The following is a 139,745-nucleotide window of genomic DNA, read 5'->3' on the forward strand; positions in this document are numbered from 1 at the left end:
GGACGATTTGAACCCAACCCAGACCTTTGGGCCAAGTGCTGCAAAATCCAAGGTAAAAGTCTTTGAGGCAGGCAAGCACACTGCTGAGATGGAGAGGGGAAAACGAGGCGACTGGTGGGAGCAGTGGTGTTCGCGGAGCATCCCGCACTGCCGCAGGGCAGCCTGCGCCACAGCCAGCCTTGCCTCCAGCAGGCAAAGGAGCAGCTCTATCTCAGGAAAGAGGACACAGCAGGCAGGAGGAGGAAGAGGTGAAGCAGCAAACACATGTCTTTGGAAGCAGGGCTCCAGGAGCAGGTCTAGCAGTTCATCTTGCCTACGCTTGACCCAGTTGCATCAGGGAGTCAGACTGTCCTGAGGGACATCTGTCATGGCATCTGGAGGGTCTTGCCATTATTTAGTTATTTAGCATTGCCCCTCCCAACCCAGGTTCCAAGTATAAGATATCTGGGAAAACCATTCACTTCTGTGAGCCTGATATGATAGCTTGATTTTCTATGGTTGAAGGTCAAAGAACGGCTCCAGCTTCCAGGAGGTTGGAGAAATCATGATAAAGTAGCCAGAGGTAAGCAGGAATAGTCAGGAGAATATGTGAAGGAAGTAGTGGAGAACTGGGTATTAAACATCTTGAAGTGAACCCTTGTTTCTGGTCCACAAAAGGCAGGCCCAGCAGAGCTCTACATGGAGCTCAGCACCATTGATCTGGACCCATCATGCAAAACAGAGGTTATAAGGAGAGAGTGGTCTCAGACAAGCTAAGTGGGACTTTGAAAGGAATCATCAACTCTGGGAAAACTTGTGGACAGACCTCCAGCTGATCAAACCCACAGCCTTGGTTGGGTGTTGGATCTGAGGTGGCTGCAGAGGCTTTTCCCGTTTGTTTGATCCATCCATGCCATGCTAAGGTGGTCCAGCGAGCATCGCCACCCAGGAGGCTGACAATACAGCAGTGGCTGGGTCAGGATTAGGATTCCTGCAATCGGTGGTGGCACAACAGCAGCAGAGCTGTTCATGGCACAAATAGTGCTGAGCTGATGGTATGGTGAGCAGCTGATGGTCCCAGTGTGAGGGGCCGGGCTGAGCACTGCTCCAAGGGAGAGCAGGAGTCTGTAACTGCACAGGATCAGCACAATGCCCCAGCAATACTACGAGCACAGGGGATAGCATCCCCTGCACTGTCTTGATGGCAGGTCCTGCTATGCCCAGAGGATGGACTGGTAGTGCCAGACAAGGGTCCCCGCCATTGCAGGGTGGAGGGAGGGGAAGGACTGGGGCTCACAGCTGCAGGGCTGGGACACAGCAGGTGCCAGTGATCTGCACGAACTCTGTCATCACATCTGTGGGTTCCTGAATGATTGCTGAGAGGGACGGGATGAACCCTACATGGTCCATGGGGCTCTGCCCCTTTTCCCTCCTTTGCCAGGCAGGCAGAAGATGCACTGTGCCACACACATCACAAGCCTGTGAGCCACGAAATCCCTCTTCCCCTGCACAACCCGCCCAAATGTGTCAGAGGGAAGAAATACCACTTCATTCAGGCAATGCATCTCAGACAGAGGTCTGTCATCTAGGGCCTGACTTGCAAACTGGCCACTCCGGTCTGGAGAGCTGCTGGGAGCTTTTCCCCATCTGCATTAGCGCAACCTGAGCACCAGACTCCTGTCTGTGTTGCTCCTTTACAGCGGCCAGGCACTTTAACAGGGATCCAGTGACATTTCCTGCCAGAAAAGTATTTCTACAGGAAGAATTTTTTCAGCAAATTGAGAGTGAGGGGTTATTTAGCACTGGCAATGCCACAAACTTGCTCTGTGCATTTCTGTACTAAAATTGCACAGACAACAGCAGGAGGCTGCATGATGGTCGGTCTCTATGCCTTTCTGTCTTCCCCAGCCTTGCCATGCCAGCTGGCCTGTTCCCATCCCGTTCCCATCCCGCTCCTCCTCCCAGTTCCCCAGCAGACCGAGGGATCCCATGTTGTAAAGGTAGAAGCAGACTCTGCTGCCAGCCTCTCATGCTGCCTGTAGTCTTTGGGATAGTGATCTCTCGTTTCTCAAATGAGGCCAAGGGATCACCTGCAGCTCACCTACCAGCTGGCCAGGAAGGTTGTGCTGTGGGCAGGCTGGAGCCTGCCCCATGCCACGACAGGAATGGGACCCCAGGAGAAGAACAAGCCCTAGCCTTTCTCCACATGGCCTGTGCCAGCTGCTCTGTTCAGAGTAGGCTCACTCAGTCCACAGCGGGTGGGCAGGAACACCCTGAACTGGGCCCTTGTGGGAAGGAGGGGATGGGTAGGTGGTGTGAGGCTGGCTGGGCACTGGGAAGATGTCCATCACTGGTGCTGGGGGGGCATCGTGGCCCCCGCACAGGCTCCCTGGCTCACCCAAGACACTATCATAGAATCACAGAATCACAGAATGTCAGGGATTGGAAGGGACCTCGAAAGCTCATCCAGTCCAATCCCCCTGCCAGGGCAGGAACACCCAGGTGAGGTTACACAGAAGGTGTCCAGGTGGGTTTTGAATGTCTCCAGAGAAGGAGAATCCACAACCTCCCTGGGCAGCCTGTTCCAGTGTTCTGTCACCCTCACTGAGAAGAAGTTTCTTCTCAAATTTAAGTGGAACCTCTTGTGTTCCAGCTTGAACCCATTACCCCTTGTCTTACAGTTGGTCGTCACCGAGAAGAGCCTGGCTCCATCCTCGTGACACCCACCCTTTATATATTTATAAGCATTGATGAGGTCACCCCTCAGTCTCCTCTTCTCCAGCTCCAGAGCCCCAGCTCCTCAGCCTTTCCTCACACGGGAGATGCTCCACTCCCTGCAGCATCTTCGTGGCTGCGCTGGACTCTCTCCAGCAGTTCCCTGTCCTTCTGGAACTGAGGGGCCCAGAACTGGACACAATATTCCAGACGAGGTCTCACCAGGGCAGAATAGAGGGGAAGGAGAACCGATCTGACCTACTGACCACCCCCCTTCTAATCCCCCCCAGGTCCCATTGGCCTTCCTGGCCACAAGGGCCCAGTGCTGGCTCATGGTCACCCTGCTGTCCCCAGGACCCCCAGGTCCCTTTCCCCTACACTGCTCTCCAACAGGTCATTCCCCAACCTGTACTGGAACCTGGGGTTGTTCCTGCCCAGATGCAAAACTCTACACTTGCCCTTGTTATATTTCATTAAATTTTTCCCCACCCAACTCTCCAGCCTGTCCAGATCTCGCTGGATGGCAGCACAGCCCTGTGGCGTGTCAGCCACTCCTCCCAGCTTGGTGTCATCAAGCCTGGAGGTGCCAGACTTTGTCTGCAGGGAAGCGAAATGCCCCCTCTGGTCCGTGCCACCCGTGCTGGAGTGGCTGGCGGCAGAGCTGGGGGCTGACAGAAGGACTGAGGCTGGTGGCAGGGACAGAAATTACGGCAGGGACAGGGGTAACGGCAGTGCTGGGGATGATGGCAGAGCTAGACCAGCGACAGGGACAAGGCTGATGGCAGTGACCACAGAGAACCTCTTTCCTGGGTTCAGGGGGAATAAGGGACCCTACCAGTGGCAGTGAGTGTGGCTTCACGAAGGGGCACCGTGCCAGCGCTGCGCCAGGTCACAGCGGAGATGGCAGGGAGTGTGTGTGCCGCTTTGATGGAGACAAATGAGCACATTTATGACAGCTCCATAAAAGTAACATCTGCTTGGGGCCTTAATGAAAAGCCAGGTACCTGGTAATATAATTACCATCTGGACTGTGAACAGCAAATTAAACCCTGTTTAGGCTGGGTGCTACCTTTCGTCTGGGATTATCAGCAGAGCTCTTGGGGCTCAGGGCTTTGTTGTTGTTTGGGCATTGTTTACTCTCATGGACCCGAATATTTGCTCTCCGTGGAGCATTCGGCCCCTTGCCTCTTCTGATGTGGCACAAGCACCAGAGGCAGCCTCACCCTCGGGGCCCTGTCCTGCAGAGAGATGCTGCTGCAGGGGCAGACATGCCTCTATGTTTGAGGGGCCAGATTTGCAGATTCAAACCCTGCTCCCGGTCTGGGCAATTGATTGACTGCAGGAAAGGCCTCGAGGCATGTCCCGAGGGATGCTGAGCACCTTCAGTGGCTTGGTAGGCAGCAGGGCTCAGAGTCTGGGTGCTCACACTGCGAGTGACTGGTCTGCTGCCTCGCTGCTGCGCCCTACAGAGAGAGCTCAAAGCAAAGGGAGGGCTGGGGTTCCAGTGGCTCCTGGGTCATGGTGACATCAAGCCTAGAGCGAGCTAAGTTCACCTAGATCCCAGCTTGCTAATTTAAAGCTGACACCAGTGTTTGTCGAGCAGAGAGGAGCCTGAGCAGGGGCCGTACAGCCAGCTCTGTGCCCTACGGCCTTGCGGAGCTGGGCTCACAGAGGGACACAGCGCTCCCTGCCCAGGAAAGATGCTCATAGGCTTCCCCTGCGCTCAGCCTCCCTGTCTCTGTCACTTCACCGTCTCCACTTCCAACATCAGCACCCTCAAAAAACACTTCAGCTGATGAGGGATCTCAGTACCCTCCCGTGCAGGCCCTCAAAGCTGGGAGGGACTTGCAGCAGCTGCGCTGCCACTGCCCGAGGAGGCAGGAGGAGGCGAGTGGACAGTGAGTGACAGCGCGTCTGTGCCCCTTGCACTCTTCCACACTCCTCCTTGTGCTTCCGACTCCCTTTTTTGGCCATGTATGACATAACAGCTCTTCTTAGATAATCACAGATGGACGGGAAGCTGAGGCAGCTGACAGCACGAACATCCCATCTCTGCCCAGCACTTTTGCTTCCCGTGCCTGTTTCTGCTCTCCATCCCTCTCTGAGGTGGAGGAGACCAGGGAGCTCCGATGAGCATGTGGCCTCCCTGCCAAAACACTACGTTGTCCTCTTGGTGGCAAAAAAGTGCTTCTAAACATGCCTTCCAATGGATCAAGCAACATTTTGAGAGTGGAATTCAGTCATGGGGTGAATGAGTGGGGCACAGCACGGCCTGTCCCACATCGTGGATATAGAGTGTGCACATCCCCCAGAGGTGTGAGTGGGGCGGCCCTGTTGCTTGTTCATCATGCAGAGTGTGTTCTGTGTGTTTTGACTGATCAGTCTCTGCTGACCACCATTCCCCAAGGAGCTGCATTAATAAGTGCCACAGATAAAAAAAGCGCCTTTGCCTAAGTCTTCCACCAGCCCTAGTCCCCAAGTGCAGTGTGAGAGTTTTCAGCAGGAGCCCAGGCTACAGCAGGTCTGGAAAGAGCAAATCATCATGTCCTGGTGTCTCCCCTGAAGGGCTCGGAAGTACTTTGAGATCTGTAGATCAAAAGAGCTTGTGGGGAAAGGCCGGTCAGGACTGATGCTGCAGAGTGGGCGAGGCATTGTGATGTGCAATGTCCTTTCACCTTCGCTCTGTCACTTCATGCTCAGGCAAAAGCCCCTCTCCTGACCGTGAGCGCCGGTCGGCTGTGCCTGCTCCGCAGGGAGCTCCGTTGGGCGCTGTGTGTCTGTGAGGGCCATGTGCCGGGGCACGGCACCGGCAGCGTGAGCTCCTTGTCTCTTTATAGCCTGTGCAGCAGAAGCACTCTGGCTTCTTGCCGTATATACAAACAGCTGTTCGGAGGTCAGCTGTAAATCGTGCTTTCTGAGCAGTTGGCAGATGCAAGCTGGCAGGCACGGATGCCCAGGACCCTACCGAGTGGCTGGACCGTACGAATCAGTGCAGAGCAGTGCTGCCAGCTTCCACTCTCCCAGCCCCTCCAGCCACCAGCAGGACGCTGACCCTGGGACAGAGCAGCACCACAGGCTGGGTGAGAGGCTGGACTTGGGTATGGAGGCATGAATTTGCCCTCTGAAGTCCATCGCATGCTTCTCACAGAATCTTGAATAAGCTGTTTACTGCTAAACCTGTATAAAGCAAGGATGGAGCATCCCTGCCTCATGGAAATGCTGAGAAAGAAAAATCCTCAATACTTGAATGCAGTGGGATGGCCATGTCGGCTCCTACAGGGACAGCACTGTGTGCAGAGATGCAGGTGGGAGATGGTCAGAAGCTATTTTAGGCTGGTGCTCCATGGCATCCTGATGTTGTCGTGTCTCTGGTGGTGTTCCTGCTGATAAATCAGCTCAACCTGCCTGGCAGTATGTTACACTCACCAGCCTGCAGCATGAGATGCCCTGATGATAAATAGTTTCAAAGACAGGACTAGGTAGGGCTCAATATATTATCATCTTACTATCATAGCTTCAAGTGTCAAAAAGCAGCTTTCCTGGCATGCTTTCAAGGCTGTTGTGCCAGACCTGCATCCCAGCTGCAACTTTGACAATGACGCTCTTGAGCTGTACTTATTCAGGTGCAGCATGCAAACAAACCACAGAGCAGACAAGCGATTAATAGGATTCTCAGCCTGTCCTGTCCCAGATGTTATTTCTAAGCACGTCCTTGGCCAGGACTGTTGAGGGTAGTTCAATCCCATGGACTGAATGTCCCAGGGATCTGGTTGAGATAAGGAACCGCTTCCTAGCACTGTTGCCAGGTCCCGCCAGCAGCAAGGCTGAGCCAGCCCCGCTGGGCACACAGCCTGCAGGCACAGCGAGCGCGGGCAGGAGGGCAGTGCCTGTGCGGGGATGTAGGTAGCACAAACAGCCCCATCCTGCTCCTGAGGCTCACAGCCGAGGGAAACATCCCTTCATGGGTCTCCTCAGTATCCACCTCCCAGACCCTCAGCCTGCCCGGGATCTGACGCCAGCACTGCCTGTCGCGCTCACTGGTGGAGCTGGATCACATGCACACGCAAGGATGCACCATGCAGGAAAATAAGAAGGCAGGACAGACTGTATGCTTGTTCCTCCTTGTTCTACCAGGATCCCTCCCTTTACCCACCTTTGACCTTTCTCTGAACCATCCTATAAAAAGTATTGTGCAATCCCCAAATTCCCTGGTTCAATCCCCAAACTTCCACCAGGAGCCCCCCAGGAAGCCCTGAGCACCTTGTGTGGCAGCCCCATTAGAATGCACACCTTTCCAGAGAGCTCCTGCTGCTGGATCCCCATGCGGGGGTTGCCACAGCAGCAAAAGTGTGAATGTTCAGCCATGATGGTTTGGAGGTATCTGAGGGTTAGCTGAGATGGGCACTGCCTCATTTCCTCTGGTCACTCTCTGTTTATTCGCATTGTCCTTACACAGCCATCCCTGAAGGACAGGCACAGGGACACAGCAAGGAAAGTGCGAAAGAAGGATGTTCATCACAGCCTTAGGTGAGCATAATTCTCATTTGAGGTGTTGCGCTTCTGTACAGCATAAATATGTGTGAACACACAAGCATCATAGCAACCTTGTCTTTAAATGGTATTTGTGACCTGTCCTGACCCTTTAGCAAAGAGTCTGCTGTCAAATAACAGCACAAGATAAATTGGTGTCTGTGAATGCCTGAGCTGAGACCACCATGCTCATTACATGGGAGTGCAATTTGGAATGACACGGCAGCCTTGGAAGCATGTGTTGTGTTGTGTCGTGTCTGCTAAACTCCCATCTCTGAGCACGGGAACAAGCACCCACAGCATTCTGCTTCTCCTCGCTAGACACAGCACAAGCGATCATGTTAGTCCCTAACGAGCCCAGAGATCCTCTATGTGAGCCAGACACAAATTCATATTTAGAGACTTTTCCAGTCCCAAATGGCTTATGAGCTATCCTGGTAAGACAGCGGAAATATCATAATCTTCGCTTTACAGATGGGGCACCAAAAGGTTTAAGTGACTTAACAGGGATTCAGAGAGGAGGATCTCCAGAGCTCAAGCACAGAAACGTCCCTAGAAGAAGGCCTGACCTTTCAGCGTTCACCTCATCAAAAATACTGGGTGGCACAAAACGAGAGATGTCAGCACCTGCAGATGAGTCTTCATGCTGCTGGCCCTGCTCAGGTGTGCCCCAGCTCCCCCGCTGCAGCAGGCTGGTGGGACACAGCCAGCCCCTGGGGACAGTGCCTGGGCAGAAACCCGTGTCCCCTCCCTGGACAAGGTGCACACAGCACATGGGCGATGCTGGTGCAAGGCTGATGTCAAGGTTAGAAAAGTAGCTAACCTCCTGACATGTGTGAGGTTCACAAAGGAAGCTCCCATCACCACACACAAGCCTCTGGAGCCCATTGACACATGCAAGGAGTGCTCTGTAGAGGGAGTTAGAAGATCCCAGGGAGCTCTTCCTTCAGGGGCTCTGCAATCCTATTTGTCACCAGCTGGCCACTGTCACCTGAGCACTCCTGGGGTCTTCTCAATGGATTTGTCTCCCTCTTTTTCTCTTGGGTACTTTTGGTGGCTCTGGCTTGGGGAACGGTGTCAGCACCTGCCCCATGCGTGCACCTCCACATGTGTATGTGTGTGAGCGTCGGCACGTGTGTGTGTGCATCCACATGTATGCTTGGAAGGGGAGAGGCAATTCCATAACCTAGCATAATATTTTACCAGGACTGGTCTTGAGAGTGACTGGACTTTGGAAGAAGCCATGGCGAGCATGGGCATGAGCGTCTGCATGGGCAGGAGCATCTGGGGTGCATAGGAGGGGGTGAGCAGAAGGAAGGGAGCAAGTGCTGCCCATGCTTGCAGCTGGCTGGGGTGAAAGTCTGTGCTCCCACGCAGGAGCTGTACACCAGCAGTAGGATCCATCCCTGAGGACAATCAGGTCAGGGCCACCCACCTAGATTGCTCATAGCTCATAGCTCTCTCCATCTTCAGTAGTGACAGGGGCACCTGGAAAGAGTGTAGGAGCCCTGAGCCCCCCTGACACACCTAGGAGCCTGTGTCCCCCAAGGGATCGGTCATGAGGGCACCCTTGCTAGCCCTCGCTTACTCTACCCTCACTGATGCAGATCAGCCCACGGCCCCAGGTTTCCTGTGCTCCGTAAGACTTAGGGAGGAGATCTGCAGAGAGGTACTGAAGTGGTTTTAGAAACACCTCGTGTTTCTGTACATGGGAGACCAGGGCAATCAATGTTGGATGCTCAGATGTCACGTCTGGCTTTCTACAAAGCTGGGGATTGAAGATTTTGAAAACCCTACATGCTGAGATTTATTTGCTTCTTTCTGATTTTTCAAGCTACTTGGCATGCTATTGTACCACTGCAATCAGAAGGCTAGAGCTTTGCTACTTAAAATACAGAAAAGCAAGCTGGGTTTTCATGTAAGCCCATGGCTCCTGGAGCTGCAGCATGTGAAGCCCACACTGAATACTGTGAGCTGAGAAGTTCACACAAGTTGGCCCGGTGCTGTGTGTGTTTGTGAATGAATAAATTGGCTGCTGGAGTCCGAGCCAGGGGAAAAGCTTTGGAATTTTCTTGCTGAAGTGCAAAGTGGCACCGCAGCATGTGCAGCCTTGGCTGGCCAAGAGGCTCCTGGCCTCGGTCGGGGCCGGGGAGGCTGTGCAGCCCGAGGGGCTCCTGCAGGCTCGAGGCAAATTGCTGTGGGGCAAAATCCCCCACACCTGCTTCACACCCTCCCAGGTGGGGTGGGAGCCTGGCCAGGCTGGAGTGGCCTCAAGGCCCTACAGCTTCAGGGTCATGGGCCAGCTACCCCACCGCCCCCAGCAGCAGCAACAAGCCTGGCTTTGCAGACCAATATTTGCAAATATGGTATTTGGTGCTGGTTTTTTTGGTTTTTTGGGTTTTTTTTTTTCCTAAAGGAAAGATGTAAGGTGCTTTAGCAATAGTGGTGGAAGGAAGACTTGAGGAATCGCTTATGAGAGCAGGTGTGCAGCAGTGTAAATTCTAGCTGTGAATCCTGGTTCTGCAGGCAGTGTTGCGGGGGGGTTTTGAGACGCATCTACTGTAAATTTGGGGTAAAAAGGATTTAATGGTTTATAATCTCCTTCTCCTGCGAGGAACTTGTCTCAGGTTTGTCTCAGCAAGACCGTGTTGTCCCTGCCCTGTTTGCAGGAAGCCTGGGCCTGTTTCCAATAATCCCTTCTTGTCTTGTTCTCCGAATTTATTTGGGACCAAGCATTTGTCTCTGTGGCTCTCTGTTAATATTACATACTGTAGGGTTTTGAAGCTATTCCATGGTTTGGCTGAAGGCCTCACTTAATACCTGGCCGATCTCCTGGCTCAGAGAGATCACTGTCACGTTGCAGGCACGCAGTTCATGCTACATCATGCTCAGGAGCAGATGTCCTGCATCCAAGGAATGGGATGTCAGAAGTGCTCTGCAGTGGGGTAAAGTCTGAGCCCCCAGACACCAGGAGCAGATTTGCCTGAGTGGAAGAGATGGCTCTGCAACGAGCTCAAGGCCTCGATGCTCTAGAAGCTAGCGATGGGTGCAGGATGCTTAAAGCCAGACATGGCAAAGCCCTGGGTAGCAGCACTTTTACCCCGACCCCGAGAGAATGAACCTGAGCCACATTCACAAGAATCACTATGCTGAGACTATGCCCAAACACCCAAAGAGGGGTCATCTCATGCCCAAAGAGGGATCATTTCATTGCACTCCTGAGGCAGGTTGGGTATGGAGGGTTCTGCACATTCCTCGTGATTTACACAGTGACAGTCTCCTTGCTCTGGGCTGCAGCGGGGAGTTGTTCCCGGGGCTGCGGTCATCAGTGCTGCAGGGTTTGCAGAGGGACTGACCCGTAAGGAGCGGTGTGCGTGTGTGGGACAGCTGCAGCTCCTCCTGCACCCCACGGCCTGCTCTCTGAGCTTTGGCTCAGCCACGTCTCCTTCTCCCAATGCTGAAGGAAAGTCCTTGTGAACTGTTTTCAGGTCGCTGGGTCCCTGCCACAGCCCTGGGGTCAGCTTGGCCCTGGCTCCCGGCTGCGGCTCCCACCGACTAGTCATTCTGGCCAGGCATTAACCCCTGGGGAGCTGGTATGGGGAGACGTGATGTTCATGCAGGGAGGCAGCTGGTGGTAGCTGCACTGGCACTATTCACAGATGTCTGCAGGGCACACAAGCACCGCACAGCTGCCCGCCTGTCCTGTCCAGTTTTATGTCTCAGAAACAAGGAAATAAATGACCCAGAATGAGATTTTTTTTAGAGCTGAAGGGTGACTGTGTCAGATGTGGTCCTTTTCAAGGCATTCATGACATCTGCTGCCCAGAATGACAGCTTTCCCATGGGAGCTGCTCCAGCTGTACCTGGTGGGTGGCTGTACCCCACTTTCCAAACCAGAGCAGCACGCCAGGCTAACTGCCAGCAGGCTGGGACCACCTGGGCATCCCCCAGCTGCACAGCGTGGGGCTGCCATACCAGTGCTGGGGACCAGTGCTCATCCCAGACTGTGGTGTTCTCAAAGCATGAAGGGATCCACCGTCTGCAGAGGTCTGCTGGTATCCCCTCTCCAGGTCTCTCTCCTGGTGTAGGTAGCACTCAGACCCTTTTCTGTTGCAGAGCCTTGGGCTTTCCTCAGCCTCCCAAATTTGCTGTCATCTCTGCTCCACCATGCAGACATGCACGGCTCTCCAGGGCCTGCTGGGGAGCCAACAAGGAGGCTCATAAACCCAGTAGTGGTGGATCCCACAGCTGCGTGGTGGATCCCACAACTTCATGTTAGGATCAGCATTCTGGTAGACTTGTTTTTTTCTGTTTCTTGCCATACAACAGACAGAAGCAGAGTTTTCTGGCTTCCTGGGGCAACGGTTGAGTTACTCAACCAGACAGGGACAGTGAGAGAGCTGGAAAGCTGGACACCTAGTTGCAGCCCTGCAAAACATGCCTGGGGTATGCTGCTGGGCCTGTTTCTCCCTCTGTGAAGAGGGGATGGTTGTTCTTAGCTGTTTGCCTGAAGCATTGCTGCCAGACAGGCACCCAGAGCAGGGTGCTGAGCTAAGCGGAGTAAGTGGGTGACTTCAGGCAACCAAAGTCCTTGATGGAGAACTTTAGTCAGCCGAAGTCCTCTGAACCACAGGCCACGCTGGGAGAGGCTATCATTCTCCTGTGTCCCCTTCCAGATGGGACACAGCTGGTGGGAGAGCAGAGGGGAGCCCCAGCACTGCTCCTGCTGCAGAGACCCCATCCCGGGGCTGTGCCTTGCACCGGGGGACGCAGGGCGGTTGCAGCAGCCCTGTGGGTCTGGCTGGTGGCTGGGGACCATGGCTGCAGCACACCCTGCTCACCTGTGGACTTGTGTGTGCTTCATGTCAGGAAATGGCAAGAATGGGGTCAAGCTGCTAAAAGGTGACCCGTGAGAGAAAGACCACAGCACCCCTGAAAGGGCCTTAGGTGCCTGGAGCCTGTTTGCTTGCAGTCAGTGTTAGATGTCCTTTCTGCTTGGATTTTTCTTAGGAACAGTCAGGATTTCAGGTTTCATCACCATCTGCTTTAGTGAGGAGCTTCCTGGGCTGCCAGATGATTAGGGCACAGCGTTTACCGCCTGACATCTAGCTGCCTCTGAAAGGGCTGTCCTGCCACCCCTGCTCATGGTTTTCCTTCCCTTTCCTCTCTTAGTACCTGCTGGGGCACTCCCGTGCTGCACCAGACCAGAGGGTTAAGATTTAACCCCATGGGGAAAAGAACAGCACTTTCTGGTAATCTGGGTCCGTAACCAGCTCCCCTGGGATATCAAGCAGGATCAGGTTTTTTTCTATCTTCTTGGGCTTCTCCCATTACTTCTGTTGGGGTTTTTCCCAGGGCTGTCCAACAAGGACAAAGCAACAGGGCAACTCATCTGCAAGCGAGCAGCAGTGCAACCCAGAAGCTGCAAGGAGTGTGCTTTCCTGGAGAGGGGCTGCATGGCAGCTCTGGCATCACTGAGTTAAGACAGAGGTTTGGCAGGATGGTGGACACCTACATTTGCAAAACACAGCCTTGTAAGGCTGCTGTGAGAACCCGGTCTGGTTTTAGCAAGAAAGGTGTCATGCTGCTGGCCATAGTGTTTTTTCGACCTCCAGAGGATGATGCTACGGGGCGTGGCGAGCCCTGGGCATGGCACCTGCCCTGCAGTAGATCACTTCCATCTCCATCTCCCTCTGGGTGTTGCTGGTGTGTGTTTGCTCGCTCTGCCCAGGGCAGCACTCGCTGCCGCCGGCTCCTGCCAGACTGGCCAGTGCCGCTGCACTCGCCTGATGCCTGTGAGCCGGCTGCACCGGGGCAGCCCGGGGTGGCTGCCAACCCTGTCCCCGCTGACACCAGCTGGCGGGGCTGGCCGGGATACCCACCGCTGGGATCCAGCGGATCCAGTGCCTCATCTCCTGGCAACGGTCCTTCCGTAGCAACCGCTGAGCCGCCAAGGGGAGCAGGAGTGGGAGGGCTGCTGCTGAGGAGGAGGAAGAGCGGGAGGCCTTGGCGGATCCCCCAGGTACGTGTGGCTCGGGCTGGGTGGTGCCTGTTACCAGATGCTGGGCAGGTCCTGCTGGCACCCTCTGCCCGGCCCCAGGGTGCCGAGGCAGCCTGGGGCTAAGTGCAGCTCCCGGGCTAGGCGGCAGCTCGCCCTGTGGGCACATGGGGTGGCCGGGAGTGGCGAGAGGCACGTGCAGGGGCTGCTGGCTCCTGGCCATCACTCAGGCAGCAGCGTGCAGGTATTGGGGCCAGTGGGGGCTCGGACTGGTGTCCCCCAGGCATGCCCATGGCCTGCGAGCCTGCCCAGCAGAGCACGCACTGGGCTGGTGGAGCTTCCTCCAAGGACATCCTTCCATTGTCCTTCCCTCAGCTTTTTCAAGGCCAAATTGCCTGCGGTACGGACTGGTGGCATCAGCGCCTGGCCCCACTGGGGTCTTCTCCAGCTGCCCCTCACCAAGGAAAGCCAGCGCCCACAGACCAGCTCTCCCAGCAGCCAGTCAAGCCCAAGCCCCAGTGCATGGGAGCTCCCTGCCTGGCACGCACCAAGATGTGTCCCTTCAGGGCTGGTCCTCCTTGGCCCTTGGCCCATCTTGGTTTTTCGGTTGCATGTGAGTCACAGAGCGAACATCCCTGTGACTTGCCTCTACCCTTGTTATTCCTTTTTTTTACTGCTGGCCTATTTTAAGCGGCTCTGCTTTGCATTCCTGGTTGCCTCCTCTTTGTCTAAACAGTGCCTGCACCTGTTGAATGCAGACTGGTGCATCCCACCGCTGCAGTTTAAGCTTAGCCTTTTGCTGTTCCCCCTATCTCTCCAAAACCCTCCCCATGCAGAACCCTTCCCCGCCATGCCCATGGGTGGGTACATCTCTAGAGCAGGGGGCTGGGCACCAACGTCTGGCTAAGGTTCAGGGCTGGGTTGTAACATGGTGATGGTGGAGACATGGCCAGGTAAACCATGGGGAACTTTGTGACCCTCTGCGGAGCATAAGACTCACACATGGGATGGAGACCCTTGCTGCTGCTTGCACTGAGGCATTCACTATTGCCCTACAGCATTCCCCCAGAGATTTGCTATAGCAGGTGCCTCTTCACTGGGTCTGTGGTTCCCACCATTCCTGCCACTGCTGCTCTTCTCCATCCTTGACAGCATTGCCATGCCTGCGGGGTGCAGAATGTTCCCCACAGGGCTGCAGGCTCGAGCTACCCCATCTCACATCACAGCCGGCTGAATACGTACGGAGAGCTGGAGGGAGAGCTGCAGCTTGCACCACCACGGGCTGCCAATATGCCTCTGAGGCAGACAGCGCACAGGTCCCTGCAGTAGTCATCATGGCCAGAAATGCTGCTTTTTTTTTTCCGTAACGACAAACGGCATTCAGATGAATACTGTGTGCAAATCAGGCACTTGGAGAATGACAGCCAGGGAGTGCAGGTGCCAGAGGACACAGGCAGAAAGCATAGTTGGTGCAATCCACCCGCAGGCCTGGGGGAAGGAGTTAAGATGCAGCCAGATCCCGCAGGCACAAGGCGGCTCTGGGCAGGGATCTGGTGGGAGAGCAGGGCTGAAGCAGCTCACTCTCCTTTCTCCCACCCCTGTGCCTCTACCTGCTTACAAGAAAAATTCCATGGAGCCAAGGCGGACTGATCAAGGGATGGGGGGTGTAAGTAGGCAGTAAGCAATGTCTAGCCATGACTCAGTGCTGCTCTGGGGCTGTTGTATATCTAGCCAGCATTTCTACCAGGAGGGCCTCTGTGCTAGCTGTTGATGCTTTGTCCCATGCTCCGGAGACAACAGGACTTGCCTTTCCCTGGGCCTTGCACATGCTCATATGTGGGACATTTGTCAGACACAATAAGCCCCCAGAGACCCTACAACCTGACCCCAGGTACCCTGACCATGGCGACTTTCTCGTCAGGGGTTCTGGTGTCGTTCCCAAGTGACATGTTTGGTCTAAGTCTCCAATCTGGAGATTCCCCATCTGGAGATTTCCAACCCCAAAAGTGACTTCCAGGACCCCTCACATTTCTTGAAGCTGCCTGCGCAGCCCAGGTAATCAGACTCCTTGTGACTCACTTGAGTTCTTGAACTTTGGGTCAGATCTGCCTGGAGCAGAGAGATCAGTCAGCTCAGCTTGCAGAATGCAGTCTACCCCATGAATTCAGCAGCTTCCCTCCCTTTCTCATCCCCTGGCTCAGCAGAGGCAAAGGCAAGGTGGGACATTGAGGTCCCGTGCCCATGGATCTCCTCTCCATAGCTGAATGTTTGCACAGTCCCCTGATGCAGCAGAGATCTCCAAGCAGGGAGAGCTGGAGGCAATCAGATCTGGGGCTGTTGTAAGAAAGACAGCAGAAGAAATAGCGAGGCATCTCTGGGCTAGTGGCAGCTGACCTGAAACTTTCAATTAGTGCTTGATTGGTGCAGGGCACCTTGGAGGAAGAGGAACTAATTACACTGGAATCTGTCTCTGTATACAGAGAGACCAGAAGAAACTTGTTCTTCTACCAAGTGCATCTGTGTCTTTATGAGATGGGTCCAGATCTACCCATAAAGCACAGCCTCCCCTGTGGCAGGTTTTCTCCAGCCTTATTGAATTGAGCCTCCCAGAATGAGATACAGCCATCTCCAGAAAAACTTCTTGAAGAGACTGTAAGATCTTATGCAGATAGACTGTGTATTTCCAGACCTGTGGGCAGACAAGTGGGAAGAGCCACTGATCTCTGGGTTTGGCCTTCATATGCTGCTGTGTTTAAAAATCTAGCAGCTATAATTTCAGGCACAGCAGGCAGGTCTCTCCATGATGCAATTGGACTGGTCCAATTGAACTCAAGGCCTGAGAAAACAGCAGGACCTTGGCTTGACTTTGGAGATCCCAGATCTGGCTCCCCTGAAGCAGTTAGGTTGGAGAAGCCCAGGAGGTGAAACACAGAGAAGAGGGAGCAACACTGGCTGTCAGCAGGTGGTCCGGTCCTGCACCAGCCCCAGTGGCAAACACGGCGCAGTGCCACAGATGGATCTGCATTGCTGAGCACAGAGCTTGCGTTGCAGCCTATGTCCCTTCTAACAGCCGGCTGCAAGGAGCACTGAATGCAGGGCACACGGTACAGGACCAGGGAGTGGCATCCTGGCATGCAGGGACACAGGAGGACCCCAGGAGTACTGACTTGTCAGCCTACCCCTGTGCCTGGGAAGATCACAGAACAGATCCTCCTAGAATCTGTGCTAAGGCACATGGAGGACAGGGAGGTGATTCGAGACAGCCAGCATGGCTTCACCAAGGGCAAGTCCCGCCTGACCAACCTACTGGCCACCTATGATGGAGTAACTATCTCAGCAAGGGCTATAGATGTCACATATCTGGACTTCTGTAAAGCCTTTGACACGGTCTCCCACAACATCCTTCTCTCTAAATTGGGGAGGTGTGGATTTGATGAGTGGACTGTTCCATGGCTGAGGAACTGGCTGGATAGTCACATCCGGAGACTAGTGGTCAACGGCTCGATGTCCAGCTGGAGCTCAGTGATAAGCGGTGTCCCTCAGGGGTCCCTGTTGGGACCAGTACTGTTTAATATCTTCATCAATTACATTGACAGTGGGATCGAGTGTACCTTCAGCAAGTTTGCAGATAAAACCTGGCTGAGTGGTGCAGTTGACACGTCTGAGGGATCGGATGCCATCCAGAGAGACCTGGACAAGCTTGAGAAGGGGGCCCATGTGAACCTCATGAGGTTCAACAAGGCCAAGTGCAAGGTCCTGCACTGGGGTCGGGGCAACCCCCGGTATCGGTCCAGGCTGGGGATGAAGGACTGGAGAGCATCCCTGAGGAGAAGGACTTGGGGGCACTGGTGGACAAGGGATTGGACATGAACAGGCAATGTGCACTTGCAGCCCAGAAGGTCAATCGTATCCTGGGCAGCATCCCCAGCCCCGTGGGCAGCAGGTTTGGGGGGGATCCTGCCCCTCTGCCCCGCTCCAGTGAGACCCCCCTGCAGGGCTGGTCCAGCTCTGGGTCCTCAGCACAGGACACACATGGACCTGCTGGAGAGGGGCCAGAGGAGCCCCAGAAATGATCCGAGGCTGGAGCAGCTCTGCTGGGAGGACAGGCCGAGAGAGTTGGGGGGTTCAGCTGGAGAAGAGAAGCTCCGGGGAGACCTTAGTGCAGCCTTTCAGTGCTTAAAAGGATCCTATAGGAAAGACAGGGACAGACTTTTGAGCAGGGCCTGTTGTGGTAGGACAACGGGTAATGTCTTTAAACTGAAAGAGGAGAGATTCAGGCTAGACACAAGGAAGACATTTTTCACACCGAGGGTGATAAAATACTGGCCCAGGTTGGCCAGAGAGGTGGTGGCTGAACCATCCCTGGAGGCATCCCAGGCCAGGCTGGACGGGGCTCTGAGCAACCTGAGCTGGTGCAGATGTCCCTGCTCATGGCAGGGGTTGGACTAGATGAGCTTTGAAGGTCCCTTCAACCCAAACCATTCTGTGATTCTGTCATCTCAAAAAGGATTTAGGGATGAAGGTAGAGGAACATTAACTGCAACATTACAGTGAGGACAATCCTGAGGGAGTAGAGTCAACCTGCAAATACAGAGTATGCCAGACTTGTTTGGATTATTGAAAGAAAGAGGATGCAACAGCTACCTGTTGATGCATTACTGGGTAAACACTAGAGTAGAGAAGGACAGAGTTCAGCTAAAGAACACAAGAAATGGTGTAATGTTTGGAGATGTTCAAGCTGGAAATTCAGGCAAAAGCACAAATCAGCACTGTGGGAAGGTGCTGCAGGGAGAGCAGAGCTGTTATGCCCAGGGGCTCCTTGCATGTCTCCTGTGCAATGTGTAACAGGAATGAGAGATGGCTCGCTGCCCATAGTAGTTCTCTCATAATCACTGCTAACATAGCTGCATTTCTTTCTGGGCTCCGTGTTTCAGAGGGGACACTAAGAAATTGCAGATAAAGTTGCCATCCAGTGCAAGAATTAAGATACTTGATCTATTTATCATGTTCCAGGCAGGATGTCATGTCAGAAATTACAAGAACTAGCACACAGACAAGATATTTTGTCTCTATGGCTCAGGAGCGTTGCGGAAGACTGCCAGAGGATGGGGGTTAGGAGGTGAGGCTAAACATGGCCATAGCTAGGGGTATGATGACTTCTTCATATAACAACCTGGTGCAACCCAGGCTGTGGGCTAATTGCAGGTGCAGATGGGTGACATACTCTGGCCCAGGTCCCACAGGACCAGGTGTGGGAGCAGAAATGGTCCCTCTGCTCCCACTAGATCTGCAGACCCTGGACATGGAGGCCACATTGTGTTATTGCTTCATGAATTCCTAGTCTCTGGATGATCATGCCACAGCAATAAGGAGAGAGAATTCCAACTAGAACTACTGTACAATTAGGATGTTTGATACAAAATGGCAGAAGAGGCAATGCTGATGGCATGGGAGGGTTCACTCTTGAAGCCATCCATGACAGAAGGGACTAGACGGACCGGGAGATTCCCCTCAGCATTCATCAACTGTGGAGAGGACTTGAAGACCTGGCAGGTTCTCCAAGATGTGTGAAACACCAATCTGCCATAGATGTTGGAGAGGCCCGGCCCATGTTTCCCCGTCCTGTCACCCACTGGTGACTGTCTCCTCTCCCAAGCCTTGCTGCTGGCCTCAGGGAGCAATGCTGCATCTCTTCACCTGAGCCCAAAGACCTAACACCAGCCTGTCACCCACAAGGGTTGTGGAGCAGCAGGTGACCCGAGGTTTGCCAGCCCCGGTCCCCCCCGGACCAGCCAGCAGCGACTCCTGCTGCATTTGCTCTCCGGCTGTGCCCCCGGCGGCGTGGGCGGCAGCAGCACATGGGAAAGGGCTCCTGGCCTTGCTTGGGCACTCCTGGGTCTCCTCCAGCCCGGTCACCCGTCCCTGTCGCCTCATCAGCACCGGCAGCTGCCTCGGGCGTCCCCTGCCCTGCAGGCATCACCAGCCCCAGGGCTCTTGCCCAGGGGGTTGCCTGGGCTTAAGGCAGCCCTTGCTGTCACTGTTCAATTCAGGCAGGGACTGAAGGCTCCCCCTGTGTCGCACCAGGCAGAAGAGCTGTGACAAGTGGAATTTTTCAGCCAAAATATTTTTTTAAGTTGGAAAAACCCAGTTTTTAAAATTTTTTGAAATCTTCTGGGGAACTCACCTGTCAAACTATGCAGGTCAAAATCCTTTTTTTTTTGTTTTTTTTTAAAGTCAAAATACTTAATCTCAATATTTTCCTCCAGGATGCCTCAGCAGCAGTGTCAGTTTCTTTGCATTTTAGTCTAATTTTATGATACTTACATAATTTTGCCAAAGCTGGAACTGAAAGAACTTGCCTGGGCCCAAATAAAATAATTTTGACTTTAAATGTTGCTTTAAAAAATGTTAATTTTAGTGCTGCTTAGCTCAAAATTACTTTTTGCCGGTTTCTGACTGCGCACCTGCTCCCTTGACCTTTCCCACCGCAGGAAGATCGCGGGGGGTGCCAGTCGTCCCTGGGACGAGTGAGCTGGGTCTTCCCAGCGAACAGCCAAAGGAGCCCCTGCTCTGGCTGCTGTGCAGTGCTGTCCTGGTGTGCTCCTGCAATCACCTTGCACCTGCTTTGGTCGTGTGTTTTTGCAGCGGAGGTCACTGCAGAGGGATAACTCTGGAGGTCAGGCAGTGCAGACTGAGCAGGGAGAGCCTCTTGGCAACAAAGCATCCACCTTGGCTTCCACCTCGCTCCCGGCCAGGCTGGCTCTCAGGATGTCCCTCTTATATGCTCCTGCAGGTCCCTTTCTCGCTGGTCTCTTATTCCAGGGGAGCTGCTGAGCTCCCCATCCTCCAGCATTTGCCTTTACGACAGTCTGTCTGTCTGTCTGTGCAGACAGCAGGGCTCATCTTCCTTTCTGCTCCAGTTTCAGTCTCTCTCATGTATTTCTGCAACACTCCCTGTTCTGCCTGCGCTCCAGCTCCTCCAGTCCTGCCCACCCTCCAGCTCATGAGTGCTCTGGCCAACTGCCTGCGCCACATCACTGACTCACGCACCCTGCAGTGTTCAACAGGAAGAACAGAGTAACTGGCATGACCTGCCCGTTTTGCCTGTCTGGTATGTCCTGGCCCATCTATCCTTTGTGTTTATCAGGCATCTAAAATAAGACTCATGTTAAGATGTCTCTTCCTCCCAGGAGTGTTGGGAGGATTAATTAGTTAATGTTTGTAAAGTGCTTTGAAGATAAGTGCCAAGGGGGATGATGCTGTACAATGAGATGGAGCCAGGGCTGGGGCACGGCGGGTGGTAATTCTCTAGCCTGAAGTTTCAGTCCTGCTGCCCAACATGCTGGACTTGTCCTGCTCAGGCAGGGAAGCTCTGCCTCCGCTTCCCGTGTATTGCTCCAGGACTGGGATAGCTGCTGTGATCTTCCTTCCTTGTTTCACTTGGGCTAATGCTAACAGCCGAGATGCTCTTCCTTCGCTAGGTCCCTCGTGGGGATAGTGTTACCTCTGGTCACAAACCAGGGTGAGGAGAGAGCGTGTGAGCAGAAATCACCAATGGGGAGTAAATAAAAGAGCAGAGAGAAGGTGGCCAGCTGAAGGGTGCAGCTCTGCTGGGGTCTGGGCACGCAGCTGTGTGCCATAGCCCAGGAAGGTTGCCACCGGCTCAGTCTGGCTCAGTGGGTACAAACTGTGCCTGGGATGGCTCTGGCTTGTGTGGGAGGGGGGACTGCAGTGCTGCCCGCAGGTGTGGAGCCCGGCTCTTTGAGTGCCAGCACCCCGCTCAGGGGAGACATCCACCCTTTAGCGACAGGAGGGGCAAGCTCTCCCTGGATGACTGGCCAGAAGGGCGTTTGATACTTCTCAGGCAGGCAAGGGGTTGATGTCTTACTGTTGACAGGCTGGTGCAAGACCTTGCATGGCTCTAGTTTCCACATCCCAGTCTCCCCATTCTACTGGTCATTCTGATCTCTTGACTACTTTCCTTGGCTCTTCAGCTCCAGAGGTTTGGTTTTGCTTTAAGACTACCTTTCTCATAAAACCCATGTAGCAGAGACAAGAACAAGAAGCTGAGTGGGTAACATCACCCCACACTTTTTGACTGGCACATCTGATCCAAGGTATTTCTGCCAAGTGCGCTCATTCTCAGAAGCTAGAGGTAAAATGCCCAAAATGTAGGATAACACTGTTCTCTGGGCTGGTGCTCCTAAGAGGGTGGTTTGGGTCTGATACAGTGGCAAGGAGGGCTGGAATAAGTGGAGGACACTGCTGGGACAGACATTTCCTGGTCATGGCAGGACAGCACAATGCTCATACTCTCTTTATGGTATGACCTGCTCCAGAGACTTCATGGCAGCACTGCAGCTGAGCTCCACTGCACCTGGGTCACTGGGACACGCTCCCACCATCACCAACCTCAGCTGCACCCAGACCCTAAACCACCCTGAGGACAGGACCCATGCCAGAACAGCACTTGATCTGCACACGATGTAGATGCAGGTGCTGAGGAGAGGGAGTCTCCTGAGTCTGTGCTCAGAGTAGCCGGGCTGCCCACGCTGCTGCCCCTGTGAGCCCCGCGCTGTGCTGGGCTTTGGTGGCTGGATGTGGTGGCCATTTTCCATGACAGCTCCAGGATGCTTATTGCCATTTTTACCAAAATCTCTCTCTGAAATGGCCAACATTCTTCACCTATCAAAACCACGCTTTCCTACTGAAAACTGAGCATTGTTTTCTCATGGAAAGATGGGATTTTCTTGTGCGGGGTGATAGCGCAAGAAAGCGTTTCACCCACAGGGCCCTCTTTTCTTCTTTATTCCAAACTATGCAAAAAAGAAACAAACTCCAGCTGTTTCACCAAATTTCTTTTAGTCATTCATGCCAACTGCCCCCAAAAGCAGCCAGCTCTGAGGAAGATCACAGCAGCTATCCCAGTCCTGGAGCAATACACGGGAAGCTGAGGCAGAGCTTCCCTGCCTGAGCAGGACAAGTCCAGCACGTTGGGCAGCAGGACTGAAATTTCAGGCTAGAGAATTACCACCCGCCGTGCCCCAGCCCTGGCTCCATCTCATTGTACAGCGATAGTGGATGAGCTCCGGCTTTGTCTGGGCTGGGGAATACATGTTGTAGCTAGTTATGTTAATTAAGTGGTAACTAGACTGATGGGGATTTATTTTCAGACTGCCTGCTAGAAACTGGTTATACACATCTGGGAAATTGAAAATTGACCTCCTGCTTGTTTCCTGTCTTCTCCAAAGCAACAGTTAATTATCATGGTAGCCTGCAGAAGCTATGGGGCAGGCTCCTCCACACAGCACTCCCCTGGGGCTGCCCAGACAGGCCTAGCAGGAAGCTTCTCTTCAGCCCGGCTCTGGAGCCTGGTCCTCATCTCCCTCCCAGATCCTCATCCAGGCGATCAGCCCTGAAGCTGGCTGGGGTGGTCTGGGGTGGTGTCCCAGTGCCTCTTCCTCGCCGTCCTCCCACTCGCAGCCTGCACAGCCCCAGGGAGAGGGACGCTGCTCATGGGTCTGGAGATCTTTAAGCCTGGAAAAGGGGGAATGTGGTGAGCATGGAGGGCATAGAGCAGCTTCTGGGCTCGGCTCAGCACTTAGGGCATGTGACGCTTCATCCCTGGGAGCTCTTTCCACAGTGCGGACAACAGGAGATGGCACTTGACAGAGTTCAAAAGACTGAAGGTCTCTCCCTGTCTCCATGACTGCTCTTCCCTATCCTACGCCTCGGCTTCTCCTGAGTGACAGTGATGGTTTGAGCGACGGTGATGGCTTTTGCACTTGACAAGGTTCACCATTTTCTGCAGAAGAGGACAGCAGTGCTCACTCCAGAACCAGTGGCTCCAGTTAGTACAGGATGCTCTGTTTATCCAGACCTGTGCAACATGAACTACTCCTTCACATGTTTTCCTCCATCTGGCTTTGCACACAGTCTTACTTTCCATCAGTGCATTGCTCAGTAGGCTGAAGTGTGGAGCCACTGGACTCAGACCTGCTTGCCTGCACGGGGCTAACTGGGCTCTGCTGGGCCACCCTGGGGAACTCCTCCGTCTCCTGGGCAGGACCAGCCCTGTGCCCCACACTGCTCCCTGTTTGCAAGAAGACAGATTATGCCAAAGGGGTCCAGGCATGGGGAGAAGCAGCAGCTGCCTGGAAAAGCACCAGAGGGCTGTACAGCCTGTCTGGCTCAGTGCGGGGGCGCAGACTCCATCTGCTCCCCATCTCCACCTGCCTGGGCCAGCAGCAGAGGGGAGGCCCGGACTGGGAGTGGGGAGAACAACCAGCACTTCGCTTTTAGCTACTCTTAACCCTTGAGTTTCAGGTGACCTGCAAACAAAACCCACAGCCCCCACACAATCTCCTGGTTAGTGCCAAAAACCAGCACAGCAGTCGCCCATAATGCTTTTATAATCTGCTTTCTTTAAGATGACTGTTCCCACAAGAAAGGGAGGAGGAGGAGGCATGATTAATTTTCATTAGCCTTGTAAATAATAAGCTTGTTTCCGCTAGTCTTGCCCTGTAATTAGGGCTCTGCTTCCATGGCCGTGCAGAAGGAAGCTGAGATTTGCTGGTGACTCACGGGAAGCGGGGCCAGCCTGGACATCCCACCCTGGGCCAGGAAAAGGGAAGCGGCTGCAGCCCCCTCGGAGAGACAGAGCTTCCCCTGGCCAGGAGGGAAGGGGTTGAGGGACAGCAGTGCTCCCAGAGCAGCGGGAGAGCACACCCGAAGGAAGTGTAGGCTGGGGTTTGCACATCTTCATTATTCAAATAAAAATGAAAGCAAAACTTCAGGCTCAGGGCTGGCAGTGCATGCCCCAATAGGTGGATGTTGAATATGGATGTAGGATGATCTCAGGAGGAGTTCAGTGACATTGGGGAAGGAGCGCCTGGATATTTGCCTTGAATCTGAGGCTCAGTGACCTAGAGCCACCAGCGCCCAAGCACACAGTCCAAGGCACCATTGAAATATCTGCTTGTGGGCCATGGAGGGAACAAGCGTCTACAGCTGAGAACGCCACTGTGTCTCCATGAGAGGGACCATGCAATGGCGATGTCTGATCCTTTGGGTAGATATGGCATTGGGGTGGGCTCAAAGCCTCACATGAACAAGAGGAAAATTTTTGGAGCATCTGTTTCTATTTTGGTGCCTGCTAAGCAAAAACATCTTGGTTTTCAATCTGAAAGTGCTGATTTGGTATATTTTAAAGACAGAGCGATATTTTAAAACAAAAAGATTGAATGGTTTAAAGAACCCAAACCAAACCAAACAAGTATTTTATTATAGACCCCCCAAAATTGTCATGCTTATCCCAAAAGAATTTCTTGTTCCAATTCCTTGAGAAAACCAAACAATAATTTAATTGCAATAAAGCCTGAAAGAAGCAATTCTTTCCTAAGTTTATCCAGAAACTGAAAAAATTCTGTGTATCCAGCCCCCCAACCCTAGTCTTTGGGAGATGTAGCATCTGCAGTGTCACCTTCCCTTCTCAAAGCTCCTGTGGATGACGTGGCACTCACCAGGGAAAGGAAGAACCTGTCTCATCTGCTCCTCCAGAGAGGCTCTATGCAAGGTGGACCTTGAACCCAGCTCAGCTGTGCCCAAGCTATGAAGAAAAGGGCTGGAGCCTCATCCCAGTCCTGGCACGGGTATGTGGAGGTCATGGCACAGAGGTTTGCACGGAGAAGAGCCTGGCTGTGCAGGACCACAGCAGAGCTGTGAGGAAACAGCCTCGTCCAGAGCAACCTGCTCTTCTTCTGGCTGCTGCCCTGTCCCCAAGCTGCCTGATCCCCGTCCCTGCCCCAAGCACCTGCGGCACAGCAAAGGAGCATGGCCTGGGACACAGTGTCCTTCATCACTTTGTCCCCAACTCAACACCATCTTTTTGACAGGATGAAACTTGGCCCTACCCTACCATAAAGCCGAGAATTGTTGACACACTCACCACAAACTCTTTTGTTCTCCCCGCCGTGAAACATATTTCACTGCCACTCAAATTTTATTTTTCCATAGTTCTATCTAGGTTGCATTATACTCTCCCCTCCTGTAGGCTGGATCCTAAACCTCTGTGTGCCCCAAAGTGCCTACCTGCCAGGGCGTGTTTGGACACAGGGTTTTGGCTTCACCTGAAATGGAGGTGGCAAGTAAAGGACTCTCTCACAGTATTTGGTATGATTCATTCCCTTCACCCAATGTATTGATATTGCTTGGAACCAGACCTTGTATCTGGGCGTCATATTTCCCAGTTCCATCGCTGCCCCAGAGCGTTGCAGGATATTAGGCCAGAGCAGAGGTGACAAAACCACCTTAACAGACATGCGCAAGGAACTGTAGTTGGAGAATTTAGTGACTTCTAGGAGAGCAGCACTGATTTTATTACAAGGGGCAACCGCGTTCAGAGAGCGTGTGGGTGGCACGGGGGGTATCGGTGCTAGGGACGGGAGTGCCTTCACCCGGTCATGCCCGTGCTGTGGGATGGTGCTCAGCCCATCTCGCCCACGGCAGCTGCACAACGGCAGGAGGCTCGTGGCTGAGCAGCAGCACTACGTCCTGGCCCAAAAACTTCACATGGGAAGAAATAAAAAGGGACTCATGAGGCTGAGATCTGGGAAACAGAGCACACCCCAAAGCAAGGAACTGCTGCTTTGGTTACTCTTCTCCCTAACACAAGGACAAAGCATCACAGAAAGTGATCGAGGTGGAATCCTTTTTCCTCTGGAAAGTGCAATGTCCAGGATACCACAAGCATGGGGCATCTCCAGGAATGCCTCCATCCTGGCAGCAAGCACATAATCCTTCCTGGGGCTTATGAGGCTCTCCGTTACCTCTGCATGCTGCTCAGAGCAGTCTGAAAGTCGTGCTGTCCAGCTCAGGCAGCCTGGGAGGTGAACTGCAAAGCCAGACAGGAGCCACCAACGAGGGCACAGCTTCTTCTCCAGTTTCAATGTGCAAGAAGATGCACAGCTTCAGCAAGGCAACAGCCAGTTGTGCCTAAAGACTTCTAGAGTCGGGAAAATAGTCACCCTGGGTTGGGGTTACCACTTATTTCACAGCCGCCCAGAAATCTGAGAGCAGCAAGTGGCTTCTCTGCTGGGTGCTCATCCCCAGCGTGGGCCAGGGACGAGCAGGACCTGCACCATGAGCACATGAGCACTGTCCTACAGCCTCCATGGAAGGAACCTCTTGCCAAAGAATTAAGACACGGCCCCTTCCGGGAACAGTGTTTTCCCAACCTAGCAGATGCAGCAAAAAACATTATTGAAAGAGTTGTTTGCTAAGGAAAAAACCAATTGGCATACTAATTAAAAAACTGAAAGGGAATTACCCATCTTGTTAAAGGCAGGTACCTGCATAGCTCTTCTTGCTATCAGAGCAACAGCATCCTCCATACCACAGAGAGGACGTGGCTGCTCAGCAGTGGCAAGCGCGTGAAGCAGCCCTGATCAGCGCAGCACACCCTCTCATCCAGCACAAACCTGCAGCCACCAGCCCAGCGCATCCCAGGGAGCCAGAGCAAACAATGCCCCATGGGGCAGTGCCAGTGGGTGGCTGTCGGTGACAGCGGGCAGTGCGGCACAGCCAGTGCCACAGGCCTGGCTGGGCCAACGCAGGACAGCCCCATCCCAGCCACGCGGCCCCAGCAGCACCCCACACAGAGGGGTGTGTGCACGCACACTTGCACCTCTCTTTCTGGGCTGGCTGTTCTCTTCTTGCACCAGCATAGGCTGCCCTTGCATTTGCCACAGACGGCTTCTCGATGTACTTCATCTTTTCCATCCCTTGCAAAGATGCGGCAAGTGGCCAAGTTGGAGTGGGGCGCAGGTGAGAAGCACAGAACAGACCTGCCTCAGGAAGGTCCAAGTGTTTCTGCCTCAGTGGCACTCAGTTACATGATGCAGGTTAGCCCAGATGTCGTGCCAGGAGCTCTGCCAGAGTACCAATAGCACAGTGGGCAGCCAGAGCCAGTGAAGGGACAAGGGTAAGGGCTTCTGAGCAGGAGTTACACAAGTGTGGGGCTTTCTGACATGAGTGGTTGTGTGGCAGACCTGGTTTAGGGATTTTTTTGCTAAGATTCTGAGTGCCATATCAGGTTGTGTCCAGTCTCCGAGAGAGAGATGCTGCTCTTTATCTCATTAGCCTGAGCAGACAAGCAATGTCAGGGAGGAAGAGCAAGGAGCAGTGGCAAGGACCGATTGTTCAGGTCTTGTCCGTCACAGAAGAGTAGATATTCCTCACATGGGGCTCAGTGAGTGTGGTCAGGACACGGACACTTTGCAGCAACAAATCCCTTCAAGCCCCAACCAGGAACAGGCTCCTCAGTTCCCTGGGTGAGAAGTGCAGCAAGAACAGACACTGCAGAGCCACAGGCTGGGAACAGGCTGGACACCAGAGGAGATGGCTACAAGCCAGCTCTTCTGGCCTTATCTTTACTGCGTAGCCACATTTCTGCTCTGGCTGGCTATCCCACCTGTGTGATCAAACCTGTGTCCTCTGGCTTTGCGTGATCGGCCGAAGGTTAAAACAAGAGCCAGAAGAGACGGTGAGCATGTGCCAATTCATGGCTGAATGTAATTACAGCTGTAGGTACAGGGGAATCTGCTCTTCGGCTTTTGTCAAAGTACCTCTGTCTTTTTCCACAGTCATGCATAACCTTCTTGGAAAACCTCTTCCAGTTGCACAGCCGCCACTGCAGCCTGTGTCCTGCCTAGGCGTGGGCTGCAGCCAGCAAGTCTGTGGTGCCCTACACCTGCCCTGCAGCCCCCAGCAGGGTTTCACCTCATCCTCCCTCCCCTGGCTCAAGCCTGGTCCTGCTGCACTGCTAAACACCTCATGCAGATCCCTTTCTCAGCCTGGTCCGTCAGCAAGAGGCTGGAAGCAGCTGTTTGTTTTCCTTGCTGGCAGTGTTCACACCTTTCTTCTGGGTCATTTAGGGGCAGTTAGGAAGGAACATAGAATTTCTTAGAAGAGGTGATGTCTGGGTGCCAGACACCAGCAATGTTCTCCCATAGGGTCAGACACTCTCCTGGCATCAGCTCAGGCTTTAGGGGAGGAAAAAACTACAGGAAGGGTGGAAACTGTCATGGGAAAGCATCCACCACATGAGAAAGGCAGAGAACCTCCTACCGGCATTGAGGTGCCATCTGTAGGATGGACAGGTCAGCAGTGGTCACCTGGAGCAGTGGCCTGTCTGTGGCCCATGCCGGGTTCCCAGGCGAGAGCCAACAGGTTGGGCAAGTGCAGCTCCCTGAGCCGAGCTGTACCCGCACCCACGCATTTCCCAGCCCGCCGCAGACTTTCTCCCATGCTGCTGTCTGCTTCTCAAAGCAGGGAGGCCACCCTAGGACCAACAAGCAGGGGATCACAGATGTCTCCACAACACCCAGCTGGAGCCAGGGAGTTTCCCACTGCTTCACCTGGCCCAACAGAGGGTCTGGCATTCACCCCCTCCTGTCCGTGGGGCTGAGTGGTACCAGGATGACTTGGCCATCTGATGCTGTTCTGTGTTGTGGTACTTGCAGTGCTATTTTTAAGAAAAAAAAAAATGCCATCAATCTGGTCTGTCTCCTGGAAGATGTAAGCATGAAATCAGAGGCCCTGAACTTGTGTAAGTGTCCCATTTATCGCAGTGGCCCAAAAGAGAAATACAGTCACTTTTGGAAAGGTAATAGCAACTGAGGAAGAAATCTCTGAATTTGTATATGCTTCAGGTCTCAGAACTGCATTTGAACTAAACATCTTGGGAAAAATGTTTCAGGTGACTTGAACTTTTGCCCATGATGGAGAATGCACTGCTATGCTCAGCAGAGTGTAGTCCTTTTAATGGCCAAATGCTCTTGTTTGATAAAAATAAAACCTCTCTTTGCTTGTGGTCTAGGCTGAACCATCTTCAGCTCCTTGCCCCTGGATGCACATGGGGTCCTGGGTGCAGTGCTGAAATGCCTTCTCGTGTCAGCCTTTTAGGGACTGGTGGTCTGCAGTTAAATTGCTTGTGTTCCTGGTGTTTCCCAGTGTGAGCCACACCGTGCAGTCCTTGTGGCTCTTCTCTAAACCATCTCCAGTTTATCAACGCCATCCCAGATGTCAAGCTGCCAGAAAAGGACCCTCTTTTCTAGTAAGATACTATCTGTGCCAGGCACAGGCCCTGCTTCTCTTGTAATGTCTTTCACTGATGGCGGCAGAGTCTTATTTTAGCCATCATTTTGTACAGATGTCCAGCTGTTTAGCCACCATGTCCCTCAAGTCCACCTTGGGGTCATACTAGGATACAATTCTCAGCACAAGTCTCTCCAGTTAAGTTCCTCGTAACAAGGCAACCTGTTTTCCATGCACATCACAAAGATACTTACAGAGCAGGCTGTCAGGCTCACAAGGATTATCTGGTGGGTTGTGGAAGGTCCCATACATTTTTCATCTTCTGCTTCTTCTGCTAGGACACAGATCTGTAAGCTTTACAGCTGGATATGACTCAAAAAGTTGACCTTGCCTGCCATGACCTTCAATGTCCCTCTTTGCTCCGTCATTCTTCCCTAAAGGTGTTGATTTTAACATTTGCTGATTTTAACACTCCAATTATGTGATGCTCCTAGCCAGATTTTGGGAGCACAACTAGGTCGAAATTCGTGTCCATACGTGAGCAGAGTGTATTATCCAGGCTCCCTGCCATTGGTGAGAAGGCAATTAAAGAATTTCTCTTCAAGTCCCTTGCTGTCTGGACCAATTTTATTCTCAACATCATGATGTCACACACTAATGAAGGCTCCTCAGTCCGTCCTACTTGCCCTTCTTCACTGTTTCATATCCTAGCTCCACCTAGCTCCATCTCCCATTCTTCCACCAGAAACCCAAGAGATAATTTCTGCTGTTCCCATGCTAAGAATTGGTAACCTCCACCCACAGGGAATTATGTCCCCATCTCTTCTCTTTGGTGCTGCTGGCTTGCCCAAGCTTCAATCTCTAGATGGGCAGAGTAGATCCTAGTTGTCTGTGTCTTTATTTAGTAAATTAAATAAGCAAAATTTAATATACGATCTTACAAGAAGTGACAGTGGTATTTCTTTCAAATGAAACAAATTTCAGTGACTCAAACTCATTCCCTCTGAAGTCTTTCTCCTTCATGTACTTGCAAGCTCCAAGGCTTATGTCCAAGAGGTCTTGCTGGGTTCACTTGTTTACAAAATTAGAGGAGCACTACTGTCAGGTCTCCACTGTGTCTCTGAGGTTCCTCTTGATTGACAATGATGTGGGTTTTGGTTCAGTCTTTTACACCCTCTAAGAGTCAGTGGTCATGATGGGTGCCTCAGCCTCTTGTTTACTTCAACTTCCGTAAATCTTAGGCAAGATCAGTGTGCACTGTCTTTCTGTTCAGAGTACCTCCCTGTGGGGAGAGCGGGAAGAGGAACAGCACGTGGAATGTGCTGTAACCTTTTTTCCCTCCTCTCATGACCCAAACGCAACTCTTCTACTGACAAGTCATCTGTGTGGGAACTTTTGCAGAGCACCAGGCTTCTGGGCATGGAGAGGGGAACATGCTCCTTGTGGTTCACCAGGATTTTGCCATTCTTCCCACCTTTGCTCGATTGTTTCCTCTGGTGCTTTCACAGACATATTTTTCCATTCATACCTCCTTCAGAAGAATGTTAATACTGGCTACAAGTCTGTTCACTTACAAACAACCATATCACATCTGTGCTCTCCGCTTTCTTCACAGTATCCTTTTTTCCTTTCTTGAATGTGAGGCAGTGATAACACTGAAATCAGGCCCCAAGCATCCTTCATACAGAATTTTATTCTTTCTGGGAGACCCAAAGGAGCTCAACATACTTGTTTTATCCAGAGAAATGGTTACGGGATTAGAGGTACAAGAACACACATATATTTATTTTCATTATTGCTGCTGTTGGATTTGCATAGAATGATGCTACAGCCTATTTCACAAAGGAGAGCAGGCCAGAGGTTTGCAATAACTATACTGAACTTACTGTCTCTAAATCTAAGTATTAGAAGGAACTCAAGTTAGGGATGATAGCAAGAGGAGGAGAACATTGCATTTTCAATAGCACTTGCTGTCACTGGGAGTCTGCATGCCTGGCTGTGCTCTTCACCCATTTCTTACTGCCCCTGTGCAGGACCTGCTCATCCCCTCCATCCCTGCGGATGTCTCCGCTATGTTCACAGGATCTTCACTTGGCCTCACATGTCCCACACCACAGTTTTGGATCCTACATGGGGCCAGCTGCAAAACAGAGAAGCACAGGCAGGTCACTTTGCTGACACAAGGACTTCGTTTCTTCTCAGGTTTAACAAGAAGTGGACATGGGCAGCTTGCTGAGGCTCTTTCAAGTTTGGAAGAGAAGCAAAAGTCCCTGCAGCAGGAGGTGAGGGACCTCTCTTTCTCACACAGGCCCAGCCCAAAACGCTGCTTTTTGAGCCTGTAGCATTTTGTGGTGTTTTCTCAAAAATTAAATCCAGTACCATCGGCACCTTCCCAGGAACGCCTGTGATGGCTGCTCTGCTTGCCTTGCTCTGCTCAGGTTGTGGCCACACCAGCGTGGCCCCAGGAGTCTCTGGCTGGAATGGAAAGACCATCCTGCCCTTCGTGTCATACTGCCATACGAGCAGGCTGTGCTTTCAACAGCTCAGTCGTGACTGAAACCCTCATCAGCTTCATCTGGACAACCCAGCAGGCAATAGGATCCTTTATTCAGTTGTATCTTTCTGTCACTTCTGTACAGTCATCTCTGAGGTGGCAATGCCAGGAATCACGAACATTAGATTAGACTCTTCGAGGTCTTCTGCAGCCACACATCAAGGCCAACAGAGCCACATGAGCTACAGAAGGACAGGTTGTGGCCTTCCTCTTCTAGACCAAGACTCAGAGGAGCAATAATCATGAGCTGATTCTCCAGTGAGGTTTGGCTGCAGAGCATCCGAGGCCCTAGGTCACCCAAAGTGTCTTGAATCATGCAGGGAGGGGACATCAGCTGATCAGCAGGACAGGCCTGAGCAAACAGCAGCATGGGAGCATGCACACCACCTTGGAAGGACCCTTGGCAGCTTCCTCGAGCATCCTGGGCTTTCGTTGCCTGGAAGCTCAGGGACCCCAGCTTGCCTCCTGCTCCCCACCATTCCCCTCAGTCTGCAAACCACTCGCCTGAGGCTACACCACCTCTGGTAGCAGTGTGTGTCCTTCCACACGTCATCTTCAAGCCCACTCCCTCCATGCAACAGCCATGACGTGAGTGAGCTGCTCCTGAGAATAGGAAAAAGAGGGGGATGATGGATGTGGATCGCTGGTAGTTAACGTAATGTAATTGTGCTGGTGGCACAATTGTTCATTTACATTTCCTTGGGGCGTTGATGCTGATATTAATTAAAGGTAATTATAGCCCTGCTTTCTCAGTGCAACAGCAGCATGCAAAGACAAAAGCGGTATTACAGACAAAAATGTTTCTTCCTCCAGAGCTTCAATGCCATCTTTTATTTTGAGAACTCTTCTGGGTGAGTGGAGGCCTGGCGCCCAGGCACTGCTCCTCCCACCCATCAGAGTCACGCTGTGCCCAGCGCTGCCAGGATGGGCACCATTCCTAGATGTACTCTGGGATTCCATGAGAGTGCTGGTGGCAGACACAAGCATCATGGGTGGTGGTAGTGCACTTGCAGCACAAGTAGCTACTGGTGGTGACACAAGACGCTGGGCACGGTGGTGAATACTTGTGCACACAGGAGAGGTGCTGAGAGCATTGCTAGCAGATGCTGATGACTTCCGTGTTGAACATTAGCGATGTACTGTCACCCTTAACAGTACTGGTGGCATTAGAGTAGGAGAGCAATAACTTGGCTGGTGGACATGGGGTAGTTGGATACTGTTGCTATGCATGGCTGTAGGTAGCACTAGCTGGGTATCAGCTGTTGCAGACTCTACATGTCTGGATTTCTGGCTCAAACCTAATTCAACTCGATAGTAGCTGGAATTTGCTTTTCATGTGGAGAGAGCCGTGAAAGCGTTGGATTGTGTCAACACAATTACTGCTGCATGGCCGTTTGCAGCACCCAGACTCATCATACGTAGCCTTATCACATTCACACAGTGCTATATTTAGTGCTAGGAGCACTGGCCAATTGGTAGCAACTTGCAACCTCGTTGACATCTCTGAGCTCAGAAATGTCTGAGTTTGGGGTGTGGAATTGTCCCTTTTCTTCAAGAACTGATGCCTCCAAAACAGAGGCCTCCTTGGTGAGGTAGAAGCATGTTTGCTGTGCCTCCTGGGTAGAGTATCTGTCTCTGGTTTTCACAGCTGAGTACCCATCAGCAGCAAGAAACTCAAAAAACAAGTGTTTTGGTGTAGAAGACAGGTGAGCTCTGGGGATATATGTGACTGCCCTGTCTAAAAACCAGCTGTCTCCTGCTTGGCTTTCCCAGGGCGCGTGCCTTTCCTTTAACCATTTCCTTTGCATCATTGGGGTTCAAGTGGTACAGAGCTAGCAAGAAGGTGAAGAGAGTTTGTACTGGATTTAAGAGGACTATCTTCTGATATTTCCAGGCTTTTCATTCTTCTGTCTGTTGGGATATCCACCATGAGAGTCTCTGAATGCCTCTTTAACACCAAGTCCTCTTGTTCTCTACCTGCACTGTATCTGTCCATCTATCTAGTCTTTGCTTCCTTGGGACAGATTATAAGAAGGGCTGTGGAGCATGTTTGTGAGTCTCTACAGAGGGACCTGAACCGGCTGGATCGATGGGCTCAGGCCAATTGTCTGAGGTTCAACAAGGGCAAGTGCCGGGTCCTGCACTTGGGTCACAACAACCCCGTGAACGCTCCAGGCTGGGGAAGAGCGGCTGGAAAGTGCCTGGGGGAAAAGGACCTGGGGGTGTTGGTGACAGCGGCTGAACATGAGCCAGCGTGTGCCCAGGTGGCCAAAAAGGCCACCAGCACCATGTGCATCAAGAACAGTGTGGCCAGCAGGATGAGAGAAGTGATTGTGCCACCGTACTCGGTGCTGGGGAGGCCAAACCTTGAATCCTGGGGGCAGTTTTGGGTCCCTCATGCCAAGAAAGGCCTTGAGGTGCTGGAGCGAGTTGAGAGAAGGGAACGGAGCTGGTGAGGGGCTGGAGCACAAGTGTGATGGGAGCGGCTGAGGGAGCTGGGGGTTCAGCTGGAGAACAGGAGCTGAGGGGAGACCTTCTGATCTCTGACCTGCCTGAAAGGAGCTTGGAGCCAGGGGGGGTCGGGCTCTGCTCCCCAGGAACAAGCGCCAGGACCAGAGGAAACGGCCTCAAGTTGCGCCAGGGGAGGTTGAGGTTGGATCTGGGGAACAATTTCTTCCCCAAAGGGCTGTGGGGCATTGGAACAGGCTGCCCAGGGCAGTGCTGGAGTCACCATCCCTGGAGGGGTTTAAAAGATGCAGAGATTAGATTCTTAGGGACAGGGTTTAGTGGCAGAGTTAGGTTATGGTTGGACTTGATCTTAAGGGTCTCTTACCACCAAAATGATTCTATGATTCCGTGAAACATGGTGCCTCTGTCGTAACCCAGGCATGCATCGCACCTGGCATGTCTGTACAGATCCCCTCCAGGCATGAGTTAACCTGGGGAGAAACCCCTTCTGCTGGGCGGTGGCAGGGTGAGAGAGCGGGGTCTCGTGGGAACTGCAGAGCCCACCTCTCTGGGGACAGAGGTGCTGTCTTATCACTGGCACTAGGGCACCGGTTTGGTCTTCCTCTGCTTCACTAGAGAGGGAAGGAGTCAAAACCCACCACTCAGATTCACCTTTTCTAGAAAAACTGGTGAGGTTTCTATCCTTGTCACAGCCTTTCATACGTCCTCCCAGTCAAGAAACTGGGGTTTGTTTATTTTAAAGCCCCCTAGGCAGGCCTTCTCAAGACCCTCATGGCCTCCTTTGTTCAATTAGGAATGAAAAAAATACCATCATAGGAAGGCCAACTCCTCACCTTGAGTTACCATGCCATTGCCGTCTCTTGCTTCTCAGCACTGAAAGGCTGAATTCCCCAAATTGTCCCGGCACCACGCCTGCACCTTCTCAGTGCAGAAGAGAAAGCATGCACACATACACACAGCCTACCTTGGAAATCAATTGATGTTAACCCCAAATAATACATAATCTCACTGATAAAATTATTCAGACTCTGTTCTCTGTTGTGATGTGTAGGATTTAGAGGACATTAAGAAACATGAGTTTTTTCCCCGTATTTATTTATTTTACTTCTCATACAGGGAGCATTTTCTTCAGTTGTTTGCAGTGTAGCTGATGGTGAATGACAATGAAGAAAGAAGCACAACATTTTAGCTGCAATACAGTAGCACCTAGTGACCAAATGAAAGAGATTTACAGTATGAACTGCTCAAGCAAAAGTTTTATGAGTAGCATTGGTAGGTCACAGACATAGATTTTGGCAGGTGTATAGCTAGAACACACCAAAGGTAACTGGCTGCCATCTGCCACCTTGGTCAGGGGTTTTACAGCCTGGATTGTCCTTCCTGCCTTACCAGACTCTGTCCTCCCAGGGCTCAGAGCAAAATGAACAGCCCAGAAGATGAGGCACGGAGGGTTACAGAACCATCCTACTCAGGACAATAAGCTCCTGGCATGGCCAAGGAACGAAGACACAACCATGGGCAGCAAGGAGATTCCTTGAGGGATGACAAAGAAGCAAGGGAAGGAAAGTCAAAGAGCACATTCCCACAAAGGCGCTTGCCCCAGCCCTGTGCCCCTGAGCAAGGAGCCCAGGCATTTTGCATGTTCCCTCCCCACCTAGCTGATTTCCAGTCCACCCTTTCAGTCCACAGGCAACACAGAGGGACGTGGGACCCACTCCCACACCTTTGCCCCCTCCCACGGGCATTGCCTCTGCCTCTTTATATAGGATGCTTTCTCGTGTTTGCCTTATGCCTTTGCTAGGACTTAATGAAGACAACCTTGGTGTCAGAGTTGTTGTGTCTTTACAGCATCAGGGTTATGGCCTGGGACATTTGGCAGGAAGACACCGCTCTGCTCTTTGTGACCTGAGGACATTTTCCCTTTTCTCTCTGCCTGGCAGGTCTTCATGAGGGACAGATCTGGACCCCACAGGGACGCAAGGTGCACAGGATGCTGAATCTGGCCTAGTCCCCAAGCCCATCAAGCTGTGAAAGGTACGGTATGGCCCAGAGCTGACTTTGGGGCTGTTCAGAGACAGCCCAGGACAGGGACGGGAGGGACGGACACTGCTGTGTGCTTGTGGTACGAGGGTCAGCAGAGAAGGAGGGAGAGGGAGGCTGGGGAAGGGGAGCTGGAGAGGGTGTTTCAATGACAACGCTCCCTCCATCTAGTAGTGAATCCTGCAACACGCCCATCACTAAAATAAAGTTATGAAATCTAATACCGATTGCTATAGTAACGTCATGCCTCCGCGCTGACCTAGTTTGAGACAAAGGAAGTGTTCCTGCAGCTTTGAGCACACAGGAGGCTGCAGACGAGTCTCAGGCTGTTCTCTGGAAAAAATGGCAGAGGGAGCTGCTGGTTTTTCCCCACCTGATTCCCTTTGCCCTCAGGCAACATGAGCTGCTTTGTCTCAGGCACCGAACAAATCTACTGCTGGAGAGCATCTTCATCCTGCATCCCAAACACATGCAGGGCCCCGCTTCGCTTCGTCTGGACGTTTAGGCAACAGACACTTCAGCCCTGGAGCAAAGCAACATGCTTGCAAAGCTTCAGAGACCTGCTGGCACAGCAGCAACAGCCATCGCCGTTCGGAGCACCCTGTTACTACTGTGCCACAAACATCCAGGGCAAGAAGCCTGTCCCTACCCTGCGGCTGTCCTCACTTTCTCCTCATCTGCTTAATCCTCGGTACCCCGGTTCTGGGGCTGCTGTTCTCTCTGGCAGCACAGTGAGACAGGAGGATCTGGCTGGTGGTTTGGGGCAGGGCGGTAGCAGATAAGGCCAAGCAGAGTGGTCTGTCTTCTTCTGAGTTGCAAGTTTTCCGTGCAAGTGTGGACAACATCCTTGGGAGTCACAACATAAGTAAGGTCAAGAGCAGCCGTGTTAAGTGCTTTTCCTCCTCTCCTTGCTCCATGAGAGCTTTGCAAATACACAACCCTCCAGGCTTCTCAGACAGCACTGACCAGAACAAGTCAGTTTTGGTCCCAAATAGTCTCATTAGCTGCTCTTTCAGACAAGCTGGAACATGCACCGTGTTGTCACCAGCATGTGCCCTGTAAGAGAGTGGAGACTGCAGGTGGATTTCTAAAGACAGTGACCCTTGCTCGCTGCCCTGGTTCTTCCACTCCATCTCATCAGCTCTCCTGTTTTCTTCCTGAAAACTCTCCCTTGCTTATCTTGCCTTCATTTGTCTCATTTGACCTACTTAATGCTTTGCATTTCCTTCTTCAGAGCAGATCCCGTCTTCTGGAGAACTTTGAGAAACTTCTATTTAGGGACAGACAAATAGGTTGCAAAGTTTCTGAGGTTTTGTTCCCTTGAGAGCTGATTGTATTACCAGTGACATTTGCATGAAAATAAGTTCTCTGTCTCTCTCAAAGGTTCATCTGCTCCTCCAGCTTAGTCAACGTCTGAAGTAAATCTTTGGTTTTGTTTTGGTAGCAGCACAACCAAATGCTGTGAAAATCAGTGTCTGCGATATGGAAAACAAACAAACAATATCTAGAGTAAGAAAAATTATTCTTGGTCTGTTTTGGGATGGCTCCAGTCAGATCCTGTCCCTCCCCATCACTTCAGCGGGTGTCAGCTGGCAGTCCCAGCAGAGATATCCCTTTGCCTGAAGAACAAGCAGGAGAGCACAGGCTCTTCTGGCTCCCAGGGCTGCGGGGCAGCATTGAACTACCATGGGCCCTCAGGAGCTGTGCGCAGATTCCTCATAAAAAAGGCACAAACCACTTATTCACACGTGCAATGAGATGTGAGAAGATCATTCCACCAGAAGCATAGGACTCAGTAGCATTGAGAAATCAGTGCTGCACATTTTCTTGAGCTCATGCACCAACGTGGCCTACACTGAGATTTGCTTCATCTAGAGTTAGCTGCGTGGAAGCTGGATTTGTAGGTGGGCTGGGAGAGCCTATTGGGTCACCTTCAGGCAACGGGCAGAGTGGCCCTTGTAAAGCAATTCACCCCTCTCCTAAGGACATATCTCACTTGGATGAGACACAAGACTCTCTGGAAGACCTTGTCTCCCCTCCCTTGCTGTACAGAGAGTGAGAGGCAAAGGGCAGTGTGCCTCAGTTCTCCCAGTGATGCTATCACACATCTCAGTGATATTCACCCCACAGGTACTCCTCAGGAGACCCTGGATTAAGGTCCCTCGCAGCCCCGGATGGGCAGCGTTGCCTGCTCAGACCTCAGTACCCGCGCTGTCCCTGGGACGAAGCTGCCCGGCCGCACTGGGAAACTTCCCAGAGAGAAGCGAGCGGCAGAAGGAGGCTGGAGGAAGGTCTGTTGTATAATGAATTGTTCTAAGTAGAAGCTGGCTATTTTTATCCCCTGTGATTAGATTCTGAGCTCTTTGAATCATCATTAATGCAACGCCCTGGAAGCCAGCGGCCCCCCTCGCTGAATGCCACATGAAGTGTTCCTGCTAATTCAGGGAACATTTGAATTCATGCGTGTAGGCAGAACGTCACCTACACCACAGTATACAATTTTATAAGCTTCTTGTGGCAGGGTGAGGGGAGTCATTTTTTCTTCTGCAAGTTGCGAATAATTTCTTCCTTATCTAGCTAGTTATTAGCACGCTGCTAGGTTTCTATATATAAAAGCCACCCATGTGTTTGCAGCCAGCTCGGATGGCTGAGCTGAGCTTTACGTGGGATATTATGGTACGTGGAGCCCTGGAAGAGCTGATCAGCAGAGGGCAGGACTAGTTGACTCCAAAGGGTTCCTGCAGCCCTATCACAACAGGCGTTTTTCCTTCTGGGGGATTTGTGCTCTGAGCAGTCCCATTTTACAGGCTGCGGCTTCTCCTGATGCTTCTCCTGATGCTTCTCCCTCCTTCCCCTGAGCCGCACCTGAATGACCCTTCGTGGCCAGCCCTGCCTCAGTAGTACGGGTCCCTCCCCAACCAGTTCTGTTCAGGTGAAACCTCCTTCGAAGGTTGTGATCTCAAGAAATGCATTTCAACCTAAACGAGTCTGTGATTATTATACAAATGCTGGCCAAGAAGCCCGGTGAGAAGGTCTCTGGCTTCTTGCTGGCGCCACCTGGACCAAGGTCTGGCTGTTGGTGCCTGATGTTTTGCACAGGTGCAGTGATTTTGTGGTGCATTATATTTGTTAGATGGGACATGACAGAGGTTAAGATGGGAGACCCGAGCTCTCCCAGGAGGTGGTAGGTTCTTCCATTTAGCAAGGACGAAGGCCCCCAGGCTGGCATGCAGCATGGGGGCAACAGCTTTGGTGTTTCCGCAGGGAACAAACTAAGAAGCTGTTGGAAAGCTCTGCTGGTGGGAACGGCAGGAAATCTATGGCTAAGCTGTGAGGGGGAGGCAGAGAGGAGAGGAGAGGGAAGCAAGGGAAGGGAGGAATTATACTTTTGGCTTTGATTTGGGAAAGAAAGAAGAGTTCTTCAAGTGCCCGTTTCTGGATGAAGGCGCATCTCAGTCAGGGCAGCCACAGCTGTGTTCGCAGAGCAGGGCAGCCAGGGAGGGGACATGGACTTCTCGCATGGAAGATGTGTGCCAAGGGCAAAAAGGAGGGATGCAGCACAGAGCCTGCACCCACAGCTGGCCGTGGGAGGTGAAACACAGCCCCAGTTTCTTCAGGAGCCCCCGCAGGCAGACTGCAGCCCCTCGGGCCGTGAAAGCTGCGGAGGTTGGTCTGACCTCCCTCTTGGCCCCCTCCAGTGCCTGGCAGGGCAGCCTGATCCCTCACGCCTGGGTCTCCACCTTGCACACCACTGCTGACAGCACACAAACACATACACACAATCCACAGCCACAGGCATGTGTTTGCCGTCATGCCAAGGTCCAAATAGACAGGAGCACACAAAGGAGCAGAAATTCAGGTGAACCTTGGGGTGCTCTCCGAGCTCCCTGTGCCCTCCCAGCCTTGGTGAGAAGGTGCAAGCCCTGCCCAGTGACCCCCAGCACATCAGATTTGTAAACACCAGCTAATTGCAAAATGAAAGCCCAGAAATGGACTGAAGCAGACAGCAGCGAGCAAGGATGGCAGGGTAAGGTCCTGCATCTCCTCCGCTTGTTCCTTCCGTGCTGAGAGAGGGCAGAGGATTTGCCCTGTCCTCTGCTCTGTCTTCTCCATGCCCTCAGTATAAGCTGTTTTAAGGCGAGTTTGCAGAATTTAAGTTGGGAATTTGGCCCACGGGAACCCAAAGACATGAGAAAAAGGGTAGTTTCTCTTGGAAACCCACCTCCACCACAAAAGTTATAATGGAGGCACAGTGGGCAGTGGCAACTGGCTTGCCCAAGCCCCTTGTTGTGCAGAGTCGCAGCACCGAAGCTGAGCAAAGCTGGTGGTCCCTAACGTGGTTGGCTTGCAGAAGGTGCTCTGCCCTCTCACAAGCACAGGGGCCTCACCGGCTTCATTGTTTTGTGTCTTGGGGCTTGAGCCTGTTCAGAACAGGCAAGGAACAGCCTCTGTGGAGCACTGATCCTCTGGCTCCACCCTCACCATGTCACAGCAACAGGGGAGGAATTACTCTGGGGAGATGGGAATGGAGCCGTGGCCAGTGTCTCCTGGGCAGCCACCCTCTCAAGGACACAGTGCATAGCCTGGTGGAGCACCTCGAGAACATGGATAAAGGAGATCTGTTTTCCATGTACAGGGTGGAGAGGACATCACAGGCTGGAGCTGCCACCAGAGAGATCCCAGGTGGATAGTAGAAACTTCAGAGCTTTATAGGATTGCAAAGATAAACAGGCATCTCCAGGACAGCTCCTTGGACTTCTGCTCTGATGCTGCCCTGAATGACATTTTGACAGACTTCTCACTCACACTTTCTGCCAGGAGTTACAAACCATAATTTCAAGGACTCACAAAACACTGCCTGGCTGGGCAACGGGCTGAATGGACAGTCATAAGCTGGTGTCAAGGTTTGATTGCAGGGCAGCAATAAACCGTGGCAGGTGCTTTCTGTTAACCCACTCTCCCGTCCCCAGCCCCTTCCTTCCCACTAAGGAGAGGCGATAGGAGGAAAAGAGAGACAGACTTGCAAGTTGGAGAAAAAGTTGAAAGTTTTTTACTAATGCTATTAATAAAATAGAGAAAATAATACAAAATAGACAAAACCGATCTTGAATTGTTGCAATAGCTCAGCACTGCTCCAGCAGCTGCAGGGCAGGCACCCGGAAGTCCTGGGTTGGACCCTGCAGCAAACCGAAACTGGATTCAAGGATGCAGGGTCTGTCACTAGGCCTCAGATTGCAGGGACAACTCACAGGGTCCTTCCCAGATGCCGACCGTAGTTGAAGAGGAACAAGACCCCCGTGATCGCCCACTTTTATACGAAGTATGGTGTGGATGGGACGGAATACTTAGTTGGTCAGTTTTAGTCACCAGTTCACTCCTCCTTGCTCCTCTCACTTACGGGATGTGCATCCTTATCAGTGACCTTGCATTCCATTGCTATGTCTACCAAAACATGTATCCAACTTCATAAAAGTGCAGTTACTTAGAAGAACTTAGCTGAAAGAAAAATTCACTAAAAGAGAAACTCATTTTGTTTCTAACAAAACTGGGACAGCTGGTCAGGCACGGGACAGTGAGGACAGGACAGACAGCTGGGAGATCATTGCTTTGCTAGCATATACACTGCATTGCAGCTGTCTCCTCCATCCAGTTCCTTTCAGTTAGCCCCTGCTCTGCCCAGAGTCCAGGCCAGCCTAATCGCTTTGCTGTTACAAAGAGACAGAAAAGCAAATAGTTGCAGTCATTGAAGCATCTCTTATAACAACTGAGGGTTTTCAGCTCACAATGAAGATGTGATTCAGTTGTTGTGGAGTGAACCACCTCCCACCAGCTTCAGCAGTCCCTGGACCAGCCCCATCTCCCACTCAGAGCAGACGAGCGCAGCAGCTGTAGGTCCTACAGGAGGGAAACATTGGCAGCGCCCAGCCAGGGAAAGAGAGGAGTCCCTGCTGAGCAGGAGGCTTTTTCAGGCAAAGCTATCATCTCCTGCATGATCTGAGATTTCATACACTGCTTGGTGTCTGGAGCTGCAGATGTGTTTTGCAGGAGATGCTGCTGTGCATTAATTCAGTGCGGCCGGTCTGAGCCTGCAAAGAAGCAGCTCCAGTGCTGCCATTGCTAACTGTGCCCCAGAGGAAGCTGACACCAGCTGGGGTTCAGCGTGGTTTTGGACACACAAAACTGCCATAAATCAGGTCAGGTTATCCGCTGCACCTCAGAGACCTCTAAGGGTCAGCAAAGCCACTGGGAAGAGGAAGGGCAATCCTGAAAAAACACAAGCCGAGGGGAAGGAAGGTAATGGGGCCATGCAGCAAAACCAGCCCCTTCCCCTGGGCTCCGGAACGCATCCTCTCCACGCCCTGGCAGCCCCTGCTATGACCATCTGCTAACCAGGGTCTTCCCCTGCTGACCACTCTGGGTGCCCCCGCTGTGGTCGGGGGCTGTCCCCCTCCTTGCTGTGGTGCTTGACTTGGGGTGGGGGGACACAACAGGGGCACCAGGCAGCTGTCCTGGGAGACAGCCCTTGTCCAGTTTGAGAGCCGCAGGATCACAGATTTGAGAGATTTAATTTCAAGCTTTTTCATCCTTCCAAATTAAAAAGATGTTGGGGAAAAGGCTTGCTGGGTTTTTCCTTCCCTAACCCCACTTCTCAAAGAAGTGCCAAGGATTGCAGAGAGTAATTGAAATGTAATGAAAACAGTTTAATCTGTGTTAAAGAGAAACCAGCTCACAGAGGATGCGGCAGACAAAGCAGGGTGGGCACCAGGGGCTGGAGGAGTCCTGACTGCCCCACCAGCCCTGACCAGCCACATGCCCAGCAGCAAGGGTGGTGCCCCACACTGTCGCCGGCCACCGAGTGACACGATACCCAGGACAGACAGGAGGATCGGGACCTGTTGGCAGCCCTGCAAGAGCCCACAGGAGGAAAAGGGGAGCAATAAACTATCTGCCATATAGAAGCAAGTGTCCACCCTTGCAAAGAGCACACCAGTCTGGGCAAGAAGGAGCTCCCTGCCCTCCCATCCTTCCTGCTCCCACCTCTTCAGCCCCCCCCAAAAATGTCACTTTTCCTCCCTTCTCACTCATCCCCACAGCCCCTCGGTCACTCCTGCCTGCTCCTCTGCTTCTTGAGCTGTCCTGAGCCAGTCTGGCCCCCGGCCCCACTCCTCCCTTGCAAGCCAGGCTTTCATTGCATTTCATTTATTTAATTTCATTTCATTTTCCTATTCTGAGTCCTAAGGCAGTTTTACTTTATTCTGGAGCCCAATGAACACAAAAGCAGTGATGCTGATGTGCTTTATGGCAAAACCGTAATGCAGCTGAAGTCTCTCTCAGGAATGCCTGGAAGATTTCTGCTTCAAATATTGATTGCCCTTTGCAGGAAAAAGATGTATTTACTATCAATATCCAGAGACATCCCATTATAATCAAATCAGCACTGTGTTGTCTCCGTAGGGACTGCCTGACTCCTGTAGCACGATGTGATGGGAGAAGCACAGCGTCCATCAGAGCTGGGATGGCCTCAGGCAGCTGAGCCTGAGAGAAGGACCTTGCTGGGAGTCCAGAGCTGGGACATGGAAGGAAGGGAGGAAGAGGCCGTGGTGGGCTGAGCTGAGCCTGGACAGCTCAGGGTGGTGTTCAGGGAGGATATGGGCTCCCTGCTACCTGCAGAACTTTCCCTCCAAGTTGGGTGGGGGTTGAGCTTGCCCATTCACGGCCATCTGGAATTTAAAGGACCAGATGGATAGCTTGGTCTGGAGCCTGTCCTTCTACACCCTGTCCTTCTCTTCTGTCAAGAGGGCTTCCTTTGAGAAAATTTCCTGGGGCTTTTTGTCACTGCTCTTCTACCACTGCACTGATGCCAGCTTGCACAAAGCAGGAACAGGGCTGCCTGGCCCATCCGTGGGTCTCTCTTCTGTGGCACTTCTCCAGCCAGCACCCACTGCTGCTCTGCCAGCTCCCTGTCCCATGGGCAAGGGTCTCCAGAGAGGCTGATGCACTGAGGTGCTGAAGAGCACAACAGGAAAAGGGTGGCACCCGCAGGGACCATGAGCAGCTGGACACCAGTCAAGGCTAATATTGCATTGGGTGTTTTGGCAAGAAGGGCAGGTTTGGTATCAAAGTTTCGTCAGCCCAGGCTGGGGTAACAGCCATGTTCTCATCCCCAAAATGCCTGGGCACTGTCCATGTGGTGAAGAGGTGCGAGGGCCACATTGCCTCTCCCACGCCACCAAAGACCAGGCCATGCGGCTGGGCTTTGGGTTGTAGATGAAGGCAGCTGGAACAGCTGCAGGGCCCAGGCCAGCAGCAGCTCGAGAGAACCCACCCCATGGGGCGGTACTGCATCTCCAGGTGGGTTTCAGGAGAGGTGGGATGGGACAGAGCAACCCTTGTGTGGGGCCACAGGATCCCCTAGGGACAAGAGCTGCGCAGGCTCACGTGTGTGCCAGCAATGTCCACACGTGCCCTCAGCTGAGTTCACCCTGGGGCGGCTGGCAGGGCCCCCGAGAGCAGGATTTGCAGAGGGAGCAGGAGTGTCCGTGTCGGAGCGGGAAGGGGATCCCAGGCTGTGCTCACCTGCTGCCTGCAAACCACTGATGTAAAAAGACCAGCTTTGCTTTGCCAACCCACTGGGAGCGACAGAGTTAGATGGAGACTTTTTAAAACCCATCAAGCCATGGAATACATTGCACTTCTTTTTTTGTGCTCCCAAACATCATGAGCTGGTTTTCATTATTAATACCTTCTTCCCTGCGTGAAGATGGAAAGCGATTCTGTCAATCTCTTTCATCTGCCAGTGATTGCTGACTCTGCTCCCCACACCAGTTCAGTCCCAGCCGCTTGTGCTGACCAAACTGCATGTGGGAGGACAGGCTCCTATGGGAGACCGGGCTCAGGTTTGTGGCTGAACAGGGAGAACCCAGGAGCCCAGACTACCAGCTCTACTTCTCACAGGGACACACCATTATCCAGCTTGTTCTCTAAGAATAACCAAATGATGGTTTTCTTTCTAACAAACTCACTGGAGGCTCTGAGGGTCCAGGCACTATTTCTCCTTCTAGGTCCATGTTGGGCAACGTTGGATCAGCCTAGTGTTGGAAAACGGCTCTTCTGCACAGAGTCCTGTCATCTGAGCTCCCAGATCAGCCCCTTCATCTTACCAAGGAGTAGCCATTCAGCTATGTGTACATGTTTTGGGGCCCTGGATTTTGCAGTAGTCTGGGATGCCAGTTCTCCAGATTTTTACACCCATAGGAAGCTTTAGTGTTTGTGGTTGCCTTCAAGCTGCACTCAAACTAAAATGAAAAGGAAATAAGGCAGTAAACTAAAATGTAAAATGAAATAAGAGTTAGTTTATACACTACATGATTTCAAATAGGTTTTAAGCATGGAAAATCAACACATTGATTGATCAACATAAGTCATCTATATGTTCATTGAAAATAAAAAAAAGTTTGTCTTTTTCCCCTGTATGTCTTTTCCCCCCTCCCCGGTGCAGATGAGGATCCCTCCAAGTCAAGCAGGATAGGGGTAAGTGCACTGGAGAAACCTTCGGTGAGGAGCTCCCCTGCTGCATGGGGGCCCTCTGTGCCCGGCTGCCCCCTCCACCGCCCCGCAGGGAGCCTGTACCCGCTGAGCAGGGCACAGAGGAGCAGCCTCAGCCCCTTGCTGTGGCGGAGGGGGACCATAGTGAAGGACACGGCCAGGCTCGGAGCTGGACACAGCTTCCCCAGGAGCAATGCAGCATGGCAGGACAGATCAACTGAGCAGCAAACAGCTTCTCAGGTTAGGCTCTGAGAGTTCAGAAACACCTCTGCTCTCATCGTAGCTACTGAAACAATTTCCTCCGGGGTAAAACATGCCATAAACCGGGGCACTTATTGGAGAGGAGACATTTGACATCATATCACATTAGCACAGCTGCACACAACACATGGAGCAGGGCCGCCAGCCCCCTTCCACGATACAGTAACCAGAGAAACACAAAGCATCATGTAGGAGATGGGATGCTCAGCTCCAGATTTCCCTTGGCTCAGGCAGGGCCTGACTACAGTGTTTGACAGCAGGTTTTTCTCCAGCCTCCTGAACAAATCAGACAGAAGCAGTGATTTGTTGGAAGCGTCCCTGCTGGCCTTTGTTACACTGTCTGGAGAAGAGACTCTATTAAATAAACATGTGCAGAGACCAGAAAAATAGCAGCAGCACTATTTAAGCATCCTGTGGTTGAGCACTGAGATACAGAAGCACTTAAACTGCAGCTAGAAAGAATGAATCCCTTACCCTCCTGTACCCCCTGGTCTCACATCCCTGCCTCTCTCCTCCTGCCATGTCATCTCTCTCCCATCCTGCTTCTGTCCTTTATCCCTTAACCTTGGTGGCATTTGCTTTTAGAGCCGTGACAGTCCTTGCAAGGATGCCCTGGTGAGGCGTGGGCTGCCAAGGAGGTTCTCGGCAGGCTCTGAGCATCTCTCCTCTTCCTGCAGGTGCTGGGAAGTCTGCAGGGAAGCAGGGTCGGGGCTTCCGCAAGGGCTCTGCTGCACCATCCCTGAGCAATGCTCTAGGAAACACTGGGACCATGAAGGGCTTAGGAGATAACAGAAGCCGCCACCTCTCCGATAACTTGGACTCCCCTCAAGACTCTCTTTATGCCCCCCAGGACAGGAACCCCTATCTCCTCAGCCCCACCGACTCCTTCACCATGGACCCCCGATTCCCAGCCCAGAATACCCTCCACGGCGACTGCCTCCTTCCACTCAACAACCAGATCTCCAACAGCAGCACGTTCCCCCGCATCCATTACAACTCTCACTTCGAGGTCCCAGATGACAACCCTTTTCCAAGCCATGCCCAAGCCACTAAAATCAACCGCCTGCCTGCAAACCTCCTTGACCAGTTTGAGAAGCAGCTGCCCATCCACAGAGATGGCTTCAGCACCCTCCAGTTTCAGAGGAGCGATGCGAAGCACCGGAGCGAGAGCCCTGGGCGCATCCGGCACCTTGTCCACTCTGTCCAGAAGCTATTTGCCAAGTCTCAGTCTCTGGAGGGCCCCACCAAAGGCAACGTGAACAGCAAGAAGGGGGCGGATGACCCCAAGCAAAACCGGAGGAGCAAGAGCAAAGACCGAGCGAAGACCTCCGAGCCCAAGCGCAGGACCAGGTCCAACATATCAGGCTGGTGGAGCTCAGATGACAACTTAGACAGTGATACCTGCAGCTACCGCAATCCAATGGGCCTCATGACACTGGGTCGGCAGCCAGACCACAGCCAGCCGAAATATTTCATGCATGCTTACAACACCATCAGCGAGCACATGCTGAAATCCTCCAAGAGCAATAATGACCTCAAGGTCACCCCTTGCACCAATATCCCCATCAACAATGACTCCAACTACATTAAAAGGGGCTCCTGGTCAACACTGACACTCAGCCATGCCCGGGAAGTGTGCCAGAAGGCCTCTGCCACGATCGACAAAGCCTTGCTTAAATCCAAGTCCTGCCACCAAGACTTGGCTTACCAGTACCTGCAGGTGGGTGCAGCAGGGGGGGGTTTATGGCTTGCTCCATGCAGGGAGAGTGCAGGACAGGGGACACCCTCTCAGTAGGCACCCTGTTGCCCAGTAGACCTTCTCAAACAGCTCCAGATGGTTCAGCTGCCACCTCAAGTCACATTGCCAGGAGTGGGCTGGGGAAGTTGAATTCACCAAGGCCCCGGGGACAGACTACCACACCTCCTGTGGGGACACTGATGCTGATGGGGTCCAGCTCCCCAGCTGCAGCGCTGCTCCAGGACCTCCCAGCCCACGTGCTGGACCACAGCAGTGCGGAGAGGAGGTGATATGCCCCCCCGCAGTCTCAGCACCCTCTGCTGGGATCCCCGTTTCCCGCGGGACCCCAGCACAAACCCACCGCCCACCCAGACCTTGCAGATGCTGTGGTGAGTGGGTCCTTGGGCAGCCAGGCACAAAGCTGCCCACATGTAGCTGTTTCCACTCAGTGCCCAGGCAGATGGGCATGCCGAGGGGCCGTGGCTCGTATCGCCGCTGGCCAAGCACCGCTGCCATCCCACAGGCTGAAGGTCACCAATAATAACTGATGCTTAACCCCTTATATCCACGCATCACAAGGATGTGCCGGCGTGCCCAGTAAGCCCAGCTCTGCAGAGCTTCCCTGGAGCACTGGTAGGACCCGCAGCCCTGCGGGGCATGGCTGCCTTTGCTGCTCACCTGCCCGTGGGGCAGGGCTGTGGGGCCAGGGGGGCAGCGCCAGCCACCCCACTTGCATGCCAGAATCCTGCATGGCTAGTGCTGGTTTGAACCCCTCCGTCACTGGTCACTGTGGCGGTTTCAAAAAGTGGTGCTTGAAGAACATAAACCTGATTGTGCCCTAGAGAGAGGAATGAAGATAAATAAGCCAGGCCTGGATGGGGGGAGAAGGGGACTGGTCTGTGTATGTAAATCTCCAGCATTCTTTTTAATGTAAAGGTGTCATGGTTTCCCCTGGGTGTGGCCAGCAGGCTTAAAGGCTTTAAAGAGCAATGAATTATTGAAGCACACCCTGCTCCAATACCTTGCTGGCCACAGCTGCAAATCAAATTTCAGAGGGACTTAGTGCACCAGGAACATCATCAGAAAAAAAATGTTCTTGGCCTGGTTTCTTTTTCTTTGCCTCCCTCCTTTCGGTGAAGTGTTAGGAAGTTAAAGAGCTGCAGTCCAAATATCGACCTCCATTCCCCCTCTGGGTGCAGCAGCAAAGCCCAGCAGAGGCAGCCCAGGTGCCAAATGCAACCCCTCAGCCCCTCACCTCCCGGGTTCGGCCATGGCTGGGGGTACGAGTCTGCCCTGCTCGTCGTTCCCCACCCATGTAATGAGCCTCCGTTTCTCGACAGCCTGACGGAGGGCTGTGGGCACAGCTGGGTGGCGTGAGCCCGGCCAGCAGCTGGGCAGCCCCACCGCTCGGCTGGGAGGACACGGGTGCCGCCCCGCTGCAGCCGAGCGAGCCCCTGCGGAGGTGGGACCAGCCCCTCAGCCCTGGGCCGACCGACGCAGGCAGCGGCCAGGTAGGGATCTTGTTTTGAGGGGAAGCTTTTGCTCAGCTCCTTCCCTGCCCTGACCCTCCTGGGACCACCAGACAGGGTCAGCAGCCAGCGCCTCCAGACCCGGAGCAGGAGCAGCCTGGGTAGGGAGCAGCCGGCAGCCGCTGTCTGCATGGCTGGAGGGGCCCTGGGGACACCGGGGTGTGACAGCCATCCCGAGGTCCAGGGCAACCTCTGCATCTGGCAGCATCTCACCAGCAAAGCCAAGACCCCTGGCACCCAGTCCAGAAAACATGACGTTTGGAGTCCTCACAAGCTGATGGGTCACAGATGCTCAGGCTGACCTTGCCCCAGGTGTGAGCCCCGGAGGGCAGGGCACAGGGCTCAGGGCCCTCAGGGTAGGATGGGGCGATTGTATCCAGACATCTCCTCGGCACGGGAAGGGGACTATGCTGGCAATGGAGAAGTTACCTCTGGAGCTTGCTGCATGGAAACCATCCTTTTGCAAGGCCACACGTTCCCTGCCACCCACTCCTGTTTGTGCCATAGTGAGGGCCCGTGTGCCTCTGCCTGCCCGCAGAGCCCAGTGCTGGGGGAGCACGTGGGCCCTGCCCCACAGTGGATGGGGCTGCTGCAAGGCAGAAGTGCCCTGTGGGTCCCAGAGGTGGGGAAGTGCCCCCTGACAAGAGGGAGGGTAGGAGTGGGATGGGGACAAACAGGACCCCCAGCCTCCCAGGATGGAGGAAGCCCCTAAGGCTGTTCAAGTCCCCTGACCCATTTGCAGGCTCTGAGTAGTCTTGGGGCTCATTAGGGACTGGGGGTGGGCCATATGATGTTTCCAAGCCCATCTCCAGACCCAGACATTGGAGCAGAGAGTGGGCAATCACCCAGCTCCAGGTTCAGCCTTGTCAGGGTGGGGCATTTCTTGGGAGCAATCCCCAAGGCCCTGTCCTTAAGGCCCAGTCCCCAGGGAGGGAGGCCATGCTCCCTGTCCCCTGTTCTCCCTTCCTCATGGGCCCCATGTGTAGCTGGTGGTACAAGGGAAGAGGCTGAGGGGTCAGGACCCCAATGGCCCAGAAGCTCCTTGGAGTGAGAGATGCCCCAGGCAGGGGGTGAGCAGGAGGCAAAGCTGAGCAGCATTTCTGCCCCAGACACAGACTCAGACCCATGTCCGTGGATACCGAGACCACACTGAAAAGATGGGCAGTGTCAGGGCTCTCAGGGGACAGAGTCATACCACAAGCACCATTAGCCTGGTGCATCATCCAGTTTAGCCTCCCCAACCCCACTCACAGCCAGATCACACTGAAGCTTCCTTAAGCCCAGTAGCCCCCGAAATAAATTCATAATCCAGAGTGGGTGGCCCATTCAGCGACAACCATTCTGCAGATGCTGGCTGCCCTCACACCAGCCCCACAGAGCTCCCATGGGGCAGGAAACCCAGCCCAAGTCCTTCCCAAAGGGTGCCGTGCCAAAAGGACAGGTGGGACCCATAGGCAGCCTGGGCTCCAGCGTTCTTTCTTGAGGACGTGCCTGAGACCACACACAGCCCTCAGGACACCACGAGGGATGCGGCGCTGGAGGGAGCGGCGGTGAACCCACATCGGGCTCAGTCTGTGCGTTGGAGCCCGGCTGCATGGCGCGTGCATCCCTGCGCACTGCGGGTGCCTTCGTGTGCGGTGCATGTCTGTGTGTGCTGGGGCTGGGTTGCATGTCAGAGCTGGTACAGGTGTGAATGGAAATCCTGTTTGCTGTGCAAGTCTGTCTTCCCCCAGACCTCACCGAAGCAATGGGAGCAGTGCAGCTCTTTCACCCCTGCCCAGCACCCAGGACTGGAGTTTCCCTCTTCCCGCCCTGTTCCCTCTGTTAATGCTCCAGGTGACTGGGGAATGCCCCAGGTAGAATTAAGGTAGGAGGAAACCTCTGTGTGGCCCCTTCTTTCCTTTTCCTTCCACGCTCAGCTCATGACACAGAGCAGAAGAGACAGAAGGCACTGCTGCTTTGCAACGTGCAGCATTGTGGCAGGTTGGTGTCAGTGGAGCCGAGCTCCCAGGGATGGACATGTGCCTGGATCCCACAGGTCTGCACCACAGGGCACCACACAAACCGAAACCGGGCGAAGAGGAGGATCCGCATCCTGAAGCCTGGCGGAGCATCTCTGCTGTCCACTCCTCCCCTCCTGTGCAGCCACTGGGCAGCGTGGATCCCCAAGCCCTCTGTGCCAGCAGCCACCTACAAGGGCTCTCAACCTGGGTGTCCTCTTGCTCCCAGCTCTTTCACACCAACCAAACCACCATGGGCAGAACCAAGCCTATAGCTGGGAGAGCAGCACAAAGAGCAGCAAAGCTCACACAGCCTATGAGGAGCCTCCTGATCTTCCCTGTGCCAGGCGCAGGTGCAACACAAGGCAGGCCTCATTTCTACTTCCTGTAATACGAGGGCTGTCTCAGCTGCCAGGAAAGTTGCTGCCATCGAGGTGCTGCACTGGCCACTGTTGAGGACTGTCCCCTGATAACGGGAGGTGCTCTGGGCTCTTCAGCCCCATCACAAAGCTTCACAGACTGTGGGACAGGCTCCTCACATCCTCAGGTGCCTAAAGGTGCAGAGAAGCATCCTGGAGGATCCTGAACAGCACCTCAAGTACCTGCACTGCTTTCAAACACCCCAAGGGCACTGACTTGTCTCTTCAGGTGTGGCACTTTTGACACACTTGTCCTGCCTTCTGTCCCACAGGAGCAAGAGCAGTGGGAGTCCCTGTGGATTTCGTATGCAGACAGAGGCAGGACACGCTCCCGGCTGGAGCACCAGATCTGAAGGGTGTCCTGCCAAGCATCTTCCTTCCCCTTGATCCTGCTAAAATGGAACGTGGAGCACCTTGAGAGCAGCTTTGTTTCTTGCTGCCTTGCCAAGGCACAAAGTAGAGGAAGAGAAAGGAGAAATAAAGCAGCTCAGTTAGGACCAGTGGGCTGCTGCAATGTGCCAGAAAACTGGTGGAGGCTGTCCCTAGGAAAGGGACAGGGTCTGCACAGGGCAGGCAGTGCTGAGGGATGCTTGGCTCACACTCCTGTAGACAAGCTGCACCAGCAGAGACATACCGAATACACTGTATTTGTGATGCTTTGCCTGTAGCTGAGAGTGTCCAAGGCCAGGAGACAGATGCACGAGCCCAGGCAGAGATGACTAGCCTGCATCCCTGCCCTCAAGCAGCAGCATCAGAGCGGCCACCAGATCTTAGTGCTCCCTCTGCCCTTGGGCTTGCTGGGCTGAGCCCAGCACCTCTTGCTGCCCCACAAAATACAGCACTTGCCTCTGCATAGGGGATGGCTGTGTAGTCCCCTGGCCCCTGTTTGGTCTGCCTGGCTGCTGGCAAGCTCTCGCCTCCTTCTCTGGGGGCTGCAGATGCCAGTCCTGTCTGCCCCTCGCCCCAGCCCCACGCTGGCCGAGGACCCTTGCAGGCTGTGACGCTTCCTCAGGAGAAGGCAGGCAGCAAAATACAGTCTCAAGTCAGACCTGATGCCAAGGCAATGGGTATAAAAGTGCTTTTCAGGGCTTATGTCTCCTTTAGGAAAGGTCAGAGGCAGCCACCTCAGTGACCTGCGGGATGACAGGACTCAGCTGGAGCCAGCAAGGTCCCTCCTGGCTGGCCTCAGGGCCACCCAGTGCTGGCAGATGGGCTGGGGCAGAGGGAGCACTCACACTCAGCAGAGAAATGGCTCTCTGCTCTTCCTTTTGCAGGAACCTGCCAGAAAATACCGAGTAGCTCTTGAGCCAGGCAGCCTTGCAAGCAGCCAGCCCAAAAGCCATTGCCAAGCGCGAAGCTTGCAGGAGGCAGAGTGGAAAGACTTGGGAAAACCTGCAGCAGCAGTGGGTCCAGGGAGGCCTGGCCAGGTTTATGCCTCATGCATGAGACCCGCTCCATATCAGTCACCCACCTGGATCTCACAACAGGCAACACCTGTCTCTGACTTTCTGTTCCGTGTCCCCCAGCAATACCGGTCCTGGCTCACGGGTGCACATCACGGCCGGAGCCCTGTCACCAGAGCAGTCCCACAGGCTGTCTGGGTTCTGCTCCACATAGCGCTGGGGTCACCCCTTGCCTTCTGAACACACACAGCAAACAGCAGGCTGGCAGGACATGGGCTGAACCCTGGCTCCTGTGGGAGAGTAAAGCCCTGGGAGTAAGCTAAGCTGTTACATGTGGATTGAGCCTGCATCTGGCACAGCCTGGTCCCTCTCAGGAGAACAAGAAGTCACCAGCTGCAGGTCTGAAGCTCATCTGAAGATGTTGCACCCAGAAGCAGCAGATACCACCCTCAAGCTGGCTCTGGCTCCCACAGAACATGCCTGCTGTGAACAAGGAGGGGAACCAGAACCATGCAGCACTTAATGGCGCTGGCTCATTACAGGTAGCTGCAACACAGCTCTGTGTGTCCCCAAAGCACTCTACAAACACTGGTTAGTCCCACAGTGTCCTGGGGAGCTGGGCAAATCCAACAGCTCCATCCAGCAGAGTCACCATGGATGCTCTTGGCAGCACGAGCTGCACTTAGCACAAGATGCTTTGCTGCCCCCCAACCAGCCTGATTCCCACAGCAGACTGGGGAGCTTCAGGCTGTCCTGGTGCCTACATGGTTTGCGCATTGCTGCATTCCTCACATTTACCCCTGCTTCTCCTTGACCCCGTCTCCTCAGATCAAGGATGGATCAAAGGCCAGCTACAAACCAAGCTAGCCACGAAACCAAGGCTTTCTCCTGGCAACCCATGTTGCCCCATCTTTCACCCGGCCTGTCCCACACCATGTGTGGCTGCTGTCCTGATCAGTCCTGGGCTGATGTCTGGCTCTGCTGCTGGCCAAGCACCTTGCCTCTGCCTCCAGTCACCTACACGAACCCTTCACAGGCTGGGCAGGCTGTGGTCTTGGTTACTTCAGTTGCTCAGTGCTTCAGTGGAAACATCAGCTTGCCCTTCTCTGATGAGGGAATAAGACACCATGTCTGCTTTAAATTAATCACAGAGTTGTGATCTCAGTGAAGTTAGAAGTGCTTTTCTTGCACAAGATGCTACGTACCTCTGTGCAGAGAGGCCAGCACAAGGTCTTTGTGCCTGAGCTGCTCTAGGGGGCTTGTGAGGGTCTGGCTTGGCTTCAGAAATTAATTTCAGCCACTAAGAGTGACATTCAACTCAGAAACCTTAAAGGGTATTGGACCTAGTGACGGTCTGGGCTCAGATCCATAGGTCTGGTCTACGACAGCTCTTAATTGCCTTGATCTGAAAAGCATAAGCACTTTACATTAAATGAGTGTAGGCTCTGTGTTGAACAAGCGTGTGCCACTCCTGTCCCAATGCCCAGTGCAAATCTGGTGAGACTCTTCCCTCCCCGTTATGTCTGGCATTGTGCAGCTTGTATCGACTGTGTAAGCATGGTCCAGTGTGAAGGCGGTCTGCAGTGGTGGTGGGGCAAATGGCTGTGGGTAGATGTGCTAAAACAGAGGCAATCACACGCAAGGCTGCCTGGCATGAACTGGTAAGGGAGGGTCAGAAAGGAATTGCATTGCCCATTCCATCTACACTCCAGCTGAGGGTCCAACAGTTGTCCTTGCCACCAGTCCCCCAAGTCCTCATGATCCTGCTGGCCCCGCAGGTGCTGTCCCTGACATCTGTTCATGCTCCCCTTACTCTTGCAGGTGCCTCAGGGGGAGTGGAACAACACGCTGTCTCGGGACAAAGACAGTGAGATCCCGTGCCGGCGCATGCGGAGCGGGAGTTACATCAAAGCCATGGGGGATGATGATAGCGAAGACTCAGAAACCAGCCCCAAACCATCCCCGAAAACTGCAGCTCGGAGGCAGAGTTACCTCAAGGCCACCCAACAGTCCCTGAGTGAGCAGAGCACCACCCAAAGGTAACGCTGGAGCTCCCACAGGAGCTCTCCACAGGTTCCCAGGGGCCACCACAGGAGAGTCCTTGAGGTCTAGCCAGCAGCACCCACAAGGAAACCCCACCTGGGGAACAGAGCTCAGCACGGTTCTTGCAGACCGGCTTAGACTGCCCATGGAGCAGGCGGATGAGGAGACAAGCAGGACAGAAGAAGATATGGCAGAGGAATGCAGAGATCTTTCCATCCTGGTGACTCCAAATAGCCCTGGTATTAGTAGAGTGCCCCAGGTCCCTGTCCTCTCGGTGCTGGTGAGGGCACCTCTTTGATGGAGCTGTGTGGACTTCCCTCTCTAAGCATCCACTCCTCTGAGGGAGTGCAGAGATCCCAGCCCCATGGTGCTATTTAGATGTGGGAGAAGCTCAGCCAGCATGGCTGAGGACACTCGGCACACAGCCCACAGGCTGCTGGGACCGTGCCATCTGCTTTGTTCACAGGTGTCCCAGGGACTCTGGGACCAGCCGTGTTGGCACACTAGGCTGGATGATGCCCTGAGGCCAGGAGAGGTGAGTTAAAAGGTCTGGGACCAGGTATTGAGGGAGGAAGGCCAACAGTGGCTCCAGCCAGATAGACGGCAGAGCAAGGCAAACACAGCAAAAGCTTTCTGGCCAAGAGGCTGGTCCTTGGAGGACAGGGTCTGTGTGAGCCACCTGACAGGAGACGATGCTGTGCAGTGTCCTCACCAGCTGCTCTGCTTTCCAGGACAGGGCACCCAGGGGCTGTAACAGGCTGTCAGCGTTTCAGACGCTGTGGCTCGGGAGGATGCGAGCAGCACAGAGGGGCAGGAGGAGGCAGGAGCTACTGCGGATGAACTGCTGATGTTCAGCAGAGCCAGAAGGAAGTGAGGGTGCAGCAGACAGTGTGGAGGCCACTCATGGTGGCTTCAGACCAAAGACCAGATGCTGCTTTCTGCTGAGGCACAGTGACAAAATTAACTGTGGGCAGCCCTGGAAAGGCTGGCTCTGAATCCATCCTTGTTCCCTGCCTTCACATCCACTTCAGGGGGAGCAAAGGTGGGTCCAGGCGTCTCTGATGCAAAATACCCAAGTTGAGAGACTGACGTTCTTCTGGTCGTGGGCTCGTTGTCCCTGCAGGTCACCTCCATCAGGGCGTGGCTCACCTGGGCTGTGCGGTCCAGCGGCAGCGCAAGGACGGGCAGCTCTGCGGACGGGGCTGGGTTGGGGCGGGGTGTTTGAGCGGGGGGGCAGAGCCGGCCGAGCGGGAGGCAGAGGGGGGGTCCGGGCAGGGCTGGGCTGGACGCGGCCGTGGCTGCGAGCGCTCGGTCCCCAGCGGGGTTCGCCGGAGGGAAGGGGCTCGCAGCTCCCCCGGGGCCGCGGCGCCGGCCTGCGCGTCCCCCCGGCCGGCGGGGCTGGTGCCGGGCGCGGGGCGGCCGCAGCCTGAGCGCGGCCGCCATCTGCCGACCGGCCCTGCGCTTCGCCCCCGCACCAGGCAGCTTCTGGGGCGCTTCTGAGTGCCGCGGGGCCTCCCTGGGGTCCCCGCCAGCCCGGCACACGCCCGGGACAGCAGCGGAGCACCGTGCCCCGGCACAGCGCTGTGCCAGCCCTCGCCACCGCCCTCGGTCTGCTTGGCCGGAGCGGCTGGCGGGCTGCGGACCCGCGGGGTGCGACAGGAGGGACTGCAGGTGGAAGGAGAGCTGCAGCCCGAGCCAGGACGAGGCACGGAGGAGAGAGGCAGGATCCGTCCCTGTGAAAGGGTCCCTGCCCTTCCAAAGTCTGTTGCCTGCTCTGTGACTCGGTTTCCCCACGGACAGGTGTGAGGGTAGATCAGGGTGAAGCCCGGTGGGGTGGGCACAGGGAGGCTGGCAGGGACACGGGCTGTCCCAGGGCACAACTGACTCACACCGTGGGTGCACATTGAGCTCACATACCAAACCCACTCAGGCCAAGGGAACCAAGGCAATCAACATAGCCCAGGTCTTGGTGTGCCACCTTGTACTTGGCTGCTCAGCAGTGGGTGCCCCCAGGGCTGTCTGCTCCATCACCCCTGGCAGAAGAGACTACTGCCTGCTCTCATCACACCCCAGGATGGAGACTCAGGAGGTGCCGTGGTCCTTCCTGGAGGTCAACACTCTGCACAGGGTTCCTGCCCAGCTGGGGTGCTCCCTGCCCTCAGCTTCACTGTCCCCTGGGCTGGTGAAGGACAGACCTCTGCACCCATGGGCCTGCTGGACGCGGGGGAAGCGGCACCTCGAGCGTCCTCTGCAGGGACCATGTGCGATTCAAGAAGGAGAGTCCCCACAGCTCGCCTGGGCTGATGCGGCTAATCGTGTCGTCAACCATGCCCCACTTCATCTGTGACAAGGACTCCACACAGGGTGTCATGGTGGAATGGAAGAATGGGGGCACCCCATCTTTCCTACATCCTTTCTCTTCCTCCCACATCCTTCCCATCACTCCCACATCTTTCCCAGCCCCTGTGCATCTGGGTGTCAGCAGAGACTGTAGCTCTGGTCTTGTCTGGGTCAGGCTCAGTGACGGCCCTGCTCTTCTCCTGCTGCGGAGGCTGGTGCTGAGCCCTGGGCATGGGGACAGTGCTTCTCCCAGAGCCTGCAGCAAAAGCTGCTCTGGAAATACCAGCCCCCTCCCACTTCTGCAGCACTGTCATTCAGGTTTGGGTCCTCTTTAACTTCTTCCAGGTAAACTTTTGGGTTCTTCTACACAAATAGTAATAGTAATTAAAAAATCCTGAAGATGTTTCCAATTGCAAAGTCCACAAAATATCATTTAAAAGTCATTTCTCACCCCACCCCTCAACCCTTTCCCACCAGCCCAGACAGTGAAGAGACAGCTTCCCTGACCCCAGCTCCCAGCATCAGCCTGTGCAAGAGCTGGTCTGTCACCAGGGCTGTGACTCTAGCGGCTGGCATGGATCCCTTGTGCTCACTGGGGTGGAATCTGCAGTGCATTCCTGGAGGCAGCAGGACCCGAGATCTTGTCCCCTCACCTTCCCCTGCACCCCGCAAACCTTCACCCGTGTGCCAGACTTGGTAGCTCAAGCCAGGGGCCAGCAAGGTGAGAAAGAGCAGCGACAGGGGCCGAGTGGCGGACTTGGTGCCCAGCACCGTCTCCGTGCCGTCACATGTGCCTGTGCCTGGCAGGGGTGCCGTGGGCAGGGGTGGTCTGGCAGGGCGGCAGCTGCAGCACAGCCCCACGTGCTTTGGGGACACCCCTCACACCCTCTCTCTCTGCTGGCAGGAGCCTGGACCGCCTGGACTCTGTCGAGATCCTCCTACCTCCAAAGTTCCCAACCTGGGAGGAAGAATACAACCAGATCTCCGAGAGTGTCAACGAGTCGAGTTGCATCAACCAGGTGAGCTGGGGGAGTGCTGAGCCCCGCAGCATCGGCATGGCCCAGGGAGAAAGGAGGCCGGCTGAGGGAAGGAAGGAACATCTTTTTCCCACTTCAAAATAAGACACTGACTGTGCTCCAGGAATTGCACATGCTATTCTCTGGCAGATTTACTAAAGTATCAAGACCAGCTCCTTAATTCTGATTCATGTGAGACCCCCCCTTCCTCTAGCTTTGCCTTCTCTCCGCACTGCTGGTGCAGCTGGAGTCTCTCTGACAGGGCAGAGGTATGGTGGCCCAGAGCGACACGTCACAGTGATGGGTGAAACTCAGGGTTGCTCTGAGCACAAGATCCCACCATGTCACCACCCAGAAGCCACCTGCAAGGCTGCTGGCTCCTGTTGCAAGCTCCTCACACCCACTGAGTGGGAACAGAGCCCAGGCCAACCTCACCTGTGGGGATGGTGGCATCCAGCCTGGCACCCTGCAGCGGGTCAGCGGGGACAGTAACCCTGCTTAGCTCTGAGGACTTTGTCCCTCATGCAGCAGACTGGACCCAGGAACAAGGTGTCTGGAATTCAGGAGACTGTCCTGCCATCTAGCTGGGGATGTCTCCCTTGGATCATCCTGGTCCCCAAGGGAAGGGCAAAGCCAAGGATGCCAGTGAGGTGCTGATGGTGGGTGCAAACCCCTTGCCACAAGGGTGGGCTCATGCCCTGACCCCAACCTCCAGGGTGCAGTTAGTGCAAGCTGGGTTTAACACCTTTGTCCCACACAATCCCCTTGGGATTACTCTGGAGCAGCTTGGGACATGGGTGCCTCACAGGACAGCAAATAACCCCTGCCAGGATGAGGCCTTTGCAGAGGTCCTGTGTGCTTATCTCACCTCGGGGGGCCTGTCCTTTCGGTACCCAGGTGAAGGTCCCCATCAGCAAGCTTCACCCAGCCTTTTCGCTGTTGCCATGGGCCACTGTCTTGTCCAATCTCTGTTCACACGTGTCTGCATGGGAACACATGCACACATGTGCCCCTCTGTGCTGCTCCGCTCTGACTGTGCAATGACCCAGGGCGGCAGTGCAAGGCAGGGGCGAAAGCAGCAGGATGGGCAACACAAACCAGAGCATGGAGGAGGGTGAGCAGCATTGGAGCTGTTCCTCTCCAGGTGTGTGGGGCTCTGAGCCCTCCTCCATCCCAGCCCAGCCTCTCCAGCCCTATCCTGCTGTCACAGGGTGTTGGAGCCCTTGGTGGAGAGCTCTGGGGAAGGGCACAGGGCATTGCTCACAGGTGTACATGTTTTTTGTGGTCAGTCTCGTTCCTTGTACATCAGCAGCAATGTGCTGGGTGTCTCATTGCACAGTGAAGGGGTCAGGACCGTCACTTTCCTGTCCTTTGCGTGTAAATCCATGTCTGAAGCCAGGTCTCTGCATGAAGACAATTGGTGGGCTGAGCCTGTGGTCTCTCCTTGTCTAAACTGCCATTTGACAGCTGAGTGCAGCACGTCCATGAAGACATCAGAAGCTGGAGGGCCTGAGCAGCCCACGATGTGCCAGGAGCTGCCCAGACAAATACTGAGACCCTGACCAGTAGCACTGTGATGCTGGGGACACGTCAACTGCCACAGCACCCACTCATGCATGGGGCTGCCGTCATCCTGTGCATTCTACCTGCTTTCCTCCAGATGACAGAGCAGTTGCAGCTGGGTTGGGATTTAGAGGCCTGCCACGAATTGCATATCTGTTGATCCAGGATGGAGCTGGTACAGCCACCAGCGTGTGCTGATCTGGTCCTCTGGCAGGTCTGACCTGACCTTTCATCCAGTGCCAGAGGCCGTTCCTCCGCTGCCCTCACTTTTGTGTGACCTCCAACACCTTCCTTGTGTGTACAGCAAGACCTTAGTGTCCTCCCACACAGAAACATCCCCAGCTCTGAAAGACAAGTCCACTCCACTTGGTTTTGTCCCAGCTGACATCCACCTTGCAAACCTCTGGAAGTTCACCAGGTACACATGTCGGTGTCCACCTGTCACACCAAGGGGACCAGTGGCCAGAGAGAGCCAGCTGGTGACCCCCAACACCGCTTATCCACACGGTGAGCTGTGCCCTGTGTAGAAGGGCTGGACCCAGCCCCAGGGCCAAGCCTCTTCCCCCGGGTACATGTTGAACCTGGATTCTTCCTAAGATGTGTCATCTTGTGCAGCTCACGCAAGGCAGAGCTCACTGGGTGGGTGTGCTGTGCAGAGCAGGGATGCAGAGGAGGAGGAGGAGGCATTCCCTGCACAGGCAGCGCAGTGTCTGTTGGGCCTCTGCCCTATGCCGAGTGTGTGCTGTGGTTTGCTATGGAGAGAAGGCAGTATCGCTTCCCTGTGTTTTTTCCCTGGTGCGGGGACGAAGGATATGGCAGTGAGGTGTGCAGCCCGACCCTCCCAGGATGAAGGACAGTTTCCCCGATGTGGAGCATTCAGACTGCCCATCCTCCCCAGCTCTGCGGGCTGTGGGGGCCCATCGCTGCTCCCGGCCATGCGGCGAGGTGCTGGCCAATGCTGGGGGCTTTGCAGAGCTGCCACCTGGGAGCTACACCAGCCTTTGTCCAGCAGCCACAGGCAACTCACGTGTGCCAAGGGATGTCCCAGCACTATGTGTCCCAAGTGTGCCCTGTGTATATATATTGATATATGGTGCATACAACAGGCTGAACGCATCAGCAGCTTCTCTCCGTCTGGGAGGTGTCCCGTGGAGCTTTGCCATGCTGTGTTTGTGCCGCTGTCTGAAGGCCTGTGCAGCATCTTGCTTGGCATCTTATGAGCTCTGAAGTTTGTAATGAAGTGTCAGCAGCAGTGGCCCTGGGGGACAGGCCATCCCCTCCCTTGTCCTTGGTCCCTGTGCAATGGCTGTCTGTGTGAGGGGCTCCCCCGTTCTTGGCCTTTAACCTTATCCAACTCTTTCTTCCAGATCTTTGGACCCCCCTCACTTATCCCTCAGATATTTACTCATGGAGAGCAGGTACCGTCCCACTGGCGTTTCCCTCTTCCTTCCTCACGGAGCTTTCTCGGGTCAGCCTGGACTCCCGCGGCAGGGCGCGAGGCAGGCCATGGGCTCAGCCCCCGCACCAGACCAGTGCAGGAGGAGGAGGAGGCAGCACTCCCGACCAGGGCACAGCACAGCAGCTGGAGAGCTTGGTTCCAATGGCCCTGGCGGGGCATTAGGGACCATCAGTTTTAGGCGGAAAATAGAATAACTTTTTGAGCCAAACCTTGTAGAGCTCAGATGCCAATTCTAGACAGAAACACTGTCCTTGAGCCCAAAGAAAGGGCCACGACGGATGGAAGTGGGCAACAGGGCTAAATCTCAGCATCTCTCATCTGTATTTCAAAATGCTCTGGTTTAGGCTGCCTCTGGTTTAACCTGTATGAGCCTCTCCTGAGCCCAAGTTAGAGCAGCCACTGCTGCCGGAGAGCAGGGGTGGGAGGGAGGTGGGGGCAGCAGGAGAAGCGGGGAGCGAAGCTGCCCCTGCTCAGCTCACACCTCACCACGCCTGCTGCCGAGCCCGCTCCTGGTCCCCGCCGCGGATGAGGCTAGGACCGGCTCCGCAAGGTGCCACCCAGAACCAGTCCAGGCAGCCTGTCCCCAGTCCAGCGTGGAGGCTGTCCCCTCACCCACACTGTCCCACTTCTCCCTCCACACTGCACCCACTGTAGGGCCAGGCCATGTCCCCGCACTGAGGAGCACACCGGTCCCAGCAGGGTCCGATGGCTGAGGCTGGTTGGCAAGGGGACCTGTCAGAAGCTGGACAGGGATTTTAGCCTCATGCACACTCAGCCTCCCCATCAGAGACTTGGGGGTGTTTCACAGGGACTGTGGTGGTAAGTCTGTCCTGCTCCACAAGCAGGGACCCTCTCGCCTCCAAGGAGGGTCCCCTCTTCCCTCTCTCTCAGCACAGACCACTGCACCTCCCGGTCTCGTCTGCCATAAGCAGAACCAGGCTGGAGCGGCAGCAGGGCGGCTGCAGGAGATGAGCAGGAGGGAAGGGAAGGGGCTGTGGCGGGCAGGGGTGACTGGTTCTGCTCCTTTTCCCACACAGGCCCCTGAGCCGGAGCTGGGGGAGCAGTACGAGGCCGTCTGCGACTCTACCTACAGCGAGGCTGAGTCGGCTGCCGCAGAGGTGCTGGACCTGCCTCTGCCCAGCTACTTTCGCTCCCGGAGCCACAGCTACCTCCGAGCCATCCAGGCGGGCTGCTCCCAGGAAGAGGACACGGGCTCCGTCCGCTCCATCTCCCCCCCGCCAGCTGGCAGCCTCAGCGGCAGCAGGACCCTGCCCACCAACAGCAGTGAGTGCAGCGGTGCGCGGCGCGAGGGGAAGGGGCGCGAGGCCCGTGGGGATGGGGGATGCTGCTGCCAACCACCTGAGAGGTGTTGAGGACGTGAGGCGCTGGGCTTAGATACCTGTACCTCCAGCCACGGTTGTCCAAGACTTTTGTGGGCTCACGGGGGTTTGCTCTATGCTGGAGTGGGAAGCCAGCAGCCAGGTGTGCCGCGAGGGTGGCTGGGGCTGGATCTCCAGATATGGGTGCAGAAATGGCAGACAGGCTCTGGTTGCTGGGGGCTGGCTGGACTGATTCAGCCTGCAGAGGTCTGGGAGAGCTCAAAGTCTTTGCCTGGTCAACCAAACCCAGGCCTGAGTGCTGTGGCAGGGAGCACCCCGCGGGATGCCCACCTTGCCCAGGAGCACTGGCTGCCCTCTCTGCCTGAAGTCCTGCGAGGCTGCGGGCACAGAAGGAACCTGCAGCACAGGCAAGCAGCCCTGCTGTCCTACACTATCAACAGCTTCCATCTTCTTCCTCCTCCTCCCCACTATGCATCTCTTATTACCCCAGTCCAGGCTACAGTTGACAGGTTTGACCTCTCTCAGGAACACATCTATCAGGGACTCTGCACCAGTTTCTCCAGGGCATATCCTGATCTCTGTAGCCCCTTCAGCCAGAGGCAGAAATTGGGGCTGACAGGAGCAGGGGGGGTAAAAGGCATCTGTCTCCGTCCCTCAGTGATGGAGATGTGACAAGGCTTTGGAGTTCACTATGGACTTCTTTGCATGTCTGTGCACAGGGCAGGACCTCTGGAAACAGGTCTAGGAGATCGGATCTGGGGGAAAAGGTGAGTGAAGAGAATTTGCCCCCTCCAGATCCACAGGGTTTGTGATTTTGCCCAGCAGTCACAGGCAGGTCTGACACTGCCCAGCCAGGGCCCTGAGCAGCAGCCAGCGAGGGCAGGACCTGGACAGCCTGGAGCTGGGCAGCAGCCCAGGCAGCACTGAGCCGAACACGGGGTTCACCAGCAGCTCCTGCGCCATCCAGGCGACAGCCCAGCTCCCTGCAGAGGCAGAGCGGTGATAAGTGTTGGGCTCACAGCACTCACATCCCAGTCCCCTCCCCTGCAGACAGGGCAGAACAGCAGACAGCATCACCCTGGCGCACCCAGCCCTCGGGCTGCTGCTTAGAGACAAATCTTTCAAAATCTTCTGACAGTGAGATGCTGGGAGTTCATCCCTTGGCTGGACTGGGTCCAACTGCTTTCTCTCCCAGAGACAGAATTGCACCAGCCACATAGGTGTCTAATGCATCGAGTTCTATTTGCCCCTCTCCATCAGATGTACGTAGACTAGAGACCCAAACATCCCTGCTGTGGGGTAAAAACAGGTCTTGATCTGAGTTTCTAGGCACTAATGAGCCTTCCCAAGCCCCAGAGCCCAGCACCCTGCAGCCTCGAGGCACTGAGTGGCCGGCAGCGTTATACCCAGCTCCAGGTACCCTGCCTGGTGCTGGATGCAGGCATTACTAATTCCAGACCTTTCTCTTTTGATTAGTAATTACTGTACTGGACAATAGCCTGGCCTCTCCCTCTGATGTGAGTCAGGATTGGCGCCATTCCCCTGAGTAGGGGTGAGGCTGCAGGCAGCCCCGTTCAGCTGGTGTTTCGCACCAGCCAGGCTGTCTCTCCCAGGAGGCAGCTCCCAGCATCGCAGCAGGGCCGGTCTCTTTACCAAATGCCTGGCTGGAGCTGGCTCTCCTGCATGCCAAGCCCTCCCTTCCCCAGCAACTGGAGCACGCAGCACCTCTGGGATGAGCCAGGGCTGCCCGTGCTGCCCATGCTCCCGGGCAGGACCACCATGCCCACCTGCAGTGCTGCTGGAGAAAGCTCCACTGAATGCCTCATGCATTGAGCACCCCGCTGGGAAGCAAAAAAGGCGAGTGCTGTGCCCCAGGATGTAATTTTACCGGGATTCTGGGGTCACTGGCTCAAGTCAGCAGGGAACAGCAAGGGCTGCCCAGACCTCACAGCGCTGGGAAAGCCCAGGAGGAAAGACAGCTGGTTTTCTGTCTCATTCAAAAATGAGCTGGTGCTGGCTCCGTGCTGGAGAAAACAGCACCGCCCCGGCCTGGGGACAGGTTTGGTACAGCCAGGCTCCACCTGTGGCTGCCTTTACCGAAGCACAAACTGCATCAGTGGCTCCACTCCCCAGCAATCTGAGCCTGTCCTGGAAAACACGTGCGAGGGCTGCAGCTGGCAGGGAGGAGCATTGCTCTGGAGATGCTGCTTCTGCAAATGGCTCCTGAAGGCCTGAGCAGAGCCAGCAGGTTCAGCTGTGTGGGGAGCAGCTCTGTTCTCACTGCAGCATTTCGGCTGGTGCGAGGCCCTCCCAAGGTGCTGGAGGGTGAGAACAGGCTCTGGGGAGTTGGCAGGCTCTTGCCAGAAGAGAAACCTGTTACCTTTCTATAATGCTTCAAGTCACTTGATCTGCATCACTTTTGCATCATCTTCTTCAAGGCAGCCTGTGTCTCTCTCGGCCCCATGACAGCCCTGGCGCTCTGGGTGAGGCTCGGCTGTGACACAGGGTGCAAGGGACTGAGGGGTCCCAGCCCAGGAACGGTTTTGGGATCTGGTTAGAAAAGGTGATGCCTTGGTGCTCCTGGACATGGCAGTGCCTTGACGTCACGCCAGGCGGACACCAGAGTGGGCAGGACAAGTTCAAGATCTCACGAGGGTGGTACAGTGCTGCCGGGAGTGTGGAGGCAGACAGCAAGCCCTGCCACCCACAGGGACACCAGGGTCAGGTCCAGCAGGGCAGGCTGCTCTGGGCATGAGCTTTGGCACAGAACCACAGAGCTCTGGGGGGTTTCAGAGCAGCCTCAACAGATGTGCCCTGGGAGAAGCTGCCGGGGTGCAGGAGTGGGCTGTTGGTGGGAGCCAGGTCAGAGCCCCATCCCAGCAGTGGGCAGAGGAGGATGCGGGAAGGGGAACACCAGCAGCCTTCACGCCCAGCTCCAGGCCTTCCCACCCACAGACATGCCCATGCCCTCGCGTCTCCCTGCAGCAGTCTACACTCCAGGGTTATCACAGTCAAAATTCACAGGACGAGGCAGGGCCTGGAAGAGATTCACTGGGAGGGATAGGCTCCTTGCTAAGCCCCATCCTACCACCCTCCCTGCTCTGCTTCCGTCCCACACTCTTCCCACCCCGGCTTGCCCCATTCCCCACAAGCCCATCCTGCTCCTTGCTGGCAGTATGGCCGATGCTCTGCTCAGTGCTGCTGCAAACCCAGGCTGACACCAGGAAGCAACAGCAGGCATAGCACAGAAGGGGGTTTCAAAATGACTGGTTGACACCTCTCTCTGACATGACCCAGCAGAGACCTGCTGATTTCCAGAACATTCTCCAGCCCTTTGCATTGGCTGCTGGGGCTTGGGGAGGGAAACCTTTTTGATGGAGGGAGTGGGGAGAAGAGAGGAGCATCTGTGTTTGTGTGTGTGCTTGATGGGGAAGGCAGGAGGCATATCTGGATGGCAGCCACACCTTTAATCAGCCACCTGAGCTCAGTTCAACCTGCGAATGTGCAGCACTGAGGCTTTAATTGGTTGGTGGTGTATGAGAGGGGCCTCCTGCGTAGCAGATTGGTACCTCTCAGCTTCATGGCATCAGTCTGGACCACGAGAGAGAAGTGGGTGCACCATCGTCTGCAGGCCTAATGCTTGAAACAACTGAGACCCCTCACCTGCTCCTTTCCCACGGACATGCCCCTGCACCAGCATCCATGCACCAGCCCAGAGGAACTGTTCCCATCATGTGCCAGGTCCCTGAGAGAGAGGTTTGGTTTCTTCTCTGTAGGGACATGTCCTGAAGAGGCAGCAGGAGCAGCAATGCTCTGGCTGACACAGGTTTCCCATTCTTTGAGGACAGCATGGGGGTTGAAAGCAAAGGGTGGCTGAAGGCATGAGGAGGTGCAGTGAGCTCCGTTTCACAAGGACTGCCAGTCTCGGGATCTGTGTGAGGAGCAGGGCCAGGTGGGACGGTCTTGACAGCTGTCACACATCGGACAAGCACGCCTGCGCCACTCGTGCATTACAAGGCAATTAGCTCCCATGTGACAGCCAGCAAAACAGATGATGAGCTGCCCTTGATCAGCCTTAAACAAAGCTTTGTGCCCTGTGAAGCCGGAGACTCAAAAGCCCCAGTGAAACCTATTCATCTAATTGCCAGGCATTTAGCCGACAGCCAGGCCGGCCCCTGAGCATTACAAAGGGCTCCCCAGCCTCAGCTCCTTCTTATTAGAGGCAGCACTGGGAATTGCTTGCTTAACAGGCTGCTTAAAATACAGAGCTGAATATTTGATGTCCAGGGGAAACAGGAAAGCAGAGGTGGGAAAAGCGCAGCACAAGGAGGTGAGAATCCCCAGTGCAAAACTCCAGCCCAGCCTCCACCTGACACACCAGGGACAGCAGGGAAAGCTCACACCAAGCCAGTTCCTACTCAAGCTCTTCCCACTCCTCCCCGTACCGTCTGGCAACATCACCCTTGCTCAGGCATCCTGCCCCGGGATTCAGCAGCCTGTTCCCAGAAAAAACAGGTGCCCAGCTCATCCTGTGCTCAAATCTCTTCCAGGGAGGCAAGGGAACCCAGCTTTGCCTCCTCCTCCAGGACTGGGCTGTCTCTGTTGACCTGTCTTACCAACGGTTAAGATGTCCCTGAGACTGTGAGCTCTGGAGGGCAGTGACCCCCCAGCTCTCCCTGTCTGCTGCCCCTGTGATGGCAGCTCTGGCTGCAGGCCACGGCCCGGCCCAGCATGGGAACCACAGCACCTGGAGCAGAAGGAGCTCGAGAAAGTCCAGCCCTTCACGCCAGCCCAACCCTGACCCCAACCAGAGCCAAGCATGAGGCTCATCCTTGAATACTGCCAGCCCTCTCATAAACAACTGCCGGGGCTGCACATACCCTGTGCCCATCCATAGACCAGAGCTTTGCCAAGCCCAGGCTGGGCACAAGAGCACTACCTGGGAGAGATACTCCCCAACGTCATGACAGAATAGCCACCCTTCTGCCTCCAACCTGCTTTCTGCCTTTGTATTGTCTTTTTTTTTTTTTTTCTTTTCATCGCTAAATTAGAGAGATGGCTCTCAGGCCCATTGCTGTGCTGGGAACCCTGTCCAGCCCTGGGAGAAGGCAGATCCCAACCCGATCCCCTGGCACTGATGCTTTTGCAGGAGGACCATAGTTGGGCTTAGCGGACAAAAGACAAAGTGCCTGCACACCTCCAGGCAGTGTCACAGCACAAAGCAACATTGTGCCGACCAAATCCCCAAGGGCTGGTTCACATGGGACAAGTTTTCACAGCTTCTGGGAAAGTCACATAGCTCTGGCTTGTGAGGGATGAGTACAGACACCCTTCTTCTTCCTCCTCCTCCTCCTCCATGCACGGTGACTACCGAGTCTCTGGGTAGGAAGGCAAGTTCTGCTCTTGTCCTCTCTCAGCTGTCATGGCCTTCTCTTCTTTGTGGCGAAAACATAGTGGTGTGAAGGCAAAGAAAAATCCAAACCAGGCCAGGACACATTGTTCAGCCTGTGCATGAGCGGCCACAGCTGAGGAGTAAAGCACCAGTGCGGCCCCTTTGCTAATCATATCAGCCAGAGCTGACCCCATGCAGCCTTTGAGGAGAGAGACTGTTATCATTCTCTTCAGATTTTCTCTTTCTTTTTGACCTAGATTTCATGTTCCAGAAATAGCTTTCTCTGACATACCAGCAGGAAAGGGATTAGAGAGAGAGAAAGAGAGAGAGAGTGTGTGTGTGCGCGCACCAGGGAAAGATTTCTGTTGCATGCTTCATCAGTGTTTGTAAGGGAAAAAAAGGCAGATATGCATGTTCCATGATCTATTCATATGTCTGTAGGACAGAAAGAAATTTATGACAAATGTTGCTCTCTGCATTCACCTGTTCATTTTCCACCTCTAATCTTTTCCTTGTTATCATGGAAACTCCACTACCAAGCCCTGTGCCCAGACAGTACTCCCTTTTCCCCAGGAAGCCAGTACCGTGGTTACAGTCCCGCTCTCCAACTTCACTGCCAAAACCAAAATCTCTCTGTCCTTCTGCCTCGGCAAAGCTGCACTTGATGCTCTTTGCTGCCAGGTTTCAGCTCTACTACAGGCAGCATCCAGCACAGCAAACTCTCTTTCTGCTGTCTGCTGTGTGTATGCGTTTGTCTGGCACCCAGGAACGGCTGCAATGGGTTTGAGCCGCGTGGAAATATCCCTTGTGCAGAGCCCAGGAAGGGGGGAGCTGCAGCCCACATGCGATGCTGTGCTGACACAAGCAGGGCAGGTGAAAGCGGCTGCCCAATAGACCTAATACTAGGAAGTGAGCATGGCTCCGAGGTCCTGGCCGAGCCTGCCTTTTCCCGAGAAAGGGCAGCTGCCAGCATTTTCCTTTGGTAATATGGTCAGAAAGCCAACTCCTTGTTCCTTGCTTTCGTCAGCTTTGATGGCAGGAAAGGGAGTCAGCAGTGCTGTCTTAATGGGAAAGAAGGAGAAACCGAAGTACCGAGGGTGCATTATCTTGCTCAGAGCCTGTATGATAGCAGCAGCAGGGAGCCCATGCACAGGGTAGTGCTCTGACCATGAGGCCGCGTTCGTTGGAGAGCAATGTGCCAGGTACACCAGACACCTCGGATCTCCTCTTAGGCTGAGGGGCCTGGAAGTATCCCAGCACGCTGGCTCTGCTGCCACCCACGCGAACCGGGAGGGCACAGAGCTGCCCTGGTGCCAGGCAATCACAGATCCTGCTGTTGTCCCTGCTGCTGGCGATGCTCAGCACCTCTCTGCATCTTCTTCTGTGGCCATGGGTCTTGTGCTGTCACTGGAGCAGCCCAGCAGTGACCAACAACAGTCTTAGCTAAGACACACACGTGTTCCAGGACAGCAGGACTGGATGAGGTTTAGAAAGGCCATGCAGCCAAGCTTGGGCATTCGCAGGTTTTCAGACAGCACAGGCAAATGAGGATTTCTTTGTGCGTGTTTCTCTTGTTCTGGGGTTGCTTTTCTTCTCCTTCCTGTTTTTTCCATTAGTTTTTCCTTCTATGGAGCCATGACATGGGTATTTCTGAGGATTCGGGAAGAGATCGGCTCAGAGCTTCGCAGAGCCACTCACAGCCCACGTGGATGAGGGTCTCAGGGTCTGGAGCTGCGCGCCACTCCCAAGCCTGGAAGCGGTTAAAATGAAAACAATTTTCTTGTTTTCCTTGGTAGGCAGCAGAGGGTAGGGGCCCTGAGCTGCAGGTCCTAAGTCTCAGGGCTGACTCTCTTGAGATCCTCCTTCAGCCCCACTTTCCTGCTCTGTTTCCGAGAGCAGAATCCGTAAATCCACAGCGATTCCATTGCTGAACACCAAGGGTGCTGGTGGCTCAGCCCTGCCTGCCGGAACCAGCAGTGTGTGAGCTCAGTGCAGTGATTCCCCAAGGCGCTTTGATCTCTCCTTGCTGGAGACCAGCCCTTCTCTCCTGAGCGCCATGAACCCAGCAAGTCAACAATAAATAAGAGCATCCAAGGCCTGATGGTAACAGCAAGGAGTTGGGGTGGCACATGTGCTCCTGGCAGGAGCCATGTGGCAACACTGCTACCTGCAATGCCACAAACCCTGCCCAAGGCCAAGCACTCCACGGGCAGCACCAGTAGGCAGCATCCACATCACGCTGGGCCTGCAGGCACCCACTGCTCGTCTCACATCAGACCACGGCACAGCGTGGCTCTGGCCTCACAGTCTGGGTGACCCTCACATTCAGCTCGGGGTGTCTCAGCAGAGGCTCAGAGGGATGAAGCCAGACACTGCTCCAGCACATCTGTGCCCAGGCTGCCCAACCTGGCATGGCTCTGCCCAGGCAGGCTCTCCCTGCAGCCCGCAGGCTGTACCAGCCTCGCTCCCCTCCCCACATCCATCCTGCTCAGGCAGCTTAACGGGGACGCACAAGACACCGGCACCAAGCACAGCAACAACACCCGCTGAAGTGAGGCTTGGTTCCATCTCCCTGTGCCCATCAGGATGGAGCTCGGCTGGCAAAGCTGTGACAAGCAGGAAACACCCACCCAGGGAAACATCCATTTCCCCTCTGTTTTCCATTTCCCCCGCCGGTAACACCGTGCTCTGGCTGGAGTATCTGGCTGCAGCCATCACCGGCAGCACTCGCACCCACCGCCCAGCCTGGGGTCCCACCGGCGCGCGGTGCCGGAGCAGGAGCGGCTGCGGCGGGAGGGACGGGAGGTCTTTCAACCAAATCCACTTGGTGCGTGGGCGCCAGGCGGGGCCGTGCTGAAGAAAGCGTTGCCGTGGCTCCCACGGCCATGACAGGGAGACAAAGCTCCCGCCTGGGGCTGGGAGAGGCGCCCGCTTTGTTCAGCAGCGTTCGGCTCCCCCGCCCCTGCCACGCACGGGGCTGCCCCCGCAGCAGTGCCGGTGCGGGAGCAGCAGCCGCCGTCCCTGTTCCCGTCCCCCCCTCACGTCTGCGGCGGGCGGGACGCTGGGGTCACGGTGACCGCTCGAAACGCACCCGCTCGCCTTGCGCCCGGCCAGCGACCGGGACCGCGGGCGGGGCCGCGCCTGCGCGGGGCGGGGCGGTGACGCGCGGGGCGGGGGTTTAAGGCGGGGGTTTAAGGCGCGGCCCCGCCCGCAGCGCGCAGCCGGAGCGGCGGGCGGGCGCGGTGAGTGCGGTGGCGGCCTCTGCGCGTCTCCTCCCTCCTCGCGGCCGCAGGAGCAGCCGGCGCGGCCCCAGCCCGCGGCCCGGCCTCCTCTTTCTCCCGCCGGGCACGGCCCGTCCTCCCCTCCGCGGGGCCCAGGCCGAGCGCCCCCGCCCCGCGCCCCCCCCGCGTCTCTCCGGTCCCCTCCGCCCCTCCTTTGTGTCTCCCATGGCTTTGTGTCTGGAGCTCCTCAAGCAATGTGAGTGACTGCCCGGGGCGCGGCGGGCGGGCGGGGGGCCGGGCCGGGCCCTGCATGGCTCCGTGGCGGGGGTGCCGCGCCCCGCCTGCTGCCGCCGCCGCTTGCCGGGCCCGCCGCCCCGCCGGGATCGCAGGTGGCGCTTCCGCTTCCCACGCGCGTCTGACCCTCCGTGGGGGAGCTTCGCGGGGCGGCGGGAGGGCTGCTGCTGCTGCCTCCGCGCTCGTCCCCGGGCTGGGGGGCTGCCCCGTCCTGCCACGCATGCCGCCTTCGCTGCGTGGGGCTCCGCGGCCGCTGCGCTGGGGCGGGCGGAGGGAGCTGTGCGCGGAGCAGGCGGCCGCCCCGGGGGCCGGTCCCGCTGCCGCCCCGGGGGCCGGTCCCGCTGCCGCCCCGGGGGCCGCCCGCCGCGGGGGAGCAGCGGCAGCGCTGGGCCCCGCTGGCCACGTCCCTCCGAAGTGAAGCGGGGTCGTGGCGGGTCAGGCTGGGTGCCCAGGCCGGTGCTTAAGGCCTTTAAGGAGTCTTTGGGTGCTGGAGTAAATGAGATGGTGCCGCACTGAATGTGTTCTCCCCCAGAAAACGCTGGCTCTACTTGGAAGGTGGTGTTTGGATTCTTCTTCCCTTCAAGAAGAAAAGGGTATTGTCTGGGTGAGGCACGAAGCTCCAGCACCCGTCGCTGCTGCAGGCTGACATTTAGCAGCACAGTAAGCTGGCACCTCCTGGCCAGCACAGGCTTTGAAAAGCCTCTTTTTTTAGCCTGGGAGAACAGGTCCTGCCTGAAGCTACCTGGTGTTGCACCCCAGCATTGAGCCATCCTACCCTGTCTAAGGGCCTAGGCTGAATGCCTCTGCATTTGACTGCAGGTGTAGCTCAGGTGTTGGTGTGCTGTGTTGGAGGGTGGGGATGTTACACTTGGTTTTGAGCAGTAAGTAAGTGTAGCTCTTAATTTCTACTCCAGTCTTTAAGAGGCTCAAAAAAGAGGCTTATCTTCAGGCTGCTGTTGATAGGACTAATATTACTTATTCTGCAAAAGTATAGACCTTGACCCCCAGTTGTGCAGGAAAGGTGTGTTTGAGACAGAAATGGAATTATGATCTCCGAATCTTGGGCTGTGACTTGGTACTGGAGGGGTGGGGGAGAAAGAAGAAAATAAAAAAAAAAAAAGCCCACAGCATGTGGCATTGGATCCTAAAATAAATCCCAATCATGTGGGATGATAACAAGCCAGATTGCCAACTCATGTAAGTTGGCAGACTTGGCTCCAGAGGGTCCAAATCACTTAGCTGGTAACTGCTCTTCCAACATGAATTTAGTGCTGTGAAGTTACACATTCTTGAATGTGTGGAGAAAAGTAAGCCTAACTAGTGATCAAACCTGGCCTGCTTGTCTTTAAGATAACTTATATGTGTGTGCTCTGCAGTGTTAGATATTCAGAAGAAGGTTATCTGCAGAATTTGTCTGACATGTTGCAGTCACGGAAAACCTAAAAGTTCATGTTCGGTTTTGTGTCTGTAGCTTGCTACTTCTATTCCCCTTCTGCAGTGGCAGTGTAAGAGTTTTTGGTGTAGCCGAGGGCCCTGAGATCTGTAACTTGGCTCTTGGGTTTAACTACTATGCAGTGTGCCAGTTTTGACAGGACAAGAAGACCCTGTGCAGCCCCTGCCTGATCCTTGTCAGCAAAGGTGATAATGAAAGAACTTGATTTCTGTTATATGTGGATTGACTGTCTGGAGAATACTGAGAATACGGTGGGATTTGGTAAACCACGGAGCACTGTGAGGCCAACAGGTACCTCTGTGGAACTTGATTGGGTGTAGCTGGTGTCTCAGTAGCTGACAGGGCAAATATTGTCAGCTGTGGGGAGAGCTTGTGTTTCGCTTTGCAGCTGTGTCTGAGTCAGTAGTTGGATACTGGGTTGCTTAATCTGTGCATGCAGTTTAGATTTGTAGACACTTCTGACTACTTAGCTCAAGGTTATTCAGCTGCTGCTCCAGCCTAATGTGTAATGCATGGGAGACCTGCTGTTCCGTGAGCTCATTCTTAGCTGTGCATGCTGCCAGAGCAATATCATTTTAAAAGCTTTTAATGCATAACTAATAACTGCCAGGTGTTTACAAATAACCGTATGTCAGTTCTTGTCACCTGTATAGATTTTCCTGTTGTTTGAGTCCAGACTCAAATAGTTTGGAGTGAACTATTTGCTAGACCCTGTAGAAGTCACTCTGTGACACTGTTTTCCTAATAATGCACTACATGCCTGCCTGCAGAAGTAAAGCTGCAAAGCCATGCTGCAGCAGGGCTTGTTTTTGTCTCCTCAGCTGATACTTTTGCTCTGTGCAACCTGCATAACAGCCTCAAATATTTTTTAATGGATTGAGGATGCATAATTGGATTCAGTGCAGTGCAAGTTACAGTAACATATGTGAGCTGGAAGGATTAAGGCTGTAAAGGCGAGTGGCTTTGTTCAAGAAAAATCCACTTTAATTTCTGCAGTGAAAAGTAGTCAGTGTGTTTCCTATCAGAGCAGACTTAAAGGGAGGGGAGGAATACTAAGTATGATTGCTGTTTGCTTTGAAAGGCGATTAGAATTCAGGCTGTTGGCTAAAGTTCTGTGAGGGATGTAGTTGGACTTGAGGATGAGAACAGTGAATCTGGGTCCCTCCAGAACAGCTCACAAAAGAATGAGTTTATCCTTCCCTTCTCTCCTGGTCTCTGAGCCAGCCTGTCACCTGGAGAGAGGGAGAAGTGGGGGACAGAAAGACACCAGAGTGTTTGACATAAGCTGCCTTTAAACAAGTGGAAGTTAAACTATTTGCAGATGGGCTAGTTAACGATGAGAGTGGAAATTCTGTCCACTTCAGTTTGTCTTGCAAAATAAATGAATTGCTGCCCCTGCGTTGCAGATGGGTACACTAAGTGAGCCTTCTATCCCCTGGAGAAGCAGTGGGCAAGAGGAACAACAGCCTCACGGCTTGGTCTTGCACTGTGAAATTGCCAGTAAAGGCACAGAGGGGCACACACACATACTGGGATGCGAGAAACTTATCTGAGTACTCCGATACATGAATACTGCAGCCTGCCTGCTGCTCCTTTGTCTTAGCAAACAGCACACACGGGAGCTTGGTTATTTATCCTCACTGCTGTACAGGGTCTCTGGGGGTTGTTTGTCAGCTCCTCTGGCAACACCAAGAAAATGAAAACAGTTTCTTAAAAAGGGACCCGCCTGAGACAGGCTGTGGCTTGCTGCATCAGACAGCAGTGCTCGAAAGTGGAACATGCATAAATTTTAAACATTAGCGCTAGTATTTACATCAAGGACATGTTGACTGTCAGTCTTGTGTATCTTATTTGGGACTCTTCATTAAGACATCCAGGTTTCACTGCAATGATCTTTTCTTCTGAACCTAGTTCTAAGAGATCAAAGCTTAAGCAACTGTGTTGTCTCTCCAGTTTGAAGCTGGCAAAGAAACTTGAGTAGTGAATGTTTCAAAGGTAAATTCTTACTTGTGGTGCAGGTCTGTCAGAGCTGGAATTAAAGCAAAGATTAGGAGTTTCATATGCCTTTCTACTGATGCGCTGTCATAGTGCAAGGTGATATTTGATGAAAGCTGGAAAGGTATTTAAGAGTTGATAAAAAGGAATTTTTATTGCAAGTTGTTGTCATAAAAGTATTCAAGCTTCTAAAAGTTGTCTCTTTTCTATTCTGGGAGTGGTTGAGGATCTAACAGACCAGAGTGCCAGCAGGGCATTTGCTGTGTGCAAGAGGGATCTCCAAGCCTGAAACTTCCTACCTAGGGTGGGCATATCTACAGCTGCATTTAATTGAAAGTTAAAATTGGAAAGGTAAAACATGGATATTACATCCCTCGTAGGCTGTAGGTATAAGACATCTGTGTCTGAAGCTAGAGAAGGTGTCCCAAAGGCTACGGTAGGGTTGTCCCCAAGGGATTCCTGGCCCCTCTTCTGAAGGCCCTTGTTAGGACTTGTGCCAGTGCCCACTCGGCTGCCAGCGCAGTCAGCGCTGCTCTTGTGGAGAACAGCGTGCCAGGGCAGCTCGCGAGCCAGCAGGCTATTGCAGAGCTGCTCTCCCTTGTCTCTCGTAAGTCCACTTGAGTAACTGTTCTGTTGGGAAGTCTTCTTTTCCTTGTTTGAATCCTGAGGCTTTTCCCATGTTTGGGCCAAGCTGAGGGACTGAGGTCCTGAGTCGTGAACATTTCTGTCCAGGAATTTTTCCAGGTTTTGGTGCACTCTGTTGAACAGCTACAGGGCTTTCTTGTCTGACCTGCCACTCCGGCAGCAGTCCTGGGCTGGGAATTTTGGCTGCTTAGTGCTGCTACTGTGAGCAAAGCAAGATACTTGGCACTGTGGAGCTAATGTAATGCTCAGCCTTGTATAGCATGGACTGAGACTTTCCAGGAGGGAAGGTGGATTTGCGGTGATAGGTACTAGCAGAACAGAGCTGGAGAACTTTTTTCAGTGCCTGAACAGATGCTTATTCTCTTCCCTGGGAAATAAAAAGGTGTTGGACAGTGCTTGCACCTCCCGAGCCTCTGGTCTTGGACAAAATAGCTACTTTGATTTGAAAGCATTGAGTTTCAGTGACCCTCAGGTTTGCAGTCTGCCACAAGCAGTGCCTTGAGCAGGGAAGTCCTGCATGCTGGGAAGCGGAGATGCGTTGCCTTGGCCATGGCACTGGTGCTGTTGGCTTTTGCTCTTCGCACCAGGCTCCGGTGTCTGCATCTCACTGTCACCCTGCAATCTTCTAGGGCATTCTGGAGGCTGCCGCTGCTAATAGTGGTATTATGCTGCACATTAGCTTTTATCGCTGCTCTGTTAACGTGCTTACTGGAGATGAGTGCTGCAAAATGCTCTGGGTTGCTAAGCAGAGGCTGCCAAAGCTGGCTCGTACAGCCCCGCTCTCTCACAGGAGTCGTTCTTGCTCAAATCAAATACTGACTCAGGCTGATGGGTGGAAGTCGGGTCTGTGGGGGAAGGGGAACAAAAAGCTTGTATGGGTATCTGTCTTCAGTTGTCTTGCTCGTTAACTGCTGACACCAACGCTGTTCTGTCCGCGGTGCGAGTTGTGCTTGTGACGGGCACGCGTGTCCGACAGGCCCGTGCCCCCCGGTCACTGCGTGGCCATCGGCTGGGAGGTATCCCGGATTTCTGGCCGTTCAGCTGTGTGATGCTTTAATTCGGTTTTGCGATGCTTCAGGGGACGATGTCGATGTGGCATCGGGACTGAAGAAATCTGCAGGCCGGAGAGCTGAAAAGGGAGGCGGCGCCTCTCGAGTGTGAGCTCCCTGGGGGCAGCGAACGGGAGCCGTCCGTGGGCCGGGAGATGCCCAGAGCCTGCGAAGCGCCTCCCGGCCGCATGGACCGGAGGCGGCCCGTGCCGCTCCCGCGGAAGCCTTTGGGGCGACTCGGTGCCGCGCGGCTCCAGCGCCGCTGGCTCTGCCCGGGGGCCCCGGCCCGGCCCGGGCAGTGCGGGGCGGCTGAGGAGCCCGGCTCCGCCGCGGGGCCTCCCCCGGAGCGGGGCGGATGGCGGCCCCGGCCCGGCCCGCGCTTTGCGGCCGCCGCTCTTCGCAGCAGCCGTAGGGCGGGGGGAGCGGCGGGGCCGGGGCCTGCGCAGGGCGGGCCGCGGGGCCGCCTGCCCCGGGCAGCGCTGGGCCGCAGGCCGCCCGGCCTCCGCCGTTGCCTCGGTTAGCGAGCCCAGCTCTGAGCGCTGGCCTCCCGCAGCCCCTCTGGGGCTTGTGCCGGTGTGAGCGGGGACGCCGCGGCCGGCGCCTGGAGCCGCTGCCCGGGGACTGCAGCGGTGCCGGCGTGCCCGTGAGTTCCCCCGGCGCCCGGCCTGGCGGGGAGGTGGCTGAGCTGAGGGGCAGTGGAGGAAGCTCCCCCTAACCTGTCATCTTGGGTGTTAAATAATCGCAAGCTTTAAAAAGCAAGGCTGAAAGTGCTGTCTGTCTTTTCCCCTCTTCAAAGCGCTGTGCTCAGCCCTGGCAGAGCAGCCCCGGCTCCTGTGGCACGGTTCTGAGCTCGCTGTGCTGCAGCAAAGCAGAGCTCACGCTGATGAGGCCGCTTCGAATCAAAGGCCAGAACTGGGCCAGCCTTTCAGGTTGCTGGTGCTGTGGCAGCACTAGGCTTTGAAGCACTGACTGTTTTCTTCTGGCACTGCTACTTGTGTGCGTACCTTTTATTTTTTTTCAAGGGCTCTGAATATCTTGGGTGCTGGGGGAAACAGCTCTAAAAATAACTTCAGAGGCTGGTTATTTCCAAAGTTGTTATTTCTGCTTCTCTCAGATTTCTTTCCCTTCTGGAGCTAGTGTGTTTTTCCAGTGCTGCAAGGCCTGGTTCATGCTTTATCGTGCTTTCTGCTCTCTTCTGGCTCTTGCTCTGTTAGCCAGCATGCTTTGGCGTGGGTGACGGTGTGTGTTCAGACAGCATGTGGATGGGATTGCAGTTCTGGGTGGACAAGTTCACACACTAGGAATGCTGAGGCCGGAATGAACTAAAGAAGAATGAGCTAGAACCTTTCTGAAGGGCAGAACTCTGGCTCGTGAAAACTGGAGCTGATCAGGTGCTGTCCTGTGTGCATCTGCTGTGTGAACAAACTGCGTTCACAGGTGACAACGGCTCGAGGAAGTCCCGTTGTCCCGTTTCTCAGAAGTGTGCCACAGGATGCCTTGTTTTTAATGGCTGGGTGAATCCTAGCAGGAACTCTGGTCACTGTTAATGCCTTAAGTCCTGCTGTTGCATGTGAAATAACTTTACCAGAATGAGGTAGGAGCTGGTAAAAGTGTTGTGCACAAAGGCTCTCACTTGGCTGGATTATGACTGAGAACTGTGTCTGTTGCAGTAGTCGAGGGTACCTGTTAAACATATTTTATGCTAATTCTTATGGTGTGATGCTTTTCAGTGTCAGTTTTAATCTGGCTCACTTAGCGTTTTAGTCGCAAAACAGCAGATAACCTGATTAGTGCGCAGCCTCCACAAGCCGGTACTAGGGACCCGTGTGCTCCGCTTCCCCTGCCAAGGGTGACGTGTCTCCCATCGAATTGCCGGAGGGGCACGGAACAGGGCCGCTCGCCGCAGCTCTGGGCAGCAGCGGTACCCTTGAAGGTCTGGCCACCAGTCACGAGCGCGTTCAGTAACTGTGCTTGAGCTGCTGTGGTGGGTGCAGCTCTCCTCACACCAGCTGGCCTGAGTTTTTGCTGTGGTGCATGTATACCGCCAAGCTTGCTTTCTTGGAAAGTATACCCTAAGCTTATGCATGGACTGCTGCAGCAGCTAGGCTTGCTTGAGAAAAGAAAAATGCTGTGAATGTACTCCTGAATGTAGCTAGTATTTAATGAGCTGAATCTATAGACAAAGAGGAGGTGCCTAAGGCTTAAAGCTGGATTGTGGTACACTCTAAACAGCTGCTCCTCCCTGGGGGCTTCCTGCTGGCTTTGTGTTGCTCCTGGCCCCTTGAGCAGTTGCCTTGTCTCTGGGACTGCAGCAAGTGCTTCCTGACGAACATGCACTGTAGAGTGGGGATCAGTCAGAGTCAGATTTATCTTATCATGCCACCAACAGCACTGGGACAATTTAACTTACGCTAGAAGAGTGTGCTCCTGTGTGTCTCATTGATTTGGAGGTTGAAAACAACATGATGTAGATACTGAAAGGCTCCAGGTCTTGTTCACATTATCAATTTCAAATCCTGAGTGTGCTTCATCCTTGAAGGCGGAATCTTAGCTGGCATGAGTCACTATGGATGGGAGGCCTTGGTTTGATTTCTTTGTATGTTCCCCCCACACGCGCGTGCATGCGAATTGTAGCAAGTTGAAAGGCACTTGGGAGGGTTTGCTTGAGTGTGATGGGCTGAGGAGCCTTCTGAGCATGTGGGCAGGGAGGGAAGGGAGAACTTGACATGAGGGGAGAGGAAAAATGTGCTCTCTGATGCAAGCTGGGCCCAGTGTTCTTTAGAGCTGGGAGAAAGGCTAATGATATCATGGGTTTTCCAGTCTGGAGGGGCTTTTTTATACTTAGCCGTGATTTGGGGGTTTTATGTTCACCTGGCAAACTAAAAGCAAGGTTTTTAATGTTGGAATGATGTCCTTTCTAGAACAACTTCTCTTATTTCTGTCCATTACTATGGTTCCAACCACAAAAGAGCTTTCTTGTTCCAATTGGCCTCCTCCTGTTCAGATTCAGTTGTGTTGCTGTGTCACCATGGAGACAATCATGATGTTGCGAGCTATGTCATCACTGAAGAGTGGCTGGGAGGCAGTTGTTAATATTCCCCATCATCCCATCCACTCCAGTAATCAACAGCTGGGAGGAGAAAGCAGAACAGCTCAATAGGTTTCAGGTAAGGTTCAGAGCTTTCACATGAGCCTGAATTACAACTCCGATTTTTAAGGCTGTTGCTTCAGTAGTGATGGCAAAAGAGGTGTAATATAACCACTTTCTTGAAACTGCCCGCATTGCCATGTCTGTTGTTGAGCTCACTTACTTAAAATAAATGAATGGCAGGATGCCCAAAGTTTCCCAGTATTACTGCGCTGCTTCACTTGAGCCATGTTAACAAACATTTCTGATAGTAAAAACCCAAGTACCCACTAGGCTGCATTCCAGTCACAGCGTGATGGGCTTGGTGCTGCTTGTGGCTGGGTAGCAGGTATGCTGAGCTTGTCTTGCTAGCCCTGACATCAGTCAAAAAAGCTGTTGTATCACTGGGGAGGCAGTTTGATGAACTTTTTGGGGTCACTTGCCTTTCCGAGATGCCTGTTTGCACTGTGGGAATACTTAGGCACATAATGGGATAGCTGGGCTGCTGAGAGCTGTGTGATGAGATCATGGAAGCCAGCAGGATTTGACTTGTATGCCCTCATGTGTGAGCTTAGTGGAGATTGTAACGTAGCAGAGAACTGGGCTTCCTTCATGGCTTAATTTTGCTCTTTGCCAAAATGCTGGGAACTTTGTTCTTATTTCCTGAAATGCCATGACTTGTCACTGCAGAGACTGTTGTGTGAGAGTGTTCTGTTCTCTGTGATCTCTTCCATGCGTTCTCAGCTTTATGCATTTTATGGTAAGGAGTCTGGCTGAGAGTGTGGCACAGTGTACTTGGTACTGTGTCTTGAGCTGTAACAGCCTACTCAATTATTAACTAATCTCCTCTTGATTAATGGCAGGCAGGATGGTCTTCACTGCCTGACCTGGCAAACAGGTACCTAATGCTTTCCAGTCATTTGTCCTTTTTGATAAAGGGGCTTTGTCATAGCTATCACAGAAGCGTGTGATCTGTAACTTTGCATTAGTCTGATATTAGGGAGGGGGACGTGCTGGTTTTTCCCTCTGTGTGGGGTGTATCTGGAGCTCTGGGGTGAGACCAGGGGGGTTCTCCTGCTGCACCTGCTTGGTTTGGCTTGGGCTGCTCTGGGGTGTCATCTGTCAGGGCTTGGCAAGCACAATAGTACATCTTCTCCCTTGTGCTTTGCTTGTTCTAAGCAGCCTTGTATTCAGACAAAAGGGATAAAATTTCACATAACATGAAAGCTGAAACAAGGTGGCTTTTTCAGTATGAGAAATTTCTGGCTGTTTTCCTGAAAGGATTAAAACTTTTTAGCAGTTCTGCTGACAGACTCCTCCTCTTTTTCTGATTTATTTCCTGAATTGCTGGGTATTTAAGATGAGAGGCTGGAGCAGCTCATAGCATGAAGATTGTTTTTCACCTTGTCTGTTCCCTTGGAACCCTTGGTGAGTATCCTGTTTAGGAGGCAAATGTGACTGGAAGGCCAATTGCATTTGAATCAAGTCAATTTGTAGTGCTGTTGATCTTCAAATAGCTAGCTGTCTGACCAAAGATGCTAAAACTTGCTTTTTAAGCAACCTTGATTAAAAGCCGTAGAGGGTAGGAAATGTTTTGGTTCTCTTCTGATGTTGGTCACATCTGTCCTGATTGCTACAAGAGCTGTGGAGCAACCCACACCAAGGCTACTTGACTCTGACTTGTAACACTATAGTTACTACAGAGGAGAAAATGGATGCATAAAGGTTTAAGATTGAAAATGTTTAGGACTACAGTTTGCACGCAGATGTCATTCAGGAAAAAAGTTAAAAGCTCATCTACAAATTATGTGTGGCTTTTAAGTTTAGCTGTATTTTTAGCGTGCCTTCAATTTTCAGTGTGTAGAAAACTACCTCATCTATGGGAAGGGTAAGATGAAGTTTCCCTTAAGACAGCAAAACAGCTAATTCCAAAGTATTTGGAGATTTCCATTAAAGGCCACGAGTGGATTGCTTCCTAGAAGGAAACTAGTCCTGTCCTTACTCATGGGCTTGTCTAAACACAGTTAACCCCAACAAGTTGCTGTGAAATGGCTTATTCTTTAGGAGTAAGACTCTGCATGGAGTTCCCTATCCCCTAGACTCGGTTGTGCCCCAGGGGGTTAACTGGGGATAATTCTGTGGATGAGTCCATGATCTGCTATTCTCCGTTGCTCTGTTCTTATGCCAGTGATGGCTGGGGGAGCCTGGATGCTCCTCTCCTTGCCTTGGTCTTCTAGCAGGTAACTCTTGCTGGTGAGGAACGGGGTCACCCAGCTCTGGAGTGGGCTGTCACACATCTCTGGGCATCTCCTGCTTTCTGCTTTGTTCTTCCGTGGCCGCTGTTAGAAAGCGGCAGGAAAGCCAGCTCAGCGCTGTGCTGCTTTGGGGAGCAGGAGGTCACAGGAGGGGCAGAGACCCCTGCTGTCACAGCTCTGCGAATGCCTGTGCACCAGCCCGCCCTCCTGCTCTGCAGCCTCTTACCTGCTCCCACCTGCACGGCTACACCTCGGGCGTCAGTGCAGATGCTTCAACCTTGGAGATGCATTGGATGGTGTCCTCTCCCCGCCCCGTCAAACCCATTCCTGCAGTACTTGTAGGTTTCCTGAATTCCTCAGATTGGCATGGTGGCATCTATAACAATTGATGCACTTGCAGAAAGAAAAACTGAGGTGCTAGCCCAAGGTAGGCTCAGTACGTGAGGGTGGGAACAGAACCATAAAACCTAGTATCCTGCAGATTAATGAGGTATTCTACTGAGTTCTCTGAAATTCCAACATAAGGGCACATACCTGTCATTCAAACAAGTTTTAAAAGATGTCTTCGTAGAACACTGTCACTGACAGGATGGTAAGCAGTATCCAAACTTAAAAGGCAAGAGTGAGTGGGCACTAAAACATTTTGCAGAATAAATCTGTGAAATATATCTGAGATGTTAAGGGAAATGGCATTCCTGCCTGAAAGGTAAGGTAGTGAAAATTGGTGCAAGTTCGTCAGAGCATCTCTCCAGCACTGAAGTTTCAGACATTCTTTCAGCAGCAGCTTGTTAAGGGTTGTGACATGAAGTGCTTGTTCAGATTGTAAGTCAACAGCTTGCATGCTGCAAGCCAGGACCTGGAGATGAAAATCAAGTTGTTTTGTGTGATCTCTGATAAAGACTTCGAAACTAGAGCCGCCTGATCCTGTAGCAGCAATGGCCATGTATCCTTGTTCAAAGGTAAACAGAGCTCCTGCAAACATCACCCAGCGATGGAGGTCAGTAAAATACGGATTTGTGCTCAAAGCAAACTATTATAGACAAAAGCAGGTGATGTGGAGCTGGCAGGTGACATCACTAAAAGTGAAGTTACTTAAGAATGTCTGGAAGCCTCATGTTCAGAATGATAGAGCAGAACTTTTTTATTGGTGTCTCTTCACATCTTAGTAACTGCTGGTCAGTGAGTAGTGAAAGATAAGGCTTTCCGGTTGCTTTAAAGAAAAATGTATTTGCTTTTTAAGTCTCATGCATTCTTTTCTAACCCCTCAGCAGAAGAAAAGTACCTTAGTGAAGGTAATTGCCTGGACTTCCTCCACTCAGGCTCAGCACTGCGTACTGATGTGGTGTGGGGCAAACACAGAACTGGACAAGGGTGGCACTTGGCTGCTTCAAGGCTTAAAGGTCTCCTTGTCTAGCCAGTAGTGATGCACTTCAAGGATGTGAATCACTTCTGTGTCAGTGATATTTGCATATTTTGGGCAGACTTGCTGCACCGTGGTTTGTGCAACACTGAGAAACTTGAAAGATAGAAGGGAATAATACTGTCAGATGCATTTCTTGATCTGAACTCCTCCTGGTGCTGAAAGTTGAACTGTCAATTTAATGTAAAGAGCGTTAAAACTGGCTGGTGCTTAATCCTGTTTGCAGGATTGCAAGAAGTTTGCAAATGGCTTGTAAGTTTAAAACCTGCATACCTGGCCATAGTGGCAGTGTAGCCTCCTGCAGTAAGTGTCCCCAGAAGCCGCAACTTGTACTTAAGACCTTGCCCAGGTTTTCCAAGTCTTTTGAGGTTTTAAGGGAGAGTGAATGCCTGCAGGAGGGAGCTGGTCTGTGCTGGTGTAGGAAATGCCTGTGTGCACTGTGCTGTGACATGGGCAGACCCGTGGTCGTATGTTCTGTCTGCTCTGTCCACACTCGTGGCTTCAAGTTACTGTACAGCCGTTCATATTTGAAGGGGCAGTGGATGCTGTTCAACTGGCCTCTGGTACTGAGGTTCCCCGAGCCTGTTCATCCGTATCACGGCTGGTCCAAGCCAAATTCAGCACTGCTCTGGATTGAGTGCAGCTGCTTATGGCTGCATTGGCTTGGAGTTTGTCCCATGTAATGCCCCAGGGTCCAGTGAACAGGATCCTTGGGCTGTAAGTGGAGTCTCTTGCTGGGAAGCACCGACTGCTGTTCTCAGCTCTGCGGACTGGTCCTTTGGTTGCTGTTTTCCTGCGTCTCTAAGCATTGAAGATCAGAGCTAGGGTTTTCACATAGCTACAATCGCAAATGTGGGGAGGAAATGGTCCAGCAGTATCTGCTGAAGGAGGGAGCTTTGCATGTTCTGCACTGGAACTTGTGCATATGGGAACTCTGGTGTCTCTGCACAGTTTCTGCATGTTCAAATGTCTAAAAAATAAAGATGGAGTTCTTTTTTCCTCTTATGGGTGAGGTTTATGGATAACTTTCTTAGTTGGCTTTATGGTGAAGTCTTACTGAGAAAACAACCAAGTTGGGTTTCCTTAGTAAGGAGTCTCTGAATAGGAGGTCTAATTTTTGAAGTATTGGTAAATATATCTAGGAAGCAGGATGCTTAATAACACATCTGAATTGGTACTTCGTAGCCTGACGGGTACCAAGGCATGAAAAGCTGGGCCACTGTTCTCAAAGATACTGGAAATGACCAAGTCCAAGTGCTGTGATTTTAGCTGTACACATGCTCTTTGGAGCGCAGTTGCTGAACTGTTTGTGGGTTGTGGTTGTATTTCTTGCCTTGAGAGGCAGCAAGTGCTTGTTGCTCACTTTGTTAGGCTGCACAGATGTCTGCAGCATTCTTAGCAGTGAGTGGAATGGGGATGGCAAGGAGGGCAGCTGGGTCATCTTAATGTAGTGAAACTTAGGCTTAGTTGTGGTTTGGGGTTTTTTGAAGTATAATGTCCCTCCAGAGTTTGGGGTTTGCCTGTTTTGCTCTTGGGTTCAGTTTGTCATTTTGTTCCCTGGAGCTAACAGGTCAACCTCCCTCTGTCAAGGGGCTGAACACTCAAAATGACAGTGGGACATGGCAGGTAGAGTTGGGCTCACTGCCCACCGCAGCCGGGCTGGTAGCTTTAAAGCTTCAGAAGCAATTGTTTACACAGAATCACAGAATCACAGAATGTTAGGGATTGGAAGGGACCTCAAAAGATCATCTAGTCCAATCCCCCTAGTGCCATTGCTGTTTGCAATACATTGTTCTCACACGAATGTACTTGATAGAAACTAATATGTGTATGTATATGTGAAATCTAAAGGAAGTGTCGAATAACTTTCGTGTTTTGAGGCACGAAAGCCTAAGGTAAATTTATTTTTTCTGGCAAGGGATACTGAATAAAGCAGTGCTCTTGTTAGTCAGATTCCTGAGAGCATTCTCTGATAACTGCAGGATGGTTTGCTTACCGGAACCCATCTCTAGCTTCAAATGCTGTTGTGCTTTTAGCTGTGTTCAGTGCTACGTGCAGTAAGGAGGAGGGCTGGACAGGCAAAGGCCAGAACATCCTGCGATGTAACTCTCTGATGAAAAAAGTAGCAATCTGGTAACACCAGGCTTCCAGTGATTGTGTGAATTCCTACTGTGTTAAAATTTCCCTTGGATCCTGCTTGTACTTCCAAATCACTGCAGAGAAAGCAAAGAGAAAGATCAGGCGGGAGTCCTTAAGACAAACTGAAGGGTTGTTTTAGTTTTGGTGGTGGTACTCAACTTCCCAATGCATTCTTGACTGCTTCCTGAAGTCGCGTTTGTGTACACATCTGATTGTCTGCAGAGCTTGGGTGTAGTGATGCTTTTGTGCAAAATGTACCAGCTCATTCAAAACACCTGAAAGGGCTGTATCTAGGCATTTCCTTCTGTGTTGCCATAGCATTTGAACTATCTACCTTAATTTTGAGCAGGGAGCGCTTCTAGAGCTGTCACTCAAGACTGTGCTGTCTGAGACATGTCCTGTGGGACAGCGGGTTTGGAGTGTGTGCTGCGTTTCGGTGAGATGCGATCCTGGCTCTTGGGAAAGGTGGTACTTAATTTAACAGAGTACTAATATTTGTACTGCAAATTGCCACATGCTTGGTTTCCAGACTTAGAGAAACCACACATTATGTGGCTCTCCTGTCCTCCACTTGGTTAGGTGGATGTTAATAAACCCCCGATCCTGTGATGCTGTGTAACCACCCAAGCTCAGCAGCCAGCGCGGGGGGAACCGTGAACCCCTGGAAGGTGAGAAGGGCTCTGGCTCGCTGGCCTGCCTCTCAGTCCCTGCTTTTTCTGTTCTCGGCTCTGAGCTCCCCAGCCATCCCTTGGCTCTGTTGCTGTGGCACTCGTGTCACAGTGGGGAGCGGTGAGCACAGTTTGACTGAGTTAATATTCCTTCTGCTGCCCATCTCATACTGTGCTTCTATATCCAGTGTTTCCTTTGATCTCAGGTATTGATTGTGGTCTTCTGTTCATGGATCTCGTACATGTGAATGCTTGTTATGTTAACTTGTGCAGAAGACCCCACCATTAATGTTGTTCAAAGTCCTTGTTTTCATGTATTGCTCCTTGGTTCCAGAGTGAGCTGTATGCAACTTTTTAAAGCACTCAAAGTACTGACTCCCTAGTGTGAAGCCTGCCAGGGCAGACAGATCATACCAAAATCAGGAGGCTGTCCTGGTATAATTATGTCAGTGGTGGCCTCCTGTGTGTGAGGTGACTCACTTCTTTTGTTACACCCTTTCCCCAAGGATGAGACATCTCTGCTACAGGGAGTAGGAGGCCCAGCTTGCACCAGGCTCTGTAGCAGTTGAGTCAGATCTCTTGACAATTAATGTAATTAACAGCTGTGGAATACCTCCTCTAACTGTCCTCATGGTTGTGTCTATGTTAGTGGCTAGAGTAGGAGGGGATAGTCCCATGGTACCTAAGGGAGATGGCACTTCACTAATTATTCCAGCATAAGCTGCTGGCATTGTAGAGTCACAGAAATTTCCTGATGGACATGGTGTGAGCTGCTCAGCGCTTGCAGTTGGAGAACCTGTGAGCACTCTGCTGTTCCCTCTCAGAGCCTGCTCATAGTAATGTTCCTGCAGTTAGATAACTGGACATGCATTTGTTTGCAAAACAGTATCCAAAATAACTTGGTACTGTTTTGTTTCCTCAGCTGTACTGTGCATCTTGGTTACAGTTAGAAAAATAGAAGAACTGAATCTATTGCCGAAAGGGAGTTGGACTTCTTTTTCCTATCACTGCTTTAATGCAAAGTTGTTTTCATCATCTTGGGACTGTGGCTTGTTGGCAGGAAGCTTGTCTGCTGTCATCTCATAGGCATCCCATGTCTTCTGGATGTCTGGGACAGTAATAGAAACAGAGCAGCTTTACATCCCTGTCTGAAGACTGGATTCATTCTTGGTCTGATCATGCTGAAGACACTAACCCTGGCACCTGGGGAATGGTTGCTTGTGTAGGAAGCGCTGTTCCAGCTGCTGCCGGTGCAGCAGGTGCTCGCTGGAGCCGGCAGAGCCGCGGGCGGCAGCCCTGCCCCGTGGGACCCTGCAGGGCAGCAGCCGTTTGGGCCCCGCTCGTTTCTGGGAACCTCCCAGCCCCCTCTGACTGGGGACTGATGCGCAGCTGGAGCTGGAGCAAACAGGAGCTTCCAGCTCTTCGCTACGTTTGTGCGACTGGAAGACAACAGAAACAAATGCTTGAAAATTAGAGGCACTTATTTGGTGGTGTTCCACCTCTTTGTTTGCCACAGGACTATTCAAAAGCACTTCTGGTTAGTTTTGGCCTTTCAAAGGTTGTTAAGGGATAAAGGAGATTTTCCTCTTGCCTGTTGTGTAGGGACAGAGCTGAGAACATAGCTGCTTCTGTAGGTATACTGAGGAGGAAAATTAATTTCTCCAGCACGTACTCCAGGTCTCCATTTAGCTGTGCTGTAATGGGAGCAGTTTCAGCACTCCTCTTTTTCAGCTTCTTGACAGCACTTCTCCCTGCTGTGTCCTTCTCTTGTTGACAGCAGGTTCACAGTGTTTCTCCTGCCCGGCTGCTGGAAGCTGTACAGAGGAGACCTCTGGAAGAATCATCCCAGCCCACTGACCTTCATCTAAACTCTGGCTGAGACTGCACAGCAACTTCGTTCTCCTGAGGGATGGACCTCTGTGGTGTTTAGTTGCTTGCTATGATTATGAAGTATCTTCAACCAGTCTTCAGCACTCCTGTCTTAACCCTTCTGGCATAGCCTAGATCCAAGAAACTTGACTGGGCATCTCTTTGTCTGAAAGTGTGGCTCTGGTACATCAACAACCTGAATGTTTCCTTGAAAGTGCTTTCTAGGAAAACATAGAAAAGTCTGGTGTCAGAGACATCAGGAGTGACCCCAAGCCCCCCAGTGCACTGTCCCCTTCCAGGTGATGCTGGGACCAGTGCAGCGTGTGTGTGCTTGGCTACAGTTCTGTGGTTCAGACTGAAGTGCAGAAGGCAGAGCAGTTCCCTTCCCGGCTGCGTCCCTCTCTTGGAGATGCTGTTTCCTGGTGTATCGTGCCGTACTCTTCCTCTCACTGATGGAAGGTCCTTCTGGCAGATGAACCACTGGAGCAGATAGCTGGAGACCTGCTGCTGCATAAGGTCTCCTTGATTCCAACTGTACTGCACCCCACAAATTAAATGCTGCTCTTGATTTGCATCTCCATGATCGCAGTTTGGTTATTTTTGTCTGGTGGTGGTTGTTTTGCAAGGCCATTTAAGGTGAAAGCACTTGCTGGACTAACCCCTGAGTAGCTGACATGGTGCCAGTCTGTGCTCTGTTCCCAGCAATCCCTTTGAGCTAAACACGGCAAAGGTGGGGTTGGTGACTGCCCTGGAAAGCACTGCATCGAAAGATTGGCATTTCATTTGGAAGGGTGAGCTGCTGTTACTGTGAATTTCATCCTACAGCTGGTCTCGGTGTTGGACAACTGGCATGACAAGGAGTGGCTGCCTGAATGCAGTAAGTCATTCCAAGCCCAAAATTGTTCCCTGGCCAAGTGTGGTTAGATGGCCAAGTGGAGAAATAACTCCAGCCTTGGGCAATCTTCAAAGTGTCTAGCTCAGCTGAAATTTTCAGAGAAGTATAGAGGTGGGATTTTTCACTAAGAGCTGGTGAAATCATACTTGCCTTAGTGTATGTGTGGGAGCGAGGTCAGGCCGCCTCCAAACACCGCTGCGAGGTTGGCTCCTTACTCCCAGCAGCCATTTGGAAAGGCCAAGCTGGTTGTCTCCAAAGCCACGTTGTCCTTGGTTGTGTGAGGAAGCACCTGCAAGGAGCAGTTTGTTGAACTCGTTCACTTTATGCTGCCCTTGCGGGAAGAGCTTCTTGGCCTGGATGCTTTAGAGTTGTCTGCACCTCCGTGCTGTAACAGCTGCCTGAATACTCGGGCTTTGGGTGGGGGTGATGGGAAAAGGGAAAAGGTGGGTAGGGACAGGGTTAGCAACAGTCCTGACACCACCTGGGTGAAACCTCTGATCATGTTCTCCAAAGGCAGGATTGTGACTCTGAAGACCTCTAGCAGAAAGCCTCATAATTTCCTTTCCAGAACTTTAGACTTGGCAAGCTCCTGATACAAGCAAGGCCTTCCCACTGTAGCCGTTACATCAGTTTTGGTACTTGACTGATGTTTTATGTCAAACTCAGAGTCCAGTAGATCTTCCATTTTTTTCCATGGCACCACTTTAGTTACTGTTGAGGTTACTCTATAATCGTCAAAAGTTTACTATGCTTTTTTTGGAGCAGGAGGCTTTGCAATCTAAAAACCCCACTGATCTTTGTGCTGCTGCTGTAAGCGCAGGTGCCCGAGGCAGCCCTGTGAAACTGTTGTACGCGCCAGGAGGGAAAGCTGGACGGGAAAAGGCAGCGTTGCGGAGGGACTTCTGCAAGGCCATTCTCTGCTGCTAAAGCAGCCACCGTGGAAAGTCTGCTCATGACATGTTTACAACTCTTTGGACCAAAGAATAGCTGGGGTGGGGTGTCTTTCAGCAGTGTCTCCTGGGGGCTCATCCAGCTCTGGGAGATCCAGCGAGCACTGTGTTCAGGAAGGTCGGGTCAAGGCTTCAGCGACTGAGCGGCTTCCTCCAAAACCTTCAAAACAGTCTGACTTGATCATTCTCATCACCTTCCTCAAGCCACTCTAAATTAGCGGTTGTTACATCCTTCCAACCGTGTCAGACTAACATTTTCTGCTTAGTGTCGTGCAACAGATCAGGATAAGCAGAAGTGCCAGTACTGAAAGTTCTGCTTCACTTGCTTGCTGGTATTTAGTGTTTACAGGTGAAATCTTGGGAGGAAGTTTTTTGGAATATCATGAGTAACGGCCATAGGATTCCTGAGTTTGGTTTGGATGGTGTTTATTTTGTAGCTGGAGCTATGCAACTGTTAAATTGGAAGGAGCAGAGGGAGAGAAGGTCACTCATTTGGAAAAAAGAATAAATATAAGCAAGATGGAAAATGAAGCCAAGAGGTCTTCTGGCACATAGCTTTCAAGGCAGGAAAATAGTCTGTTCTGCAGTTGAGCAGGTTCCTGGACACAGCAGCGGATGCTCCACTGACATTCAATACTTTTGCCGGAGACTGGGTGTTACTGCTAACCCTTCTTGGCAGGCCAGGGAGTCACAGCGTCAAATACAGAATTCAAGACAGCAGGACAGAAAGGAGTATGTCTCGAGAGTGCCATGGCAGACAAAATGGCATAAGCAGCATAACGAAGATTGCCTTTAGTTTTGTTGCCTAGAAACTGAATCTGTTAAATGGATGTGGCAGGGCTCTTCAGTCACCTCTCCCTTGTGTCTCTTTTCTGATTATTAGTCTTAAATCTTCAAAGTGCCTTTCTGGCAGGTTCTGCAGGCCGGAGGGCCAGATGAATGTGGGTGTGGGCGAACAGGTACTGCACACATGAATCCAGACCTTTTGCTACCCATGTTTATGGCTGAAAGTGGTGGTCTGGGCTCTTCACTTAGAAGATTACAGGGACTCTTCAAGACAGTGAACCAGGAACTTGGTGTTTTGGAGCCTCCATTAAAAGCAAACTGAGCTGTAAAGATGAAGACTTGTTAGTGACTTGAAGCTGTTTTGGTCACAGGTAGTAGAGCCTCAGACGTGCTTGGAGAAGAAACTCAGTTCACAGGTGGAATTTGCTCTGCCCTTTCATTTTGGAGCTGGCGCCTGCACAGTGGCTCCTTTGTCGAATGGCCTGCTTGATTCCCAAAATGAAGCATTCCAGAAAGTGCCGGCTTTGCTCTGGGTACCATTTCCCTTGGGAGGGTGGGAGAAGGGACCATTGTTCTGGAAGTGCTTGTGATATTTGAAATTCTTAAGAAATCGAAGCTGAGGGCTCTTGGCCTGCGGGAGAACAGTGTGAGCAGCGTCACTGGGGACGTGTGTGGCCATTTCTCTACTGTACCTCTCTGTGCTTAGGAAGAAGAGTCAGCTCAGCTTTGCAGTATACATAGGTTAGTTCATACAGAAGCATTGAGAGATCCAAGCAATGATAGCTATGCTTTCAAATGCTTTCTAGTACCCTACCCAAAAGGATTTAGAGGGTTGGAATATTTTCTTAATTGCCTGCTCTGGCTCTAAGGACTTACCTTGCCTCTTCAGCTCAGACCAGGGCTTTGCAGCGCTGCCTGTTCTGGTTGGTGCCACAGTTAACTCCTGGCAAACTTTGCTAATGAAGAGGGGGGAGCAACCCGCTACAGCCTTTCCTGTCTTTGTTCATGTGATTTTTTTTTTTTTTTTTTTAATCTTATAACTAATGCCATGTTAAATTGTGAATTAGAATATGGAAGAGCTTTCTCTAACATGCAAAGCTTGTCCTGTGCCTCAGCAGACAGAAGTTTCCCAGCAATTTTGACTTTGATTCTTCATTATTAGCATAATGTTGCCACATCTTGGTTTGTACATACTTAAGGGAGGAAATAGCTTCAATTGAATCTGACTATTAAAACCTCTTGATGATTGTAGCTTTGAAGATGTAAATCTTGGGTGCTGGCTGCCCGACAGCAAATGTCTAAGTAGAAAGACAGTCTTGACGAAGGGTTGGATGTTTTCCATGGGCTGGGCGAGCGTGGGGAGATGTGTGTTCAGCCTGATGCTGTCCCCATCTCCGCTGTGCAGAGCCTGTGTTGCGTTGTTGTCTCCGCTGCTGACACATGTGCTTTCCCTGGCCCTGTGGTACAGGGTGTGGTTTGGTTTTTAGCTTATAAAGAATTTCTAGTCATCTGGGGGGGGGGGGGGGTGGATTTCATAATGTTCTGGCAAAACCACCTCTCCTCCTGGTGGCATTGCTGAATGTTTGCCCTTGCCTAAAACAGCTGGAATCTCATCCTGTGAGCAAGTAAGAGTAGCAGATGCCAGCAATTCCTTGTCTTAATCAGGTAAAATTTGGGATAGAGTAACCAAAAACTGTGATTAAAATCTTAATGCTGAATAAAGTGATGGAGAAATTAATTCTTCTCTTGCCTTGAGGTTTTTCAGCAGTGGTGGTGGCAATTCCTAGATCTAGGTAGGCTAGAGAATCTGGCTGCTTCTGTTCTTGGGGATGAAGCAATTCCCAAGGAGCCCCATTTACGCTGGGGGAACTCGGCTGTTGCTGCCTCCAGCGCAGCCCTGTTCTGTTATCACAGGCTGCGTTGACAGGCTGCTGGCTGCCACCAGCATTTTCAGCACCCTCTTGGCCGGCTCTTCTGTGAACAGTGTTTAAATGGGACACTTAAAATAATGGTAACCCATCCACGCTGCTTCCATGGCTGCCTGTTGGTTGGAATGCGCCGATACTGTCTCAGCAACTGTGCAGCTTTTACAAAACCCTCCTGCTGTTCCCCGTGCACCACGGATCAAACTAGTGCCAGTGGGCTTCGTTGTGCACGTGCTTTAGATGATACTGGAGCTCTTTGTGGGTCCTGCAACTGTAAAAAGGTCCTGGACAAAAAGTGGGATGGGTTACTGGTGGTCTTAAAGGATGGTCACTGAGCTGAAAGGGAGGTATGTGGGGAGTTACTGCAGAAAAACTTGTGCTGTTTGTACTATGTTAGATGGACAAATTCCCCTTTCTGAGAGGGCAAGCAGTTGTGGTGGCGTACTTTTTTTTGCTCAAGATGCAGCTTACTGCCTGTATATTGAAAGTTTGCAATTTATCTCGTTTGACACATGAGCAAATGTTTGCAAATGACTTGATTTTGTGCTTTAGCGGTCAGCATATCCTAAAATAGTAAGTTTGAGGTGTTGAGCTTTGACATAGACAAGAACAGATGTGGTTTACCAAGGGGTGCTGCAAGCTTTCTAGCCATATGGCTTTTGACTGGGTGTGACTTTGAGAAGGTGTGCTAAGATTCCCTGGACTTCTGCAGTGACAGAGAAGCGAATTAAAAGCATCTGCATATGCCATCTGCTGAGTGATGTGGCATTGCATAAAGTGGTGGCAAATGGAAAGGATATTTCATGCAGTGCATAATTAGCTGGTGGAACTTACTTCTGCAGGATATTCTAGAAACTGCTAGCTTGGAGAAAAACTAATAAGACCTGCCTAATTAAGCTAGCATTCCTAAATACTTCAAAGATTAATGCTAATACACTCAGTGCACTTAGAAGTGGATATAGTAGTGGATAAATGGAGGATTCTCAGTCATTCCTTATGTTAGTGTTGCCTCTAAACCCTGGTCTGTGCAGCTGCCATTTGCAAAGCAGCAGCAGGTTCACGTCCCCGGTGGGAAGGGAGAGGGCAGCCTGCAACCTAGTGGCACTGGCTGGTTCAAGTTTGGTTCACATTTATGCCCTAAATTCCTGTGTGTGCTGCCATAATCCTAAGCTAAACTTGCAGAAAGAGTGGCATTAAACGGGGAGAGGAGGACAGATACTCATCACTGTTGTGTGACAGCAATACTGTGGCAGCCGGTTCGGACCAGTGCTTCTTCCCTCAGTGCCTCCCTGCAAGTTGTCCACGGTCTTGGATGTCCTGTGCATTTCTTGCTCTTCACAAGGCCTTTCCGATACGGACCCTCAGGGCTGCAGAGCCAGAGCTGGCCTGGACAAAAACCTGCAGTGTGTGGTCAGCAGTGACAGACTCCCCAGCTCCTTAGTGAGGAAATCTTTTTTTTGAGACTGACACAGTATCTATTTAAAAGCAAGGAGAAACGAGGCCTGCAATAAGCGATATCTGGGAAAAATACTCTCTGGAATGCAAATCTCTAGATATATTCAGTTGCTTTTTCTCTCTGCTGTTCTGCTGGCAGATCGGTCTTGCCCCTCTCGTCTCCTGGCTGAGGGTGTTGGAGTCACCCTGAGCGCTGCGTTTGTGCTGCTGCACTGACAACCAGCGCACGGCCGAAGTCCAGCGGACAATCCCTTGTGCTGGGGCTGCTGCTGCTGCCAGCTGAGCTTTATTTGCCACATCTGGAGAGACTGCTGCAGGCACAGCGCCCAGGATCGGGGGTGTGGAGTGTATGGTGCTTTAGAGCATTAGCAAAAAGGGTTGTTGCTCTCCTGTTGTGGCAGCACCTTTCAGTGCAGCTTATCTCCCTGTTTGCGGAGCTTTTGGCTGATACATGGTCACTAAGCTGTGGTCCGTATACTGCTGAAGTCGTCCTGGTACCTCCCGCAGCCCTGCGAGGAGTGGCATGTTGAGCTGCAGACCAGCTGCTCTGTGAGGTGGCGTGTGCTCCAGTCTGTCAAGTCTCACTTTCTTTTATCAGATGTGAGGTCTGGCGCTGCTTGCAGTGAAGTCCATGTGGCCTGTCCCAATGGCAGGGTCTGATGCAAATGTCTGCTGTCTAGAAATCCTCTGCTTCTGTGGCACGGATGGTTCAGAGCTCAGCTGCTTCCTGATGACCCTCTGAAGAGAAGCTGCTGTGTGGCCCAGGTGCATGGGCATGGCGTCGGCAGCGTTTCCCTGCCTTCTCCGCCATTGGGAAGAACAGCAGCATAGCTTCTCTGTGACCGTTGCTGTATGCACAGAAAGGCCTCGGGCTCCTCCCGGCCAGCCCTGCCCCCGGGGACACTCACTTGGCCAGTGCAGCCAGGGACTCCAGCTTCCTGACCCCACCGGAGCCAGAGCCGGCGTGGCGCGGTGTGAATGAACGGATCCTGAGGCAAGGAGGGGGCTCGGGGGGGAGCTGACTGTGCATCCGTGAGGCAAACAAGCTGCTGGGTGATGCAACGAGTCCTGCCAGGTCTGCTGTCAGCCTGGTACGGGGGCTCCTTGGCACCATCCGTACCCCCACGTGGGTTTGCTCACCTGCTATTTCTGCATTCCCTGGACAAAGGCAAACAGGAAGAAATGGCATATCTGAGAGTGGCTTTAAAGCCAAGCTGAACTCCTGTCACTGGTAGCTTTCCTCACTTGTAAAAACTTGCCATGGGGATGGGATCGTGCTGGCACTTCTGGTACCTCTGCTTGCTGTTCTGTGCCGCAGCGCTGCTGCATGGTCGGGGATTTGGCTGGGGAATGGTTGCGTGTGTGATGGGGAGGAGGCAGCTCTGTCTTCAGACCTGCCTGTGTGCGCCCATGGAAATGGACTGGGCTGGTTCGGTGACTCTGCAGCCCTGGTTGTGCTGGTGTAGCTGTGTCAACAGGGTCTGCGGGCGCCGAGGCAAAATCCAGCAGCGGAAGGACTCGGTTTCTCTGCCGCCCGGGCTGTGTGAGGCCAGCTGGCAGGGACGGCCTGTGCCGGGACTGCTGCAGCAGGGCCCGGCCTCGGAGCCTGCCCGTGCTGAGCAGAGATCCCGGGGCTCTGTGTTTGGGTTCACTTTAGCTGCGCTGCTGCGGATGTCTTGGTGTATTAAGCATTAGCCCTCATCAGTGAGGGTGTTGAGGGGATAAGCACAACCTGCCTCCCAGTACAGCACAAAGGCACACTGAACTGAGGGACCATTCTCTTTGCTTCATCCTCTTTGTGGAAAAATGTGTGTACCAGCACTAAATGGGCAGTGAGGTGTCGGGTGAGAGGTGAGGGGCCCTCTCCCTGGGGGTCGGGCACCCCCACCCCGTCAGCGCTGCAGTTCTGCTTCTCCTGCGACTTTTCTCTTCCCAGTGACTTCCTGAGGCAGGATGGCTGGGTTTGGAGATCTCTGTTCTTGTTAATGAATTAAATGATAGGCAGGGGGAGGAAGGGAATGTTCCCTTATGCTACCGCCCTGTGCTAGCTGGACTGGAGACGTGCCTGAGTCCCGCAGGACAGATGGACAGCTTGCTGGCTGTGCATCTGCAGAGGAGGATGGAGTTGCCTATCGCTGTTCCAACTTGCTTCAAAACCTGTGCTGAAAGTAACTTTGGAGAGAGTGGGGAGAAATTACATCTCTTCTAATACAGATAGAAGCCTCAGTAGTATCTGCTGCAGATGGGTTTGGGAGTGTCTGTGGCTGCGTTCTCTGCAGCATCTGTTGTGTTCTCACTGTAACTAACCCTGCCGCAGCAGTCCGTGCTAAAGGGGGAGATGACCAAATGGGCTGGAAGGCCAGCAGCGTGAGATACTGTATTTTTAAACCACAGCATTCTTGGGTGGTGTCATCTGATGCTTCGTGCCTCCTGTAAATTTGTGACCTTCTACAAGTGGCTTTTTTAAAAAAAGAAAAGGCAAGCTACCTTGCCATCCCAGTGTAATAGTTTTCAGTGTATAAGTGCTTTATTATAATTTCTCTGCTCAAACATGGCTATGAATTCTAAATCAGAACATCTCCAGGAATCTCAAATCCAAAGTCCCTCATGTAAAGAGATCACAGCCCTCTTAGCCTTTCCCTGTTAAATGTTTCTGCTCCCTGCAAAGTATAGGGACTAGGTCTCTAGCCAGAAGTGGCTGTTAAATCTCATGTGGTCCTGAGTGTCTGTGTTGCCCCCCTCGCCTGCCCTGTGCGGTTCCCAGCACCCAGCACAGTGATCCATGCTCTTAACTAATGCCGCAGTTCACCCTAAAGGCATCTCAGTCATGGGTGACCAGAGAACACAAATGGTGGTACAGAGTGCCTTGTGGTGTATTTCTGGATGAAAGCTGTGCTGTTAGTCTAAAAACACACAGCTGATATTCAGGGAGAGCCCTTTGCTTCTGTATTTGCATTGGGGCTGCTCTTTGACTGTAACATTTGAGACTTGAGGTCCTTTTCCTGCAGATATGCCCGCTTCATTTGTTTCCATAATATGCAGGAACTTAACTGTACTTGGCAGTGGTCAAGCAAGTGCACGGCAGTCCCTTTTTTCTTAATAACAGGTAGCAGATGAATACATAGGTGATGAATAGTGTCCTGCCAGCACAGCTGTAGAGATCTGCAAGAGTGCTGTGACCAAGCTGGGTACTGAACCTGAATGGGAGCAACAGGTGACAAATCTTTAACAGCTCTGTGCTTGCTTGACCAGCACTTGCAAGTGGTTTCCCAGCTGGGAGGCAAATTTGCACAGGGCTTTGTTTAATACTGTAGCCCTTGCAAACATGGAAGCACTTGTTGCTTGGTAGTGAGGAGGAGGCAGCTGCGTTGGCTTCTCTGACTGGTTTGTAGTGGGGCTTTAGGGAAGCAGGTGTTTCTCTTGAAGCCAAGAAGTTACTTCTTTTGTTCTTTCTGCAAGGAAATGCTAGGTAGCTGAAATGTAGTCTATAAACCTGGTATAGGCTGTACCAAGAGGGATCTGGAGCATGGGTCAAGCAGGGGTTGGATGGTGGATGGTCGCAGGAGAAGCCAGTGTGCCTGTGTGGGAAGAATGGTACTTAGTAGTAAGGGCATCTGTGTGCATATCTCACAGGTGAGTTGATGCTGTTCACTTCAAGTGGAAATAGCTGCTTCCCACAGCTGTGTGGCTCAGGAAAAGTGACCTGGGTACAACTCCAAGTGAGGTCAGGTTGCCTTCCAGAGCTGCTGGTAGAAAAACAGCTGCAACTTGGTGGGGTCTCAGGGTATGACCCCAAGCTGCTTCAGTGGGAGAGCTGAATCTGCTGGCCCTCACCTCTCCTTGGTCTGTGCTGCAGACTCCCCTGCCCTCAGCATGGCTGTTCTGTGCTCCCTCATGTTGCTGTGATGTTCTTGCTTCTGGCTGGAGTTCAGCAAGCTGGTGTGAAGGGGTGCCCCATTGCCTCTGGAGGGGGATGGTGGCGGAGAGCCCAAGGCCTTGTTCTCTGCCCTGGAAACAAGCGTTTGTCTTCAGCTGGTTGTGTAGTGGAAGCAGCAGCAGCCCGCAGGCAGCGCTGTGGCAGTGGTCCCATTGTCCCAGCTGTCCCTCCAGCCGTGCCCGAGCAGGCTGCAGGGCTTGCTGCTCTACCTGCTGAGCTACATTGGGGCGCAAAGCTGAGTAGGGCAATAACAAGGGGCATGTAAGGTGGAATTTCTCCAGTGACCTCCTTCAGAACTGCTTGAGATGATTTGGATGTCTAGAGCAGGAGCCGGGCTGTCGTGTGGCTGGGTTTGAGCAGGGCTGTAATGCCGAGGTCACAGTGCTTTTCCCCTGGTGCTGGTGCCTCGGAGGAGCACCAAGAGCATGTTCTGTCCGACTTACCGGCACAGCCTGGCTTGTGCATCAGCTCTGTGGTTATAAGGAAACAGCAGGTACAGTGATTATAAGCAAGCAGCAGGGATCATAAGCAAATCTGAGGGCTGTGGGGAGCTGGTGAAGTGTTAACCATCATCACAGAATCACAGAATGTCAGGGATTGGAAGGGACCTCGAAAGCTCATCCAGTCCAATCCCCCCGCCGGAGCAGGAACACCCAGATGAGGTTACACAGGAAGGTGTCCAGGCGGGTTGGAATGTCTGCAGAGAAGGAGAATCCACAACCTCCCTGGGCAGCCTGGGCCAGGCTCTGGCACCCTCACCATGAAGAAGTTTCTTCTCAAATTTAAGTGGAACCTCTTGTGTTCCAGCTTGAACCCATTGCCCCTTGTCCTATCACTGGTTGTCACCGAGAAGAGCCTGGCTCCATCCTCATGACGCTCCCCCTTTCCGTATTGATCCCCATGAATGAGGTCGCCCCTCAGTCTCCTCTTCTCCAGCTCCAGAGCCCCAGCTCCCTCAGCCTTTCCTCACACGGGAGATGCTCCACTCCCTGCAGCATCTTCGTGGCTGCGCTGGACTCTCTCCAGCAGTTCCCTGTCCTGCTGGAGCTGAGGGGCCCAGAACTGGACACAATATTCCAGATGAGGTCTCACCAGGGCAGAGTAGAGAGGCAGGAGAACCTCTCTGACCTACTGACCACCCCCTTCTAATCCCCCCCAGGTCCCATTGCCCTTCCTGGCCACAAGGGCCCAGTGCTGGCTCGTGGTCACCCTGCTGTCCCCAGGACCCCCAGGTCCCTTTCCCCTACACTGCTCTTCAACAGGTCATTCCCCAACCTGTACTGGAACCTGGGGTTGTTCCTGCCCAGATGCAAGACTCTACACTTGCCCTTGTTATATTTCATTAAATTTTTCCCTGGCCAACTCTCTAGCCTGTCCAGGTCTCTGGATGGCAGCACAGCCCTCTGGCGTGTCAGCCACTCCTCCCAGTTTGGTGCCATCAGCAAACTTGCTGACAGCACACTCTATTCCCTCATCCAAGTCATTGATGAATATATTGAATAGTACTGGTCCCAGTCCTGACCCCTGAGGCACTCCACTAGATACAGGCCTCAACTGGACTCTGCCTCATTGACCACGACTCTCTGGCTTCTTTCCTTCAGCCAGTTCACAGCCCACCTCACTACCCGATCGTCCAGACCACACTTCTCAGTTTAGCTGCAAGGATGCTGTGGGAGACGGTGTCAAATGCTTTACTGAAATCAAGATAGACCACTTCCACTGCATGGCCATCATCAATCCACCTTGTTATGCCTTCATAAAAGGCTATGAGGTTGGTCAAGCATGACTTCCCCTTGGTGAAGCCATGCTGACTGCCCCGATGACCCTCTTATCCTTGATATGTCTTAAGATGGCACCAAGGATAAGGTGTTCCATCACTTTCCCAGGGATGGAGGTGAGGCTGACCGGTCTATAGTTGTCCGGGTCCTCCTTCTTGCCCTTTTTGAAGACCGGAGTGACATTTGCTTTCCTCCAGTCCTCAGGCACCTCTCCCGTTTCCCAAGACTTGGCAGAGATGATGGAGAGCGGTCCAGCAATGACTTCAGCCAGCTCCCTCAGCACCCGCGGGTGCATCCCATCTGGACCCATGGATTTATGGATGTCCAGATTGCTTAATTGCTCCCTAACCCAGTCCTCATCAACTGAGGCAGACTCCTCCATTGCCCTGCCTTCCTCTGGGGCCTCAGGGGTACGGGGCTCCTCAGGACGCCTCTGGCAGAGTAGACAGAGACAAAGAAGGCATTCAGTAATTCTGCCTTCTCTGTATCTTCTGTCACCAGGGCACCCACCCCGTTCATCAGTGGGCCTACATTGCCTCTGGTGTTTTATCTGCTATGTGTTTGAAGAAGCTCTTTCTGTTGTCCTTGACCCCTCTTGCAAGGTTTAACTCTAAGGAGGCCTTAGCTTTCCTAGTTGCCTCCCTACATCCTTTAACAACAGCCTTATATTCTTCCCAAGTGGCCAGCCCCTCCTTCCATGATTTGTAAACCCTCCTCTTCCACTTGAGTTTGCCCAGCAGTTCCCTGTTTAACCACGCAGGTCTCCTGGCTCCCTTCCTTGACTTCCTACGTGTCGGGATGCTCTGATCTTGAGCTTGGTAGAAGCAGTCCCTGAATGCTAACCAACTGTCTTGGGCCCCTTTACCTTCAAGTACCCTTGCCCACAGGATTTCCCCCTGCAATTGTTTGAAAAGGCCAAAGTTGGCCCTGCTGAAGTCCAGGGTTGTGATTCTGCTTGGTATTCTGTTCCTGCCACATGGGATCCTGAACTCCACCATCATTCTCACCCACAGACTCTCAACTCGCTCCTCATCCTTGCCTGGACAGTACTCTGTACATTGTAGTTGCTCTCTCACGTAAAGAGCAACTCCACCACCACGCCTGGCTGGCCTGTCTTTCCTGAGAAGGACACAGCCATCCATGACCACATTCCAGCCTTGTGAGCTGGCCCACCATGTCTCTGTAATTGCCACCAGATCATGATCTCCTGACTGAACACAGGTTTCTAACTCCTCCTGCTTATTCCCCATGCTGCGCACATTGGTGTATGGGCACTTCAGGGAGCCAGCTGAGCAAACCGGTTTCACGGTAGAGGTATGGGAGGCCTCCTGGTCTTCATCAATTCTAGAGCACTGCCCCACTGGTGCAAGCCCAACCCCATCCCCCTTCGAATCTAGTGTAGAGCTCTCCAAATGAGCCCTGCGAACTCCTGCCCCAGCACCCATGTGCCTGTCCGTGATCCGAGTCCTTCGGAGGGGCTTTGTGCTGGTTGCTCCGTAGGTCTCTGTGGGCACATTCAGCCCCCGGGTTGGACGGCGGGGAGTGCGAGCTGCTGCTGGGGGCTGTGGTGGGCCCGGGTCAGCGTGGGCAGGAGGATCTGCCAGGAGAGTCCACAGCCCATCCCCGACTCCGCGGCTTAGTCCCCATCAGCGACATATTTCCCTGTCGGGCATCTGTTTTCCTCTGTGTAACACTGAGGTGAGATTTTTTTTTTCTTTTTTCAAAGATCAGTGCTACTAAGATTTACAAAGGGAAAACACTGAGGAAGTGGGTATTCATAGCATTTCCACAGTCTCTTTAAACAAACGCAGTCACTTGAATTTGCTTTCGAGGGGTGTGGTTTTGTTTAACCAGTGTACAACTTTTAAAACTGCTCCAGCACTCTAAAGACAGTCATTCTTTCAAAGCAGGAGATGGTGTCTTCATGTGGATTCCCTATTTTGTCTAGATGAAAATATTTTCCTGTTGACTAATAAAGTTTAGGTAGGTTTCTCATCTGTGCTTGTAACTGATAGAGGTATCTTGACCTTGAATCTGCAGAATACCCAAACAGCTTCTGTACAAGACAAATACAGATTTGAGGAGGCCTGTGTGCTATGGCCATGGCTGTAAAGGCTAGAAACATCTTGTTTTAGCAGAAAAATAAGGTCTGAAGTGATTGCTGTGAACTGTGAAGTCAATAAAGATATGTATTGTCTTCAGTAGCACTTGCAACTGGGGACCATTTTTACTTGGACTCTCTACAAATAAAACATCCTGCAGTTCACTATGGTTTCAACCTTGAAGTGTTCTTCGAGCTGATGAAAATCAGAGGTCAGGCTGCTTGGAATGCGGTGGTTCCAGTTCCCTTTGCTATAGAAAACTGCCTCTAAATGCAGCTCCTTCCATATGCGAGACCCTGTGGCAAACACAAGCCCAAAGGCGTGTGACTGAAATCTCTGAGGGGATAATGTACCTTATGGTGGTTCTCATTTGCTGTAAGATCATTGGGTTGTTTCATTTAAAAGACAAATGAGCTTGTCTTGTAGTAGGAGATGTTATTTCAGAGCATGTTGCTTTATGCATGAGGAAATGAGGTCATTTCTTCAGGTCTTCCCATGGAGAAAGGGGGGATGTGTGGAGCAGGAAAGCGACAGCAGTCGGAGCTCTGCTAATATGTGTGAGGGCAGTGGAACTTGCCTTCACAACCGACTGTGCCGTGGAGCCTTTGAGATCATTTAACAACAGTGAGGGTGGCTTGAATAGGTCCTTGAAGTCACTGGAATGATTAGAACTGTCACCAGACTGTATTGAATCAGCAATAGCAAAAAAATAACTGGGTACTTCATTCTAGATGCACACTTAAGGGCAATTATGATATTTAAATTGAAAACCAGATACCTTTCTGTGGTCTTGGCGGTGCTGCCAGGTGCTGGGCAGGTAAGCGTAGCCTGATGGCATTTGAACAGGGGCCTCTTAAGGCAGTGCTGGATTTAACATTCTTTTATGGCTCCTGCGTTTAGTCTTTCCAGAAGCAAACCCCTGGTTCTCTGGAAGGAGAGGCAGAGGATCACAGTGTGCCCAGCTGGTTTGGGGGTCAGGAGAACACAGCGCCTCTGCCCAGGGCTACGTTAGTGGGTATTGCACAAGCTCCTGAGAGCAGCAGGTAATGTCATGTGGAAGATGCTAATTTGGAAACATGCTGCTTTCTAAAAATAATTAGGCAAGGGAGACTATAAACAGACATCTCTCCCCCCAGCCCCCCCCCAAAAAAAATCAATCATCCACAGTGCAGTTGTGAATTTTAACAGCTTGCTTAAATAAGCCTTAGAAGATCCCACGAGCAGGAGGAGTCTAATGCTGCAAAGCTGGAAGCTTAAGCAAAACTTCCACATTTTCTTGTTCTTCTACACCTTTTTGGAGCGTGACTGATGTGTACTGCAGAATAATATGTGTGCCTGCTCTAGTGCCCACATGGATTGTAATCCAGTATAATAGCACAAGCTGATTTTTAAAATACAGTTATGACCTGCAGGAACTCAAGAGCAGGTTCATACCCTGTTGAGCTGTAGCCTTTTGTTAGGGGGTAACTCGGCAACTGGAACGCTCCGAACTGGTGGGATTGACCTTAGAGCCATGAGGATATGCTGCCTGTTTGGTTGGTCCAGTGACACATCTTTCCGACAGAAATACTGAGATGCTGTTGGCCTCCTCAATATCTTGTCTCTTCCCACAGGTACAAAAACCCCACTAAGACTTAGTCCAGAGTTGTGTTGAGGGAGAAGGCCAGACTGTTCTAGATGGGCTTACTCTGACTTTTGCTTTTGAAACCCATTTTAGGTAAGGTGTGCCACAGTCGTAAAGTCCCTGTTTTATGGTTGCAGAAGGCGTCAGTGGGGTTTATTTGCAATTTAACTAATCAAAGCATCCTCAGTTTTTCAGGGCTCCTAGTCTTTTTTGTTTCTTTCATTTGCAGTGTTTCTTAAAGCCATAAACTTGTTTTTATATCTCACATAGTCAACTCTTTGACCACATGTATATTAACAGGGGCATTTTTTGTTGGTACTGTGTGATTCTTTATAGCAAAATCTGTGGTGCTCTTCAGCTGAGCCAAATAGCATGAAGGGATCCCCAGAAACAAGACAAGGGGATGCTGCAGTTGTTGCCTGTATATAAAGCAGCACGAACAGTATTCATACTGTCTGTTGGTAGGTGGAAGGATTAATTTGGATCTAGCTTATTGACCCTGAACACCACTGATCTTCCCCAGGAAACTCTGCTGCCTTCCTGTGCTGATGTGCTGCCCTCCCTTTGTTTTGCTTGGTTGCAATGTTCAATGTCAGATAGCAATTGATTTACTTTCCCTAATTACATTAGAGCCCTGTGGGTGTAAACAGCAGCTGGGAAACTTGAGCTGTGTTTGTGGTAAACACGCCAGTAGAACCACCCGAGCTCCAGCGGGACGAGGTCACAGAGGCTCAGTCCTGGTGACGGGGACCTGGGCAGTGCTGGTTCTGGGCCCCCTCCTGGGGAAGGACAGAGGCCACGTGCAGTGAGGAGAGACGGTATTTACTTGGAGAGACATACGGAGAAGTTTTTTCCATTGCCGGTTTGGGTGGCTCTTGCTTGTCCCAGGTTAACAGCTGCCGTACCCCCGGTACAGTAATGAGAGGCAGTGTGCGTGCCCTGTGTTTTGGTGGTGTAGCCACAGCTGATCAAGGGTACTTCTGTGGTTGTTTCTTTGCTGCTTGGTTGGGATGGGCCGTACAGGACCAGGCAGAAGACTTGGCCTAGAAATTGCTGTAGCTATTTAAGGTGGTGGTGTCTGGTCAGACAGCCCCGGCGGAGCAGCTGTGGCTTGTGCAGGTCTGGGGTTGAACGTTTCCTCCGTCTTGAGCGGGTGTCCTGCCTGAGCCGGTGTTGGTGGCAGAGGTGTTTCAGCACACGCTCCCGAGGCCGCTCAGCTGTACAGCCTGTGAGTTCTCTGTGCCAGGGCAGAGCTCTCGTGGCTGTGCTGATGTGAGGGACGCTTTACCTGTGCGGCACGCTGCGCTCTGTGTTGGGTAGGTGCAGTCAAGGTTTCTGCTGTAAGGGCAGAGCAGGCAAACATCTGTAATGAGGCAAGTTTTAAGGAGGGTTTTGGGGATGTCCAGTGGAGAACATGGGGAAAGAGAGGGAGTGATTGTGCAGGGACTGTTCTGTTAGCACCTCTGTGCCTCCGGCTGTGCTGGCAGTTTGTCCACCTGCACCATGAGCCGGGTCCTGTGAAGCAGCGCCCATGGGCAATGGTCAAGCTCTGTGATGCTGTTCAACCTGCGCTTGCAGGAGCGGTGCCATCTAATCTGGTGCCTCTGAAATAGGCATCCCGGTGGTGAGCTTGACTTGCTTGGAGATGCTAAATGCTTCTGAGCTGGTGCTGTTTGAGCATCTGTAGCAGGTCCTGCTGCTGCCTCGGGTGCAGGGGCTTCCACTCTGTGTGGGAAAGGTGGGACTGTGGGGTGGGAAGCGACACCAGTGCCCTTCGAGTCATCCATCAGTGAGGAGCTTGCAGCGCAGTTGCACGCTGTTTACGTGACTGAATAAGGATTGGCTAAAGGATGTGTGTAGCTGTTTTGGTGTGTAAAAACTTGACAAGTTGAAGCACTTGCATCTGACCTTTTAGGAAGTTATTGTAGGTGGTTTTTAAAGTGCATAATAAGTTCCTCTCCTGGCTGAAGACACAGCAGCTGTGGGCTCAGGCTGCCCTAAGTGGTTTTCAGGACATGTAAATTTTAGGGCCGGGAACCAAAGGTGGGACAAGAAAGGGGTTTTGGTGACTTGGGGAGGAATAAGAGTGGGGAAATACAGGGGTAAGGCCATAAAAGGGGTGAGTTGTGTGTAGGTAGCTGGCCGGTCAGCGTGTCTGGCCGTGCCCTGCCCAGCACGGTCTGTCCTATCTCGGCAGCAGCTGCGGTGGGACCTCGGCCTCAGGGGTTCGTATGTCCGGGGCCAGGAGCTGGGCAGGCTGAGTGCCCGGGGACAGCGGCTGCAGGGTCCACCTTCTATGTGTATTTTCACTAATGGACTTTCCATCCTGTCAAGCCGGAGGCAGGAGCAGGATGAGGCCATTGCCGCTGTGTTCGTGTGGGTGCTCTTCTGTGATCTGTGCTGCCAGCGACATGCAGACCCATACCTGTAGTGGATACGTGTGCTCTGTGTGTCTGCTGCAAACATCTCCAGCCTCACTGCTGGTCCATTTGGGGACACGGAGCAGCAGCAGCAGCCTTGCCACTCTTGGGCTGTTGCATCCAGATAATGTATTTTCCCCTAATGCGTAGCAGCTAGGTTTCTAAAGGAACTTCACAAACGTTCATCCCTACCATCAGCATCTAACAAACTTTATGGCTTCTTTCCATTTTTATAGGAAAAAACACCACTCTGGTCCAGACACTGAAACTTGTCAACTGACGGGATAAAGAGCTGAGACTTGACTGTACTAGGACAATAAAACATAGGGTTTAGCCAAAGAAAATTTCCCCAACGTAGAAGCTTATATCTGCCAAACACTGTAGCATTCTTGAGAGGCTTTTCTATACCTCTTCTCCATTTCCAGCCTTTCACACATCATGGTATTCCTTTTGACTTCTTTTGCAAGCTAGCTCTGGCTCTGCCTTCTGCTTCCCCGTGTGCTTTGGTTTGGGTTACCAGTGCGAGCTGCTGGCTGTGGGCTGTTTCTGCGTTTCTGCCTCCAGCTTCTACTTGGAGGCTTCTCTTGGATGTTGTGACTGACCTGCTTTTTCTTTCTCTTTTACTGTATCTCTTTCTCCCCAATCTGTCTTCTGCATTCTCTATTCTTCACACCTCCATTACTGCAGGTTCATCATGCCTAGTGGCATATAAAAAGACTCCACCTCCTGTCCCACCTCGGACCACATCAAAGCCGTTCATCTCTGTCACTGTGCAGAGCAGCACTGAATCCGCGCAGGACACCTACCTGGACAGCCAGGACCACAAGAGCGAGGTGACCAGCCAGTCGGGACTCAGCAATTCTTCAGACAGCTTGGACAGCACCAGGACACCCAGTGTGACAAGGGGAAGCGTCGTGACTGCAGCAGGAGAGACTCCAGAGTTACCCCAGAAAAATGCAACTTTGAAAAGTGACAAAGGGACTCTGACTAGTGAAGAGCCTAAAGTGGAGAATATCCCCAAAAGAAAGCTGTCGTCTATAGGAATACAAGTATGGAATACTTTGTTCTCCTTTGTTGTAAGGAATGTCCTTAACCCATACATTTAGCATGTGCATTTTGTGTGACTGGGTGTGCATCCGAACTCACTTAGAATAGCAAGAGAAACTCCCTGCCTTCTCAAACTAACTTCCTGTGTTCCCAGGGTTGAATACAGCAGAAGCTTTCCATAACAGGCCAGAAAGGACTAAGTTTTTAATACAAAATTAAAATGTTTCATAAAGCAGAGGGACCGCATTAACTGGGTGAGTCCATCTGAAGAGGCCTTTTGCTGCTGGGATGCCTGTGCTGAGCCTCTGTACTGTGTATTACTTCAATCGGTTCCCTGCCCATCACTGTTCTAGGGACAACTTTTTTCTGAGAGGTGGGCCCTTCTACTTGATGTCCATATAGTTTGGGCTGCTGCAGTGCATAACAGTCCCAGGGCTGCAGGCAGGAGGGAGCAATTCCTTGCTGTCCACTCTTAGCCAGCAGGCTGCCTCTTGCCTTGCTGGAAGTGTTTAATTCTGTGGAAATTGATGGAAATGAGCTGTTGGTTATACAGTCAAATGAGAACCAATTGGGTAGTGTAAATCCATGCTTTATTCAGCAAAATTTAAGTCACCTGCAATTGTACACTCTGCTTGTAGACACATTTCCCGGTTACAGATGGCTGAGTGCTGGGCTAGTGGGGCAAAACACATGACAAAAGGGCAGCAAGGCAAGAGAACTTGCCTTTTCTGTGCCGGTTCCCAAGCCACCTGTCCAGCACCTGGATTTCTGTCCTAAAACCTTCTAACCCTCTTATCCAGAGCTATGGAGGGTGTCAGTCCCTGGGTGAGAGGCAGCTGGGCTTTGCTGTCAGTTTTAATCAGATCACTGCCCTCTCTTGAATCTCTTGGCCTTTGCCCGTGTCTGGTGCCACACGTGCAGCTGCTCCCTCAGGGTCACACAGCCCCTTCCCGTTGTCACAACCCTGTGGGTGGCAGAGCCGAGCGCCGTTAGAGCAGATCCCTGCAGGACGTGGTCCTGGTGCCTCTCCTGGGACCAGCTCCCGTTGGCGTGTGGTGTCAGCGTGCTGTGTGTGTGCAGCGCTCCTGGTCTACTGATGTGAATTCAAGCAGCAAGTTCTTGTGTCTGTTTTTGTCTGTATTTTTTTTTGTTTGATAAGGTTGACTGCCTTCAGCCAGTGGCAAAAGAGGAGCCTCCTCCACCAGCCACCAAATTCCAGTCCATCGGGGTACAGGTAGAGGACGAGTGGCGGTAAGTGAAAGACGCAAGCTTTTGCGGTTTCCTTTCCTTTAAATTGCGCTTTCCCCACTTTTACTTAGACCTTCTTCCCTTCTTTGTTCCAATATGAGTGGTGTTGAATGGGGGCCCATGGAGAGTTCTTTCTCCACAGCACACACCTGCTGCAAAAAGCACTTGTTCTGTAAACAGCCAAATCAATGGGAGTTTGAAATTTTTTTTAAAAAAAGTACAAGATGTAATTATAGATGTGTGTCAGTCCTCTCTTCTGAATGGCATATTGCAGTAAGCAGGCAACCTTATAATTTCGTCTGTCTAAATGTGTGGGGTGTGTGTGTGAGGAGGGGCAGGGCAGGCAGGGTGAGGCTCAGCTGCAGGCGTAATAAACAAATGCATTGCACTGGCAGTGTGTGAGGCTGGCCAGGTTGAGTTCTGCTATTTAATGTTTGCTTTTGATCTCTCTAGAAACAGCCACTCTCGCAGCATGTCCTCCAAACAGGACACAGACTCTGACACACAGGAACATAATAACTCTAGCTGTAAATCATCTGAGAGAAGCCTCGCTGAGTGCCCCCAACACAACAACTCCATTGGTGTTGATGCCGCTACCAGGCAACCAGCCAAGCCCTCACAGATTAAGAGAAACCTCTCCTATGGAGAAAACAATGACCCAGCCCTGGAGCCTTCTTCCCTCCCTCCTCCTGACCCCTGGCTTGAGACATCCTCCACCTCGCCATCAGAACCCACGCAGCCAGGAGCCTGCCGGCGGGATGGGTACTGGTTTCTGAAGCTGCTGCAGGCAGAGACAGAGCGGTTAGAAGGCTGGTGCCGTCAGATGGACCAGGAGACCAAAGAGAACAATCTCTCCGAAGAAGGTAGATGTTGTCAGCCTCTGGATGTGAGACTGGAGCAGCCTAGCAGCTCCTCCCTTGAGAAAGAGTTGTAACTGAGTATTGGATCAGCTTTGTGCAGTGAAATCACTGATAGCCCAGAGTAAGGGTAGAACATGGACATGAGTATGGGACAAGGAACTTTTTTTTTTTTTCTCTTTGGAAAAGATAAGGTAACTTCCTCTAGCAGGTGGGGTAAGAAACAATGCTATGATGCAGCACAGAAGACTTTCAGGGGATGGTGCAGCTTCTGACCATTCAAAACCGCTAAGAGATTAAAAGGATTGCTTTCAGGGAGGCTGTGGGATATTTCTCCCTGCCTAATCCATTGTACTCAGCTGGGCAGGGGAAAGTTTGATTGGCAGTGGAGCAGAATGAACAGGACTTCTGAGCTTGTTTGATCTGTTGAGTTGGTGGCTTTGTTTTCACAGCAAAGAGGAGGTTTCTTCATATGGGAAAGCTTCGCTGAATTTGTGCTAAATACACCAAAAGCACAGGGAACACAAGGCCACTTGATCTTTTTGGGTTCATTCCCAGTTGGGCTTGTTTCATTATTTTCAAATGAGTTGGCAAAACCTGTGCTGCTTGCAGTGAAAATGATGGCTGTGGTGCATACATAGTGACAGAAGTGGGTGACTAGGCTGCAGAGGGCAGGATCTTTGAGTCTGGTTGGTTTGGGGGTTTTGTTTGTTGGTTTCTTACTTTATTTTTTTAATTTTTTTGATACCTGAGAAAGGTGAAATAATGGTGAGGTTCAGTTATAGCTCATTGTCAGTGCTGGGGCCTGGGGGAGCTGATCTCCAATCCTATTGCACTAAGTTGCTGCGCTGGCTGCCAAGTGGGACAGGCAGCACCAGGGCTCTCCCGGCCCCGGGACGGCCTCGTTTTGCCCACGGCGAGAGTGCTCTGGCAAGAAAAGACAGCAAGATCAGTGTAGTGTTATATCGGTGACCTCTCACAGTAATCTCCTGGTAGATTCTGTAACAGGGAACTTGGTGGGTGCAGAGACAGCCCAGCTTAAACTTGTCCCACCAAGATCTAGAACCATTCAGAACTGATTCACTGGGAGCAGCCACAGGCCAGGGAGGACAAGGGGAATCCGTTCATCTCTGCTCATGGTGCGGTTGCACTGTGAGTCTCAACCCTGCCTCTGGAAGGGAAAAGCCCATACAGTGGTTTTCCACTAATGAGCAGAGCAATGTTGCCATACTCAGACACTTCTTGGAAAACCCACCAGGAGCAGCATGAAGTCCTGGGTATTAAAAGCCGTAGCCTGCCAGTGTTTGAATCCCTCCTGGTGAGCGGAGGCTGGAGACTGTTCTCCAGCCTCTTGCCACCTTCGCCTCATGCGTGAGTGGGGGAGCAGGTTGTGATCTGCTCACTGAGATGGTGCTGGTGGCTTGTCTGATGGGCTGAAGGCACTTACTGCAGACTCTGGTGTAATGTTCTGTGTGGCCTGCTTTTGACCTGCTCTAGAGGGAGCAAAAATAGATGGCAAAGACAGATGTAGATTATAGTTTCAATACATCTTTCCCTGAGAGCAGTTACTTCCTTGAGGATCTCTGAAACTCCTAATGCATCAAGAGTGTTTGCTCCAGAAACACTGAAGTTCATTGCTGCATTTAATAGTCTGTTCAACTGAGGTCTGTCTTTTTTTCTCCCCCATAGTCTTAGGAAAAGTCCTGAGTGCAGTGGGCAGTGCACAGTTACTAATGTCACAGAAGTTCCAGCAGTTCCACGGCCTCTGTGAACAAAATCTGGTGAGTCTGGGTCTATTTCTCCTGGTTTTTGGAAGGTGGATGTATGTGTTTCAACAGCACTGCAAGAACATGGTCGGGTATTGATGGGCTACTGTCACTGTGAAAGCAAAGCCAATGCAGTGTAGCCTCCAGCCTGAGCGCCGAGCCGTGGCGGATGGATGCTGATTTAAAACTGCAGCTGATCACCTCAACCTCCCTTCTGAACAGGCAGATCTGGGGTTGTGCTCTGCTCAAGGATGAGTGTTTGCAGTTCCTTTTGCTGCTTACGTGAGCACAGGGGAATTTTCTTGAACTACTGGTCAGGGCATGCTGAATACGCTTGAGTGTCTCTCTGGGTCTGATTTGTCAACCAGCCATACTGTGTGTCCTGGAAACTACCTCTTTCCTGTCGCTTCTAAATGGCTTTTAAGGTGAACCACCAAGGTTTTGCCAAATTGGGGGAAATGTTTGAAAAGTCTGTTCTTCTCCAAACACACTTGCTTTTGCATGTAGATTATGTGGATGGTAAAACTGTCGTAACAGGATTGTCTCTTGTTGGTCACAAAGCACCGAGTCTGATCTCTTCAGAGGTAATGCAAGGGTTTGCCCTTGCTGAGAGCTGAACGGGGCTAACACGGGGATGGGTGGGGATCTGTGTTTTGTTTTTCCCCTCAAGTTTTATCATGGTATGGATTTTGCAAACTTCCTCAGAGCTGGATTCCCTTTTACTTGGGGGAAAAAAAAAAAAGTTTAGAGAAACTCAAGGGAGGAGGAAGGGGTGAAGTGCTGAGCATCTGCTTGCTGATGTCCGGCTGGGAGATGAGCAGCCCCCCCGCCAGGCTGCCTGCAGAGCGCTGTGCTCAGCTCTGCCGCTTTGTGCCGAGTTGCTCAGATTTGATCCCAAGCTTTCCTGAGACAATCCAGGCCTATGATGGCAGTTCAGGTACCTCAGAGCTGGGAAAATTCTGTTCTTTGGAGAAACTTAAACTATGTAAAATTTTTCAAGCTGGCCTGGGAAATACTGATACTTTCAGATTGTTTGGGGAGGATGTAGCAAACTAATTTTGCTTGTGAAAGCTGTATTGGCTGCTTTGGATTGCTGTACATGGGCATGCCAGGTATCCGTGTGGTGCTTTGCGTCATGTTGTGTCCGTTTCCATTATTACCCACTCTGAAATCAGGATCTCTGTGCAAGAAGCCAGTGTTCCAGCTCTGAATCACATGCTGAGACCTTCAGATGGAGGGTACTGTTGTGGGATGGGTGCGAGCTGGGGAAGCTTTGGGGAGAAAGGGAGCTATTGCTTCTGCTGCAGAGAGTGTCTTTTACAGATTCTTCCTCAGGCTGTTACAGGAGAAATGTAGTCAGGATCTCTGCTTCACGATCTTTGCAGAAATGGTTTTGACTATAAATGATGGCATTTTGTCTGCATTAGGGCTGGTGGCTTGTGTAGGTTCTTGATGTTTCAGTTGTTGGGCAGGTGGACTCAAGAGGGTGAACATGTAAGCTGTGCAGACTGCTCCGCCTGTCAGGAGGATATATTCTCTTCTTTCTGAAAGGTTTTCTTTATGCTTTCCATTCTAGAACCCTAACGCCAACCCCAGACCCACAGCCCAGGACCTCGCTGGGTTTTGGGATCTCCTGCAGTTGTCCATTGAAGACATCAGCATGAAGTTTGATGAGCTGTACCACCTGAAAGCTAATAGCTGGCAGTTGGCAGAGACACCGGAGAGAAAGGTGAGCGTGGGGCAGTGGAGAGTGGCCAGAGCACCTCACAGACATTTGGGGTAGCTGAGGTCTCTTTCTGTTTGCAAACAGAAGATCTTTAGGGCTTTTACTGTCTTGCACTTGTTCAGCGTAATCTCGCCACCTTTCAGTGCACCGAGACCATTCCTCATGAGTAGTAGTGGGAACAATTTTGTACAAGGGGAAAAAGTGTTAGGATGGAGAGAGACCACAGCGAAGAGTGGCGGATGCTTAAGGCAGTGATACAGAGGCCTCTAGTGTTACTAGCGCTGTATGAGTAGGCTTTAACTATTCCTGGTGTGAGTAGTATAAAAAATACCTGCTGGAATATCTTGAAAATATAGGACAGGCTGTGTCCCTGGGCCTGGCTGCCTGACTAGACATGAGGGTAGCAAGGAGAGGACTATGACTCAGAGTGGCATTTTAAAATTTTGCAGTTCCGGATCAAGTTCAGTCTTTGCACTGCCTGTGCTGTGCTCTGACCTATAGCTGGGCCAGACATAGTCTGCAAACTGCAGTCCACTTCACAGAAGGGCTCTGCACCGTGATGTGCAAAATGGCACATTTCTAGAAATTGGGAAATCTGGTTTTAATGAGTGTCTTGCTCAGGAACTGCTCCTGCTTCTTTCATCTGACCCTTCATCTCGTTGCCTAGTCCCTCACGCCTTGGGAGTCCCCACCATATGAGGGAGCAAGCTTCTGTATGTGCATTTTTATTTTATGTTTGGGTTTTTCCTTACTGTCTCCCTAAAGGAAGAGAAGAAACCACCCCCTCCAGTGCCAAAGAAGCCAGCCAAGTCCAAATCCCAACTGAACCGGGACAAAGCCTCTGATTCAGACAAGCAGCGCCAGGAAGCTCGCAAGCGTCTCATGGCAGCCAAGCGGGCTGCTTCCGTCCGGCAGAACTCGGCCACGGAGAGCGCGGATAGCATCGAGATCTACGTGCCCGAGGCACAGACCCGCCTTTGAGCAAAGGGGCAGACGAAGGAACCGTGTGGTTTTTATAAGTCATTAAAAAGGAAAAAAAAAAAGGTTCTCTTAAACTAGTGTGATTTATTAAGTCTAGAGACAATGAGCCATCCTTGAAAAGGGCTCCTGAGTTGGCTTTTTTTCTCTCAGCTTTAAGTAATGAAGATTTTAAAAAAAAAAAAGAAAAAAAGAAAAAAAAAAACACCACCAAAAAAAAAAAGAAAAAAATACCCCTTGTTTTCTCACTGGCTGTGGTGTTGCTGAATGGACTGAACAGACTCCCCTGGAAACTCCAGCCCCTCGACTTGGAACTTCAGTCTTTTTACTTGTTCTATCTAATGAGAATTATTAGCTTGTTTACAAGAAGAGGACAAGAAAACGTGAAGCCTTGAGCACTCGCCATGCCGTGTTCTTCCTCTTCCTCAGTTCTGTTCTTCCTTCTCATCCTTATTTTTTTCTTCTTTCTGCTCCCTTTATCCCACCTTTTGCATGGCTTTATTTACTGTGTTAGAAATAACCTCTCTTCCACAGAGCTCCTGAAGAGAACACCCACTCAGTGTGTACTACTGTTGCACTCTGCTAGCAAGCAGCCTTTCTTGGATTTTTATTTGTTTTCCTTTTGATGGGGATCTTGGGGTGGGGGGCGGATGGGTGGGCAGGGACGGGGCGCAGCGGGTTTGTATTCCTCTGTTCTACTGAAGTGAGAGGATGACAGGGTCGGTGGAATGTAACGCAGAGTTGTTGAAATGCAGCCCAGAAGCAAATGTGCAATAATCTGGCAAAGGGGGAAGGGACGGGGCTCGGCTGGCTGCTCCCGTGAGCAGTGCCCTCCTCCGGGCACAGGAGCGGAGCTGCAGGACCACAGGGCAACCATGGGCACCATCCACACATTCTTCACTTTGGTTTTTCTCCTCTTCCCTTTACCAACTTAATTTCCTTGAATTGCTTGTTGAGAAAGAAGCTGCTACACTGAGGGACCTGTTTCAAAGTGGGCTGGGGAGAGTGTAATGGTATTTTGGGGTGGGAAGACTGGGTTTTGTACAAAGAGGAAGGCACAGGTAGCTGGTGGTAGGCTGCCTGCCTGTATGTATGTGTACATATGCACATATACACTTAGTAGTACCTGTACATTTAATTCATACACACGTATACATGCCCATACACACAGTGCAGATGGTGTACTAAAAGCACCTTGGTGAGAATGGGCATATGTATAGCATATATTTTTACATGTACTATATCTAGATGTGTGTAAAAGTGTGTGTAAAAATATATACCCTGTGTGTAATCAGATGACTATTTTTTTTCCTTATCTCCCTGCTCTCTGGGTAGAGGAAGGATTGCTAAATATTTTTTAGCCCATTTTTCCCTTTGTAGGTCTCATTTTCAGTCTGGCATCTTGAAGCCAGAACTGCCACCACTGAATTCTTTGACACCCCCTTAAAATAAGCATTTTGCCCCAGTGCTGGGCAATTTTTTTTTTTTTCCTTTGCTTGATTGAATGAGTTGGGAGATTGTGTGCTACTTTCATGGGGGTGGGGATAGAATCCCAAAGAAGTTTCAGCGAGGGTGTTGGTGATCCAGAAGGCAAAAAATAAATAAAAGTGAAACCCTGCATTATGTCTGAGTGACCATTCTATACTGTCCCGTGTTGTCTGAGATTTCTGCCCACCTACTGTGAACTCTCGAACTTGGAATTAGATTCCCGTCAAAGCTTGGCTGTACAGTAACTCAGATTCAGCGTTGGTCTTGAATTTTGTGGGTGGAGACACTTGGGTTGTGCTCTCAGGTGTTAGGGGAGGATTGTAAATATATAGTTTTAGAAATGTCCGGCATTGAAGTTGAACAGCAGGGAAAGGTGGCTCTGTTTGTTGGTTTGGGTGGTTTTTTTTTTTTTTTTTTCCTTTAAATTTATTCCTCTAAAGCAGCTGAGGCTGCTGCTGGGCGCGGGCCTGGGAAGCTGCTTTCTCTGTGGGCAGCAGCCCCCGTCCCCCAGTTCCCAGCTGATCCTCAGCCCCTGGGGCTGCTCTCCAGCCCCGTGGGCGCTGGGCCGGGGCAGCGGGGGCCACCATGGAGAAGAACAACCGCCAGCAGCGGGGACAGCGGCACGCCGCCCGCGGGCTGAGCTCGGGGCTGCCGGCGGCCCCTCCCCTGAGTTTCTGCGCTGGTGGCCGCGGCGGGGCCACAACGGGCCGGTCCTGGCAGAGCAGCTCCCGGCGCCACGTTGGCCGTCGAGCGTGGGCACCTGGCGTGATGGCGGGCGGGACGGGGACACGTGCTGCCGGGGAAGCCCCGCCCCCTCCTGCCTCGCAGGCCACGTGCTCAGGGAGCCACGCCCCCTGCTGGTCACATGGCCTGCGGTGATTGGCTGGCAGGACTGTCCCCTCCTGGCCGGCCCTGCCCCCGCTTTTATCTGTTTTATACCGCGGGGTTGTGGCCGTATAGTTAATCTCTACAGCTTTATGAAGGTACATACATATTGTAAAAGAAATACACAAGTATACAAATATAGAATAATGCATGTGGAAAATATGTATTTATACATACTAATACACACCTTTATATAGATAATTCTATATATACATACATTGTGTATAAATGTCTGTATTTGTATATCTGGGCATTTCTGGGTCCAAAGGAAGCAGGCAGCCAATCACAGGGCTGCCTGAGAGCACATGACTATGATGGTGTCAAGCAGATGCTGTCAGCCAATCACAGAGCTGTATGACGTTTAACAAAATGGCTGCTCCCTGCCATAAAATGGTGGCTGAAACAAAATGGCTGCCCCCAGAGTATATAGGGCGGGGTGACCTGTGTCAGATGTACTTCCGGGAAAACCCGGAGGTGGGAAGGCTGGTCCTGCCAGCCAATCACAACAGACCATGTGACTTCTGGGGCAAATAGCTGCTGAGGCTGCTGGGAGGGGGCGGGGCACCCATCAGCCCCGCCCCCGCAGCCCCCGGGCGGTGTGAGGGCGTGGCCGGAGGGACCCGCCCGTGCCCGGAGCTCCCGCTGCCCACACCGGGCACTGCCCACACCGGCCTCTGCCGCACCGGCCTCTGCCCGCACCGGGCTCTGCCGCACCGGGCTCTGCCGCACCGGCCTCTGCCCGCACCGGGCTCTGCCGCACCGGGCGCTGCCGCACCAGGCTCTGCCGCACCGGCCTCTGCCGCACCGGCCTCTGTCCGCGCCAGACCCTGCCGCACCGGGCTCTGCCCGCACCGGGCGCTGCCGAACCAGGCTCTGCCCACACCGGGCTCTGCTGCACCAGCCTCTGCCCGCACCGGGCTCTGCTGCACCGGGCGCTGCCCACACCGGGCTCTGTCGCACCAGCCTCTGCCCGCACCGGGCTCTGCTGCACCGGGCGCTGCCCACACCGGGCTCTGTCGCACCAGCCTCTGCCCGCACCGGGCTCTGCTGCACCGGGCGCTGCCCACACCGGGCGCTGCCGCACCGGGCACTGCCCGCACCGGGCGCTGCCGCACCAGCCTCTGCCCTCACCGGCCTCTGCCCGCACCGGGCACTGCCGCACCGGGCGCTGCCCACACCGGGCTCTGCTGCACCAGCCTCTGCCCGCACCGGGCGCTGCCGCACCGGACGCTGCCCACACCGGGCTCTGCCGCACCGGGCTCTGCCACACCGGGCTCTGCCGCACCAGGCTCTGCCTCACCAGGCTCTGCCGCACCGGCCTCTGCCGCACCGGGCTCTGTCCGTGCCAGACCCTGCCACACCGGGCTCTGCCGCACCGGGCTCTGCCACACCACGCTCTGCCGCACCGGCCTCTGTCCGCGCCGGACCCTGCCGCACCGGGCTCTGCCCGCACCGGGCGCTGCCGCACCGGGCTCTGCCCACACCAGGCTCTGCCGCACCGGCGCCAGGGAGGACGGGCCGCCCATGCCTGGTGCCTCTGGGCCCTGGCTCTGCTGAGCCGCCCCCAGGCCCCAGCTGGGCAGACCCCCGGCAGCCGCGCGGGGCCGCGGCCGAGGCGCGTGCCATGGGCTGTGCTGCAGCGGCTGCGCGTCCCGGCTGGATGAGCCCCTGCCGGGCCCGCTGGACTTCCCCCGGGGCTGCTGTGGTGCCGATTTTCTCGTGAATGCCGTGTGTGCCGGCTCAGCGTCTGCTGCACTCCCGTGACAGCCCTCAGCGCCCTGTGCCCACGCCCAGCAGCCCGGGCAGCGCTGAACCAGGGGCACCGGGCTGGTGTGTGCCCCAAGGAGCGGCGCTGGGAGCAGCCCCCGCGCTGCCCGGTCCAAGGAGCACAGCGGGAAACGGGAGGGACGTGGTTTGCGCTGCCACTGACCAACACGTCCCTGGGGTTTCAAAGGCCCTTGTGACACGTAACTTTGCCTTCCAGCTGCGCTGATTTGGGGCACAGCGTGGCACCCCGGATGGGCGCTGCAGATGCAGCTGCTTTGCCCCCATGTGGGGATTTTCAGGGCAGTGTTGGTTGTAGTACAAGCATGAGCGCGTCATTGTTAACAAGGCTTTTCTGTGCTCGGTGCGATGTCTGCGCGTGGCCAGGGGCGAGCACAGGGCTGGGGGGTTGGCTGCAGGGCTGGAACTGGAGGGCGAGGGTGCCAGCTGCCCCCCAGCTGGGGGCTGCCCCCTGTGCGCGTGGGACGTGTCCATGGCCGCGTGGTGGGGTGTGCCGGAGCCCTGCTGGGGCTGGAGGCCCCTTCCCCGTGGAGGTGAGTCAGGTCCCTGAGGCTCTGCCTGACCTGCCTGGGGTTCCCCAGGGCCTGGCCAGGGCAAAGGCACCTCTGCAGCTCAGGAACCCTGAGTTGCTACTTGAGGCTACGGCAAAGGCAGAGCTGGGGGGCAGCAGCTGTTTTACCCAGCTGGGCTGGCAGCCGCAGCCGTGGCTGAGTCCTGGCTCCAGCTTCCAGGGCAGCCCAGCCCCACGCGGCACTCCAGCCATCCTTTGTGCTCCAGCTGTCCCGTGTGCCCCGGCCCACATTCATACAATCATTTTGGTTGGAAAAGCCCCTCAAGACCACGGAGTCCAACCATAACCCACCGCCAGCACTGCCCTAGGACCCTGAGAACCTCATCTCCATCTGTCCAACCCCTCCAGGGACGGTGACTCCAGCACTGCCCTGGGCAGCCTGTTCCAATGCCCCACAGCCCTTGGGGGAAGAAATTGTTCCCCAGATACAACCTCACCCTCCTCTGGCGCAACTTGAGGCCGTTTCCTCTGGTCCTGGCGCTTGTTCCTGGGGAGCAGAGCCCGACCCCCCTGGCTCCAAGCTCCTTTCAGGCAGGTCAGAGATCAGAAGGTCTCCCCTCAGCTCCTGTTCTCCAGCTGAACCCCCAGCTCCCTCAGCCACTCCCATCACACTTGTGCTCCAGCCCCTCACCAGCTCCGTTCCCTTCTCTCAACTCGCTCCAGCACCTCAAGGCCTTTCTCGGCGTGAGGGGCCCAGAACTGACTCCAGGGTTCGAGGTTTGGCCTCCCCAGTGCCCAGCACAGGAGGATGGTCGCTGCCCTGGGCCTGCTGGCCACAGAATTCCTCACCATGAGCAGAAAGCACTAGCAGCCTGACGAGGATGGGGGATGTCCTGTTGCTGTTCCTGTCACCGGAGCTGCCCAGGGGTTTCCCTGGAGCTGCGGGAGCGAGGCCTGGCTGGAGGGCAGGTGTCTCCATCCTTCCACAGCCCCTGCCCCAGGCCGGGGGTTGCAGAGCCCCTGCGCTCACCCTGCACCACAGGAACCCGGGGTGAGAGGGCTGCAGAGCGCCCACGCCAGCCCCTGCTGCAGCAGAGAGCACGGGTCCCTCTCAAGGGAGGCACAGGCACTGACAACCATGGAAGACACCGGCAGATGAAGCATCTGCAAGCACACTCTTTGTGTGTGCCAGAGCCACCGCAGGAGCAGGCACAGCAGCCCCGAGCGCGGCCCGTGCTGCCAGCGTCTGTCGCGGGGCAGGGCCAGGCTGGCGGGGGCAGCTGCGCCGGGGCAGCTCTACAGGCCCCTCACAGGGTTCTGGGCAGTGGAGCCCCCACCATCCCTGCTCTTCTCCTCTGCCAAGGGGCAGCAGCGCTGCTGTCTCGCTCCCCCAGCGCTGGTCAGGAGGAGGGAAGACACAAACGCCTCAGCCCTCCGCTGCTGCCAAACTTTCTGGTTCACCAGCTCAGGGATCAAACGCTGTGGGAAGCAGGCACGGAACAGCTGTCGGACCAAACGAGAGGGGGCCACAAAGGGCCACAAAGATGATTAAGGGAGTGGAGCATCTCCCTTACGAGGAAAGGCTGAGGGAGCTGGGTCTCTTTAGCTTGGAGAAGAGGAGACTGAGGGGTGACCTCGTCCATGTTTATAAATATATAAAGGGTGGGTGTCACGAGGATGGAGCCAGGCTCTTCTCGGTGACAACCAACAGTAAGACAAGGGGTAATGGGTTCAAGCTGGAACACAAGAGGTTCCACTTAAATTTGAGAAGAAACTTCTTCTCAGTGAGGGTGACGGAACACTGGACCAGGCTGCCCAGGGAGGTTGTGGATTCTCCTTCTCTGGAGACATTCAAAACCCGCCTGGACGCCTTCCTGTGTAACCTCACCTGGGTGTTCCTGCCCTGGCAGGGGGATTGGACTAGATGATCTTTCGAGGTCCCTTCCAATCCCTAACATTCTGTGATTCTGTGATAGTGGGTAGGTATGTGCCCGTGCCAGGTACTGGCCCCATTTTTCCCACACCCAGCAATGCCCCTTAGACCCCTTAAGCTGCTTTGGCTGAGCATCAGGAGGTGGGGCTGGTGGTGAGGGAGGAGCAAGCCAGCCACCCACAAATGACACAGTCTAGGCTAATGCACAGTTTAAAAAAAAAAAAAAAAAAACAACCGAAACACAACACAAACCCCAACAAAACAAAACCATACACCACACAAAACTAAAAAAACTTTTATTTGACAACAGAACAAACAAAAAGGTATTTACAGTAGTTTCTTGCTCCATAAATTTCATCCCAGTTAGCCCTGCCCTCCCCACCCTTTCTGGTTCATCCCCAGGGCAACGCGGCTGTCCCTGGCACAGGCACAGCTGCAGCACCCCTGCCCCGGCGGGGGGAACTGCTTTGGTTTGACTGGGGCAAGATAAGGGAAGGAGACTAAAAAGCCTCTCCCTCCCGTGGGGGAGGAAACAGAGCTGCAGGGGGGGCAACAGGGGGAAGGGCTACCTAGAAATAAGGGAAGGAATCCTAAAATTCAGGGTTTTCCCCAGAAACGAGGCAGGGGGCAAAGGCTGGACATGAAACAGAGCTGGGGGAGATGAGGAAGGGGATGTTCACAGCCCCACAATGAGTATCCACCCAACGTGGTGCCCCCTGCCCAGCCAGGCAGTGCCGGAGCTGGAGCCATCACTGCACAGGGACACTCGGCCAAACACACACCATCGGCAAACCTTCCCACAGCCCCCGCTGGCACTCGGGAGCTCCTCTCCCCTTCTCTCTTGAGAAGAAAAGGGCTGGGGAGGAACACTAGTCCCCAAAAAAAATCAGTGTTTTTCCTTTCCAGGCTCCATCATTCCACAGCACTGCTCCCCCAGCACCACTGGTTCCAACCACTGCACAGCACCAGATCCTGTGGCCATTATTATCTCTAGTCATGCAACTTAATAATCAGGCTAATTACCTAGGATTAGTGTTTCTCAGGATAGATAACATAGGTGCGTACGTATCACTATTTAATTTACATTTTACAGTGGAACAGCAACATCTCAGTCCCAGGACCAGCACAGCGCCCAGGCTCCCGCTCGGTGACAGCCCAAAAACCACCCCAGGCTGGGCTGGGGGGGACCGGCCACCTCCCAGCAGACACCAGCTTGTCACTAGAGGTCCCCAGCACCACACAACCAGGCACAGCCACGCCAGCCCTGGAGCAAGAGCTGGAGGGAGGGGACAGGGAGCAACAGGACTCGTCCCTCCGTTCCCACTTGGCTGAGGAGACAACTCTGCTTTCCAGGAACTGTCATCTGCAGGCTGCCAGCACTGCTCTTGCAGAAGAACACACATGCCCATGCCTACAACATACCTCTTTCCAAACTTTTTTTTTTTTTTTTTTAAAGATAGAAAAAAAAAAAAACAAAGAAGCTGGATGAAAAATTTCACAGTCTCAGGCTTTGCATCCACCCCCCGCAGCAGCCTGCTGTCAGCATCTCACAGTGCACTCTCTGTTCCGGACACAATGTGCACGTGTTCAGCAGGAACTCAAGAGAAACACAGGGAAGTTGTGGAAATGCTTATAAAAGAAAAAAAAAAATCATATAATAAATCACAAGTAAAGGGAAAATGTTTCAACAAAAAATTGCTAAACAGCACCATAGAGATCTCTACTGGCAGCATGTGTAACACCCTAAGGCAGAATAGGAGGGTCCCATGTTTTCCGTGTGAAAAAAATGCCACAGAATTCAGGTTTCCAGTTCATCTGCCCTTCACCCTTCCATGGGCAAGGCAGGGCTCCTGGCCAGCGTAAGGTATAAGAAAGGGTCTCCACAAAAAAAAGGAGAGAAAAAAAAAAAAAAAAGAGAAAATAAAAGAAAAAAAAAAGGTAAGGCGGGAGAGATCGATATTTGGGAGAAAAAGCTTTTCATCCGTAGTCCTTATAACAGACACCAATTTAAAAAAAAAAAAAAAAAAAAAAATCTCTCTTTCTCTCCCTGAAGAGTGTTGGCTGAACCCTTGTTTACAGGAGAGAGAAAAAGAAGTCAGCAGGTTTTCCAAGGGTTGTTCCACAGGGACCGTCAGTTGCGGCAGGGAGAGGTCAGTGAAGCCCCAAAGGTCTTTTCACCGCGGCCGCATCCTCCCAGGGCACCATCCTCAGCAGCGGGGGCAGCAGCGGGGGCACCTCCCCGGCGAGGACGGCGGGAGGGGACAGTCCTTCCTCTCCCCTGTGGTGACAGAGCCCGGAGCATCCCGGGAGACAGGAGCCAGTCAGGGGGTGCAGGCAGATGGGGCCACGAGGGCAGAGGGCACCCCTGGAGGACGGGCACCCTGCGGGGTTATTTGGAGAGGGAGGCCCCCAGCTGCTCAGTCTGGGGCGAGCGGGGCAGCTGCCCGCCCTGCCGCTGCGACTCCAGCTCGGCCGCCTTCTGCAGGGCCACCTCCACCAGCAGCTGGAAGCTGCTGAAGTCGTCACCAAAGAGCTCGGGGGGCGTGGGGGGCGGCGTGTTGAAGAGTCCACTGGTGGGGCTGGCCGCCTCAGCCCGGGCCAGCAAGGTGACGGTGCTGCCGGCGGCACCTGGTGGCACTTTGGGGACAGGGTCCAGCTCCGCTGGCTGCAGGCTGGGGGGCTTCTCCCGCTCAGGACTGCGGGTGCTCAGCACCGTCAGGTTGCTGCCCAGTGCCTGGGCGGGGTGGCACAGTACCTGTGGGCACACAGACATTGACAGTACCTTGGAGGCCCCCGCGGCCGTCACAGGAGGCACCACCAGCACCCCGGAGCCAGCAGCAGCCCCCCGCGGCAGGGCCACCTCGCCAGCTTTGCCCCCTCGGCGGGAGATGGTGAACTGGTTGGGGTCCTTCCCATCCTTGCGCAGCATGTCGGGGAGCAGCCGCCGCCTGGCGTTGATGAACCAGTTGCAGATCTGGGAGAAGAGAGGGGCGAGAACTGTCAGCCCGGCGCTGCCCCGCAGGCACAGCACCAGCCAAGGGCAACAGCCAAGCCAGCAGAAGTCCCATCGGACCCAACAAGCAGCCACCACATGGCTCCCCTCAGCCCCGCACCCCTTCTCGTGGGGCTCCGGAGAGGCAGAGCCGCTCCTGGCAGGGGCTGCCTGGCCCCCACGGAAACCCCAATGCCGGCTGCTTCCTGCCTGGCACCGCCTGCCCGGGGCAGCCCCTTCCTCCTGCACCCCGTCCTGGCCGCCCCGGGTGCAACGCTCCCACCAGCCCTGCCAGCCCACCCTGCCGGGGACTGTACGCAGGTGCCAGCCCCCATGGCACTGCCGGCACCTGCTCACCGCGCGGGACGAACAGCCCGGGCAGCTCCGGGGCCCTGTCGCCCCACGAGCCAGAGCAAGGCTGCACAGAGGCGGGTTCTGCACTCTCCTCCCAGCACAGCCCCATAGTCCCAGCAACTGCCTGTGCCCAGCCACATGCAGGTAAAGCGGGGTGCAGCTCCCAGCACCCTCCCGGGGCTCCTGCCATCCCCCAGACAGAGGCTGGGCATTGCACAGAACCAGCCTGGAGCCCCACAGCCTCCAGCAGGTCCCTGGTCTAGGGGCAGTTTTCCTTTCTCCACGCAACCGACCCCAGAGGTCGGCGTGCCCGGCCGTGCTTCGCACGCTGACCCAGTGCCAGCCCGGATGGCAGCACTGCGGCTGCCCAGAGCCGACAGATGGCAGGACAGCAGCATGGATGGGAAACCCTAAAAACCATCAGCTCACAGAGCTGCAGCCCCCACCCCCTAACAGGACTGCCAGGATTGCAGCAGCAGATCGACACCTTCCCGTGCCTCCTGCCCATGCGTGAGGTTACAGCCAACTTAAAGGCTCTTCCAACATCTGCACGCCAAAGAGACAGAGCTCTGCAGCTGAACCTCTGGAGGCCCTTCAGAAATACAGCGGCCATGTATTCAGCCTCAGCCTTGTATTGTTTCTTCATCTTTTATATAAAAATGCTACATTAAAATAACTGCCTTCTTCCTAGAAAACAATTAGACGATAATAAATCAGGGGAAAAAAAATAACTGATCTCTCCCAAATCAACAGCTACATAAAACATTTCCCTTGGGAAGAGAACTTACCACAACTTTGATCGTGGCAAGATCTCAGTTGTCTTTTTTTTGGTCTTTAAGACAATATTTGGCATTTAACACCCTCAAATACACCAGTCTCACCCCCTTTTCCCTTCCAAACACTCTCCTCCCTTGCAAGCCTTAGCCAGGTCCCCCTCACATGATCTTGCGATTCCACAGCCTTTCACTGCTGTAAACCCCCAGCCACAGGGCTGGACTCCCAACAAAAAGCCCAACCAACTCTGCAGCACTGAGAAGCCCCCCACAAATCCTACCTGTCCCTCCCACCACACTCCTTCCAGCATCCAGCTCCCTCTGGATAACACGGTGTGAAGATGGGCACAAGCACGCCTGCTGCACAGCACTGCCTGCCTGGGGGCTGGGATATGCCTCAGCTTGGAGAAAGCAGCTTTTTTTTTTTTTTTTTTTAAAAAAACCAGCCATTTCTTGGCCCCACTACCAGTGCACACTGGACCATCACTCTGGGCTGCATCTGTCCCCATCCCACCACGAGCATCCATCCCCTCTGCAGGAGGAAAAGCCCATCCCCGCAGGGGGGCACAGGCTTGGAGACCTGCTGTTGTCCGCGAAGCCTCGCCAGGAGCAGGCACCGCTTTCTTACTTCCCCACTTTCTGCAAGGGAGACACGTGGCTTCCCGCTCTCCCTGGAGACCCAGAGCTGCTGCGCTCCAGCTCCCTGGCCACTGGACCGGGCAAGGGGATGCACAAACACCCAGTGGGTGTTCGGCCAGTGGCTGCCGTGGAGCCCTGCGCTCGAGAAGCAACTGGAGGGGTCAGATCAGCACTGATGGACTGAGCCACTCCAGCCTTCCCGTAGCGGGTTGGCTCCACACCTCCAACCCAACGTGTTTCTCCTCATCAGATGGAGCAGCCCCCATGACATCCTGTCGCTTCGCCGCAGACTGACAGAAATCCCAGTGACAGCTTTCAGCTGGCCCTGGAAAATGCCACCGGGCTGGGACCCCCTGCCTGGGGGCTACAGGGCAGCCTCCTCCCCAGGCACACGCTGGCTGCAGGGGGTCCCAGGGGACAGACAACAGCCAGCGTGTGGCACAGCCGCACCTCGGCACAAGCCCGTGTGCCTGCCAGCACCCTCCTCGGTCCCAAAGAACTCAGGGCACAGAGGGATGGGAACCTGCTGGTCCCACTGCTGTGAGCCCTGGGGTGAACACCCCATGCCAGGCACCGCCGTGCCAACCTCGGGTGAGGACAAGCCCAGATTCCCACGGCCCCAAACCCATCGCTGAGCCCCCACCACTCTGACTCAAGCCCTCCCAGGACCACCAGCCTCCCTGCGGAGCAGCTGCCCAGACTGGTATTTAAAGAAATACATTAAAATGAAAGTTTGCCTTGCTGGTCAGGAAAAGGGAAACCAGGCAGCCACTACCCACACACCAGTGTCTGGGCTGCTGCTGGGACAGCTGGCCAGAACTGCGCTGAGCCACAGGGAAAGGAGCCAGAGGTGCAGAAGAAGCCCCAAAGAGAGGAGCTCAGCTGCAAACCCACTGGCCCTTGCCTGCTCCCCTGCACACAGAGCTGTTTTCCACCCAATGGTGCCACCAGAACAAGAGAACAGCAAAACCCCCATACATCTCCCATCCTGCCAGGCTGGGAAATGAGGGACAGGGCTCTGGGCACACAGGGGTTCCCCTGTGGGAGGCTGCTGGCGTTCACCTGGATCAAAGGGACAGGCAGCTGCAGGCACGGCGAAAGCCAAAGCTGCAAGGAAGAACTCTGCCCACCCCCACTGCGAGCCAGGGCTCCTGGCTGCAAACCTGGCACAGCACCTGGAAGACATCAGCTCACAACCAGAGCAACTCCTGCCCAGGAGCCTTCAGCTGGGCTGGGCTCCCCTTAATGCAACTGGTGTAACTGGGGCCAGCTGGGCCAGCCAGCACTTAGTGCTGCTAATGGCCCACCTGGGGTCAAAGCCCAGCCCAAGTGGCTTTTTCTGTCTGGGGACAGCTGCACCCTGCCCAGCTCTCTGTGCAGAGGGGTGGTCCTGGCCCCTTTGCTGGGGGGTTCCCAGGGCAATAGGGCAAAGCAGCACATCCTGAATCCCTCCCACCTGTGGCAGCTTCCACTAATGACAACGTGTTGTTTGGTTTGTCCCCAACCAAGTTGCTCCATTTTCTGGCCAACCAAAAAGCTCTGCTCCAGCACTGCCACAAGATGGGCCTCCAGGGCACAGATTTCTGCCAAAAAGGGGCTGCCCACATGGAGGTGCCTTTGCTTCCCTGCTGTCCCCTCCCTGCCTCCTTGCTGCCTTTCAGAGGCAAGTGGTATCAGTGTGCCAAGTCCTCTGGGATCTTCGGTGGGGTTCTCCTGGTCTGGCCCATCCCAAGCACCATGGGAGAGGACTCAGCGGTGTCCCCAGCATGTGGGGATCTGGCTCCTACCTGCAGCACAGAGAGGCTGGTCTGCCCCGACAGGCTGAGCTTCTCCTGCTCGGAGGGGTAGGCATTGAAGCGGTGCTCGTACAGCCAGTCCCGAAGGATCTTCACGGACTCCTTGGGCAGGTTGCCCCTTCTCTTCCTCTTGTTGGACTGTGAGGGGTCTGGGGATGTGGCGCTGTCGTCCTCCCCGAGGTCGCTATCCGACATGGTGGAGCTGCCTGCAGATCTCTCCTGGTTAAAGCCTGGCAAGGTGGAAACCAAAGAGCAGGCATCAGGCAGAGTCCTGGCCAGGGGAGCACAGGGGGGATGCAGCCACAGACCCCCCTGATGTCTCCAAGGTGGAGGGCGGCTCAACCCCTCATCATCCGGCGGGGGGGGGGATAATCCAGGGGCAGAGGCCCCCCCGGGGAAGGAGAAGTTACAGACACTGGCGGAGACAACAGCCCACCCCAAACCCCCGGTGCTCTGCAGACACAGCACAGGCAGGAGCCCCGCACTCGCAGCGGGCAAGAAAAAAGCAAGTATTTGGGGCGAAAAAAACCTAAAAAAACCCCACCACAACAAAAAAACCCACAACAACCACCACCAACAAAAAACCACACAAACCCCCCCACACACACACACACAAATCTCAGCAGGAGAAAGGGCCGGGGCTGGCTACTCGGAGTTGCTTCGGGCACAAGGAACCACGCGGGGTCATTGTGCGGCGGGGATGGAGGCGGGGGGCGGCTTCCCCGCGCCGCTGTCACGGGCCGGGGGCTCGGCGGTGCGGACCGGGCCGGACCCGCCGCCCCCCGGCCGCAACAGGTAGCGCGGCGCCGGGGCCGCTGCCCGCCGCGGACACAAAGCCGGGGAAGCGGCGAGCCCCAGCGCCCCCCCCGCCCGCCGCCGCCCGCGGAGGAGAAGGAGAAAGAAAGAGAAGTTGGAAACTCGCCCACGGCCCCGAACCCCGCACCCCCGCAAACGGCAGAAAGCGGCCCAAAAATAGCCCCGACCAAACAAACGACAACGGGCAAGTTAGAAACGACGCGGAAAGGGAACAAAACCCACCCCAGCGCGCCCACCCGCGACTCCCACAAACTTTTCCCGGCGGGGGCGGCTCCCGGCCCGGCAGCACAAAGGCGGCGGGGCCGCTCTCCGCTCCGCGCCGCCCCGCGCTCCCGGCCCGGCCGGGACTCCATGTTTGCCGCCCGCCCCGGCTGCGCTCTTACCCCCGGGCCGCCGCCGCCGCCGCCGCCTCGGCCCTCGCATGGGCCGCGCCGGGGTCGCGCCGCCACCGCTGGTGCCGGGGGTGCGGCGGGACCCTCCCGCGGCGGCGGGGCGGGCGGCCGAGGCGCAGCGAAAAGTTTTGGGTGGGCGGCGGTGACAGATGCCGAGACAGAGTTCCCTTTGTTCCCGAGGAGGCAGGAACTCGGCCGGGCCCCCCGCCCCCGGCCCCGGCCCGCCCGCCCCCGGCTGTCACCGCCGCGGCACCGGGCGGCGGAGCCCCCGCCCCGCCGAGCCCCGGGCCGCTACCTGGCGGCGGCGGGGAGGGGGCTCTGCCCCCGCTCCCGGACACGGCGCCCGGCGGGAGGGAGCCCCCGGCTGCAGGGGCTGCAGAAACGTCGCGGTAACTGCGCCCGAGCGGAGCTGCATCCCGCACCCCAACAGGGGCACCCGCGCAGGGACGCTCGTGCTCACCCACGCACGGCCGCCCACCCAGGGACACCCACTCAGGGACAGCCACACAGGGACATCCGCTCAGGAGGACCCACCCAGGGACACCCACTCAGGGATCCCCACCCAGGGACACCCACCCAGGGCCACCCATCCAGGGCCACCCACCCAGGGATTCCCACCCAGGGACACCCACCCAGGGACAACTGCACAGGGACACACACCCAATGACACCCACCCAGAGGCACCCATCTGTGGGCACCCACTCAGGCACGCTGCCACAAGGCACTGCACAAGCTCCTTCCCCCGGCCATGTTGAGGCTGAACCCTGTATCTGAGCACCAAGGGGTCACTGGTGTCTGTGGGCAGGGAACAGGCAGGCGCTGGTTGCAGGGTCAGGCCTGGGGACAGGAGCTGCTGGGGTAAGTGTGGGTGACAGCCCCAGGGACCTCAGACCACCACTGCTCCCATGGCAGTGGAAGGTGTTTCAAAGCAACGGTGGTGACCCAGGAGGCACGTTTGCCATGTCCATTGACAACAGGCCGGGCTCTTTGGAGACCTTACTGGATTGCCACCGCTCGCCATCTGCCTCTCCACTGCAACAGCAGAGCCTCAGGTGACCTTTTGAGTTTTGGAGACCAAATCGCTCCATTTAAATGCAGGCATGCTGCTGGTCCAGGATGTGGGTCCTGCAGGATTTCCCCACTGTGTGCTCCGTGCCTTCCTGCAATGTGGGGCTGGGTCACACCTTCAGCCTCTGCCAGACACTCAGGACAAGCAGGTGAGCAATGCCGAGCCCAGAAGGGAGCACATCCATCGTGTCCACCCTGGCATGATGCCCTTCATCGGTGGGACCCACAGAGACGAGCTGCTCTGAGCAGTGGTGCCACATCCCACGGGTTAGGCACCCTCCGGGCTGTGTGGGCAACACGGTGGGAAACGCAGGCTGATCCCTTCCAGCTCCTGCCATGGAGAAGTTGCTGCCGTGGGAAGTCAAGATGACCCCATGCAGCAGCCAGCCCAGAAGGGTGCCAGCAGAGAGATGCTTCTCTCGTGGATGTCCTTTTTGGCATGTCCATCCCCCCTCTTGGAGACGCCTGTGCTCATCCTTGCCAAGCCAAGCACAGCATGCGGGACCTGTGTGCTCGTGGGGCACAGCGGCCCCAAGGGTCACTGGGTTCTGCTCCATCTTTCTCTACGCAGAGCTTATTTGCCGATGGCGTCTGATGGCACCTGGCACAGAAGCCGGCCTTGGGGCAGCTCTGCCCTCCCAGGCTCCACCACGTTTGCAAGCTGTGCTGCAGCTCCCCTTCTTCCTCTCTTTTCTGCTTGCAGGGAAAAAGATGGGTATCCATTCGGGCATTGAGAAAGGCTGCAAAAAAACCTTCTATGGTAGGTTTTTGGTCTGTGAGAAGCAGACTGTGTGGTGCAATAATTAATTAAAACAAACAAAACCAACAGGAGAATTCCTTAAAGTATTTGTTGAGTTGCTGCTAAACCTTCAAGGCCCTGAGTGAAACTGTACCCGCAAATTGCTATTGCTCCATTAATGCAAATGCAGCGTGGGCTGGTGAACCACAGATGAGGTGTAGAGTCAGCCCTGGGTGCAAATCCTGTCTTGCTGCAAGTTTGTACCAGTGCACGGTGCATCCCCTGGCCCAGGCAGCCCTCTCACATGAGGCGCGCTCCTGCCTGCTCTGCTCCCTGCCCAGGTGCCCAGCCTGTTCCTCAGGGGTGACACCACAAAGTCCCCATGGCCATCCCTGTGGTCTGTGTCAGCCACTGTGCCCAGGCAGGACCGTCCATCCGAACAGTATGGTTTTGCTCCCACCCCGTGACAAAGGCTGTATTAGTCTTCTGCCTAATTGACGCACCTGGGAAATGGTGCCTGGGCTCAAATACCTGCCCAGGGTTAGGCCACGAGCCCTCCTGCGCTCCCTGGGCTGCAGATACAGGCCGCGTGGAAGCAGCATTGGAAAAATCCAACTGGGTGCCTGAGCACAGCATCTTGGGGATCCAAAATCCCTGGACAAACGCAGCCTGGAACAGGAGCCAGGGAGCTCCAGCCGACGGGGAGTTGGGAGCCCTGTGGGGCCAGGGGCCATGGCAGGGGCTCTGCCTCTTGCTAAGGGCTTGTCCAGGCTGAGTCCCCCCAGCCGGCCCTGCAAAGTCTGGCCAGGCCCATTGACATGATAATACTATTAAACTTCAGCAATTTGAAAAACAATCAGCCAGCAAGAGCCTGAAGGGGGACGCTGGAAAACCCAGGCAGCCTCCAAGAGGTGTCCCGGGTAGAACTCCCTCCATCCTTTGCCCTCCCTCTGATATTTAATCTGGACTTTTGGCAAGGAAAATTGGATTTGTCGTCAGCTGTGCCAGCTGTTTGCTACAGCCCTGGCCCTGGGGCCTGGCTCTGGCTCTCCAGCAGCCAAGGTCCTGCTCCCTGCTCAGGGCCACTGGACTCCCCGCAGACTGGGACTCCCCCAGCAGCACTGGTCCTGGGAGTGGGGTTAACAGGGCTTTTCTACGGGTGAACAGCCTGCCTTTGCTCTGCAAAAGCCAAGGCACCATGCCTGGAGTCATGGCAGCATTAGGAGGGAAGCAATAACTGGGTTTGTCTGTCCCATGTGCAGGGGTGGAGTGGGAGCCTGGGGCTGGTGAGCTTCACCCATCTCCTGCAGAGATTTAAATGCAGATGTAAAGGTTTAAAAGCAATCACCGCCTGCTTGCTGAAGAGACCAATGGTCGCATTAGGGTGCCGTCGGTAAGGGCTGGTGTGTGCCAGCTGGGCACCGACTGGGAACAGGCAACACCGTAAGAACACCCAGTGCCCAACTGTTGGTGCCATGGCCCTGCGGTGCCGGGCTCAGCCGCGGCACCGGCTGCTCCACCACCTCCAGCACTGTGTGACTGCCTGGCTCCAGCACCGGAGCCCCACACTTGGGCACCACAGCCCCTCCATCTCCTCCTGCCCCTTCCCATGGGGCAGCTCTGCCCTTCCTGAGACCGTAGGGCAGGACAGACCCTCTTTCAGCAGGTACTTAACCTGCAGGTACCATAACCTGTGTAATTCGACAGGAAAAAACGATGCTCTGGGGGCATCAGGATGGAGCTCACAGCTCTGGAGAATGACACTCTTGGGTCAGGGTTTGGAGGAAGCCTCCCTGGGCTGCACAGACAGTTCTTGTTCAGGTTAAGGGAGGGGAATAATTCCATGGGGAGAGCTGACACAACAGGAGCTGCCACCCGGAGCAGCCAGGGCAGCTCCTGGGCCCCTGGCCGGGCTGCATGTAGGATCAGGAGCAAGAGCTGAAGAAATATGTCAACAGGAACCTTATGAAGTTCAACAAGGAGAAGTGCGAAGTCCTGCTCCTGGGGAGGGTCAGTCCCAGGCACCAGGATGTGCCAGGGGCTGCCCAGCTGGGGAGCAGCTTGGTGGGAAAGGTCCTGGGGGGCCTGGTGGGCACAAGTTGACCATGAGCCAACAATGTGCCCCCGCAGCAAAGAAGGCCAATGGTGGTGACCTAATGGACAGCACTGGAAGTGTCCCAGCAGGGCCAGGGAGCGGATCCTGCCCCTCTGCTCGGCACTGCTGAGGCAGCCCTGGGGTGCTGGGCTCCCCAGTACAAGAGAGACAGGGACACACTGGAGAGAGTCCCGTGAAGGGCCGTGAAGATGATGAAGGGCCTGGAGTGTCTCTGCTATGAGGAGAGGCTGAGAGAGCCGGGACTGTTCCGCTGGAGCAGAGCAGGCTCAGAGATCCCAGCAGTGTGGAGATACTGGAGGGAGGTGCAGAAAGGACAGAGCCAGGCCCTTCCAGTGGTGCCCAGGGACAGGACCAGAGGACCAGAACACAGGAAGGTCCCTCTGAACATCAGGAAACACTTTTTCACTGGGAACAGCTCTTTTAGATTGATGTAAAAGGACAGTTATTTTCTTAATTTGGTGCTCTCTCCCCGCCACCCCCCCCCACCCCAAGCACACACTTCTGAAATTCTGAAAACATCTAGTTTTATTTTGATGCTAACATCTTAGAAATCACTGAGTTAAGACAGGTCGACCTGCTGGCTACGGTTCTTCTGATGCAGCCCAGGACACGCTTGGCTTTGTAGGCTGAAGTGCACATTGCCAGCTCTCAATCAATTTGTCACCCACTAGTGTCACGAAGTCCTTCTCTGCAGGGCTGCTCTCAACCCATGCATCCCCCAGCCTGAGCTGGTACTGGGAATGCAGGACCTCGCAGTTGGCGCGGTTGAACTTCATGAGGTTCATATTGGTGCAAATAGTTGGGGGGCTTGCTGATGTTTCTTTCTCCCTCCTTGGATTAAGCGGTTGACCAAAACGGATGAAGTCTTTCTGGGGAATGTGCACTTGACAGCACAGGAGAACTGCCCCATCTGCTTGTGTTGGTAGCACCAGGGGCTTTCCAAGAGCACCGGCTGACGGATGATGTGAGCCGACGTGATTGGAAGGGTTGCTCTCCAGCCTCTGCACTGCTGGGAAAGCCGGGAAACGGACAGCTGAGCAAAAACAGGGGAAGGGGCTCAGTTAGTACCAGGATTGAGAGAAATAATGAAGCGTAGAAAGGGCTCTGACCCTTGCTGGACTAACTGGTATGTCTTCTGGGGTCCCATCTCCCGCCATGGCTAGAAGCAGGTGCTAAAAGAGGATAAGAACAGAGCCCAAGGGTGTGATGCTCCTGGCCCCAGACGCCCTGAGCCAGACATGGTTCCTGGGTGTCTGGTAACACCCGTGCGCAGCCCGAGGAGGGGTGGGAAGCAGCACTGGCCCCACGCTGCCACCCTGCTCCCACATCCCCTTGCCAGGCCACAGAGTTCGCCCTGCCCAGGGTCTCCTCGGGGGGAGGCTGGTCCATGCTGCCAAACCTCCCAGTTGCTCTTCTCAGAATGCTTCCACTTTGGCTCTTTTTTGTATTCAAGGTGTGGGCCATAAAGGGACCTAGGCAATGGCTGAATGGTGGTCTCCCTTTTAATCTCCTTTCTTTTCTTAGTAATTCCTAGCATGTGATTTTCTTTCTCCCTTTTTTTTTTTTCTTGATTTTCACAGCCATGGAGCTCTGACCTTTTTTTGGGGTGTTTTGGGGCACTTGGAGCTTGTGGTCTCACCTGTGAAGTCAGTGATGATCTTCCCCACGTGCTTCACTTTCCATCAGCCCACCTACTACTGCACTTGCATTTTGGTCGTTTTCACTCAGCCTCTGAAGTCCTGCAAGACAGCCCCATCTCTGCTACCCAAATAACTTTGTGCTCCACCTGCAAAGAGCTCCAGGAGGTGGGGGAGGCAGGACTTCCCTTTGCAAGGGCCAGATTTCTCATATGTACCTCAGTGTCCACTAGCAAAGTTCCTCTAATTTGTTGGCATCAGGGTTGCAGGATGCCCTCTCCTGAGAGCCCAATGGTGTAACCCCAGCTGTGCCGGTGCAGGAGCAGCTCAGACACAGCAGCTTTAGTAGCTGCTTGAGACTGTTTCTGAGAGCCCCGTGCTGAAGCCTCTGGCAGCTCTTTGCTCGGAGCCAGCAGTGTCCGCAACTGGCGGTGACCAGCCACCAAGTCCATCCCACTCCTGACACTGGGAGAACCTGGGCTGGTCACACAAGCTGATCCTTTGGGGTCAGTGAGGCTGAATTTCGCTCCTGGATGCAGTCGCCTCCAGAAGACAGTTTGCCCACAGCGTGCCTGAGACCTTGCTGAAGCTGGAGGTCTTTTCCCACGCCACTCGGTGTATCTCCAGCATTGGCCCCTCTGCCCCAAAGTGATGTCTGTGAGACAGTCACTTTTATGTAAGTCCCAGTGAAAGGAACTTTTTAAAAAGCACCCTGCCCTCCAGCAGCCTTCAGGCCTGGGGCTTTGCCCTGGAAGTGAGAGACCTGTAGGTTTCTCCCTGGTAGGGCAGGGAATTAGGGAAGGAACACAGCATCTGCGAGCCTGGAGGTGGGCTGGTTTGGGGCTCTTGCTGCAGGGCGTGAGCCATGACCCTGGGAGCTCACTGGAAAGCACACGTTCAGCCTTTCACGTCTCCGTGTCCCTGATAATTTAGGTCATCTTTCCTTGTGTTGTTAACACTTAGAAGCACTGAGAACCAAGGAGAAGCTTTTCAACCATGGGTCATCTCCCAGGTGAGAGCACCTCCTGCGGTCTGGCAGGTCTCTGAGCAGGGACGGGGCTGATGACCCCTCTGATCCCAGCAGCACGCGCCCGTGGAGCTCCCGCAGACTTCGTCCGAGCTTTTCCAGCGCACTGGGAGCATCTCTGGCATGCACTGTGCCCTCGCCAGGTTCTGTGGGTTTGTGTCGCATTTTCCGCCATTTTAAATAAAGAAATGCAGGAAACTCATCCTTCCAGGGCAGAGAGATGGGATGACTTCAAGCAGCACTTAAGATAGCAGCTTGGCAAGGTGGGAGCCCCCCTGCACCCCCACACCTTTATCGGGGTGGTGATAAATAGCCAAACCAAGGAGACAACCCCCCTCCCCATTTCTCACCCTCCCTGTCTCTTACCCGCACCCCTGCCCCCTCAAGATGACACAAAAGGGTGGCCGAGCCTCCGAGACCCCAAACCAGCTGATGGGGGGAGTGTGGCCAGCACTTGCCAGGTGTATCTGAGTCTGCCCACCATGATGCAGGGGCCAAGCAGAACCCTCATCCCATCAGCCTGGGATCAGAAAATGATGCTCAAGCTGATTTTACGCAGGTTGGGAGCGATTTTCAAAAACATGCTCCCCAGCTGGAAGGAGCCCTGGCTGGCAACGGCAGCGAGGTGGGGAGACACGGCGCCCAAACCCAGCCCTCAGACCCACCAGGCAGTCAGACAGTGGGCCACGGCACGACACGGCACGGTACGGCACGGGTCCGCGAGGGAGTCGCACACAGCACACCTCTGTATCACACCCATTAGGTTTTATACCCGCTTCGGCTTCCCAGATCCCTCGGATCACAGGCTCTAAAGCCATAAAACAGCCAGGGAGGAGGAAACAAAGTGGGTTTTCTTTCATAAACGAGGAGAGTGTGGGAGGAAGGGGAGAGGCGCTTTCTCTCTGTGCTGTGGCCCTGAGACAGGGATCGCTTGAGCCCGAGCCAGCCAAAACCCCATGGGGCAGTGCTCACCTGGATGCTCACCCTAGCCCCAGGGACTGGTGGCATGGTGGCTTTGAGGGGGTCAACTACTGCTGGGGGGGTCCCAGCCAGGCTGGGGGTCCCACTGGGGCAAGCCTGTGGGTGGGAGAGGCGATGGGAGGGGAGGTCTGGGGCTGGTGGACGGGCACACAGTGGTGAAGTGATGGCAGCACTTCCCCTCCAAGCGTGACCCGATGTGGGGTGACGGTCCTGGGAGGTGTTTCCCATGGGCGAGCTGCTGTGGGGCAGCAAGGGGGGCCGAGGGGCAGGGGTGCGCGCAGGAGGAGGCAGAGGGGATGGGCAGCCCCGGGCTCTAATCGTCCTTGTCCTTGGCCCCATGCTTCAGGATGCGGGTGAACTCCACATAGTTGAAGTTGCCCTTCTTGTCGATGGGTGCCTCCCGGTACATCTCATCCACCTCCTCGTCGGTGAATCTGTCTCCCATGGTGGTCAGCAGCTCACGCAGATGGTCCTCATGAATGAAGCCTGTGGAGACAGGGTGGGGTGGCATTAGCAGGAGACATCACAGGAGGGCTGAGTGGCAGGACCTTCCCTGTCTCTCCCAAAGATACCCCTGGCCAGCTGTCCTGCTCTGGAGCTGCCTGGGGACTGTCCCCGAGGATTTGGCCCCAGCCCTCGTCCTGGCTGCCCGAAAGGCAAAGCCCAGGCCGGGCAGGCAGCACCTCACCTGACGCCTCCTCGTCGAAGCAGGCAAAGGCGTTGCGGATGACGTCTTCTGGGTCGGTGCCATTCAGCTTCTCCCCGAACATGGTGAGGAACATGGTGAAGTTGATGGGCCCCGGTGCTTCGCTCATCATGCCCTCCAGGTACTCGTCCGTGGGGTTCTTCCCTGCCAGACACAGGCGGAGGTGTGTGTTCGTGCCCTGTCCCCCCCACAGGACCCATCCCCAATGCCAGCCCACGTACCCGGCTGGCTGGGTTTCTTTTTCATTGCAAATGAATTTGCTGGCATGTGTTCATCCGCCTCACAAACAAGGGAAGGGGATTTCCACAGTGCCTGGTGCTGCCCCCTCAGCAGCTCTCCCCGTGCTTTAATCCATGCCCCAGGCCACTTGGAAGCAAGCTCTGCCAGGCTCAGCCTTGAGGGAGATGCAGGAATTCATCTGGGGGTCACCAGGAACTAATACCCTGGCTTTTCCCCATTCCTGTGCCAGCTGAGACCCTGCCCCCCGCCAAGGAGAGGGGCAGCAATGTCCCCATGTGAGCCTCGTGCTGCCGATGTCCTTAGCACTGCTCCTGCCATGGATGCACCAGCGATGGTTTAAGCTCTGCTGCTGAGGTTCATGTGCCTCAGCACCCAGCCCCTCTCTGCTCCCAGAGCTGCACCTCTCAGGGAGGGGGGAGGTCCCTCCCAGGGCCAGGCAGGACCTCCAGAACAGGTTTGGCTGCCAGGTCAATCATTGACAGACCTCTGAAAGTGCCGTGGAGGTACCGCAGGGAGCGGGAGGTGGGAGCCGTGGCCTGCAGCGAAGGAGAAGGGGCTCAGGGTGGGGGATACAGCCAGAGCTGCAAGTCTTAACTGGTCGAGGTATTGTGCCAGCACAGGGATCTGCCTCTTCTGTCACTCTGGCTGAGAGCAACAGGAGCTTTGTCCCGCAGGGTACAACCCCAGGTGATATTCTGGGGTGAGACCACTCAAATACTCAATGGCTGCAGCTGGTGGTTGCTCCTAGAGCAAAGATTCTCCAGCCCCAAGGGTCTCTTCCCTTCTAGTGAGCATGGCTGTAAAAGCAGCACATCAGGCTGCTGCCCTTGGGTGCCTCCACAAACGCACCTTGTGCGGTCAGCTGGTTCCAGCAGAGAAATCTGCCGCCAGATTTCACAGCCAGTATCAGGCTGGCCCAAAGCAGGAGGGCTGTGCCACATCAGCATCCCACCAAAGCTGGTCTCTACCGCTGGGTGTGAGACACTAGGTGACCCAGCAGCTCTCCCCACTTGCCAAGGAGGTGTTGAGGGCAGAGAGGCTGAGGGACACGTGGAGGCATGAGGGAAGGGTCTCCTCACCGAGAGAAGCCAGCATGTCATGCAGATCCTCCTTGTCAATGAAGCCGTCACGGTTCTGGTCGATCATGTTGAAGGCTTCCTTGAACTCCTGGATCTGCGACTGGTCGAACATGGCAAAGACATTGGAGGTGGCGCGCTGGGGACGCTTCTTGGTGGTCTTGGCTTTGGCACGTTTGCTGGACATCTTGGCGGCTGGGGTGGTACCTGGGGGCAGGGCAGCAGGCAGGAGCGTCAGGAGGGCTGGCGACAGGCAGAGCCGGGGAGGCTGGAGCAGAGGCAGGGACACACAGCTCCTGGCGCATCCAGTCCCTTGCCTCAGCTTCCCTGCCACTCACACAGTTTGGCAACAACGAGATAAGGTGGCCACAGGGTTGTACATGGGGACAGGTGGCATTCAGGCTCTAACGAGTCCCTTGGGAAGTCACAAGCACTCACTGGCACCCCTTGCCCAGGGCTGTCCCTACAGGCTGCAGGCAGGGCTCCCCAAACCCGCTTGCCGCCTGTAGCCTTTGCACCCCGGGCGCAGGGAGAGATGCCCAGCCCAGCACCCAGCGTTCCCCCACTCCACCAGCCCGGGGGCCCATGGGGACAGGTGCCTCGGCATTTTGGGCAGAGCTCAGCCACGGCCCCCTGCGTCTCCCGCAGGGCTCTCCCCAGCCCGGCTCCCAGGCAATGGGTGTCCCTGCGCACCCTCCATTCCGCTGCCCAAAGCAGCCGCAGCCCGTCCCCAGGACATGGGCTCCGCAGCACCCAGCACCCAGCGGGAAGGGGTTATCTGCCCCGGGCACATTCCTCACATACCACCGCCTCCCTTCCCCCTCCGTCCCGCTCCCTCCATCCCACCTCCCGCCCCTGCCGGGCCAAAGGCCACTGGCCGCGTCCCTCCCGCCCCTGTGCCCGGGCAGCCCGCCGGAGGGGCCCCGAAGCAGCGGGGAGAGGAGGTCGGGGGACCTCGGGGGGGGCTGCAGAGCCCCTGCGGGGTGGGGGCAGAGCAGCTGAGTGATGCCGGGACCACAGGGCACCGAGGACTGGTGCTGCTGTTACAGGTAATGAGTGCCAGGAGAAGGCGACAGCCGGGAGGAGCTAAGAGGGGGGCAGCTGTGGGATGGGCACACCTTTGGGGACATGGCTGGGGCAATGCATGTCCCGGAGGGAATGGCAAAGGGAGCACATGGACCCCAAACACCACCAAGGCAAGACCACAGCAGGAAAACCTGGTCTTTCAAAGGGGGGTTCCTGCCCCCAGCCCGTGCTGGTGAGCACCCAGCAGAGCCAGGCTGGAGCAGAGAGCACATGCCCAGCAGCGACATGGTACCTGAGCCCCTCCACAGCCTCCGAGCAGTGATTTGGTGTCACCCCCCATGCTGCCAGGCTGAGGGACGCAGTTGGAATTTAAGACATCCTGCACCGTGGGTGCTGGGCACCCAAACAGGGCCTGTATGGGGTGCTCGGTACCCTCCTGTGACCACCAATATTGCCTGAGAGGAGGATGCTCGGACCTCTCCCAGTGGAATCCTGGCCAGCGTTACTCAGCAAGATGCCAGCAAAGATGCCTGGCAGAGCGAGGGTGGCAGCTGCCAGCTCAGCACAGCCCTGTGAGGAGGTCTGGGGTGGGGTCAGCCCAAGGGAGAGATGCTGCTCAGAGCCTTTATGTTTCTACTGCAGCCATTTCCCCCTCATGTGCAGCCCCAGTTTCCCCATCTGGGTCAGCACCTGGCATGGGGAGCAGC

General features: G+C 53.9%; 3 protein-coding genes across 8 annotated transcripts in view; 1 reads left to right on the plus strand and 2 right to left on the minus strand.

The window, feature by feature from the left end:
• Positions 1-46,941: 46,941 nt before the first annotated feature.
• DLGAP4 (DLG associated protein 4) lies at positions 46,942-114,693 on the plus strand. 5 transcript variants are annotated; one of them, XM_065645635.1, is made up of 12 exons: positions 46,942-47,907; positions 49,266-49,436; positions 55,098-55,315; positions 58,564-58,678; positions 61,606-61,656; positions 62,735-62,981; positions 107,124-107,485; positions 108,643-108,734; positions 109,185-109,594; positions 111,278-111,369; positions 112,931-113,083; positions 113,846-114,693. In XM_065645635.1, exons 1-12 carry the CDS (start codon positions 46,957-46,959, stop codon positions 114,059-114,061), a joined length of 3,078 nt encoding a protein of 1,025 aa, XP_065501707.1. In that variant the 5' UTR covers positions 46,942-46,956; the 3' UTR covers positions 114,062-114,693. The 5 variants fall into 5 exon arrangements, with proteins under 5 accessions (XP_065501707.1, XP_065501709.1, XP_065501708.1 ...); XM_065645637.1 differs by lacking the exon at positions 49,266-49,436 and adding an exon at positions 48,505-48,558 and having other exon boundaries at positions 46,957-47,907; positions 62,735-62,978; XM_065645636.1 differs by having other exon boundaries at positions 46,957-47,907; positions 62,735-62,978.
• Positions 114,694-121,024: 6,331 nt separating this feature from the next.
• On the minus strand, positions 121,025-128,566 carry TGIF2 (TGFB induced factor homeobox 2). Of its 2 annotated transcripts, none has more exons than XM_065645665.1 (3): positions 128,414-128,566; positions 127,206-127,444; positions 121,025-123,634 (listed from the first exon to the last, which is right to left on the minus strand). In XM_065645665.1, exons 1-3 carry the CDS (start codon positions 128,451-128,453, stop codon positions 123,050-123,052), a joined length of 864 nt encoding a protein of 287 aa, XP_065501737.1. In that variant the 5' UTR covers positions 128,454-128,566; the 3' UTR covers positions 121,025-123,049. The 2 variants fall into 2 exon arrangements, with proteins under 2 accessions (XP_065501737.1, XP_065501738.1); XM_065645666.1 differs by lacking the exon at positions 128,414-128,566 and adding an exon at positions 128,253-128,313.
• A 7,191-nt stretch (positions 128,567-135,757) lies between these two features.
• The window catches only part of MYL9 (myosin light chain 9), a 9,331-nt gene continuing 5,343 nt past the window's right edge, over positions 135,758-139,745 (minus strand). The window contains exons 3-5 of the mRNA XM_065645495.1: positions 138,016-138,219; positions 136,679-136,840; positions 135,758-136,476 (exon numbers count right to left, since the gene is read on the minus strand). Coding sequence (XP_065501567.1) covers positions 136,304-136,476; positions 136,679-136,840; positions 138,016-138,199 — 519 coding nt within the window. The 5' untranslated portion in view covers positions 138,200-138,219 and the 3' untranslated portion in view covers positions 135,758-136,303. The remainder of the gene's footprint in view (positions 136,477-136,678; positions 136,841-138,015; positions 138,220-139,745) is intronic.

The sequence above is a fragment of the Caloenas nicobarica genome, chromosome 15 (genome assembly GCF_036013445.1).
Source record: "Caloenas nicobarica isolate bCalNic1 chromosome 15, bCalNic1.hap1, whole genome shotgun sequence".
NCBI lineage: Eukaryota > Metazoa > Chordata > Aves > Columbiformes > Columbidae > Caloenas > Caloenas nicobarica.

Coding starts and splice junctions, on each gene's coding strand:
- DLGAP4 (XM_065645635.1), top strand. CDS start 46,957: ATGAAGGGCTTAGGAGATAACAGAAGCCGCCACCTCTCCGATAACTTG. Junction 58,679..61,605: donor AGTCGAGTTGCATCAACCAG/GTGAGCTGGGGG, acceptor TCTTTCTTCCAG/ATCTTTGGACCCCCCTCACT. Junction 109,595..111,277: donor GAACAATCTCTCCGAAGAAG/GTAGATGTTGTC, acceptor TCTCCCCCATAG/TCTTAGGAAAAGTCCTGAGT.
- TGIF2 (XM_065645665.1), bottom strand. CDS start 128,453: ATGCGAGGGCCGAGGCGGCGGCGGCGGCGGCGGCCCGGGG. Junction 127,445..128,413: donor GCGGCGGCGGCGGCCCGGGG/GTAAGAGCGCAG, acceptor CCACCTTGCCAG/GCTTTAACCAGGAGAGATCT. Junction 123,635..127,205: donor CCAGCCTCTCTGTGCTGCAG/GTAGGAGCCAGA, acceptor CTCTTCTCCCAG/ATCTGCAACTGGTTCATCAA.